This window comes from Indicator indicator, chromosome 27 (assembly GCF_027791375.1).
Source record: "Indicator indicator isolate 239-I01 chromosome 27, UM_Iind_1.1, whole genome shotgun sequence".
Lineage (NCBI taxonomy): Eukaryota > Metazoa > Chordata > Aves > Piciformes > Indicatoridae > Indicator > Indicator indicator.
In genome coordinates this window covers 11,967,001-12,095,402 of record NC_072036.1, presented here as the reverse complement: position 1 = coordinate 12,095,402, position 128,402 = coordinate 11,967,001, and the positions used below count along the sequence as shown (strand labels likewise).

Sequence of the window (128,402 nt, the reverse complement as noted above, 5' to 3'; positions counted from 1 at the left end):
GCATGAACCCTTACACCAACAGACTTGACACTTAGATGTCAGCTAAGGAAAAAAAGAAAAAAGGCAAGAAAAATAATCCACCCTGCAAGCTAATTCAGCTATTCCTTGCCTGCTCCACTCACTTTTTAAGCTCTAGGTCCCTTGTAATAGATCAAAATTGTAGGTGACTTGCCTAGCTACAGCTCAGCTTTCATGAACAGAGCCTGAAGGATGAATCAGCACAGGAGGATGCAGGCACAATTGAAAATCTCTTCTGTTTCTAACCGACTTTTTTTCCTGACCATCGATATAATGAAGGGATAAAGACTTTATCCCTTCTCCTTATTTTTGCTATTTATCCTTTCTTCGTTGCTGACTGGTTAGTTAAACAAAAGAAAAGAAGAAGAGGAATCCTTTTTTTTTTGTTCACTTTTCCAGCTGTGTTAGCATATCTGTTATTTGGATGTTTCCAAGTCTGGTACAGCACAAGAGGATGGTTCTGTAGAGCTGTATGAGACTTGTCTCTCCTTATTAAGTGTCAGTTTATGGTTGAATGACAAAGGAATTTATAAGCAGGGTTAGATATCCAGACCTGGAAAGGGCTATAATGAAGGATAGGAAGTGTTCTGTATCTGTTATCTATTAACGAGTTACAGGACGCTCCTCATTGTGGTTTGGTTTCCACTTAATTTTCCTCTGAGGGTGCCACTATTAGCATACACAGTAGCATACACAGCATGTCATCAAGCTGAAGTATGTGAATTCCAGGATTTGTCACCTACACTAAGAGAATGGCATGCTGAGGGAGGCAGCAGTTCTCTGGGCTTTCTTGACTCTTCCTCACACTGGCAATTATATATATATATATATAAATATATATATAATTTTTTTTTAGAAAGGCAGAGTCATGGCTAACAAACTGTGAAAAATTCTTTTGTCTACTTTCACTAAGGGATGTTTTTATTCTCGTGCTGTAAAAAAGGGAACAGTGGGGGAATCAGACTCCCATGAGAGAGAGGTTTTTTAACAAGGCAGAATGGATTCCCCAAATTCTATTGGGTTCTAGGTTTAATGTTTTCACTGAGCAATGCTGGGCAATTTATTCTTTTGTCTTAATCTCCGTCTCCCTAGAGCGAGGCTAACATTTTTGTGAGTACCAAAAAGAAAAAAGAACTCACTAAGAGGATGCTAAGTGGCATGTTTCACTGCTACACAGAGCAGCACATACAGTTAGGAGAACACTGATCTGGTCTGACTGTCATCTTAGAGCAGTAAGCAACATGTAAAAGAGAAATTCTTAAGCCACCAAAGAAAAAATCCTGCAGTCATTCAAGACCCAACTAGTCTCATGAAGCACTCCAAAGGAACACTTAATTGTGATGAACTCAGGGTAGTGTTGGAACTACGTGATCTTTAAGGTCCCTTCCAACACAAATCATTTGATGGCATAGGGGAGCTAACTGCTCTAGGTGAGCAGTTGGACTTGATCTCAAAGGTCCCTTCCAACCTCAACAGTTCTATGATTCTGTTATGCCAGGAAATTAAGTCCTTTCTTAGACACTCTCCTTTCAAAAGAAAAACTGAATCTTTGATAGTCTTGCAGGTTCAACAAACTTGGTAGAGACCAAGATCTTAGAAGAGATCTTTGCAGTGTTTTTCAAGAGGTTCCTAGAGGCAATGAGTATTTGAAGAGAAGCTGGAAAATTAAATACCCTCATTAACTTCTATGTAGGGCAGGTTCTGAAACAATGAATGTTATCAGTACGTTTGGAAGGGTGAGAAGGGCACTGCAAGCTGCTAAGCAATGCCACATATATGAAGTGTGCCATTAGATCAGGGGATTGTCACCCTAGAAGGGCAGATGTTTCTAAAAAGCTCTGGTCAGATGTGGCTATTCAAAGTGATGTTTCACTCCTCTATGTCTATGTAATAAGTTGAGTAGGTGTAGCAAAAGCTCGTTAAGATGATTAAGAGATTGCAGCACCTGTCATAGGAGAGGCTGAGAGCTGGGCTCCTGTAGCTTGGAGAAGGCTCTTCTCAGTGGTATCCAGCAACAGGACAAGAAGCAGAGAGCACAGGCTGAAATAAAGCAAGTTACATTTAAGCAGAAAAATCTTTTCCTGTGAGGGTGGTTGAATGCTGACACAGCATTGCCTGGTGAGATTGGATAGGTCCATTCCTGGAGATGGGACATGGCACTGAGCACCTTGCTGTAAGTGACCCTGCTTTGAGCAGAGCTGAATTAGGTGATCTCCAGAGGTGCCTTCCAAACTCAACCATTCTGTGATGCTGTTTGGGGATCCTGTTTTGTTGAATGAGCACTGGAGAACAGTTTTGAGGTATCCTAAAGACCTCTTCTAAGGTACTGAGCTATGGTGTCTTGTTTGGAAGAGAAACTGACTAGGAGCTGCATCAAGGCAGAATGAAGAGATCTGTGACACTCTCTCATCCAAGTCCATCTGATCATCCTGTTGTCACAGCTCAGAGCCTGCTATGCCCACTGCAGCCTTTTGGTAGCTCTGTTCCTGCCTTATGAACATAGCAAGCCAGGAACTAAATCAGACATGACAGATGGGGTTGTTTTTCCCCTCTTCCCACACTTGCCCAGTGAACCACAACCATAGGACTTATCTTACTGGAAAAAATTCACCTCTCTGTAAAAAAGTATCTTAGTGAATGGCTCAAATTCTGATGCATGAGAAGCTGTCTGTATGAAAAGGGACCAGACCTGGGAAAAGAACAAAGACCTACCTCTGAGACAGGTCTTGTGTCATCTAGACTAGAGCCTCTTTCCAACTGTACTGTTGAAAATAGGTCTTTTATGTCAGGACCAAAACATGTTGGTGTCTTGCAAAACCCAGCTCCTTACCACAGTGCAACCACTGTGTGCCTGATTCCCTCTCAGCTATAGTCAGTTTGTAATCTTTTGTTGCTGTCACACTAGTTTGTGCAAAGGGAAAGAAAAAAGCCAACACAAACCCTATGTACAGCAGCAAATATCTCCTGCCTTTCTTCTGTCTTGCTTTATATGTCTTCACCATTCCAGGCTAAAGAGAGCTCAGTTTTCATCTCTCCCATGAATGCTTTATCTCTTTACTCCTTTCCAGGCATGTTCATTAGCTTTTCCCTTTTCTTCAGAAGCAAGCAAGCAAGCTTGATAGGTTGTTAAGATTGATCAAACCATCTCCTCTACACTAACTATAACACACATATAATTAACAATGGAAGCAAAAGGTTAAGTAAACCAAAGGTCATGGCAATTAAGACAGATTTCATTAGATGGAGTCAGGATGGGATTGTTCCTGGTGCAGAAATTGGGGATAAAGGAAGCCAAAGCATTGGTGAAAGTGGGACACAGAAAATGGTCATTCTTCTGTTACTTTTGGGCCACCTGCAACTACCATTGTAATTAGGGTCACAAGCAGTCATTGCTGATAAATAACCTGAAGATCAAGCATGAAGGTGCTTTCATCAAAAGCATCCACAAACAGAGAGATTCTTCCATGCTTCTCAGGTAAAATTTCCACTATGAATAGTGTGTAAGGGTGGAAAAGACTCTCCACTCATTTGTATCACTTCCATTTTCATCTCTTGGTAATAAGAGAGGAACAGCACACTCAGATGTGTGCTCACATTTTGATAGATTAAACTGGAGCTAGGATCAGGAAGGGATACTTTATCACATGAAAACTGAAGTGTGGTACTTAAAGAAGCACTAAAAGAGCAGCCTTCAGCTCTTTAGGTGAAGGATGTGTAGAGAGAATGTGCTTGGGGAGAAGGACAGGATTTAAAGCCAGGAGTTACACACTCACCCACTTAAACACATCAGTCCATGTCAATTGCACTACTGTCTGCAGTGGAGTTTTTCTAGCAGTGGACAGCCCTGCCCTTCAGTAGCCTGTATTTCTGAGCCAAGTAACTTCAGAGCATTGATCAGATGATGCCAGTGCTCAGTTCCTGAGAGAGAGAAGTGCCAGACACCTGCATTTATTCCACCCCTCTCCCCTCCATATTCAGTTCATCATCCAGCTTTCCAGCTGCTGAACACCAGCCCTGTCTCCCTTCTTTACCCATGTCCACTTGAGTCTGGCATGAAGTCTTCTCTTCAGTGGCTTCATTTACCAGCTAAATAATTGCCAGTGCTCAGACTACTCAGTCCTGCAGTGATTGTTGGATTTTTGACGCTCCAGTTTCTCTGCCCTCCTTTTCATCATCAGTAATTCTTCCCTGATTGCACAGACAATCTTTGCCCCCATCACCAGTCTGTAGCTAACTGATTTGTTCACTCTATTTTGGCCTCAGGCACGCCTTTGTTATTTATACTCCAGAATCTGTTGGAAAAAGTCTCTCTGTTCCCACAGCTCGGTTTTTGCTTTGGCCAAGACACACCTCCTTTTCTCTTTTCATTCTGTGGTTTTTATCTCTAGTTGTTATCTTTTTGCATATCTAACAGATTAGCTAAGTAGGATTTGAGATCTCAATTCCATGCTTCCTTCCCCACTAGCATTTTAACTTGGACTCTGTCTGCCTAATTGCTTTCCAAATTAGTTTTGATAGCAAGTACAATGGGACTTAGATTATAGTGACTTCTAAAGGAAGTCAGAGAACAACTCAAACTGTATTAAGAGACCACGCTTCTGTCTTCATTGTCTCTTTTTCTTTCATTTAAGAGGGTATGGGAAACATGAAGGGAGACTCTCCTGTATGAAAGCATCTCCTTTAGCAATATGGTTTACTTCTGCAATTAATCTTCAAGTGAATTCTGATTCACTCTGACTCAAATGGCAAAGGTAAGCCAGGAGTAAAACAAAAAGGTCTTTTGAGGCAATATTTTTTGAACACTTAAAGGCTGGTTTATCAGTTCCAACTTCACTCTTAACATTTGTTATTCACAAGAAAAGTGATGCTGAAAATGAACGTTTGGAAATTATTCTGGTTGCATATTATTCTAGTCCAGTGGAGATGCAGAGAAGCTCCTGCTAAATCATATTTGCTTCTCTACCTGCTTTTTCAATATTCAGTAGAAAAGAAGAATGCCAAGCTAAATGACAGTAATTAGTTCTTGTGATTGGAGTAATGGTAGATGAAGAAACAAAATGAATGTATAAACCAACGGTGGCTTGCCACCCACAGACACATGAAGCAGGCACTCTCTCACTCTACGCCCCCAACTCCAAGTAATCATTTCCTTTCTTCACCACTGTATACTTTGAAAAATGTTCTGCAATTTTTTCCTACCAGCTAACAATTCAAAATTTTTTTTTTGAGCCTGCAGCTCCCCAAAGAAAATAGTTTAAACTTCTTAAATCAAGCTGCTATAAGGAGCCAGACAGTTTGAACTGATGAGAACTGCACACAGTTTAACACAATAAAACCCACAGAGCAGACTTGGTTGGAAAATAAATTTTATTCCTAATGTTAAGCTAACATATTTTTAAATGGCTGTTATTCTTAAAGCCTATATATATATATTGATCTTAAAAGCATTAAAATGTTGCTGGTTAACCAAGTTTATGTTGCTATGTTCCTAAAAAAAAAAAAAAAAAAAACAAACAAACATTTGATCATAATTGTGATCCCCTGAAAGTCTGAAGACTGATTCAGTTTACCATAAATCCCTCATCCTGCTCCAGACTCTTTGCTGTTGCCTTTGATAAGCATTTGATGAAAAACTAAATATCATTTTCCTTTTTAAAAAGTTCCATAACCACCACTCTGATCTTTAGTCTGCTGAGGAGCATGTTCAAACATTTCTGTTTGAACTGAACCAAACAGGAGTCAGAATCCTGGGTTCAGAAGAAAACAAACATTTCAAAACTTGGCTGCCAACCACCCCTTTGGGTTGTCAGCTGCACACATGGAGACCTGAGCTCTTCTTCCTTCCTTACTACCTTTTTCCTTTCAGAGCAGTATAATAGAATATACAAAAGTAATTCAGAACACTCAATTATTGACCTCTTTTTGGAGTTGCCTCTTACAAAAGAGGTCCTCATGGCAAAGAGCCCCCTTTTCCTCTCACCAAGCTCACCATGAGGTGAAACCCTCAAAGGTTGTGCCTACACTTGTAAATAAAACAGTGCAGGGCTCATTTTGTGCCCCTAGGGCTAACCAGGATAGCACAGCTCACATCCACACAAGGGTTTAAACCAATTGCACCTGCAACCAGATCAAAAGCAATCTTTGTATTAGGGCTTGGCTTTGGCTCATGGTAGTTTCCCAACCACAACCTGGCACCAATTCTTCCAGCAAGGGCTGGCACAAAACAAGCTCATAGACTGCACACAACCAGCACTCTACCCCTTGGCCCTGTTCATTTTGCTAACGTAGATTTGGCCAAAGTCTTCATATCCCTGAAAAGGCAAACCAACAGTGATGACCTGAGCAGAGGATTTTCCATCCATGAAGCAAAACATGATGGGTGGGAACAGACAGATCAAGAGCAGTAGGCCAATACAGTCAGTTTGGGCAAGAATAAACTCTTTATCTTTCTCTTTGATGTAAACCCAATACCTGTGTGACACAACATTTAGCCCATATCTGGGACTAAACTGCAGCAGCTGCTCTGACACCCAATGACCCCTGTCCAGCAGGGAAAGAAAATCAGGGAAAGGAAAGACTGAAATGAAAAGAGAATTAATGAAATAACCAAATTAATACCAATATCAATGCAAGTCAGATAAAGTTATACTCAGCCAGCAAAAGTGCAGCAGGCACAGCATCCAGGAAAGGAAGTCTCAAAAGCAGGAGGAGGAAGAGCAGCAACACAAAGACAAGCCCAAGCAGAAAGTTCTAGAAGGAAGTTCTCCTCTCCTCAGCAACCTTCCCTCTTTATGCTGGTTGTGATGCTCATGGTCTGGGACACACCCATAGCTGACTCAAAGCTGCTGATGGCCTGCAGCCCACAGCTGGGCTGGGACACTGTCCCAGTAGAACCAGCACACACACAGGGCAGACTCATTCACATTAAGAGCAAACCCCAAGCCAACAGCAGATTTTCCGGAGTCTGGAAAGCAGAAAGCAGGCTCTGAGTTGACTGAAGGGGTTCACAGCTTCCTCTTTGGTTTGGTCTTTCTGATCAACCCATCACCAGTTGATGTTGTGGCAAGTTCCTGGCACACAATTCAGTTTCTGCACCACCTTAAACAATGAGCAGAACCTTTCAAATTGGTGTATTGGAGCCACTGAAGAAGGACAGAAATGATTAAGCATTTGAAGAGGGCAAAGTAGCTACTGGTTTGGAATTAAATGTAGTCTTATAAAGGTGGTAAATATTGATTTAGAAAAGGTGTGGAGAAGTCAACAGCTGAGGCTTGGCAGAGTGCTCTTAATGTGCCTGTAATAAAGGCTTGAGTGAAATGACTTGGCTGCAACTAAATGTCCAAAAAACCCTACATTTCTGATAAAATACTTTTATCTGATTTCCATACTGAATGCTCAGATGCTTAGCTATCTGCCTAGGCTTGCAAATGGAACCTTCTTGAGAACCTTAGAATAGAACCTTCTTGAGAACCTTAGAATAAAAAGCTTCATAAAACACTGCAGGATTTCTACAAGGCCAGAAAATGAAGCAGAAGAGCATATTTGGCCATAGCTTTTCCAAACTAACAGCAGCAAGCCCTCACTGAAGTTTCTTCTAGAATTTTCCTTCAAGGCCATCCAATTTCTAAGCTGGCCCTGAGCCCAGACAGATGCACACACAGAAGGGGGTTGCACACAGGATTCTCCCCCCACTCCCAGCCATGTATTCACTCTCAAGATTTTTCTGGTTTTCCACAGTTCCTCCTCAAATCTGTTTCAATACTCTTGTCACCCCCATTTTGCAGATAGGTAACTAAATACCAGCTCCTATAAATATTGCAGATAGACCTGTGCACAGCTTCCAGAAGTGCCTTCCAGATCCTGCTTAAGCTGGGATAAAACAAGACCAATGAAGGGGCTGGCAACTGTGAGATGATACCTCTGGGAAAGGAAACAGAGTGATCAAAATGGAATGGAGATGAATGTAGAAGGATGGAAAACCTGAGGCAGTACATAGCTGCGGGAGCAGAAGATGCTCTCTGTAGGATAATAAAATGAGTAAATGTACTCTCAGTCCTGAAAGGAGGTTGGAGTGAGGTGGAGGTTGGTTTCTTCTCCCCAGTAACGAGTGATAGAACATGAGGAAATGGCCTCAAGTTGTACCAGGGGAGGTTTAGTTTGGATATTAGAAAAAACTTAACTGCAAGAGTGATCAGGCATTGGAACAGGCTGCCCAGGGAGGTGGTGAAGCCACCGTCCCTGGAGGTGCTTAAGAGAGGCAGAGATGTGCTGCTGAGACACATGGTTTAGGACTAGGCTTGGTAGAGTTAGAGAATGGTTAGACTCGATGATCTTAAAGAGCTTATCCAATAGGAAGCGTTCTGTGATTCCATGAACCCGTCTCCAAGCCCGAGCAGCACGGCGGGAGGGAGCGGAAGGGGCACCGGGAAAGACGAACGCCGGGCAGATTCGTCGGGGTGTGAGGACGAGGGACACCGGCCGCGCGCGGCGGGCAGAAGATGCAGAAGGGGCGCCGGGCGCAGTAGGAGGCTCCCGGGGCGCGGTGCCGGCCCCGCCTCGCCCCGCCTGCCGGATCCCGCTGCCCTCGAGCGCCCCCGCGCACCCCCGCCCCGCTCCCGCGCTGCCGCCGGCGGGGAGGGCGGCGGGCAGGTGCGCGGCGGCTGCGGCGTGAGGCAGCGTTCGAGCCGCGTCTGCCTGCCCGCCGCTCCTCCTCGCTGGCTGCCGCCGCCCTTGCCGGCGTGAGCACCGGTTGTCTCCTGCCGCTGCGGCTCGCTTTCTCCTCCGCCTCTTCCTCGTCCTCCGTTGCGTCCTTCCAACGGCTCGGGAAGGCAAAACCGCCTTCTCCCGGGGGGTGCCCGTCGGTGGGTGCGCGCCCCCACACCCCCCTGCGCTCGCCTCCCCACCGCGGCAGTCGCCGGCGCAGCCCCGCTTAGCCCGGCCACCATGGCGTGCGGGAGGTAAGCGAGCTCCCTTCACCTCTCCTTGGCGGCGGAGCCGCTGCCCGGCTCTCGTCCTCCCGCCGGGAGGTGCCGCACCTGCCGGGGCGCGCCCGCGTGTCTGCCGGCCCCAGGCGGCTGCGGGAAGGGGAGGGTGGCAGGTGAGTTTTTGGAAATGCCGGAGGAAAAGTTGCGCGGGGCGGAGGGGCGAAGCGGCTCCGCATTGTTGTTGGCGGGCGCGGGGTGTTCTCTTGCGGGCGGCGGCGTGGCGGTGTACTTCCGGGTTCGCACCTTCTGCTTGGCCGCCGCTCCGCGCCCCCTCCTCTGCTGGCTGCAGCCGCCCTCGAATGGAGCCGCAGCCTGTCAGCACCGGGCCGGGAGGGGGAAGGGGGCTCCGGGCCGCTGCTCACGTCCGACGCGAAGGACGACAGCAGTGGGAGCAGAGGAAGGGTGATGGCATGGAGCCGGGCGGGGCGCGGAGCGCAGCGCCCCGCCGAGAGCCGCCGGCACCGCGGCGGCGGCGGCAGGGGCCGAGGTAACGGCCGGCCAGAGGCGGCGGGGGGACGGTGCAACAGCTCGACACCAGGGGGCGGCCCGCGCCCCACTGCCGCTGCCTGTGCATGGCAGGGAGCGCCGGGTGACACGCTGCGGCCGGGGCTGTGTGTTATGTGGAGGGGAAACGAGGTTTGGCAGGGGGACCCCGCGGCCCACCGGCCGGGGCGGAAGGGGAGACCGGGGCGGAAAGTGGATGGACGGCGGCAAGGGGACGGAGGATGGGGCCGCAGCGATGCTCCCCGGAGGGCGTGGGGTTTGACCGCCCTGTGGTAACTGCGGCCTGGGTCGAGGGGCCGGGGCAGGCGCCGCAGCCGCCGGGTGTCAGGCGCAGCGCCGTGTGCGCGGTGCGAGGGCTTTAACCGGGAGCGGCGGCGGGGCCGCCATTTTGAATGGTTTCCTGTCGCGCCGCAGGCAGCGCGGGTCGCCGCTGCCCACCCCCGGTGCCAGCCACCCCGTAGCCGTGCAGGGAGAGGGCCCCCGGATGGGCTGTGGGGGTGCGGCCGGGGGAGGAGGGGGTTGCGGGTCCCCCGGCGGGCTTGCCGGGGAACGGTCATCGGTAGCCTCACGGTTGGCTGTGAGGTGGAGTTAGCAGTGCCGGCGGGACGCAGTGCTAGGGAGAAGAAATAAAAGTGCAGAAGTGCCTCCAAAACGTCTGTTTTGTCCTTCTCCGGTTTGACGCCCGTGGGTAGAGGCGGCGGGGTCGGTCGCGCCGGTGGGTGTAGGCTGGGCCGCCGCCGTGCTGGGAGGTACAATGGCATCCGCGCCGGGGCCGCCGCGCTGGTCCTACCCGCGTCTGGTGCTGCCTGGGCGGTGTGTGTGTGCTGAGCGCCGGCTGCTGTGGTTAGGCTGGAGTCAGGCGCGCAGTGGGGTCAGAGAAACGGCTGGAAATTAGTACTTCATTTAAAAATAAACAAGCAGTGGCAACGCACGTGAATACCCTGCCCCAAGCTATTAAAGAATAGGAAATTGTCACGTGTAGATCTGAAACCTCTAGGGTGATTTGAAATCTTTTCCCTTGAACGTGAGAGAATTACCCATTTTAATCTGCCACAAACGCTACCTAAAGACATTTGATTCATGTCTTTGTTTTTCTCTTAGCAGTTGTTAGCTTGTTAGCAGTTGTGAGTAAATTATGTATGATGTTCCTACAGTGATGGGATGAAGTAGTAGTGTAGTACTCTGTGCCAGCCTGTTTACTGACTTCAAGATTTGCTCCTACAGAGCTCATCCTGCCATTGCTTTTTAAATAGCCCACAGGGCTGGGCTGTTTTCCCCATCTTGCATTCTCTCTTGGAATTTCACATCTTGCATGGGAACACTGTTTGTAATTCCGAGTCCAGAGAAATAGAAGAAGAATAAGAAAGTAATTATAGTTAAATTTGGTTGTGGTTTAAATACAGATGTGTGTAGTTTAGTGGGATCTGGATATTAACAGTTTTACTACGATGCCATAGTTAATCTTTACTCTTAGACTGACACCCATGTGCTTTGCTTTACAAAACTGTAAGTAACTTATTTTTAAAACACACTACAACTCCCTTAAAGCTTCAGAGGAGACAACACTGAAAAGCTCGTTTGGAAAATTATTTATACAATACACGACTAAACCATAGTTCCTTACATTTTTTTTTTTTTTGCCTCCTTAATTATTAATACACCAGGAAACCAAGAGGGTTTTTTTTTTTCTGTATGTAACGGCAAAAGTGGTGATTACAAGCTGATGTTTGCTCTGTGTAGTTATTAAAAAATGCAGCTTTAGTAAAAACTCTGCCCATGTTTGTATGACAAGCTGTCTTCTACTCAGGGTTTTCAAATACGTTCTGTCATAAATAACATGCTGCCATCTCCATTTTATCAACAAAAAAACCTTTTTTGATCTGAAAAATATATTAGCTGACGTCTGTGAAGAACCTCAGAAGATGAAAAATGCTGAGATAGTAAATGAAGGAGGAAAGCCCTACCTTGTATCCCTTTCTCCCTCCTAGGCCTGAATGGCAGCTGTCCAAGCCCGGATGTGGTGGTGGCTCACAAGCAGCGTTTCCAAGTGCAGCCGCGAGCACAGAAATCGGTTCTAAAGCTCAAGTGGTTAAAATGGGTTTTGTTCCTCGTCTGTTGTAACTCGATGGGTTTGTGTCTGGAGCTCAGCTGAAGCTGGTGACAGAGCTGAGGAAACAGGGTGCTGGCCCGGCAGTTGCCAGAGAAACAACCCCGGGACACAGCACGGGGCGACCGGGGAGGGGACAACGTCAGGGTGGTCCCGGGGCACAGCGCGGAGTGACCGGGAGGGACAGCGTGTGGCGACCCTAGGGCACAGCACGGAGTGAGCAGGAGCCGGGCGGCCGCGGCCCCTCCTTTGGCCGCCGCTGTCCGCGGTGCTGAACCCGCCGGCCATGTTGGCCCGGCCGCGGCCCGTGCTGCCGGAGGCTTTGCTGCATCCCGCCCGCTTCTGGCACCGCGCCGCGGGGGTGAGGGCAGGGGGATGTTGTCACCTTTGTCACCCTTGATGTAACACGCTCTATCACTCTGCTGTCCAACGCCGCTAGTAAAATCAGTGATAGAAATACTACGGTGCTTTCGTCGTCAGGAAAAAGGAGCTCTCCCATCAGTAAAGATTTATCTTGTAGACAACTTGCAAAGCAAAACGTTACCTGTGTAAAATGGAAGTGCAGCTGAAACCAGCAGCTAGCCAGGAGCTTGCTGTTTGCTATTTTTAACCACAGGTTCAGTTTATAAAAGGATGTTCTGAAAGCTGATAGCAAGAACAGCATGGCATCAGAGAGGAGGAAATAACCACTGAGACTATGGGGAAAGTTCAAGAAGAAAAAACAGAATCCATTAGCAGCACCATAATCAGCAGCTTTTTTTTAAAAAAAAATATTTTATATTCTTCCTTTCTTTAAGAAACAGCAGATTTTAAAAGGCTTGCAGTCTGGAAGATTTTTTTTTCCCTAATTCACTGTAATGTGTTTCAGCATCTCAGTATAGCAATATTAATTAAAAAAATTTAAAAAGTGCTTTTTTTCCCCACAAGTGTTCATTTTCTGTAACTGCACACTGAGTGTTTCAGCTGCAGTTGCACAATAAAACCCAAATACCCTGCCTGGGTTTAGCGTGTAGAGACTAACACTAGACATAACCAACCTGATGTGGTTCATACGGGAGGATAACAGTTTTAAGAACATACAGAGTTTTTACCATTCTGCTTCTATAAATAGAATGAGCTGATATGGAGGGGCTTCAAATTAAGGGTCAGAGGTGACAAACCAGGACAAAGGTCATGCAGCTCGTTTTCAAGCAATCAGTTTCCAGTTTTTTCATGGTTGAACAAAAGCTTAATTATACAGAAAAGCAAGGACTGTAATATTTAACTAGTCAGTTTTACCAGAGAAACAGGGTTAGTTTTTACACAGTTATCTCTTTTCTAGAATGTGGCTGTAATATGGGTTTAGTTGTGATGTTGTAACTAAGGTAAAAATAGAACTATCTGAATTTAAACATTTTAATACATTTATTAACATGCAGTTGTCTGCAGTGTGGGTTTAATATTTGTACTTGAGAGCTAAGAGAAGAGTGTGTAGCCATTTCCTGCTTTTTCAGTGATCTTAGCAAAAGAAAAGACGTCTACCCTGATGACTCATGCTCTGATTTTCCTAAAGTTAAGTTGCAGGTCCATGCATTTTGGCATTCATGCACATACTTCTTACATCTAGCAAAGCACTTTCCTCCTCAAAAATGCTATTTCCAGTCCACAGCATTGTGCATGTCACAATGCAGCAATTACACAGACCTAAATCCTGTTTAACCAGTATGTGTATGTGATTGTCATTCTGTATTTATTTTATTCTTACAGTAATTAAGATTCAGGCTTCCTAACCATTTGAAGGGATTGCTTCAGTGTTTATATTATCACATTTACACTAAACCGTGCATTTATTAGTATTCTAAAGGTATTTAGTACACATTCTATAGGTAACATTTGATATATATTTAGTCCACAAGCAGTGTTGCAACACCTAAGGCTAATGCCCACGAATGATGCTGTTAAAATTTGTGCACTCACTAGTATTTTTGTATTATATAGCGGGGTTTTGGTTTTCTTTCAGATACTGCCTCCTGTACCTACTTCAAATGATGTCTGCACTGATTATAATTATTTTTATCTTTAATTTTAGAGACTGATTTTTAGTTCTGTATCACTGATGTATCTGTATTTTTTTTCTGAATTGAATGAATGACCACCTATCTGCACTAAAGTTTATAAAAATTTATCATTACATTGCTTTTAGTTGCTCAGTTGTTTTTAAAGAGTGACTCAATCAGCAGGTATGACTGTCCACTCCAGTTAAAATGACAAAAATGTCACACACCCTGTACTATCCATACTGGAAAATGAATACTGGTGTTTAAAATACAGATAATTATCTCTTGGTTTACTTTTCTAACCCCTTTGAGCTTACTGGTTTCATCTGGTTAGCTTGTTATGAAACACAAATTATTAATTAAAACCAAGCAAACAAACAAATCTTTATTGTAATAATTCTATGATTAAAAACTAAACCAAAACAAACCCAAGAAAGAATATTTTGTGTTTCATAGGTACATGGCATGTACAAATAAACCAAACATTTTATGCAAAGGAAAGGGTGAGTGAAAGATGTCTAAATACAACAAAAATAATATTAATGTAAAATATTTAAGAAGGGCTGGTGAAAAAAATCTAAACTGAAGTTGTTATAAAAGCAAATTACAAAAAAATCTATAGAATATAATTTTTACAATAAAAGCTATCATTGTGCCAGCACTTTGGGGGGGATGATGTTAAAAGTCTTAACTGATTTAGAACCTAAACGAAAGTTTTGAGTTTTATAACCTATTTATAGAACAGATTGAATCTTGGTTTAATAATGGTTTTGCACTGAGAAAAAAAAAGGCATGTGCAATTCTGGATTTAAAAGGTGCCAGCTCTACAGCAAATGTGAATAATACACATTCAGTTTAGTGTAATCAGAGAAAATGGGCAGGGAATTTTTTTTTTTTAAATTCCTTAAACTATAAACTTTAATAAGGGATTCACTTTGTTGCTATAATGTCTCTTGCTTAATTTGGCTTTTAACATGCATCTTTTTAGGGCTTCCTTTGGCATTGTTTTGTCTGCAGATTTCAAGTAAAATATTACTATATATAGTTTCTGGCAGAAATAAATAACTGCAAACTAAAACAAGCTCTGAAAAAGATGTTGCTCTATTTATGATTTGAGAATTGTGGCTTTTAAAGGTTTAGGTTTTTCCTGGCAAGAGACTGATGCTAGCTAATTTTAAGAATACAAAGGAAAATACCTCTGAAAACAAATGCAATAAGCTGAGAAGGTAGTTTTCTCCTGATTTCATTTGCTGTATAATAAATCAGTATCAGACCATTTCAATGTGCCCATGCTGACAATAAACTGGGAACAAAATACTTGAAATATGAAGAAAATAGAAAAAAAGTGATAGTAGAGGGTGATGTGGTTTATATTTTTAGATTATGTATTTAAAAAATAATCTTTGAATCTTGGAAAATATTGTTTGAAACACCTATTTTACATTCCTTTTCATTAAATAATTGTCATAGTTGCTTAATAGCTCTACATTCAAATGCAGACCTTATGAAATTACAGATGAAAATCAAATACTTAAGTATGAGAATTTTGTGTATTTAATTTCAGTCCTTAAACCAAAAATTATCTTGTTCAGTGTATTCCTTTAGTATATATTATTGAAGTTCTGACCTAAAATTCTGAATAGTTCTTTTTTAAGGATAAAATAATTGTCACTATTAATAATAAGAATATTTCATTTTGAAGAGAAACATCCTGTTTAAATAGCTGTCAGGCATTCGCTGGCTCTGATTCTGACACAGTGGGGTTTATTGCTCCTTTTATTGCCCAAAAGAATTGGATTTGTAGCAATAGTGGAATCACAATTTCCCTTTCTCTGTTCCTGCTCTCACTGTAGCCAAATATTATTCTTGCAGGTAGTTAAAAGGTGCATAATTTGATGTTTGACCTTCAAAAATGTGTACTTAGCTTCTTAAGAACTCTAATTGTATCTTCTCAGATACATGGGCTGTTGCCAGGCTATTTTATTTTCTTAAAGTGTAATTATCCTCCTCCAGATCAGTGACAAAACTGAGTGAAATTAGTAAAGACAGACCAAATTTTAATTTGCTAATTGTTAAATTAGTTTTCCTGTTCAGCGGGTTTTTTTAATGTTTTTTTGCACCTCACATGCCCTTGCTTTTGTCTTTGCTATTATAATGGTGTGAGAGGAAGAACATGGAAGGAAAGCAAATAAAATTGTGCCTAGACTAAGAAAAAAATTGTGAGATACTAAGGAAAAAATTTGGGAGAGCTTTCAACTATTTTTTTTTTCCTCCTTGTAAGGGGGAATATTGACACCTGAGTGGACCTTTGCAGGAACTTGCAATTTTTCTTATATATGCATTTCAAACTAACTGTATTTTACTGAACAAAACGAAAAAGGACAGTTAAAATAATGAAAACACCTTGGGAGGAAATCTGGTGTTTAGGGGGTTTTTTTGTACATTAAGGGAACCCATGTAGACACTCTTCAAACAGGTTAATTCAGAGTACAAGACAACACCCATCTGTGATGCTTGAAATGACGTTTTATGTACAGTGCTCCAACAAGCAGTCAAGAGCTGTAACTGGGGATAAGATGTTTAAAAGACAGACAGCAAAGTTTGATAATGGTAAAATGCATTTTCCAAGCTAATGTATTTGACCACTGTTTGTGTGTGTCTATATATTAAAAAAGCTGATGTTTTGTGCTGTTTCTGTGTTGGTTTGTGTACAGTTTTTCAAGTGTATCTACTTTGCAACCTTCAGTCATCTGCATCATCACTCTGCCTGATGAGTTAACTAAAAGATTAACATCAGAAAGCTTTGATCTATTCCTTGCATTACTATTGTATTTGTTTGGTACAAAATAAAGTGTTGGTGATTTTTTGGCTTTTTTTAGCTCATCTGCATTCTGATCCTACTTAGAGTATCCAACATTCTTTCAAATAGTAAGTTTTTAAAATACTGCTGGTTTTACTCTGGGGGGAAGAAATCAGTTCCCTGGCTCCCACTGAAAGAAACAGGTTTAATGTCCCCATTTTTCTCTTTTAAAAATAACTCTTTTTTTTTTTTTTTTCTTTTTTAGCAAGGAATCTTACAACTTATTTAAATGGTGTAACTATGGATGTAACTATTTTATTTCCATGCAAGCAGATTGTGGGTTTGAATCTTTTGGCAGCAAACTTGCTTAAGCTAACAAATTCAAAGCCATGCTTAGCCAAGAGAAGTCTTTCCTTTATAATAGGTATAAATTTATTTACCCCTGACCAATAAATGTTCAGAAAATAAGCTGTACAAGCTGTTAAGTCACGTGATGAAGAGAATGTTCTACCTTTTTCATTGTGTTTTCTATCCTGCAATAATTCCATATGGTGTTTCTGTTGCAGTATTTTTGAGCCTACTGTTACAGTATCCCTCCAAATGCTGTGAGAGCTTAGTTAAAACAAAAATTGCTTTGAAAGCAAGTAACGTTTTCACTAAAAGCATCTTGCTGTCTAGTACATAAATGCCTGAACAGCATTTCTGTAGTTGTTTGCAGTTAAAAAGTTAATATAAATGCCAAGATAGTTTCAGAACTAAAATGCCAACATTCCCCCCCCCCTTCTGTACAGCATCAGGGGGCAAAGGAGAGTTCCCCATGAGCACATTTTAGAACCCAAACCTGCTTCCATTTCAGTCAGGGACTGATTTCTTCTGGCTTTCAGTAGGGTGTAGTAAAATACACATCAGTTAGCTTCTCATTTGAACTATGTGGTTTAAATGAGTTCACAAAATGGGAATGCTCAATTTGTTCTCTACTATGTCCCTTTGCCAAGGCTCATGTATGGTATTGGAAACCTTTTTAGAGTAACTACTTCATTAAAAAATCCTTTTTTCCACTTAATAATCTGTTTATCTAAAATATGTAATGCTTACAAATGTGTTATGCACTGGTGGTAGTGGAAGCAGGAATAACTTGAGCTTCTGCTATTTTCAGCTACAATTTTTGAGAGATGTACTTTTTGTCCCCTTTGAGTCCTGACACCACTCCTCCAAATATTTATTTTTAATCTCTTCATAAACTGAAGCAGACTCCATGTCAAAGCAGAGAACAGATCCTTTACTCTATGCTTGCATATTTCATTATATTGCATAAATAATGCAAATAAATCCGAAAGACACAAAAGCCACATAGCCACAGGTTGGCAGAACAAAGCAGTAGACACAAGAGATTGGGCTTCAGTGCTAGAAGGTGTAAAAGCAGAGCTAGGCTTCATACAAGGCAGAAGTCCACACCATTCCAGCTGAAAACTTAGTTACTGTGGAAGAAGAGGAACTGAATCAGCTTGCCACACAAATGGTACCATCCCCTTTTCCAGTTCCTGGGGCTGGAAAGTTCTCAGAATAAATGATTGTAGGGGAAAAGAAGTTAGAGAAGTTTGATTTTTTTTTTTATTTGTCCTTGCTCATTCTTCTGGTTTTGCTCACTCCTAGGGGAATGCCCCATTTTTATTAGTAACGGAGCAGGATAACTGCCAGGATGTGCCCTTAAAGTGGAAAAACACCCATCTCAGATTTCTGTAAAAAGAAGAGACTTGGGCTTGTGTCTAAGCAGGAGGATAATGCAATTCCCTGTCTGTTTTGGATGGGTCTTGAAGTAGATCTTTCAAAAAGGTAGTAGAGGGTGACAAGAAGACAGGCTTACTGTAGCAGGTGAGTTTGTGCATGCTCCTATCTGGTCGTCTTATTAAACAAACTGGACAGCCAAAGTAACCAGCTTACTCCAAACCCAAGGTCCTCCCCTTCATATTTCTCACCATCTGCAGTCCTCCTTTTTTTGTGTCATATCTTTATTGGCAGTACACAAAATTAGCCAGGCCCTGCTCAACTAGATCAAGGGCCACCACTCTTCATGTAGTTTCCATCAGATAACACATCAGTATTTTGCTGACTAATTGGATTTGTTCAAATCAAGACCTAAAATTTAATATTCTATATTCTGCTCTGCAGTTTTATAACTGACATAACTGAAATAATTTTTCTATTGATACTCATAAATTGGAGTCAAGTTACATACAAGTTTGACCATGAATGAATCCTGAAGAATCCTTTTTTATTTTTTTTTTTTAATGTCATAGGCAAGGTATGGCTTTAATGTGTACAATTTAAGCATAGTAAAGACAACTCACTAGTTCTTAGGTTACCTATTGCAATTAAATATTGATAAAGGAAACAAACACTTTCCAATATCCTGCAAATCTGTGTCTTTTCCTTCTGTTGTCATCAGCTGCATAGTTTTCATAAGAGGCCAATGAAAGGGGCAGTGCAGTGCCTTAATAGATGCAAAGCAGTGGCTGAGTTTTGGCCTTGGTTGTCTCATTGTGGCTCTGATGAGCTAGGTAAGTCTCAGCAAGTTCATAGGTCACCTCCCAGAGTCAATGCCCTGGCATTTTATGGCCCTCTAATGAGCCGTTAAACTGGAGAAGAGGTAATTAAGTATGGTACTCGGGCATGATGTACACAGTACTGACTCCAGCTCTCTGATTTTAGGTTCCTCAGAAGACGATGAGGTCATTCAAGAAGGTCTCCTCAGGCTCAGGTCAGTCTTCTCTATGGCGTCTTACATGGCTGACTTTGTATCTATAAAGCTGAGGTGCTGCAGCGCTTGTGTCCCACCGGCTTAATTCTTGGGGAGGGGGGAGAGAAAATAATTTCGTGCACAAGCTTCAGAGTTCCTGCTTGATGCCGCTTGAGTGTTGTGTAAGACAAACAGTTTACTTAGAGTAACCCACGGCAGATACCTGTTGCCAGTTGCAGGAGTCCACGGGAACGGTGTTGGGCAGCCCACAGCGTACCCACCCGTGGCCGTAGGCATATTGAACTCCTCCAGTTCCTGCACAGCGCCAGCTGGGCGTTACTGCCATGCAGCCCATTCTGATTCCGGAGCCCCCCGGGGCTCCGGCCGTGCCCACTCGCGGCGGCGCATGCGCGGCGCAGGGACCGCAGAGCTCCCCCGCGGAGCGGCGCTGCGCCCCCGCGGAAGGCAAAGCGGCCCATGTACGCTGGTCTCTATCAGCTGCTCGGCGAGCCCGGGGCTGGCGCTGGCAAGGGTCAGGTTTTCCCCGCGTGCCGTGGAGCGGGAGGAGCTCCTGTGGCATCGCCCGGACGGATTCGCGCCCCAGCGGGACACGCACGGCCCAGGTGCGGGACGGGCTAGGACAGGGCGCCTGAGGCGCAACCCCCGCGCCGTTTGCCGTCCTACGCCTGCACCGAGGGAGCGGGGGCGATGAAACCGGACCGCCGGCGCAGTTCCTTGCAGCGGGAGCCTCCTTCAACCCGCCAGCCGAGTGGTGGCTTTCGGTTGCAAATCCCCACCTGTGAGACTGTTACCGTACGTGAGACCGCATCCTGCGGTGGAGCTCGCCGGGTGGGAGCTTCCCGCGTCTGCCCGCCTTCGAATCCCACGCGGGCTTAGCGCAAGTTCCATAAACCCCGATCCGTCGGCACTGACCCACGGGAGGACTGGCGGCACGGGCACCGCCGCTCTTCATTTTGACCAAGTGTCATTAAACCCCGTTCTGAAACCACCCGATGGTTCGGCTGGGGCCGCCCCGTCTCCCCACCGACGGCTGGCGCCTGCCTCGGACATACTGGCTCCCAAACCTTGCTCCGGCCCAAGTGTGCGGGCGGGGGGCGCGAGGTTGCCATTTAAAACGGCATTTCCCGGCAAGAGCCGTCGGATTGTTACGGGCTCTGTGCGAAACCACTGTTATCAAAACATGTACGTCGAGGAAATCCCATCCCTCATCGTTCCCAGCCGCAGGAAGCGCGCAGCCGTATCGGAGATGTGTTTTGTTTAAAAAAAAAAAAAAATTTAAAATTATAATTGTGCAGGACCCACCCCACCCTGCTTTCCGTAGTGCGCGGGAAGACATGTCACCGTGTCACCACATCCCCCGCTGGAAAGAAACCGCATTTTCTGGAAGCGTTGAACACAAGACCGAGGGCCTAGCCCTGCTCCGAGGGACGGTGGCGGGGCCGTGCCCGCGGGCATCGTCAGAGCCCTCCCGCCCGACTGCCGCTCGACTTTCGCTCTCCCTTATGCCTGGCGGGCAACGAGCGTTTGGAAACGCGTGTGGCCCCCGTCCCCAGAGCGCCAGGAACGGCCGGCGGGCTTCAGCCCCGGGCGCTTCAGGGCGGCGGAAAGGGAAGGTGCTTTTGGTGCCCGAAGCTTGGGTAAAGGCTGTGGTGGGAAGGGCTGAGCGCCAGCACCGCCTCGGTCCGGGCGTCGTTGCGGAGTCACACAGAGCCCCCCTAAACCCCGGCGGCTCTCTGCCGTGAGGAAGCGGCTGGAATAGTCCCGCCACCACCACTCACCCCCCGGACCTCCTCCCTCCGCGTTAAGAAGAGAGGGTTTCGACAGAAACCGCGTAGGAAACACGACGGGCGCCGTTATCCGGTCACACAGCGGCGAGAGTGGGCCGTGCATGGGGCAGCCGCGGAGCCCAGCGAGTGAAGAGGGGGACAGCGGGGTCTCCCCGGCTTTTCCTGCCTCCTCGGCGGCCACAAGTGCTTGGCGGCTGGGCTTGGGAATTGGAAGTAGTGGCAGCACCTCCAGCTCAGCGTAAAACACGCGTTTTGTTTCAAATGCGGGCGGGTCAGTCGTTTGCGTGGCTTTTTACTTAGGCTTTGTTGGAGGTGGGGGTCTTAAAAAAAATTTAATTGCTTTAGCAAATAGAAGCCAGAGTTGGGACTTTAAAGGCTTTAGGAAGGTGGCAAACTGGAAATTCAACACCACTGGTTTTGGTTACACAGTTTCAAGTGAAAGCGTACTGTACATTTCCACAAAATTCCCTGCTTCCTAGAACGGTCTTTACAAAAATCAGCATTATAGCAAAATCTAAGGAGAGAAATATCTTCCTTTTCTTAATATGTGAACTATTAACATTAAACTGTTTGTTTGGGTTTTTGTTTGTTTGGGTTTTGGGTTTTGGGTTTTTTTCACCAACTAGCTTGTTCTGTAGGGCTTTCCTCCCGTCTTTATCCTCTTGGCTTTCCCCCTTCCCCCAGTTCTTTGGGAATGGATTTTGGAAGGGTGTTCGTGGGTTGGGTTTTTTTTTTTTTTTTTTTCCTTCCTTTTTTTTTTTTTTTTTTTTTTCCGGAGAGTTCCCAGCTGGCAACAGCTCTCTCTACCTTCCACAAAACTTGAAAGGCTGATGTCCCTTGCAGGAAATGAATGAGTCGATAACATCTGACACCAGTGACCAGTCCAGTGACCCCAACCTTAATTCCACTAATACTGGAGGCCTGAAAATCTCAGTAAAGACCCTTTGCAAATCCACCCCCACCAAACATTTCCATTTTATAAAATGTGCATTTCTTTTGCAGTGTAAGAATTCCTTTGCAACAAATTATCTTTACGTTCACTTATTGATCTAGGTTTGTAGTTTTTAATTTATTCATCGAAGAAATGATACCAGATTTTCTTTTAACTGAAATTTGCTAACAACATTTTGTCCATTTAATGAATTCCAGCAACTCGTTTCTGTCTGTTTAACCAATATTCTAGCCTTTAAGGAATTTTTGTACCAAATCTTGTTAAAATAAATCAAATCTGACAAAACAAAACCAAAACAAAATAAAAAATCAAACAAAAAATAATTTTCAAACAACCACCAAAAAGCCCCAAACCCACAAGAAAAAAACACAAAACAGAAAAACATCCCAACAATAAATAAAGACTTTAAAAACGATTAAAGAGAATACTTTTTATCTTTTTTGAGGGGGGAGAGAGAAAGAGATCGTCATTCTGCAATAAGAAAAGTGATTTGGGGTACTTTAAGTAAGTGGAGTAAGCTTTTTTTTTTTTTTTCCCCTTTTTTTTCATTCCAGAAAACCAGCTGGGTTTTCGCGTGTGTTAAAATCTCGCACATTTATTATACACAAGATATCGTCCCCGTCATAAGATCCGAGCATATAAAATTACTGGTGATGTAATATTGTAAAATAATCGCTGTTGTAAAGGGGGAAGGGAGGTTACAAGCTAAAAAAAAAAAAAAAAAAGAAGTGGTATGTTGCACGAATGCGTAAGGCAGGTCAGTGTAGGAAGTCGACCTCCACTGTTGAAATAACCTATAGGAAATTTACGGTTGAAGACTGCAAAGGAATTTCAGGATTTAAAGCTTCTGCTCCACTTGCCAGGCTGCTTGGAGCTCGTAGCCTTTTGCCCACCCTCGCTTCTTTCTACCAAAGGATCAAGCCCAGCACCTTGGTCTTTCACACAGAAATGAGGAGCTAGCCGGGGAATTTGCGCTTTCCTGAAAGACAACAAAAGGAGTAAACAGGCCCGTGGGGGCATAGGCGTCCCCCTTAATTGGGCAGACTGATCGACGCCACTTCCCAAACAACAGCAAGTGCTTTGCAAATGCATAAACCCCTTGTATTCAGGTCCTGCACCGAACCGGTTGTTGCTTTGGCTTTTGTTTTGTGTGTGTCCTTAGGATAAGAGAGAAGGGGGAGAAGGGGGTTTAATAAGAAAGTAATTGAGCCCAGGTTTGAACAAGGTACAAGCAACGCTTATACAATACTGGATGTAAACTGAGGTTATATGCGAGTAGGGGAGGAAAGAAGACACAGAACCGGATGTTTTCATACCTCCGTCTGTACCTTCACAAGGACAGATGGGGAACCAAACGGAACCGCGGCACCTAAGAGACGGGCGGGGTGTGTGTGGGGGGGTGTTTGCACTGGGTTTATGTTTCTTTTAATATCTTTAAAGTAAGGGTTTGGCCGCAACTGCAGTGATAGCAGGGCTGGCGAGCAGGTTGTAGCTATGTACCTGCAGGAGCAGAAGGGGCTGTGCCTTCCTAGGGGGGTGTGCGCGGCTGTCATCGAGCCCGTTACACAGCACACACTGCTATTCCGAATTGGATCCCCCCCTCCCGCTGGTAGCCAAGACCTAAAACAGCAGCAGCAGCCCCCGGCCAGCGCTATTCCTCCCCCTCTTTGTCCTCTTGTCTTTTTCCTCCGGCTTTTTTTTTTTCCCTTTTTTTTTTTTTTCCCGCCTTCCTCCTCTAGCAAATCCTTTTCTCTGTCACTCCTCCTCCTCTCCCTCTCCCCCGCTCTCCCGGCGAACAATCGCTGCTGATTGAGGTTCACTCCCAATACCAGGCTTGAAAACTGGGCTCTTATTTAGGAAGTCATTAATCACATCCCCTCCCCCGGAAAGAGATGGCGGAGTAAACCTGTGAAGTACAATTCCGCGCCCCCTCCCCCCCCATTCCCCTCTAGAAATATTTTGAAACGTTTAAAACCTCCGTAGCATTCTGGGCCATATTAAGGTGATACCGCGTTTCCGGAGCGTTTTAGGGGTTTTTGTTTGTTTGTTTAAATACGACATTAGGAACGTGAAGCACGGACAGCGGCAGTACACGCGTGGACACACACACATATTCAGGCCATACATGCACATATATGGACACATGAACGCGCACACGCGTGCACGCACATACGTGAGCGAGCACATACACGCACACCACACACCTACACTCACATGAAGACACACATACACGCACACACACATGAGCACACATCATACGTGCACGCACACACGCATGCATACAAATATGTAGGCAGCAGCAGGTTTCCCTCCGCAGGGGCTCTGGGTGGCTTTTTCCACAGGTAGAAGGCACGATGTGGGTTTTACTAGTCCCTGTATTTTGCACACCGATGCCTCCCTCCATACCTAGTGCACGTTTACACGTACGGGTGTGCTCCATTTGTGAGCACAGATTCGTTTCGGTTGGAAAAGGTCTTTAAAAAATCAAGCCCGGTCTTGCATTACGTGTGGGGTTGGGGTATCCACGATCACCCCAACCATCCCATCTACAGGTTATCTGTTGTGCTCTGGGCTACGTATCGAAGCACGCGGATCTTCCTACGTATTTTTGCATGCACAGGAGCGCAGAAAGCCGAGAATAAGTACGTCATCTCGATTTCCCGTCAAGAAGCGTGCAGATTAGCTGTTGAAAAAAAAAAAAAAAGAAGAAAGAAAGAAAAAAAGAAAAAATGGGGGGGGGGGGGCGGGGGTAAAAGAAGAAAAAAAAAAAAAAAAAGACGTGTTGGAAATGTCTTGTTCATTCATAAATTCTTTCGGCGTGTCAGCCTGGTTGCAATGGCGATTGGCTGCTCCTGGCTGCTGCCAGCCCCTGAAGGAGCCGATGTGAAATTAGTAGCAAGAAAGCATGTAATTGAGCGAGTCACGTGTGCACAGGGGGCCAGAAACGCAGCCAGAGAGAAGAGGGAAAAAATCCAAAGAGGGAAAGCACATTAGACCATGCGAGCTAAATTTGCGATCGTTCCAAAGCAGGATGTTAGGTTAATGCCGAAGACCACCTCGATCCACAGGGAAAGTTTTCATCTCACCAGTTTGGAGCAGAGGGCCCGTGGGGCAACATGGCCGAAGGTTAATTTTCTTTTTTTTTTTTTTTTTCCTCCCCCCCTATTGTTTTACTATGATTTTCGCTCTCCCCCTCCCCTCTTTCCCCGCCATCTCCCCCCTTTCTCCCCACCCCAGCCCCCCTTTTCACCCAACTCTGCATTACCCTTTTTGAGCAGCTCGCTCAAGGGGGCTTTCTCCAAACCCATTGTTACCCAGCTCAGAAACTGTTCCGTACCGCCCACCCCGATTCACAACTTGAAAAGCTTTCAGGGGGCTATTGTTTGAATTGTTCCTGTTTGATTAAGCACAGTTGCGGTGGTGGGATGAGAAAACGGCCGTACACCTGTCCCAACTTTAACTCAAAGTTTATGCCAGGGAGGGATGGAGACACGTTGGAAAATAGTGTTTTCGGCGCTGCATGTGCAATAACCAGTTGTGCAATCTACCCAATTTTGCTTATTCTCTCTCCTCCACCCCTCCTCGGCCGGATTCCCCCCCACCCTTCGCCCCCACCCACCCCCCAGAGTCCTGCGCCTTGCGAGGAGAGACTAATTGGGCTGAGAATTTCTGTTGAGCAATGGGATCGGTCTTAAACCAGCAATATCCAAGTAAAGTATCGCGTTCCGTGCTGTAATGGGACTGAAAGATGGAGTTAAATGGAAAAATAGACGTATGGAGGGAAACGTGGGCTGCCCGGGGCAGAGGGACAGCCTCCGTACGCTGCTTCCTCTCAGGAACCTCCGGTGATTTTAAAGTTTTTTACGTATTTTGGGGACGAGGTTATTTATGTTAGGATTTTAAAAGAAAAAAAAAAAGAAAGAAAAAAAGCTCTTTTTTACAGTTTGCTCTTTTTCTGTGATTTTTTATTCTCTCTAGTAACTCCTTTACACAGTGGCAAAATGATGTTACCATAATTTAACTCTTTACTTTGCATCTTGTTCCCCCCCCTTCTTTCTTTTTCTCCCCCCTTCTCTCCCACCCCCCCATCCCCCCCTCCTCAACCCACACCCCCTCCCCGCCTTTCCCTCATCCTCAGCAGGGGCGAGTAAAGGTGGAGACGAGCCCGGGAAGTTGCCGGAGCAGGAAGAAGAGGAGGAATCCCAGATTTTGCACGGAACCGGCCATTGCAAATGGTTCAATGTGAGAATGGGATTCGGGTTCATCTCCATGAGCAACCGAGAAGGAAGCCCCTTGGAGTCTCCGGTTGATGTCTTTGTACACCAAGTAAGACTCTTTTTTTTTTTTTTTTTTTTTTTTTCTTTTCCATCTCTGCTTGCCAGAATTTGGTTGAGTTCAGTGTGACTCCGGTTTCACGTGAAGAGTAGTAGTAGCCTTAATTTTCCGAGGTATTTAGGTACATCTGTAATTAAAAACTCGCCTTAGGTAGTGGTTTTGTTGGCAGCGGCCAATTTGAGTAGATAAGGTTGTTAGATTGTGCTTTAGTCCCCGTGGTTGGGATTTGTGGAAGGGGATAATGTTGCTTCTTCATCTCTTCCTCTTGGATTAGAATCCTCTCCTGTGCTTTGTATTTATTTTCTAGTGCTATACTTTTGTCTTTTTTTGGACAAGGTTTATCATTTGTTACTAGACTGGTCATGAGCAGATAGATCTCTCCTCGGAAACCGATTAAAATTAATCTCGGAAAGGGGTAAATAGATGTCGGGTTTCATTCAGATAACATTTTTTTATGCCATTTACAACGCTTTTCTTGTAAACATCGAATTGCTTTTTTAAAAGCTCATCTGAGATTTGTTAGTGAAATGAAGACGTAATTATGGTGGTGTTTTGCAGTAACTCAGACCTGGAAGTGTCCCTGTGGTGACACACTGAGGCGTGCATGTGGTTTGGTTGGCTGGGTTTTAAATATTTCTTCCTAGATGATTAAAAAACCAAAAACAAACCAAAAGAAAAAGGACTGAGTAAGGGATCCAGACCCAAAGCCTCTGGGAGGCTGCTGGGGAGAGAAAGGAGCCTGTGGCCGTTGGTTTTATTTTTAAGCACAGCGGTATGAACGGTGTTTGTCTTCCGAATGGGGAAGCTGCTAGGAGTGCCTTCAGAGGAGCTTCAGAGGCAAGATTCGTGCAAAATGAGAAAGGCACTATTCCCGAGGTCTGTAGCGTGGTTTGTGAAGAAGGAGCTTGTGTAGACCTCCTCTGGTTTTTCTCTTGCTCTCCAGTCCCAACACCGCTATTTTGAATGTCACCTTCCTTCTCTGGCCTCAGAGAACAGAAGAGTGGTGTGAGGTAAAGAGACCATTTTGGGGTTGGCTTAGGGCCATGTTAGGAAGGCAGAAAGGCATTTGCAGTTGTGACGTGGTTGTCCATTTTCTATGACGTTGGCAGTGACGGGCGGGGGGGGGGGGGCGGGCGTGTTCCGTGATTAGATATCGATTCCCTTTTAATGTTCCGTTTGACCGCCCGGCCGCAGTCGGTGGTAACTTTAACCAGGCTTTTAAAAAGAAATGCACCTTTCATGAGGCTTTAATAAAAGGTGACTGAAACTTGGAGAGGCTGCTGCTGCTGGGGCATATTATATGCCTTGCTTCTTGGCGGCGGTGGAGTGGTTTCTGAGCTTTGCTGTCTTACACACACCTTAAGGGCTTCCACATCGATGTTAGCTGCTTGCATTTGGAATTATGTGCAAAGTGAAGAATAGTGAACTTACTAAATTCTTACATGTCCTACTTTGTGCTGACCTATGAAGTACACCACCACCTCAACCCATCCCCCCTTTTTCCTTTTTCTTTCTAGGATTGAATGAATTTTAACAATTAGAAGAAGCAATCTTTCTCCTCTGCCTCCCTACCCCCCACTTTCTTCCCATCTTTGTACCATTTTCTGTCATGAAATTGCTCTTTTCAGTTCCGTACATTTACTTTTTTATCCATAAACCCTTTTTCTTCATCTCATTTTCTGTTTAAACACATCACTCTTTTTGCTTCTCAGATAATAGAAGGCAAACATCTGAAGCATTGCAGCGTTTGTTAATAAAACACATTTGGAAAGAAAGATATTAGAGCTGTGGAAGCAGAGAAGTGTTGAACTCTGCTGCATGATAACGTGATACATTTAAGTCATACCAGACATGATGTGCTGTCCCTTAATGGAAAGTGGTCAGAGAGAATAATAAATTATGTGAGAAATCTGGAAGTCACCACTCATGTGTGTCACCTAAAGGAGGGGGTGAGAAGGAAATGTTAGACATGTTTGGCTCTCCTTTAATAAACTATAATTTATTGATATCCTGAGGTTGCTAGGACATGGCACAGTGGAAAATAGCATGTTTGGTTGCATGTGCACTGTGCATCACAGTCATTTGGAGCATTTCTTAAGACGTTTTACTGAGTGAAGATAGTAGCAGTCTGCCTTCCACCAAAGAAGAGGCATTTCTCACCTTTTTCTTTCTGATGTAATCTAGGATTGATAAATTTCACAGTGAGAGAAATCTTCTTTCCGTCAGTCCGAAGCAGAATTGTTCTGTTTAATATGATGGGGAGAAGCAGCATCTGTTTTGTTGTGTAGATAATTTATATTGTTTTATAGTATGCTTTGTGTTAGCTGGCCAGTGGTAACAGTAGCATCCAGAGCATGAAAATGTCTTTAAAGCAGTCAAGTTATTTAACAGTGCTGCTTCTTGTACAAGAGAGGCTGTTGCCTGAACAGTGACTGCAGCCTGTTCCTGTTAAGTTTCATTAATCTGAAAAACTTGGTCCTGTGAAAAGGCCTTTTCAAGGCAAATATGTTAATCAGTTGAAACAATATATTGCTGTTCAAAACTGTCTGGAGGACTCTTCATTTATTTAAGTGTGCACTCACTCCTACAATGTTTGTGGCTGCTAGTGTCAGATAGTCAAAGCAGAGCAAAGAAGCTTCCATCAGACTTAGCCCAAGTCCTGTCAAAGCTAGGTTGAATCTTGCAACAAGACTTTGACTCCCTTACCTTGCCTTTGCGTGCTGAGGTCATGCCTAGTTGATGAGATTTGGCTATGAGCAAAAATTTACTGGATGTCAAGTCAAAATTCCTGTCGTAGTTTAAGCTCATTACACCTTAGACTTCTGAGCTTGCAATAAATAATTTTGCTTTCTGCTTGGAGTTCCCCCTTGGTTGTGTGCAGGTTGTAGTCAGTTTTTCTAAGCTCTGTGCTTTGCTAATTGTATCTATTGATATTTTTAGAGGACAATGCTTCTCTTTGGACTTCTCTTTCCCTTCACCTAATGAAAGTTCTGTTCATGAAACAGAGCTTTTAGCAGAGCTTTTTTAGCAGTATTGAGCTTTTAACTCTACATTTAAATCCTTCCTTCAGCACTAATCATTTTGATTGATCTCTGAACTACTTTCAGGTTGTTGTTGCCCTTCTGGTAATGAGGTACCCAGAGCTGAAGGCATTATTTAAGGTGGAAACACATCAGCCACCTTCATAGGTGTGTGCATCCCTGTGTGTGTACAATGTAAATTTGGGACGTTTGCAAACATCTACACTCTTAGTGTCTTTTTTCAGCTTTATCCTGGGGACATTTACGAACATCTACACTCTTAGTGTCCTTTCTCTGCTTTATTCAGGTATAACTTCTAGCTTTGAGTCATTCAGCATTAGACAAAAATTACAAGTCCTAAAAACGATTTAATTTCTCAAAGACAAATCATGCCCAATGCAGCAGTGTCTTGGTCCACCTTTTTTTTTTTTTTGTTTTACCATAAATGAAGAGCAGTCAATGTCAGTCCTTTGTTAAATCCAGGGAATGAGCACCTCACTGAATTGGGCTCAGTATTGTTATCTGGACTTTTAATAGGTTAGAATAGAAAAAATAATACAGCTTGCTTCTCTTTTATGATGTGAATTCTGCACATAGTTGTGTGTGAGCAGCTCCTGTTAAATTTTACAAGATCTATTTCTCAAAGGGTGAAACAGAACTGGAGAGGAGAATTGAGCAAAACCTTTTGTGGTGCACAGAAAAAGGTCTCCATTGCTAAGAACTAAGAGGAGCTCAAGCTCTCATAAAAGTGGAGGAAAGGATGGTGTTTGTTACTTTGATATGTTTTTATTTGGCATGTTCAAAATTGTACACACAACTTGGATGTGTACAACTTCTTTTGGATGCTGACAGAAAGGGAAAAATGCTTTGGAATATTTTTTTTTTTTCTCTCATTGTGTAGGGAGTGTTACAAAAGCATCTACTTTCCTTGCTTAGCATAAAGCCCAGGTGTTAAAGCTGATAAGGACGAGTAGGTTGTTGGGTGTAAAGACATACAATTAAATACATTTTTGGGGGGCTATCAAGGGTGATAATTTTATGTTCTGGGTAATGTCTTCCAGATGAGATGGATTATTTGGTTTAGAAGGTGTTTGTTGGGCCCTGTCTCTGTAGTTCAAAATTCTCACTGCATTAAAGGATTGATAGAGGATTTCTGAACTGGGACCTTAAAAAATGATCCTTCTGTGGGATCCTCTTTTATGAGATGGGGAGAGGAAGGAAGGGAGGAGCAGCGTGCAGGAGGTGGTGTATTTTGTTTTCTCATTAAAGGAACATGACTGGTTTGAAATTTGTCACTTTCATCTGGACTTTCTAACCGTTGCTGCAAGTTACTGTTGTGACAAGATTTGATAAAACAGGAAGAGTTCACTGAGGTCTTTGCTGCACTGTTCTTTGTGTTTGGTAAATTTTGCTGTCCTTGTTGCAAGTACCTGTAACAAAAGAAGGGGAAATTACTGAGACTATTCAGTTATGTTTGTAAACAGAAGAATAAATGGAAAACTAGACATGTAAGCTGAAGAACAGATGGAAAATTAGACATGTGAGCCACATCTGAAAAGTGTTTTCCCTTATTTTGACTCACCGTCCTTGTTGATGATTCACCAGATGCCTGTTCTTTAAGTTCCTAGTAGTACAGCCACAGCTGATCTACTTTTTTGAGCATCAAATTGGGCATGGCATGATACAATGCATGCTGACTTCCTTATATTGTGGTGTGGATCCTGTGCTTCTGTAAGGATGCATTCATTCATCTAGCACATCTTTTCTATTTCTATACTATTAGGAGCCTGTTCAAAGCTGCTTAAATGCTCAGGATAACTGGAAATTATGGTTAAGCAAGTAGGATCAATATCACATTGCTCCTTACCATGAAATATGACATAGCAATGCCTTTTTGAAGTACAGAAGTTTCCATGCAGAGGTTGCTGTCACAAACATGTCATCTTTGACTTCTGCTGGGCACCAGGCAAGCCCAGCCCTAACCAAAACAAAAGTGGCTAGCAGGATTTAGAGAGGGAAGCTGAGGAAGGAAGCAAATGGGGAGTAAACCTGTGTCTGCAGTGAGCAGATCCTGCAAAGATCAGAGGTGGGCATCCAAGTCTGTTCAGCAGCCTCAACGTGTGTAGAATCTGTAATGGGTAACTGCTGGAGAGCTGGAGCCAAGTGTTGGCACACACCAGTTGTGCTGGAGCATACTGAGCAAATTGACTTTAAATTATGGGGACTGTGGATTTGTGGAGTAGTGCAGCCTTGTTTGGGATTTTTTTATTTATTTAGGCTACTAATTAGCCCAGTCCTGCATTTCCAGTCCTAGACAGATGGCAGAATACTTCACTGAGGGGCTTGATGGCTGTCTGAAGAAACCTGTAATTTGGTATTCAAGTTATGGAGCTGCCATCTGTGGAAATACCTTCCAGATTTCATCTTTTTTACTCCTAAAGCCAAGATTACAGTGCATTTTTATCAATAGATGTATTTAAGGGAATGGCAAGTCCCATTAAACCTAAGTGGTGTTGAATCAGATAAGACTTTGCTGAAGAAATTTAAACATTAAATGTTGACAAGCAAAAATGACAAAGAGCTCTGCAATGGGACTCTTGTCTTAAGAGCGATTTCCCTCCTTGGCAGAGCAGTCAGTAGACCCTTCCCAGAGCCTGCTGTCCTCCTTTTCTCCAAGGCTGAGGAAGCTGTGCACAGAGGTTCTGCTGGAAGGAAGAGGATATTTTGTCTGGGGCACAAATGTGAGGTATCAAAGCAGAGATAAGAACTGAAGCTAAAAGGAAACAAATTGTCAGTGTGGGGAAAAAATGTCATTGTTGTTGCATGTCCTGGTTTGTAACTACATCACCGAGGTAAGAAGTATTTCCAGAGACAGTTTGGGTTTAGTCTCTTCACGGAGCATACTTCCATGGAAATACTGTTTGTCTTCCTCCTGTAAGCCATCTCAGAAAAGGCCTCTTGTCTTTCCCCACTAACCATCAACAGAAGCAAAATTAGACCCATCAGTTTCTACAAAGGTGGATAAAAGTGACTCTAAAGGTGTCATTTAAGATCCTAGGAACCCAGAAATCAGAGGTTAAAGATGTTTATGATGTTTCTTAAAGACAAAGAAATAAAGACATACAGTTTACATTTTGAATTCCCTGTATTTAAGGGTGCTTTTACTCTCCCCCTTTCACTGAATCATCTGAAAGTTCTCATGACTGATAGAAAGGTATTTTGGGACACTTAGTTCTGTCTGAGGGACAGTTATTCAAGACAGGTCTGGACTAGCTTTTGTTTTGCTGGCTGTCACTGGTGAAAGCAGTGAATCCCTAAATTGCTTTCACATCAGCAGAGTATCATTAAACAGCCTTGCATGGAAGGTAGGGAAGTGTTTCTGATTGCTTGAGCATATTTAGTTGGAGAAATTGGCTTTTTCTTAGATTATTCTGACTGGTCCTGACTTAAAATGGTGAGGGGTTAACTCCTTGGGAGATGGTTAAAGGGAATTCCAGCTCCCCACTCCAGAGATGGCTCAGCTGCTTGCAGAGCAGCTGTGGAAACTGCAGCAAGTTTTACAGGCCATGGTATTAAGGAAAACTGGCACTGATTTTGATTTTCTCTTAACATGCAAAGCTGTGACATGCAGCCAGGTCAGCAGCTGCTCTGCAAGCAGCTGAGTTGGCTTTGGAGTGGCAGCTTGCTGAACAGGTGGAGGTTGAGAGTCCTACAGCCACCCTTCTTGGTGGGAGTCCTACAGCCATGATTATACCTTTATATTTGGCAGCAGCACTGCTGCCTAAGTAAGCTTCAAGGGCTTTTACTGCACTGCCTGTTGGGCTAGCCTAAGTGCTTGTGAAAGCTGCATGGCAACCCCAGCTGGGGAAAATTTGGGGGCTGTACCAGATTTTTATCATTTTTTATCACAGAAACCGCACAAGTATGCAAACAAGCAGCTGCCAAGAGCCAGGTGAGGATTGGAGCTGGTAGCTGTTGTGGTAAAAATGTGAATGAAGCTGCCATCTCCTGTGGTGCAAAAGAGCAGAAGGCTGATACCTTCAGGTAGGGGTGAAGAGATAACAAAGGTGGTTGTGACTTCTCAAGAGAAAAAGGCAGTTGTGGGTAGTGGAATGACTACAAGCATTGGAGCTCTCCTTGGAAGCATTTTGCACAGAAGCAGAAGGTTTGGGTTGGAAGGGACCTTAAAGATCCTTAAAGGGTTGCTCAGGTAGAATGTTTCAGGAATTCTTTTGGGTCACAGTTCAGTTCAATCTTACCCTTTTCCCTTTCTTGTTTAATTGATTACAGTTCAGCTGTGGCTTTGAAATGTCTTGAATTGCAGTTTGCAATCAGCACTATTTAGACAATTTTTGGAGAAGGAGGAATTTTTGATTCATTGCAATGTGTATTTCCTGCTGCTGCAGAACACAACTAACTATATTTACAGGACATGGTCATGATAATTTGGCTGTATCTTTTTAGCAGAGAGGTGAGAGCTGAGTGAAATGAATTGATAATCTGAAAAGTGTAGCTCCTTAATCACACCAGATGTTTAAGTTTGAAAATTAAATACATCAACACATTGGAAAAGGTACTTGTCTGAGAGTATGTAGGATGTCTACTGGGGGACTTCCCTAGTCATAGAAAATCCACCCTCTGCCCTGTACTCACCAGTGATGAGGCCAAGCCTTGATTACTGGGTTCAGTTTTGGGCCCCTCACCACAAAAAGGACACTGAGGTGCTGGAGTGTGTCCAGAGAAGGGCAAAGGTGGTGAAGGGTCTGGAGAACAGATAAGGGAACTGGGGTTGTTCATCCTGGAGAAGAGGCTGAGGGGTGACCAGGCTCTCTACCACTCCCTGAAAGAAGGTTGCAGTGAGGTGGGGGTTGGTCTCTTGCCCCTAGTAACAAAGTGATAGGATGAGAGAAAGTGGCCTCAAGTTGCACCAGTGGAGGTTTAGCTTGGATAGCAGAACAAACTTGTTCCCTGAAAGGGTTCTCTAACACTGGAACAGGGCTCTCCAGGGAGGTGGTTGGATCCCTATCCCTGGAGGTGCTTCAAAGAGACAGGTGTGGTGCTGAGGGACATGGTTTAGCGGTGGACTTGACAGTGTTGGGTTTCCAGTTGCATTTGATGATCTTAAAGATCTTTTCCAACCTAATCCAATGCTATGATTCTATCCTTGATCTATTATCAGTGCAGCAGCCAAGGAAATTACACAGATATTTTCTATTGAAAGTCCTAATCTAGTGCTGAAATTACTGTTCTTGAAGGAGAGAGGCTCTAAAGGTTTGGTTTGGGTTTGTAAGCATCACAGGTTAGTATTTTCTCCTGTTAGAATTGTGTTAACAGGTAAAACCTGAGAGAATGCACATAATCAATATTTGGTGTGTATCAATTGCTCTGCAAAATCAAATATTCAGTGGCTGCTACAGACCTTATGATGCTCTGTTAGAAAACACTGATATTATTGCTTTAATAAATGTCTTCTCATGAAGGTAGCTGAAAGTGGTTTTCCAGTCAAAGACAATCTGCTCCTCTTCTAATGAGCCATGGTCATTTGTAGGTATGCAAGAGTTGAGGGATTTTTTTTATTTTTATTTCGAGACTGCTTTTTATTGTAGTGCCACTTGAGGCTGCTTTAACATTTGTGTTAGAACTTTCTTTGTTTGTGGTCATATAAATACACGCACCAAAAGAATCCCTGGGCTGAAGTTGAGACTGAAAGTGACAGCCTTTGTGTACTTTAAGTCAACTAGAGTAAGTGTGAACTTGTGGTTTGGGTTTTGTTGGGGTTTTTTCCCCCCAAAGTATAGATGTCTTTAAAATCTTTTAGTAGTGCCTGTGTGCTATAATGTGGAGAAAAAAAAAAAAAAAGCTTTATTTCATTTTACAACTGTGTTTTGCAAGGCAATAATCAAAATCTTGGTTGGTTTTATGGGCTATTTGTAATAACACAAATAAGGGGGCTTAAAAAGCCTCTGATGACCATGTCTAGTAATTTCTGAATATTCTTAGGCTCATTATGTTGGAAATACTAGAAATGTATGAAATTTTTAATGCACAATTTACCTAACAGACCCACGCTGACTCCTGTAGACTTTGGAAGTAGCCTCCCCCCAACTATTCCCTGTGTTTACCAGGTGTGTATTGCTCTCTTACCTGGCCCAACACTCACAGATTGCAGGTTATTGACATTTAAGTGGAATGACATCAAAGAATTATTTGCAAACCTGACAGCTACCCTCTCCTCCAGGTAATAGAAACAGTAGGACTGCTGATGAAAGGAAATTTGAGAGTTTCTTCAACAAGAACTCTTCCTCAAAGTGATGAAACCATGGTGTCCCTTCTTTTCTTGTAGATGTTACAGACAAATTCTGTTCCATCTTTTCACATGAAGTTGTCCCACTGACCTGAGAAACTTAGCCAATATGCAGGACGGTATTAGGAGTGGATTTTAAGCTTCTTATATGAATGCTTTTACTAGAAGTTTGTAGTTTATATCCTAGTGGAAGGTTGGGCAAGGCAGCCTGGTCTAGAGGAAGGTGTCCTTGCCCATGGCAGGGATTTGGAACTAGATGACCTTTAAGGTCCCTTCCAACCCAAACCATTCTATGAATCCTTTTGGTTTTGTGAGTGTTTTTTGTACTCAGAAGCTCGAAGGCCCTGTTGTGCTCTGATTTGTTCCTTGTACAGAACGTAAAGTGCAGAGTAGTAAACAAGGGTTTGGGTCAGTGCTGCTTAATTAAAGTTGAACTGAAAATGATACAACATAATGTGTACACATGAGCATGATGTTTATGTAACTAATTTTCCACAATATTCTGCTTTTTTGTGTAGCATTTATTATCTTGCCTAAATCCTGACCACTACTTTGCCACTCTACTTTGATGCAAAGCTCTTGAGCTGATAATGTTGTGGGTTTTTTCATCTTCCTGTTGCAAAATTGCCCAATTCTGTGTTGTTCCCTCCCAGGAGGGAAGAGTGGTAGGAGTATGTGAAATGCTCCCAGGGTGCTAAAAGACCTCTCACCACCGGTGCAGTTGGGTGCTGTTGAAAGGGAATGAAATTCACCCTTGCGGTGGGGTGGGAAGCACCTTGGAATTCAGTAGAGACAGTTGAGGCCACCTGTCCAGGGCCTTGGACTTCTGGCAGGGGTAATGGGATGTGGTAGGTAGTGGGAAAACTGGCAAACTGTTGCAACTGTGTATCTGGTGACGAAGGGAAGGGTGGAATCCTCCTGGAAGAGTCCTTCATGACCTGCCTTTTTCCTAGGCCCCTGTTAGGAATGCAGAGATCCTGCCCAGACACAAGGGAGAACAGTGGCTTGAGAGGAGGGGGAAATAGCTGAACCTTCTGTCCAGTGGGCAGTTGGAGTGGAGTTGGAGGCATAGTGTGCTCCTCAAATATTTGTAGATACAACTAGACAAAAGGTTTGCATTTCACCCCTACAGGGATCAAATTCTCATTTGGCTGTACCAAACTTGCTTTGTTTGTCTGCTTCTTTGTTTGGGTTTTTGGGGAGGTTTCTGAGTGTGTGTTAATTAAACAAAGCATGTTACATTGTAACAGCTATTTTAGGTGAATCAAAATAAGTTTGTTTTTTTTTTTTCACTTGGTTGGGTTTGCAAAACCTGTGGGAAATGTAGGGCTGGAGTTAACTCAGTGAGGAATGCCTGGTTTCTTGTGTAGGGATTTATGTGGTCGTAGCACAAACACTGGGGATGGCTAGCAGGGCATCCTGTTCATCCTGTGTGATTCCCGAGTTAGAAAGTAGTACAAGTGAGAAACCAAGCTAAAAGCAAAATCATTCTGTAAAGTGTTTTTAATTGTCTTCAGGAATTAGTGATAATTGCTAAAAGACAGAGGTTGTAAGGAGATTGATCTGGATGTGGGGCAGATGCATGAGTAAGCAGCAGAAATGTAAAGTTTCTTTGTAGAGAATCTCCGATGTCACCACTGATGTTAAAAAGAACTGTGGGACTGATCTGTAGTTGATTAGCCAACCAAAGATTTTAAAGGCTCATTGTCAAGATGGAAATCACTAATTTTAAAGATTTTTCAGGCTGAAACAGAGTACATCTGGAGAGAAAAATCTTTGCTTAGACTAATTGGAATAAGATTTTGCTAAGTGCAAATTCATGCTTTTGCAAACACTCGACACAGCAGTGAATGCCACATCTTTCACTGAGAGCTTGGTTCTCCTGTACTATATAGTCTGTCACCTACACTAAAAGTAGGCCATCACGTTCTTCTCCAGGAACTGAAAAATCAGCTGAAGTCTGATCTGTCCTATTTGGAAATGTGTAAAATGATTTACATTTAAACCACTCTAGTCGAAGAAGGTTCCTTTAAATTTGCTCTGTCTTCTGTAGAAATCAGCAACAACATCTGTCACGAAATCAAGATGTATTTTCTGTTTTAAATTATGCAGTCATTAAATGCAAAGACAAAATGTTTTTGTGAGACAGCAAACACTTTTTATCCAAATTAATCTGCAGTCTGCTTTGGGCAACAAAATATCATTTTGTTTAATAATGTAATTGGTGGATTCAGTTTCCTCAAATAATTTTTTTCTTTACATGAATCTTCCTTAAATTATTTTCGTGAAGCAATTACTTTTTTAATGTAAAATTGTTTTACTTTTTCTAATCTATCGGTTTTTTTTTCCTGTTGCCCAAGGAGGTGGTAGAAGCCCCATCCCTGAAGGTTTTTAAGGCCAGGCTGGATATGGCTCTGAGCAACCTGATCTAGTTGCTAGACATGTAGTGATATGTCCCTGTCCATGGCAGGGGGGTTGGAACTGGATGATTCTTGAGGTCCCTTCCAGCCCTAAAAAGTCTATGATTCTACTGGAAAGTAGTAGTCCATTCCATGCTTAAGTGGGTTGATGGTTAATCTTCACCATAGGGATGATCATTTCTTCAACTGGTGACAACTGTAAATGGACCAAGATTAGACTGGGAAAGTGGCTAGAGTTGGAGCATTTTCCCTTTGTCAAAGATTAATTATTGGCAGTGTTCATTATTCAAGAGTATGATTACTACAGGAAGGCATAACCGTTCCAGCTAACACCACTTCTGAAATCCTCTCTTTCTCAGTTGCAAATGTATAAAATGCAGGCTAATCGATTAGGTGATGTAAAGGCAGATGATTCAGTTCTGCCATTTCCCATGCTGCCGGCAAAACGGGCAGGACGACGGAGATTTTGCATTTTTAATGTAGCAGCATAAATCCCCTAACAGATTTTAAGTCTTAGCTAAAGGACTTAAATAGGCAGTTTGGAGATGAGGGTTTCCTAGCTGGGAGCGCAGTGAGCAGGAGCCTCCTTAATCCGGGGTCCCCCCGGCCGCAGGGTGAGGAATTCGCAGCCCCCTGGCTCGGGTTGCAGCCCCCGCGATCAAACTGGGGAAGCCAGGGTCAGGGCCATTCATTGCCTATCGCTTCCTTGGGCCATTTATAACCCAGACAGTTAACTGTGGCCCAAGGAAGTGATTGATGTGCAAGATTTCCAAGATTTTTATTTTTATTAACGCTCTTAATGTGGGTTAGACTTTTTTTTTTTTTTTTTTTTAAAGAAAAGCAATTTTGAGCACACAGTGCAGAACTGGAAATGCTGGTTAGCATCTTGGAGAATGGAAATAACGACTTCTGGAGGAGGCAGTGCAGAAATTAGTGCATTTAACCATCTTTTCAGCCACGAAGCTGCTTCTTGGGCTCCGCGGCACTGCTGGCATGGTGTGGGTGAGCACCGCCACCGCATCCCATGCTGGAGGAGCTGCCATGGCGCAAATGCAAATAAATTTCATTTTTTCCCCCCCCATGAGATTAGCAGGTATTTATGCGGGCGCTAAGCGCCATGGTAGTATCCGTTTGCAGGGGCATCAACGCTTCCGAAGGCAGCCGGGGGGTTAAGGGAACATCCAACGCTTTGTCCTTATCTCGCAGCCCACACGCCGGGCGCGGGGCTGCCCAACAAGATGGCGCTGGAGCGGGCGGCCCGGCCCGGCCCGGCCCAGCGCAGGCTTCTCACCTGCAGCCCCCGCCGCATCCTCCAGCCGCAGCCATCGCATTCTTCGCCACGCTGAGCGGGGGCCCCGGGCAGCTTTTCTGCCCGTAGGCCCCACCCGCCGCCAGTGCCACCCTTTGTTCCTCGGCGGCGGGGTCCTGCCCCTTCCTCCGCCCCACGGGCGGGAAGCTTGGCCGCGGGCTGGCTGAGGGAGAGGTGGCTGTCAAAGGGGGAGCCGGGCAGGCGCGCCCCTGGGCAGCCCCTGTGCCGTTCGGAGCGCGGTGCCTCGCCCGCTCCGATCCTTTTGAGGGCGTTGAAGCCGTGGAACTCCGGAGATGTCGCTGCCCTCACCCTGTGCGGCGGGGGACTGGGGGAACCGCTGCCTCTTCCCCCCGGGTCAATCCCCTCGGGGCCAGGGGCGAGCCGCCCACCCAGCCCCTTATAGCCCTCCCCCAGCTCCTTATAGCCCTCCCCGCTAGGAGCAAGGGTGCAGGCCTCGTAAAGGGAGGGGTCGGAGAGCTTGGGGATTCGGGGTGATGTCCCCCCCTCCTCCCCTTCATATTAAAACCCGCTTTGCAAACAAATAAAACAAATGCAGCCTCCTTTTAAGGAGCGTATGAAACCCGAGCTAAGCGTTGTGTTTGTTTGTTTGGCTTGCTTGATGCTTAGAGGAAAAAAGAAGAATTAGATGTGCGAGAGAAAGTCAGACATTTGGTGATTCTTCTTCAGCCTCTCAGTTAAACTGCTAAACTTCCCATCTCAATGACCAAGCAACACATGCACTATGTTGAAATAGCCGTTTTTTTACAGAAATACCTGAAATTTGCAAGTGAACACGTTTTTGCCAGCAACCAAGAATTTTTCTTAAACTTGTTAGAGCTTTTTCAGCAGCGTTTTTTACCTTGCGGCTCACAGTTTCTCTTTAATTTGCCGTCTGAGTATTGCAACCTGAACGGCACAAAGGCTTTGCAAAATATTCAGCAGAATGAGCTACCCTCGTTTATTTTGAAGAAGAACGTAGCCCTCCTTCATGCTTAAAAAGTCCTTCAAAAAGATTAATGACTGTGGGATTCCAATCCTGCAAGCACTTGTTCTTTTAAAGTAACAACTATTTGGGTAAATAAAGGTTTCAGGATTAAGGCTTTAAATATGCAACTTTTAGAGCTATTTACCCCTTAAAAATGGTCTTCCGCTTTACTCTGGACTTGAGCAAATTTTCTCATGGACTTGATGGAATTTTTGTGTGGCTTTTTTTTTCTTGTGTAATTACGATTTCACTACTTAAAGTACTGTTTAATTGAGGGTAGTATTGATAGTGCAAAAGTATATGCATATATATGTACACTTATATATACTTTTGTACTTTATATGAACAACACAACAACAACACTTCTGCAAAGGAAACAAAATCAATCTTTAATAGCAGGGGTGTGCTAATATTGATTTTTCCGTCTAGGTGGGTGAGCTGTATAAAAGTGTTTTACAGGTTCTAATAGTTTAACCAAATTTTCTTTATTTTTATTTTTTTTTAACCTTTGAAAATGTAAATCCACTTCCAGGCTGTGTGATGATTCATCCCTCTGGGACAGCCTCCCCTATGGGACGAGTTTTGCATAGATCCCTTGACTGTGATACATTTGTGTCAGTTCCTCCTCCTTTTTTCGTCAGCATCCAGGTCGCTGGGATCTTTTCTGGTAACATTTTTATTTGCAAACGATTTTTTTAGATGTATCTGTTATGAAGGGAATTGGTCCTGACAGAACCCTAAGATTCCTTTGGTTGTCTCAGAATAGTGCAGGGATTAAAGGCTGCTTTGCTTGGATTGTTAGCCTCAAATAGATGACACATGAAAGTGTTTGTCAAGCAGAAGTATTTCACATTTCAAGTACAAATAACTTTGTCTCAAGTTTCTATAGTTTTGTAATTAATTCAGGTGTGCTGTCTGGCTGTGGACTTTCAGTTTAACACGGGGTTGTTTTACAAAATGTACATTTTCATTTTATTTATCCTACGTGTCAGATAATTGGAATATGCAGCTAACGTTTCCAACTTACTTTAACGTCTTGTATGTAAAATTCCTTGTCTGTTTTTAAGGTTAATGTTAGATCTTGCTTTTACAGTCCTAAGGGGGGTGTGTGTGTGCATAAATGCTTTTCCCAAATCTCAGGAAGCCCAGTAACTGGCATTCCATACATCAGTGCTTTAATGGTGTTTTAGTTGCTATGCATCAAACTTTTCCTTGCTGTTTTTGTGAGCCCCAGAATTGTGCTGGATGGTTGTTTTGAAATTAAGCACCTCTGTTAATATTGAAGGAAAAAAACGTAAGTTGTTTGCTGAATATGTGATAACTCTGCTAGGCTTTTGTTTGGCTTGGTTGGTTTTCCTTCCTGAAGAAGAGGAGCCTGAGGGGTGCCCTCATTCGTGTTTAGAAAGATGTGAAGGGTGGTGTTGGGAGGATGGAGCCAGGCTCTGCTCAGTGATGTCCAGTGACAGGACAAGGGGCACTGGGTACAAGCTGGAGCAGAGGAGGTGCTACCGGAACAGGAGGGAAAACTTTTTCACTGTGAGGGTGACAGAGCCCTGAAGCAGGCTGCCCAGAGAGGTTGTGGAGTCTCCTTCTCTGGTGAGACTCACCTGGATGTGTTCCTGTGTGACCTGCCCTGGGTGATTCTGCTCTGGCAAGGGGAGTTGGACTGGCCATTTTGTCCTCAGCTATTGATTTCATTACAAAGAAGATGTAACCTATAATAAATAAATAAACAAATTCAGAACTACCCATGGAAATTTGGGAAGTTTGAACAAGGAAGATTTTTTTTTTAATTATTATTATTTTTAAATTCTCAAGTAGTGCTAAGGAAACAGAGAGCTGAGCCAAATGCAGTGCCTGCTGTAGGCATTTCTGCTGCCTTCCCTTCCCCTCCTCCATCTTGTTTTCCTTTTTCACAAGTTTTCTGGTTGTGCTCTCTCTTGACCTGACTAAGTGAGCTTGTGGCACACAGCTCAGAGGTACAAGCAGAGAATGCCACTGCTGGATTGAAACGAGTGCACAAATGGGGAGTAAGCCTGCAAAGGCAGCAGAAGGGAAGAGAAGATCTGCTGGTTTAGCTGTAAAATAATGCAGCAGTATGGAGCCAGGGCTTGGAGGGTTTGTACAGAGTGTTCAGCATTTAATATTGAAAGAAAGAGCACAGCAATCTGTTAAACATCCCTAAATAGATCTCCTTGCATTCTGGTTTTCTGTTGTGATGTTATCACAATTCAGAAGAAATAAGAATAGTTAAAAGCACTCAATCTAAAACAACAAGACTGAAATAGATTGATTATTCCCTTTCCACTTTCCTGTTTCAAACAAGTTTCCCTAAGATGGACCCTTGAAAGCCACAGTTTCAATATCCATTGGTCCTTACAAATACCTTTTTATTTATTCCTAAGAAAATTCCATCTCTGAGCAGTGCATAAATACACTTTGGCATTCTGAAGTTGAGCTTAATTTAATAATGATCTTTTAAAACCTTATACTAACAGATTTAACTATTTCATGGCATTGGTATCCTGGGTTCAGTCTTCTGGAGAACAGTGTCATCAGTTACAGAATATATGCAGCAAATCCTTGTGCTTTGGCAATAAATTCTGCTTCTCTCTGGTTAGTTGAGCAGACAATGAAGCTATTTAAAAGCATTTTAAAAAGTGCTTCTTTAAGCAAATATGGTAAACATACATTCCTCTTACCCTTACATCTTCAAAGTCCTGCCAGTGGTTGGTTTGATTTTCATCTTGCCTTTGACAGGGTTTTGGTTTTAGCCACCACCATTTGTTACTGGTGTCAGACACCTGAGTGCCAGGGAACACATTCTGCAGTTGGTGTTACATTTCCATGTTTATCAGTACCGCGAGGGGAGGAATTCCAGTTTGTGCAAGTATCTGACTGTAGAATCTCCTGAATGCTGTGTTCAGGGACTTCAAACAGTCTTGTCAGAGAAAATCCAGGTTGCATTCATTTGCTCTTTTTTTTTCTTTCTTTTTTTTTTCCCCCCATGCCTGTGGCTCTGCTTTTTACATGTCTGTGGATTCAGTTTCTTGGCAACTGCTTGTTGATTATATTAAAAAGTTGTGCAGAGATTTCCTCAGGATACGGAAACAAGGAGGACTGCTGCTGAGCTGTGCTCACAGATAGCAGGGTACAGGTTCTTGCTGAAATTGTCTCGGGCCAGCTAAACATAATTGCTACAAACACCTGCCTGATGGGGAGCGGGAAGCCTCCCTTATTAGCTGAAGCAGAGTTACTCACTTGGTGGGCTTTAAGATTCCATCTAGTGATAAATAAAGCAGGGTCAGGAGCAGGCTGAGGCTGTGGAACGTGATCCTCCTCCCAGGAACCACTACTGCAGCAGGCACATCTGGCAGGAGGATGCAGACCTAGTGGCATTGCTCCAGTCAGCAGCCGGAGCACAGCTTTCTCTGGCTTTTGGTGAACGGGGCAGAGGTGGGGAAGGAAATAATGTTGCCAGATGGATGTTAAATTATGCTGTTGCCACCTTGCTTGGGAGCCAGGGACTGATGCCCAGACTGTTTAATTAACAATATGTACGTAGCCTGAGAAACAGAGGGATGGAGAGGCTCCAGGAGAGGCTTAAGGAATGGGTGGATGTGTGGCTGCCAGCAGATGTAGTCAGGAGCTCCTGAATCACAGTGGTTGTGGTCACAGTGACATTTTAGTAGCCCAAAAAGTTTGTTGACTTTATTTCTTATTATGTCCTCACCTGTCTGTTGGGTATAATAGATCACATAGATTTGTTCCCTTTCCAAAAGGATTAGGACATAGTAGATTTTTTTCAAAGCTGGGTAGGTAAACCCATGCAGGGATTAACTTGTACCTGATTTTAAGGACAGATCTACCCTGTGCAAGTGGGATAGAGACATTTGGCAGCAGTGTGGCTTCACGTTGGCTTGAGCCACAGGTGAAAGTGTCCTGAGCTGTGTGCTGATGGCTGTGAGCGACTGAAGGGCTTGTGCCATGTGGGAGGTAACAGCAATTCTCTGAGCACACGTGCAGATGCCATGTGTGGATGCACTGACTCATGTTAATGTAATTACCTCATTGTAATTGAGTTAAGTACAATTGATTTAACAGTAGTGAAGATGAGCCCACAGTTACAGTCTAAAAAGTGACTTCATATTTGATTGTCAGAATTAATGAGTCTTGCAGGGGGCTGAAATGTCTCTTCATAACACTGAATGAAGAGCGTGCTTAACTTTAGTCCCAGCCTGAGTGGAACATGCCCAGGATGGTCATTTTTGTTTTCTTGCATTTATTTTCCAAATCCTGGTGGAGCCTGTCCATAATTTATCCAGCTTTGGCAGAATGGGAGGGCTCAGCAGTCGTGCACAGCACTGCTCTGTTTGAGCTGTTCTGGAGGCTGAGTTGCAATGCTGGGCTAGAAATCATTTTTCTTGCCACTTAATGACTTTTGGAGGGGTTCTTGTGGCAATAATTTTTAAAGCCCTGAGGTTCAGTGCTCTGCAAGCTTGATTTGTTGTCAGAGATGTTTGGTTTGGTTTTTGAATTCCTGCTTTATGTTCTTTCCTAGTTACTATGAAGCTCAGCTACTTCTCCAGACATACTCCAACAGCAGTTGCTGTCTGATTTAGCATTAATTAATTCATCATTTATTAATCCATGCTTTGGGAGGCAATGGATGTGTAAACATGAGAAAGGAGTTAAAAGCAAAATTAGTATCTTGATTGTATTGTATCAGATACGAATTATATCAGTTGCGTATGTTAATACAAACAGATTTACTTCCCAGTGAAGTGGTTAGTTGGTTTTGCTTGGTTGGGGTTTTTTTCACTTTGAAAATATTTTCATTTTAGTTCAGAAATCTCTGCTGGTCTTTGTAGTTATTGAGAGAAAGATTTTGGCACAAATTCCAAATGTTCCGTGAAGAACTCATTTGTGTCCCTCTGACTTCTGTCCATAGGGTGTGACTAATGAAACATCCCACAAAGAAAAATATTTTGAAATGACTATTACTTACTGAACTTCATTTATCTTTAAAGGTTGGTGTTTTGTTTGGGTTTTTTTTGTGGCTGGTACACTCAGGATCTGATCTGACATCAAACCTTAGCCCATCGAGGCTGGCTGCCTCTGAAGGAGCAATGCTGCCTGCTGTACTCTTTCTACCCTGGCCCAGGCTCCAGCATGAGTCAGCCCAGCAAGCCAAACCTGTTGTAAGACCAAACCAAACAAACTGCCCCCAAACCCCAGCCTTTTTTGTGTGATTAATTTTGTGCTGGCATTGCTATCTAAACTAGTGATGACTCGGGTGAAAGCCAAACCTTGTACATGAGGTGGAGGAAGGAATCTGCATCTACAGCTGGGGAGAGAAGGGAGCTGCTCCCTTTTCCTGAAAAGCCTGTAATTTAAATTAAAAATGACATGAACAAGTTTATCTGAGTAATTCTAATATGTTAGGTTTGTTGCCATTGCAGAAATACTTGGTTTCTGCAGATAGGATACTCTCTGTATCTACCTGAAGATGTCCAGGCCTTTGTCCACACATTGTTAAGAATTCAGTGAGATATTGTAAGCTCAAGCTGCAGTTTTAAGAGCCAGGTATTTTTCTTTTACCAGCAGCTCATTTGTAATGTTTTGGGTTGCCTTGGTTAGTTGGTTGGTTTAACTAATTCTTGCATCTTCAGCTCTTCCTAGTTGCAGGAGGGAAGCTTGAGGTCTTGAATCTGTGGAGCATCTCCTAGCTCTGTGTTTGTTTTTATGGTGTCTGTGCTGTGCAGTTAAATGTCCTAACTCTGTCAGGAGCTGTCCCTTCCCTCTCTTTGAAAGTTTTTTTTCTCATGCTTTTTGTTAGCCTTAGGGGCTTCATTCCCTGGAAACAATGAGAATGGTTAATCAAGGTAATTTGTGTTGGAAAACCACCCCAAACGATCTGACTTTCATTTTGTGGTGTTCTGACTGTTTTCTTGTTAACATTTCTGGTTTCTTGTCTCAGAAATACCTTGCCTCTCTACATAGCAGACATTTAGGAATCTGAAGAATATTCTTGTGTCCACAGCACAAAACCAGCCATAAGGAATCCCACATAGCATAGGAATTGCAGGAGCTTCACAGGTGACCAACCCTGAACACAATCTTAACGCTTTCCTTGCATTCCTAAAATACTCATTCACATGCCATGGAAGTGCTCTGGGAGGTGCAGCAGGACTCTGTAGCTGTAGGGAAGAGCTGGTTTGCTAATGTGTCCTTAAGAGCCAATGAATGTGGGGGGTGTGATGAAGAAAGTGAGATAGATTAAGTAAGATTGGTCTGAAAGTGATCTACATGAGTTCACCTGAGCCAGCTGTAGGAAGGTCTCCTCTTGCTCTGTGTTGGTTTGGGGTTTTTCCCTGTCTCTGCTCACAAGCACACGCTGCTCATGAGCAGACATGCACTGGGCAGACATGGTCCTGCAGACTACATCACTTACCTGTCTTGGAAGAGGCAGTTGTTTGTCTGTCACAGCTGTTCTGGGCAGGTTTTTCCCCAGGGTGTTGAAGCTTGGAGTGGCTGCGACTGTCTCAGTGCCTGATTGCGCTGCTGCACAGCCTGCCAAACCTTCCCGCAGTGCTCTATGCAGCCTCATGCGCACTCTTGGATAATTTATCACTGTGTTCCCAGCTAGCTGAGGCAGGCAGGTCTGCTCCCCACTCATCCCTGAGTACCCCTGTGCAAGCCTAGGGCTCCCAGGCCTCCTCTCCTATGGCAAGAAAGGGATGTGCAATCTCTTTCTTCTCATTGTGTGGAGCCTGGATGACCCCCGACAACCAGTGGATCCTGCTTGTCTCCTTTCTTATCTGCAGCAGTTTTGAGTCTCCACCTAAAGGTGGAGATTGTGAGTGAGTCAGCACAATCTGACTTGGTTTAAAACCAAGTGAGCATCTTCTCCAGGTGTCCATGTGTGGTGGAAGCAGAGCACAGCACCTACTCTGTGTGCTCTCCACTGGTATTTCCATCTTCTATAATTCTCTGATACAGTGCTTTCAGGGACCTGATTAAGGTGGGACATGAGCAGCCTTTCAGGCAGGACTGCTGCTCATGTTGATGACAGTCTGCTGCTGCCACTGTATTTTTGGGAGGTGGTGTGGCATTTGGGGCATTACAGAGGACAGTAGAAACAAATCTTCTCTGAGGATTCTCTGTGTTCCTACTAAAGGTTTTCCAGTTCATTTGCCATCTTCAAACTCCATGTTTACCAAAAGCTGAGTAATTCCCACACATGGAGAGTTTTTCAGGTTTTGCTGACGAGTTTACTTCACTGTACCTCCAGCTTCACTGCATCTCCACAGCTATTTGTAGCTGTAACTGAGAGCCAAAGGCTGCACAAATGGATATGGAGCCATGCTGATGTCAATCTCCTGGGAGTCATTAGAGTTCATTTAACCAGAGCTTGAGTAGTTCCTCAATAGCTTTCCTTCTCTGCTGCTTCTCCTGGTTCTGCTTGCTTCCCCTCCCAGTGGGCTGCCTCTGCGGAAGCTGCTGGTGCAAGGACTGCTGGACACATGAACCCAGAGTCAGTACTGCCTGGAGAAAGCCTCAGTGGTTAAACACTGTAGCATCCTGTTTCTCTGCAGGATAACATGTACAGGAGGCATTGCCAGAACTCAAGTTACTGGCAAGTAATTTTTTTTTCTGCCAGCAAGAGTTTTCTAGCTAACCTTTTATTATACTTGGTAATGGGCACCTTGTGTGGCCCAGTGTTTAATTTGGCCTCTGTTTGATTTATGTATTTGATCAAGCTAGGTTATGGAGCTGGCTTTAAATTACACATGCATTTGCACATGCACACACATGCACATGCACAGGTATATAAGCTGTGATAAGGGAAAACAGATTTTTTGCAGTCAAGGAAGGGAAAAAACTTAGAAATACTTCAGCTGAAGTTGCACATAAAGCTGCAAGTCCAACCCCTTTTGATTCCTCTCACTTTGATTTGTGCTCACTTGCTTTTATGATCACCCACCATAATGTGTTGTGCTTTCAGCTACAAATGACTGCATCCTACAGAGCAGCCAGAAAATAAATGTTGGTTTCAATGTGCTCATAAGGTACTGAGAGGAGTCTAAATAAAGAAATAATAGAGAGAATTTCTGGTTTGCCACAACTCAGCTGTGGTTCTTGCATTGCAGTCACCGTGTGATGTACCTCTGGTTTTAGCCTCTAGAGTTTTCTCTTTTCAAACAGTCCAATAAAAATGTAGCCTGGAATTTGTTTACTTCTGGTATTAAAAGCAAACAGCTTGGGGAGCAGGCAGCTTTTATTGGACCTGTAAAGGAGTAATAGAGATGGCAGGGATTTCAGGCTGCATTTTGTTTATCATGGGTTTCAGGTTTTTTTGAGGGTGTGGGGAGAGGAGGGTTGGCACCTTTCACTGGTGTTAGGCAGGCTGTGAGCCCAGACTGCTGCATTAAGGCAGCAAAAGAAGACTGAGTGGAAACAGAAATATGTTGTAGTGAAAAAACCAAAACAAAAATCAGGTTTTATACAATTCTGGTTGTTTGTTGGGTTTTTTTGTTTTGTTTCGTTTTTCTCTCCCACATGAAGTATAATGTTATGAGGAAGAAAAGCCTTCAGCCAGAACAGAGAGGAATAAAATCATTACCTATAGGACTGGTTTAATGTTCCTACAGATAGGTATAATAGAAATAAGCTTGTCAGAAGTGACTACTGCAAAGCCAGCATCCCTGTAGCACCTTGGCCTGGAAAGGCTGTTTGGAAGAGAAGATTCCTGTTGTTTGTGCTCCCTTTGTCATCCAGGATCCGTACCTCCAACAGGCAGTGGAAACCTGAGCGTGCACGAGTGCCCTGTGAAACAACATGCTTGTAGCATTGACAGGACAGGGGAGAGCCCATGGCTCAAGGGATGATATCAAAAAGCTCTTGCTGGGTGATGCAGCCAGACCATAACCATGTGTTTAGAAGGCCTGATTGCTCCAGTGGAATGTTTGCCCTGCACCAGAACTACCCACCTGCCTGCAGTCCATAAGGAGATGTCTGGCATGTCTGAGGTATAAGCAGCCCACAGGAGAATCAACAACAGGCTCGTCCTTCTGGCTCTGCTCTCCCCCATGACTGCTGAAGGGAGCTGTGCCGCAGATTGTCCTTAAGGGACCCTCTTTGTGTCTTCCTGCTGCAGCTGGTCTGACCCTCTTTCAGGAGGCCTGGCAAACATTGGCATTCCTGGGCAGAGCATGCTAAAAGAAGGGCATACAAATGACAGATTGGGTAGTGGAGTCTTCAATAATATTTCAGTAGTCTTGTCTTGTGTAATCTGAGCAGAAGCCAGCATCACTGTCATCTGATGAATGCAGTGCCATGTGTGATTCCAGTTTCACAGCCACCTCCTCAGCTATCACAACCAGAGCAGTAAGAGACTGTTTTAAAAGTAAAGCTTTTAAAGCATCTCTGGGTCCTTCCCTGGCACCTATGCTCAGAAATTTAAACAGTCTGTCTTTCAGAGTTAAAATCCTTTGTCCTCTTCCATAAAAAATAACTTTATTGTGCCTTCTGTTTGCTTTGGAAGGGTTTTTGGTCTAAGTGTGGTTTTCTCATTTGTATCCCTAAACTCACAAGTGTTTCATGGAAACCTGGTATGTCCTTTGTAACAGGGCATAGCTAATGCTTTGATAACAGAAGTGGCTCCAAACCAGCCCTTTCTGTCAGCTGTTAAAATGCAACTGTTTAGAGAATTGGGTCACAGTATGTTGCAGGTTAAGGGAAATTAAGAGCTAAAGTTACAAATTAAATACTCTCCCAAACAATAATTTAAAGGTGCTGGGAAGTTCAAGCTACTTTCTGAATCATCCGGACTATCTCCTTTTACTGCTGTGTATTTCTAAACCCACTTTAATTTGAAGTCACACGCTCATTTCCTGTTATGTCCAGACCGGCAGATATTTATTACTAGTTTCACTGCTCTTTATTACCTTACCTGTCAAATACTTAGATGATTTGCCCCTCCCTTTCCTCTAAAACAAGTGGTAAAGGTTGGAAGTGTAAAAGAACCTTGTGCTCATTCTTCCTCCATGACAAAAGTGTCCTTTTACCCAACTATCTGAATATCTAATCAACATTGGTTATTTGATAAAATTGTATCTAATCAAGATTGATTTTTAGTAAACAAATATTCTAACCAGTATTGTATTTTGTGTGTTTCACTTCTATCTTTGCAATTGAAATAAACTGAATTAAAAAAAAAAAAAAGGCAGTAAATGTAGGTTTCTGACCTGCAAATGCTGTAGCAGTGTTGATGGTGACCCCTTGCCTTCTTCTATGGTTTGGGCAGGACCTTGCACAGTGCAACATGAGGCCTCAGTGGGAACCAAGGACATCTGTACCATTAAAGTGAGCACAATGTTTGCCCAAAAGCTTGTAGTTCAGGAGAGGTTCTTGTAATGGATTCTTATCTTGGCATTGCTTAGGGCACAGTTACTCCCAGCTGGCTGAAGTATCATCTGTGCTCACTTAGTTCCTTGCTCCCTGGCTCACAGTAGCTTTCAAGCAGGCAGCTTGCTTCTCTCTGAAGAATTAGAAGAGGTCATTGAAGCATGGAGAGGTTTGGCACTAATGCAGCTTTTCAGAAAGCATTCTGCACAGCAGGGATCTTGGGTTTCTGAGGTGAGGACCTGTGAATTCGCAGTTGTGGCACTGTGCTGGCCTGGCAGGCTCCGTTTCTCAGCCCAGGGATTGAGTGAAGTGGTTGTGGGGTGGTATGGGAACAGCTCCTTGGCCTCTAGCCTATGGGTAGCTGTGACCCAGCAGAGGAGAAGGAGAGGAAAAAGGAGGTAGTGTCAGGGATGGACCACTAGCACAGCTCAGGTCAGGACAGGGCTGTAAACTCTCCTTCCACTTCCACTACTTGATCTGTTCCTGTGCCTTCACAGCCTGGCGAGAGGTGAGTTGGCTCTTCTTGTGGCTTGGAGAACCTGTAGCCACTCTGCGAGACGCTTCATTTCCACGGATCAATTTTAGCTTGAATTCTCAGCCAGGCTATTGCTCCAGCCCATTCCTCATAGGCTACCACCCCTGGTCCTCATCATGGCCCAATCCTTCCACCATCCTGTTTCTTGCCCCTTGAGAAAGCCAAGCTGCTGAGTCGCAGCACAATTCAAACACCATCCTCTCGCTGAGCTCCATCCTTCCCACCCTACAGTCCTACCTCAGCTTACTGCTCACAAGATCCTTTCTGTCCTGGGTATGTAGGAGCCTGTTAGGTGGACAGGAAACCTTTACAAAGCTAAAACATCTCTTGGCACAGGGGACTGTCATTCCCCTACATGGAGGAGCACAGAAACAAAGACATCTTAGGGCAGGTGTGGAAAACAGAGGTGCTGCAGCTGCTTCTGCAAATGTGGCTAATGACACCAGAAAGATGTAGTAAATCTGGAGGACACTGTGGTTTAGTTTTAGGTGAAACAACTCAGTAGTAGACTGTGCTTTCTACCAGAGGATGTTTTCAGTGCTTGAGAAAAGCAGCAAGCTGTGTGAGTTGTACATTACACCTTCCCGTGCACTTCCACCTGTCTTATGGCAGGCAATAGTTTTCTTACCAAAGAGTAATTCAGAACAGAAGTGTCGTAGTTGTCTTGGACTTGGAAGGACTTGCTGACCTTATAGAAACCCTGATTGTCTAAAACACAAAGCCAAAACATGAACTGGGTTCATTTGGTTTATGTTCAATGGGATGTTAAAAGATCAGCAACATTTTAAGGAGAACAATTATTAAATGAGGAGAACTTGCTAGTGATCAGAGGTGAGCTGAAGTGCTGGAGGCTTATGTGGAGAAAAGGTTCAACTTGAATCCCAAGTAAAGGAAATGGATAATTGTGGGAAAATCCCTAATCCTTCTAGCAGAGAGCCTTCTCCTGGGAGAGATATTGGTAGAGAAAAGGAAATGCAAAAGGAAGGAGGAGTAGATTGTGAAAGGAAGCCACTTCTTAGAAGTTGTGGTGGAACAAGGACTGGAAGTATTAAGCTGGGTTAGAGTTTATTGAAAGCTCTTCATAGTTAAAGCATTTAGTAAAAGTTTCTTTAGACAGACAAATAAATTGAGAAAGGAGAAATCCTTCTGCTGTGGTGGTTTGGAAGTAGACAGAGCAAGCCTTTTGTTCAAGGGCTGCAGGAATACCTGTGCATGCTTCTGGGGAAGCAGAGTAACAAGTGTGGGGACAGTGACAGGATGACAGAAGGTCATGAGCATGACTAGGGTCAAGGTGAAAATTTAAGACCCAAGCAAATTCTGAGTGAATCAGGATGTGAAACTGCTGTGTGCCCGCTGTGCTGTGGATACTACCTACCTACCAGTCCTTTCCCTACTCCAAGGTTCCTCACAGCAGCTCACCCCATCTAACAAACATTGTATAGATGTGCTGTGGTTCCTCATTGCCAAAGAGCTGAAATGCAACTCTTAGGGAAATGAAGTAATTTAAAGCTATGTTTTTGAAGTTAATTTGTATTCTGTTGAGCTTTACAAACTACATTTGTAATACTGTGAGGTTTTACATAAAATAGTAAGGAACACCTTCTCTTGCCCTTTCCATACTGTGTGCCCTGGAGCTGATCGAACCTTTCTGTGAACAGATTTAGCTCGCTGGAAAAACAAAAATCTGTCCCTGTTTCCTCTTCCTTTTATCCTCTCCCCAACACACACTTTTTAAACTGAGTTTGTTTCCTGTCAGATTAGTCAGTTAAATTGGCTTATGGGGAGGACCCAGACTTGCTAGATTTGGCACAAGATAAGCCTGGAGGAGCAGGAAAAAGCCCATGAGGTCAGCAGGAGCAATGGCAAGATGTCTTGAGGGTGCCTGGCCTTCCAGTTCTGGTACTGCAGCAGGGGTGCATGTTGCTCTGGGGAGAGGGTGGGAGGCTGTTGTTCAGTGGGGTGGATTTTTTTGGTGTGGTATTTTTGCATTCTGCTTGGAAAAATAATTTTCACAAACCTCCTAAGAAGAACTTTTGGTGGGCAGCAGAATTCCTTGCAACAGTGCTTGTGCCATGCAAGTGATTGCCTTGCAGTGCTTGTGCCATGCAAGTGATTGCTTAGCAGTGTTTCTAACATTTGCAGTGTCCAACAGTGAAATTCTCTGTTTGGCTTACTGCAGCTAAGAGCACTACTGTGGAGCCAGTGTAAATTGTTTGCTGTGTCCTCTTACTTGTGGTGTACTCAGAGGTTGCTGGCTCTTGATGGAACTCCATGAAGTTGTTTTGGAGAGAATTTCTTCAGGTTTTCAGGGTGGTTGGGCTTCAGGATATGCTTTCCTTCATGTCTGGATTTAATTGTAGATAATTTTGGAGGGAAAACTCTTTTCTTGCTTCGGGAAACGCGGCATGCTGGTGGCATCTGGTGATTGTACTGAGCAATCAATCAATCACCAGATAAAAAGAGGCAGAAATGAGAGATACAGAAAATAAATGACCTAAGCAGAATGCCACCAAATAACCTTTTTTTGCCCCCCTCCTTGGAAGAACCTGATGTCTGCAGCCCCAGTTGTTCACAACCCTGACTAGAAATGGCAAAGCTGTTGTGAGGAGGTGCTTGCAGGGCCCTTGTCCTCGCTATGTATTAATAAAAGTAATGCACACATATCAGAGGTCTCTGTAATGAGCCTTAATTCCAAACTTCCTTTCTTTTATAGAGATGTGGAAGCACTCCCTGACACTGCCCAGGGAGTGGGATTTTTCTTTGGGGACCATCTTGCTAATAATTTATATTCATTATGTGTGTGGGTTTTTCTTCTTTTTCTTTTTTCTTTTTTTTTTCTGTCATAGGAGGAAATGCTTTCCAAGGACTTGTCATCATTGATTTTTCTACTCTTTTTTTGTTTGTTTGTTTGTTTGGGGTTTTTTTGTTTTGTTTTGTTGCTGTTGTTGCTGATACTCTTTAGAAAGTTGTCAGCATTTTGGGCCAAGCCATTGCTTGTGGCAGAGATGAGAGGCTTTATAGTATAGGCAAAAATACCAAGAAATAATGGGACACTTAATAAAAAAGAGAGAGAGAGAAATAATAGGAAACTTTTTTAATTTTTTTTTTTTTAAAGAAGAAAGTAGAAGAGAAAGGAAAGAAATGGGGGGAAAGAAAAAAAGAAATGGCCCTGTGAAGTTAAAAGAAAAAAAGGGACAAAAAAGGCTCTAGCCTGAAATCACTGTATTGACTGCTGGTAAAAATAACAGTGAGGTCTTTGACAGCTGAAAGAGAGAGCAAGGAGGAAAAGCATGTTGCTTTTAAGTTGGGTTTTTTCCCTTTGTTGCTTGGCTGTGTGCCCATGCACCCCATTCAGGGCTCTAGAAATGCTTCGCTGACTTGAAACTCTGGCTGCTTTTAATTGTGTGGGTTTTATTTGTTTAAGTAATGTGAGGCAAATACTGAGCTAGGTCCTCTTAACATTAAATTATCAACTTTACAAGACTTTTTTTTTTTGGTCCACCTCTTCAGGCAAGTTAAGGAGGGATTCAGGTTTTAGATTTGTTTTGCTGGTTTCCAAATGCTATTTGGGTTTTTTTTCCTTCTCCTCTGTGGCTTTGGATTGTTGTTGCACCCTTAGAGAATCTTTTCCTGTGAGCTGGCTGATAGATTTAACACAATTAGTCAGCACCAAATCCATCTCTGACATTGAGAAGCTGCTGAGGTGTGTGCAAGGAGAGCACTGCAAGCTCTTGGAGCGGGTTTTTCAACATTTTCTGTTGTCTGAAGCGCTTGAAAAACAAACACGCAACAAATGTCCACTTGTATAAAGTGATTTGTGAAGGCATCACTCTGTTGCTTTAGCTTTAAAAATACTAAAAACCTCCTTTGTGTAAATCTGTGGTGCTTTGTTTGGAAATGAAAGCTCCCGTTGCTAGAAGTGAAATGAGAAAAAGAAACATTTTAGAGTCTTAGTTATGTCCTGCTTTAGAATCATAGAATGGTCTGGGTTGGAAGGGACCTCCAAAGGTCATCTAGTCCAGTGTAGTTGTGTTTTAAAGAAGTGCTTCTTCCTTTTGAAGCAGAAAACATAATGCAATGATCAGGTATCAGCCTCTTGGTATTTGTTTTAGAAGAGTGAAACTCAGAGAGGAAAAATGTGTAAGTCTTGCTGAGTCTTAATGATATCTTTCTTAGCCAAAGGTGTCCGTGCTGTGTCCAGAACTCCTGAGAGATATGGGCTTGTGTTTATCTGCTCGAGGCTGCCCTTGTGGTTAGCACCCATCTGTGCCCTCATGATTGTCTGCTTTGGGGATATTTACCTCTGTGTCCTACTTTGGGACAAAAATACATGTTCAGTTCTTCCCTTTTAACAAGATGTTCCCTGCTGGGGGATGGATTCATACCACAGAAACTTGGTTTTTTTTCAGTGGATGGGTGGTGCTGTCTTCTGGCATGTTCTGAACTTGGCAGTTTCATCCTTGTGGGCAAAGATCCCCTCATCCCTGTACAGACATTTCGAAGTGGAGGGCTTGCTTGAAAGAGTGTTGCCTTCCTGGCTGGTTTGTTTCAATGCATTTTGTAGAATTAGTGTCTTCCAGTTGGACTGCTGAGAAAATGTGCATATTTCCTTTTTTATACCTTGTATTTTCATTTCAAAAAGCAGCCAAGTCAGGGAATGGATTGTCTATTTCTTCTTCCATGTGTGTGTCCCCCTCCAATACCCTTCTTCCCTCCCCCGTTTTTCAATAGTGCTCAACCTCTCACCTAGAAAATCTTCACACTGTTTCAACATGTAGTCCTAGAGCTGCACAAGTGGATAAGCAAACCCAGCCTTTGTCCTAACCAGTGGAGCTGTGGTCCTGATTGTTTTGGCTGCTGGAAAAATCAGAAGCAACTGAGTCCCTCAGTCAGCCTGGCACTGATAGTGTCTTGTGTTATGCTGCTGGCTGCTGTCTGAGAGCTCAGCTGGTCCACTACTTGGGGTTTGGGAAGCCAAGGTGTGTGTGCTTCCACATGGTTTCATTAGAAAAAAAGAATTACCAATTATTTGATCATTTTTAGCTTAGTCTACTGGTTCTACTTTGCAGCAGTGTCCCTCTTTAGAAAGACAGGGAGAGATGACACAGGTACCCTGAGGTAACTCTACTGCAGAACCAGGAGCCAGAATCCTGTTCTCCCATCTCAGCAGGTGTGATTCAGCTCTGGAGTAAGATATTTGAATCCTGGAAAAGTCTAGGTTGGAAAGGACCTCTTGAGATCATCTGGTCCAGTCTGGCTGAAAGCAGAGCCTTGGATTAGGTTACTCCATGCACTGTTAAGCTGAGTCTTAGCTAATGGAATGATTCCACTTCTCTGGGTTTCTCTGTTTTAATTCTTGTAGTGAACTATAACTCTTAACTGTAATTCTTAGGGTGAACCTCCTCACATCTGGCTGGAGTTTCCCCTGAAACAGCTCAGACCTGCTGCAGAGGTTTTAAAGCATGCAGCATTTTCTCAGCTTCTTAACATCCACATCATTGAAAAGGAAAATGTTGTTTCAGTTTTGTTGATACTGCAAATAGGTTCCTGTTACTTGTTCAGTGTTGAGTGGTGTTTTCAGTGTATCCAGGACTATAATTTGTAATATCATCTGCTCTAGCTCAGGCAGAGATATCTGTTACTCAACCTGTGTGCATTCTAGGATGGCAGACAGGATTATTTGTCCTTTTGATAGCAGGACAGGATCTTTTTTTCTTTCCTTTTTGATTATGAATGTAAATATTGTTTTTTAAGGCAATGGTAACCAAGAGTATTTTTCCTATTTACAGAGCAAGCTTTACATGGAAGGATTTAGAAGCCTAAAAGAAGGAGAACCAGTGGAATTTACTTTTAAGAAATCTTCCAAAGGCCTTGAATCAATACGGGTAACAGGCCCTGGTGGGAGCCCCTGTTTAGGAAGTGAAAGACGACCCAAAGGGAAGACAGTACAAAAAAGAAAACCAAAGGGAGATAGGTAATTACCTTACTTTGCTATTCCCCTCCTTTTTTATTATCTTTTTTTGTTTTTCCTCTTTTGCAAATTTCTCTTGAAATTGTTTTCAGCCTTTCCTCAGCTGTTGAAAGCAAACCCTTCTGTGTGAATCTGGCTCAGTCATTTGGCTAAGCTTTATTAAACTGTGTCTGTACCACTACCCAAATCACCCACTTGATTTGCTTTTTGCTTGAGAAGGTTTTGCTGAATTTGAGGAAACCTTCAAAGGAATGTAAATGTCATTTGGAAAGCCCTGCTGTTAGACTGAGAGGTCAGCCTGAATAGAGGGGGAAATGATGTTGTGGTTAGGTGAGAAGCGTACCTGTTGAAGAGATTGCTGTGTGCAGTGGGTTCCTAAGCTGTGCACCAGGAGTTCTGTACAGATAAGCCTGATGCAGTCAGGGTAAGATGTATGCAATTTGATTGGTGATATTTGTACTCAGTGAAGAGAGCATCAGGTGTTTCCACAGGTGTTACTGCCTGGTTGTCCGAAGAACTGTTGGAATAACACTCTGCACATCTCAGGTTAGCCTTGGGAGCTGCAGTTCTTCACACACAGCAGTCTGATCTGTACTGCTTTGCTTTACTTTCTGCTGCTAATTGCTTGAAGAAGTTCTGTAATGCTCTTCTACAAAGCCACCTGCCCCTAGTTCTCTAAGGACAGCCTTCTTGTCCCAAAGCTTCTGTATTTAGGTCAGTCACCCTTTTCTCCTCATGGCATTGCCCAGCCCGGTAGCTGTAGTGACTGAGATCAAGGAGAACAGGTGGTTTTGGAAGAGTCCTAGGAGGAACATCCAACCAGCCATGTTCTGTAGGCCAACCTTGAGAAAGAGGAAATCCAGAAGCCTTTGCTGGCTACAGATGAACTCCACTTATCCTCACCTCTAGTAGAAGGCTTTTTTTTCCCCCTTCTCTCTTTTTTTTTTTTTTTTCTTTTTTTAAATTAAGGGCTGGAGACAGCATGGTAGTTGTCCCTCTTTCACCTTCTTTGGAAAAGCTAAAGGCCATGAACAAAATTTATTGCTGCTGTAACAGATCAGGGTCCATAACCACAAGGAGAGACTTTGTAAACTGGAGAAAGCTTTCTTTTTGATTGCTCATCTGTCCTTCCAGAGTTGTGTTGCATGCAATGGATGTGAAGAATCTTTTTGTTGTTGTTGTTCTTGGGGATTTTTCTTAATTATTTTTTGGGCTAGACTTTTGATACAGTTCTTATTTAAACCACTGGTTTTCTGTGGACTGTTATTGCTCACCTGTTTAGAGCATTGCTGTTACCATTGTTCAGTGGTGTTTCAGACTATGACAGCAAATAAAGGCCAGAGCCGTGAGGCTGTTGTCCTGTTTGTTGCACATGTGCATGAAGGAAGACTTCAGAAGCCTTCCAATTTAAATGGACAGGTTGTAAGTAGACAGGAAAAACCTACATATTGAAGGAGAGTGGGATTTGAACGAGTGCAGTTGTCTGCTTTGTGATTGCTGTCAGTGCTGTTGGCCACTTGGGCATCTTTTTCAGCCAGCCTGCCAGTCTGTGCTAGTACCAGGAGAGAAAAGGCTTCTGTGGTCCATGTAAAGCGAAGCTGTGGCTGCAAGCAGTCTGCAGACTTTAGGTTCCCAGAATGTGAAGCTATTGTAATATCTGTGTGCCTCACATATATGTTTCTGTCCTGAGTATCTGGAGTAATCTGGGATAGAGGGGAGGTTGTGAGAGACTCAACTGGGATTTGCATTTGACAGGTGCTGGGTTCAGAAGTGTTTTATGGCAGAGATGCAGAGTGGAGTGGCTGGTTTCTCTACCTCAGTAAGCCAGGGGATCAATTTGCAACACTTTACACTGCAGCAGGCTGTGGCTGCCTTTGTAGGAGTTCTTACCAGATGCCAAAAGCAGTGTATTTTGCTGAGCTTTGACAGTGAGCTGACACAAAAGCCTGCCATGCTGCTCTCTAGGAATGACTGCAGGCAGCTGATGCAGCGATAAAATGTTCTGAATTCACACCTTAATCACCTGCTTGCGAACTTGTAGACAAGGCTGAGAAATCTTGATTTAGAGTAGAATACATGGAATCATGAACCTAGCCCAGCATCTTAGAGTAAAGTTTGGAGGAGGGAAAAAAGAGGGAGGGGAAAAACAAAACAAAACAAAATTATTTTTTCTTTTTTGTTTGTTTTCTTTTGTTTTGTTTTGTTTAACCAAGCAATGTATGTGACCTAAAATGAAACCAGGCAAAGGACCATTTTTTTTTGTGTGTGTGTGATTATTTTTATGCATTTACATAGAGTTATCTTTGGGACTTAGAGGTATTATCCAGTATCTGTAAATACTCCTTGTAGGAGCTCCAAGTTGGGTACTTTCCAGCAGTGTGTATCTGCTTGGCTTGGCACTGGGAGCATTTCAGGGAGGGGGGCAACTCGGTTTTGAAGTATTTACACCAAAATGGAAGCCCAAAATAAAGCAAGAAGGAAGGGAGAAGAAGAAAATACTGAGACAATAAACCACCCAAACATACTTGCTTCCTTCCCATCAGCTGTGTCTTCTGGCAGGGTTGTTCACATGCTCCAAGCGAGGCAAATCTGTGTGCTAAAGCAAGAGCTGGCAGCCTGGTGGCAGTGATGTGGCTAAATGATAACCAAAGCTAATTTTCTTCATTGCAAGCTTGTATTAAGAGATGAGTAGAGCCTGAGTAAAGTTGTCTTAGTTTTCTGTGCAGTTAAGAAGATGCAGGCCCCAGATTTTCCTAGGGTTTATAATAAGAAATCCACTTGGATGCTAACATAGATCCTCTTCTGAAAATGGACAAGGGGCAGAAGCAGCCAGTAGAAAGGTGGTGTTTTGATGCAGCATTCTGAGGAGTGAAGCTGTCCCTGCACAGCAGGTGGGTAACTCAAGGTCTTGGAATGCAGAATGTTTTTCTTTAATCCAGTGTCTTCTCAGGCTTGTATTGTCTGAGTATTTCATCCTCTTTCATCAAGGGATGAGCATTTTCTCCTTTATAGTAAAGTTCCAGCACATATTTGAGATCTTTGTTCTGGGGTGCTGCTAAAGTCTTTGTTCTAGGGTGCTGCTAAGGTCTTTATTCTGGGGTGCTGCTAACTGCCCAGTGATCACACTGCAGTCTCACCTGTAGTAATGATTCCTCCTAACTGAAGGAATTTAAAAGCAGGAAAGAATGGAGAGTGTGGCTCAATTGAACAGAGATTCTGCATAACTTCAGTCGAGTGGATGTTAAAAGTATTTGAGGAACTAATCTATAAAACATCCTTTCTCTTTCTATGAGTTTTCCTAATTGGCATCTTCTTCACTCAGATCTTTCTTGCTGTGTCAATGACCTGCTCTCAGGACAAACTGCCGTTTTAGAAATGCACACAGCCTGTGTTCTCTTTTCCTACAAAAGTACCCAGTGTCAATCATTAAATCTGAAATCCCTTTTATTGTAGGGAAGCAGTTGCATTTCCTTGCTTTTCCTCACCTGTTTCACTCCAGCATCACCTAGCAAATGTACTAAAAGCACACAATAAATATCTAACACAAGGGAAAGTTTCTAACGGGGATTCCAGATGAGGGGAAGAATTTGCCGTATCTCCTGGCATGTTGGAAAAAAAAAAGACACCAAGAGCTTGAAAGTTGGAGAAAACTGAATTATGGCAGAGCTGCTAAATCAGATATTCCCAAAACGTTGCCTTTGATTTGCCACTGTTGATGAATCTGAAGCTCTTCAGAAGGATGAAAAGTTCTGGAGCCCTTTAACTTAAAATTAATAAAGTCTGTGCTGTAAGAGAACTCCAGATCACTACAGCTGTTTCTTTTATTAGCTGTGGCTTCATGTTTCTGTCCTTGACACTTAAAGATCAAACCTACCTAAATATGAATCATTTAAAAATGTGAATTTACTTCCACATCTTACTTTGTCAAGAAGCTCAGCGACTCATTATGTAAGAGGAATGTGTCATGGAGGTAGTCATCTCCGTGCTGGTGGTGCAGGCATGCTGCTGCTGTTCCCTCCTCACCCTCCCAAGTGCACCAACAGTGTGCTAGAGTACTTCTTGAGCAGGTAATAAGTAACAGGCTATGTTCTGAAGGCAGGCATGGCTTTGAGGGCACATCTGCACCAGGAAGGCAGGGTTATTTGTGTGTGGGGGGGAAAGTAGCAGTTAAAGCTCCCACTGCAGAGCCATGTGGCATCCTTCATCCAGAAGCAGCAGGACTGAGTGGGACTGTGCTGCTTCTGCTTCTGGTTATGAGAAGCTGTTCAGAAAAGAGGCAGTGGAGCTCAAACAGAAGTGCTCCTGTGATGTCCATGTTCCCTCAGGCAGGGTGACAGGAAGGTATTTCAAGGACAATGGATAGGAGAAATTTAGGAAGGAGCAGGAATATGAAAACACAAACAGAGATCAGGAAGGGGAGAGGGGAGAGAGGGGCTTGGAGAGTGGAGCACAGACCGTTGAAAATGGTGTCAAATGTGAGAAGCACAGAGTGCTCCCAATCTCCAGGTGATCACCTCAAAGCTGATAGGTCTGGCACTCTTCAGGGAGTGCAGAGAAGCCTGAATCCCCTCAAGCACAAGCAGGGATTGAATCAAAGTTTCCTCCATTTCCAAAGTTTGCTGCAAGTGAAGAGCTAATGCAAGAGAGGCTGAACTGTAGATGTGATGAAGACTGAGTTGATTACAGCAGATGTGGGAGGGATGATCTGAAATGGGACTTCTTGCAGCATTCTCCTTGTATTGTGTGTTCCTCATGTGCCAGGTGACAAACATGGCACATCCTGGAGTTTGTTTTGCAGAACCACCAAACGCTCCCAGCTGTAACAGTTCGGTTTGAGCTCTGGCTCTAATACTATAAATTTGGCACCTAGAATAAGGCTCCTTTGGATTTTGACTTGGACTTTGACTTTTTTTTCTTATGCTCCAGAATCCTGTGCATTTTGTTGAGACCAGTTAAAGCAGACAGTTTCATAGAGCCATTGCAAGGTCACTCATATTTGTAGTGCCTGAAGGGATCTTGGTGAAAACCCTGAAGTCTTCTGTGGTGTGGTCAAGATTTAGTTGGATTTAGTGGTGGGTCCAAGCTGTAGCAGCAGTATGCAAATGAGAAAAGGCTGTGGAGGAGAGCTCATGTATTGGTTTAGAAGCTGTTCCTGCAGTGTAAATGGTTCCCTTCTCTTTTGAATGCTGAATTTGTAGGGGATAGGTAGAAATTAGCCTGACCGCTCCTCTGGCTAGCAGCTGGGCTTGAGGATTTGAAGCAGGTTTTCATTCAAACTGTGACACTTGTGGGATGAGGATGAAGAGACTTGGTTTCATGGCTGAAATGGCACCTAGATGTGCAGCAGAGAACAAAGGTGGCCGGGCTGGAGGAGTGGTGAGCTGAGGCTGGCATTATTGATGGTGTGGAGGGAGCTGGATTTGCTCAGTAACAGACCTATGGAACAGCAAAGGATGAGAGAGCTGTGAAGGGTCACTATGAAATATGGGAGGGAGCTGAACAATTTCTTGCCTTTGATCTCCATTCATTTATAATCTGATTGGTGTGGAGTCTTCTGGCACTAGAGCTTTTACAATGAATGGTTGAAAGTACAAAAATGGAGTTAAGTTGTGCTGGTCCTGTGCTGAAGGAAGCTGCTTTGGAGCTTTACTCTTTTAGCTGTTGGGCAGTTGAAATGTTAAGCATTTAACTGACTTCAGACAGCTCTGAAAACAATAGCAAACTACAGACTGCTCTTATTTCATTGTCTGCAATTAATGTTGCAACAGCCTTTGCATCAAAGTTTAACCAGAGAGCTTTGATTCCCTGGGTGATAAATGGGTATCTTGTGGCCAGCATAAAAATGTGAAAACACTTCTGTGTTTCAAGTTCAGCTTCAGATTTGCTAGTGTTTAAAATCAGCACCTCTGCTTCTTCTTGTGCTGAATTAGTAATGTGAAGCAAAACAAAGTGTGTGTGTGTGTCTCTGTCTGTCTGTGTTACTTCTTCCATCAGTGGGAGGGAGTCATCAGTGGCTGGCAGCAGGATTTGAAGTTGTGTAAAGCCATTTATTTAGCTTTTCAAATGTCTTGTTTTATTTAGTCTTTCTCCTCAGCTAGTTGCTCTAAATCTTTCTAGTAAGTATAGGGGGGGGGGAAATCCCTTAATTTCCTGCTGACCAGGCTCATTCTTCCATGTTTTTGTGCTTTGATATATTTTTGGAGAATCCTGGTTAGCTGCTCACACAATAATTGCCAGGAGTCTGTGCCTACATCTCCTTTTAATAATTACTTTAAATGTCTTAAGCACTTTGGTTTTCTAACTCAGAGAAGGATCCAGAGTGTTTTAATTTACCTTTTTTTTTTTGTTTTTTTTTGTTAAATAGTTCAGTGGTATTTGATGTTATTAAACGTGGGAGTATCATTACTCACTCCACTTGGAGGATTTTTGTTCTTATGTACATTGTGGAAGGTGCAAATTTCACTTGGAGCTCAGAAATCACTTTACCAAACGGTTTGTTCTTCTTCCCCCTCCATTCCTAACTCCCTGCAGCCCCATAAAGTTATCTCTCTCTCCCTTTACAATCTCTACATTTCATTTATGCATAGAAAAGAAACAGCTGGCTTTTTTTTTTTTTTTTTTAATGAGAGCTGAATGCTCACTGAGCAAACAAGCTGCAATGAATATGTTGTATAGCTGATTGTGGCACGAAAATGAGGTAGAAGTCTCATTAATAACCACTAAAATTTATCTCAACTGGTGCTGGTTCATTTGCTGATTTCTCTAATTTCATACTTTTCACCTTTAGAAGAAAACAAATTGTGTTTAAAAATGCCTGTTGTAGAAAAAAAGCTATTTTGAGCTGTAGATACTAGAAACATTTGAAACATAACCTATCTGTGCTCAAAAGATGCTGACTCTTAATTCTCTCCTGTCAAGAGCTTTCCTTTTTTTATCTTTAAGGTTCAGTCATTATCCCATGTCAGTGCTCCTACAGGAATTAATTCATCCTGCTTAGATCCAATTTTTTTTTCTTGAATATTTGTGAATCTTTAACCTATCAACAAGTTTATATTTTTCTGCAGCCTGTGGACCTGGATTTTGGAATTTTGCTTTTTTAGTGGTTCTTTTGTGGCAGAGAAATCTCTCAGGCATGAATTGATAGTCCAGATCTTTTGAGGTCTGTCTGTGCTAACCTATGACCTCTGTTCTTAGGAGGTCAACATCTGAGGGCAGGAGATTAAGGCAGTTAAAAGATTGGAATGGGAACTGGAATGGAAAAATTAGCCAGCACATTTTGGGTGGAAAACATCAAAGTCATCAAACAATTTGCTTATTTTAAACTCAGTTTAAGGGTAACAAGCTAATTGTACTGTGTTTGTTGATGCAAGCAATTTATATTATTTGAGGACATTAACACTGAAGATTTTAATTTTTTAACTGGAGAAGCATCTTGCCTCTTCACTCTGCACACCCTCTGTGTGTGCTGCACGCTTGTGGGCAGCATTTGTAGGGTGAGAATTCAGGATCTGCTCATACTCCCTCCACAGAATTAGCTTTTATTTCTTCTAACCCAAGTCTTGTGGAGCCTGGACCTTGCTGGTGGTCTGCTGAAGACCTCTTGCTGTCGTTGGGGATCACAGGTACTCTCAGGACATAGGAAAAGTTATTCCTATATTAAAATTTCCTGGCTGCTTGGAAAAAAAAAAAACACCAAACCACAAAACCAAACCCCTTGTGTAAGCATTTCCTTTTTGTTACAGCTTTTTCAAGTGTGAACTCCTTTCCAATGCAAATTTGTCACCAAGGAATGGTCTTTCAATAGCTTATAAATTGATTTACAAGAAACCCCCAGCACTTGTCTGTTTGTTCTTGCCTGTCGTCGTTGGAAATTCATTAGTCTGTGTTTTTAGAAGAATGAGGGCTTCATCTTTCAGCTGTACAATTGCTTTCAAAGATGGTATCATCTAGGGGAAAAAAAAAAAAAAAGGCAGCACACCACCACCACCTTTCCACATCTGAAAATGAGCCAAACTGAAGGATTTGTGTAAGCAGTCACCTTCTTGTCTTGCTAGTTTCAAAGTGCAGCTAAAAGTGGCTTTAGGTCAGACGGGTTTCAGCGTGCAAAGCCACCTAGCAGGAGAGAAAACCCAAAGTTACAGCTAGCTCACAGCTCAGGCTCTGGTTAACAGTGGATTATGATACTTCTCCTATAGGGATGGCTACTGATTAAATGAAAGTGCTGTGAAATGCAGCTGAACTCAGGCAGCCAGCCCTCTGCCAGCCTCAGTCGAACCCCACCCGTGATTTTTGTTCCTTTGCTAGTCAAGGGTATGAGATTCACACCCCTCTGCAAGCTTTACAGCTTCCCAAACTGTTCCACTGAAAGCTTTTTTGCAGCTTTTAGCCACGGCTGGCACCTGAGGGGAAACTGAGCAATACCATCCCCATCATATCTTCCTCCTGCACGGAAGGAAAAGAAGGCAAAGCAGGAGGAGCTGTTGTTGACTGCAGCAGTCCATCAACTGTTCCCACGGACACAGCCACCCCTTTGTTTCCTTCCTGCCATTTCACTGGGGTGGCTGGAGAAGCTCTGCCAGCTGCAAGGGCTGTCCTGTGTCCCTGCTGGCACTGCCATGATGGGCTGTGACTCAGGAGTACCACAGGCATGGGGGAAGCAGAGTATTTGAAGGGGCAGGGTTGGAGATCTGTTCCCCATTTGAATTCTTGGGCTGAAATGGGGCAGTTCTGAATAACCGTTTTGTGCTTCCTTGCCTGTCAGCCCTGCCTGGGGTGGGATCAATGGATGGAGAGCACAGAACAGCATTGGTTACCCACTCATGAGGACATGGAATCGTTGGGGAGGAATAGAGGACTTGTTAATTAATAAAGGAAGCAAGTTAAGCAACTAGAAGGATAGTGTGACTGACTTGACTTCAGATGAATTCCTTGTTTGCCTAAGCCCTGTCCATACCTTCCCTCTGCTCTGTCTGTTTGGGTGGTAAACTTTCCAGTGCAGAACTGGTTCCTTTCCTAGCCTACACAACACTTCAAATCACTGCTGGGTTGTCTTTCAGCAGTCATTGTGGTTCCTGGCTATTTGGATTATTAGACAGCAGTGATATTCCCCCACATTTTCCAATCTGGAAGACCTGCTTCCCAGGATTTTTGTTGCATCTCTGTATCCTCCTGTTTTGCTATGTTTAATTCAAACACCCTCTCCCTGGGGTCTACCCTCACCCCACCCCTGCTTTTCCCACCCATCTTTTGCCCACTCTTTAAAAGCAGTCTATGAATATCTGAGACCTATGGATTGAAAACTTCTCTGGTGGAGAGCAGGGTGCTAGAGAGTTTTCATTCCTCATTAGTTCTGATTATACTAAAAATTGCCTCCAAGTTTTGGGTGCAGCAGCTTGCAGGGCAGAGCAGAGGTTGTGGAAGAGGTAATTTAAATCCCAAAGAAGTTATAATGCAATTTTTTAAAATTACTTAGAAATTATATTTGGCTTTTATGGTGAAATCCTGCTTTGTTTCTGCTTGGTCTGCTTGAGAAATATCCTCAGTTCCCTCACCTGTTCCTTTCACAACAGAAAATTGCTGCGGAGCCAGACAAAACTGGTTAGAATTACTGCAAATTGTATTTTCAGGCTTAAGTGCTTGTGAAGGTTGAAATCTGTGGCAGTGCAGCTGCACTGGATTTCTGACTGCAGCCACCAGTGCTCTTGGAATCGATGTCTCCAAATGGGCTCTCTAATTTGCCTCAGCTGAGTCACTTCCTCAGAATGAGCTGCCACCAAGAGACAGCTTCTTCTGCTTGGCTTTCCAAGGTTGAGCCTGCACTGCCCCCCTCCTTTGCAAAAGGAGAACTCATCGGGAAATACCTTTTGTAGTAAGGCAGCTGAGTTCAGAGAGCTTCAGCACTCTGGATTAGCGGTGGGACTATTGTTTGCTGCTGGGACTATTGTTTGTTGCACTCCTCATCTGTTCCTAGCTGCTAATTTGGATGAGAAACCAGCAAAGCAGCAGGGTGCTTCTCTTTGTCACAAGTGGTTGTCCTTGTTCCCAGCTGCCAGGTGAACAGGGAGGGTCTAGGAGATGCTTCAGGTGATAGCTACCCATAAAACCTTCACAAGTGACTTGTAATATATCTATGCTGTCTTTGGTGAGCCACATTTCATGCTTAGTTCTTGCATAAAATGGAAGTCAAATTCAAGAGCTTTCAAATTAGAATAATACTAATAATGGTCTTTAACACTGGTGTGATGTGACAGTGCTTTTTTAAAGAAGGTTTTCAGTTGTGGAGAGCCCAAATAGTCAATTTGTTGTGTAGACATGTATAAAATATGCATAAATATATAGAGATGTATGAAAGGACACCTCAGAGAGGGTATCAAAAGGAAAATGAGCTCAGTTCAGAATGAGATGTCTGTGTTGATGACCTCACAGATAAAAACCAAACAAAACCCAAATGTTTTTATAGTTGCAAGGTAAAACTGAAAGGAACTGATCAGTGTTTTTTTCTTATGCAGCAGCAGTCCCTTTCTGCCTCACACTTCCACCAGGAGAGCTTGGTACAGGCAGTCACATACCAGAGTGATGTGGTGGCTCCTGGCTTTGTGACCCAGCTGAGTTTGTGCAGTGGCTGGTAGCTAAGATGCTGCATAGTTGTCTCTTTCTAAAAGATGCCATCCTCCCCCAGCGAGCCAACAGTGCCCAGTCTGTTTGTGTAGCCAGCATGGGCACAGCAAGTGCTCCTTTCTCCCAGTTCTCCCAGCTCCTGCATCCCAGAGCACATTTTTCTCCATTCCCCCTTTTGAGGCAAACTGAAGCTGTACCAACATAGCTGTGTTCATCTTGCCCCTGGTAGGCCAGGTGACACCAGAACTAATGAAGTCACCACACACCCTTTCTGCTTCTCTGCTCTTACCTGGGTCAGAAGATCAGTGGAGATTTTTCACAAACCAAACCTGCACAAACTTCTTGGATTGCAGGAGATAGTTGAGACTGTAAGTGGAAAAGGCACTGGGAATCAGTGGTGAGGCTGTGTGCACACCAATCACTGTGGTGGGACACCCTGCTGCTCTAACGAGATGCTGTGTTGGGAACAGGATACCACCATGTTCCCTTCCTGTGGTAGCAGGTGGGAAATCTGCTGAAGCTTGCATGTTTTGTTACACTGTACAGGACACGTGTGTGTGTGTGTGTGGCATATCAATCCATTTTCATTGCACCTGGGATTGTTTTCTCGATTCTCGTTTAGTTAAAGACAACCCAAAAGATTCCCCAGGGACAGGTTTATGTGTAAAGACTCGAAACAAATCTGTTTATAGAGAAGACAGGGAGACAGTGCTTTGTGAAATGCTGGTTCAGATTTGTCAGCTTGAAAATCCTTAGATCTTGGAAGGAGCCAGCTGTGACCTTGGGCTGTGAAAGCTAAACGGGATATTTAGGAGCAGAGCTGGGATGGAAGTGGAAGAGGGGTGTGAAGAACTGGAGATAGGGAGAAAATCATAGAATGGTTTAGGTTGGAAAGGACCTTAAAGATTATCTCATTCCAACCTCCCTGCCATAGGCAGGAACACTTTCCACTAGACCAAGTTCCTCAAGGCTTCATCCAGCCTGGCCTTGAACACCTCCAGGGAGGGGGCATCCACAACCTGCCTGGGCAACTTGTTCCAGTGTCTGCCCACCCTCACTATTCCAGTCTCAATCTGCCCTCCTCAAGCTTCAATCCATTCCCTCTCATCCTTTCACTACAAGCCCTTGTAAAAAGTCCCTTCTTGGCTTTCTTGTTGGCAGTGTGGTAAATGTGGTCCAAAGGGATCACTGGGTATGAACCTAGAGAGTCTGAGTTTGTGGGACTGGCTCTGACTGGGTCATAGCTTGGCACTGGTGGTCCAGGATGTGTGACTGGCCAGGGCTCTGCCTGACTGGATACAGCTTTCTGCTGGGGCGAGCTGGGGAAGGTGCAGAGATAGCCTTGGTCCAGCACCAGGCTATATCCTTTTTCAGGGAGGGATTCAAGTCAGATTCCTTCAAATTTGGAGGTTAACTTGCAGTTTGTTGAGTCAATACTGGTGGTCTTAAATGTGTAGCAAATGTGTAGGGTTAGATTATTGTTGGTGTAGGTACTGAATATCCTGAGATGATTTTTACTTCCTTTTTTCCCCTTGGTATGTGTTTGTAAATCATACATGCCAGACATGAGGAGCACTGACTTTCACTGGTTTGTTCTTATCTCATGCCTGGGTCCATTAATGCACAGCCAGGTCTTGGGAGCCATCCTCTTCACATGCTGACATCCCCTGGAGGTACACAGCTGGTGTCCAACTACATCTGGGCCAGGCTTGCCAAAGCTCTGCTCAACAACTGCCCCAGAACTCTTCATCCAGACTCAGAAAGCTGCACTTCATCATCTAACTGCTGGGGTGGGTTTTGTGGCTGAGAAACGATGCATTTCAGGGTGTTTTTTCCTTGTAGGAGAAGCACTGTGCAGTGCACATTCCAGAAGGAATACTGTGCTAGTTTTAGTGATTAAAAAATATATATTTTTTATTGGTTTGGTTTGGGGGTTTTGTTTGTTTGGTCTGGGTTTTGTTTGTTTGGTCTTGGTTTTTTGTTTGTGGTTGATTTTTCTGTACAAGCTGGGGAAAAAAAGGGAGAGCATGAAGATGTGGAATCTCTGTGCCTTTAAGAGGACTGGCTGCTGGCCATGGCTCTGTGAAGCAGGGCTCTGCCGGGGTGCAGTTTCACATTACCCACCCCTGCACCCCCAGCCAGCTCTGGGGGTCCTCTCCCCACAGGGTCGCTGGTGCTGATCTAATCCTGCAGAAAGGCAGCCAAGGGAGTGTAACTGAGGGAAGCTAATCCTGACTGATACACGTGGGTTTGGCTCTGGTGGCAAGAGGCAGGGCAAGGTATGGAAATGCAGACAGCTGCCTCTGAAAGAAACAAAGCTTCAAGGAAGCTTAACGTGCTGAAATCAAGGGAGGCACATAATCTCCATCCTAGGGTGCTGAAGTACCCGGCTCACATCAGTGCAGGGTTATTACCAGCTTTTGCTTTGGGGTGTGGGCTAAAGAGAGCAGGACTGCAGGCAGCAGCAATCAGGCCAGTCTGGGCAACAGGGAACTTCTCAGCATCCCTCTTATCACTAGCAGCTGATGTTAACTGCATCCTCTTCAGGAGCCTGTGTGTCAGAGTCCTCTCACAGAGGCAGATGCGTTTCCTTTAGTGCAATTCAGTCACTTTTGGCTACAGTCTTCTTTTTGTGAGGTGCTGTTTGCCCTTTTGAAAGGTGCAGGCCCTCTGTGGAGCAAAAGCTTTACTCTTTTCTCTTCCCGTTCTGAGGAGCAGTGGTCAGCGGGTGCAGTGCACAGCCACTGAGAAGGGTCCTCCCCTCTCCCAGCCTTACAAAATCTTGCACCCCAGCTGGAAGCCTGCTAGGCAGCCAGCCTTAGTCTTGTGGGGGGTTCACTGCCTCAGTGACAATGTGTGCTGCAGCTTTTCATCAGCTGCATCAGGGCACAGGCATGGTGAGATGTTGTCTTCTACATCACAAGCACTCCACAGATGGGTCTCAGCATGCCACCGTTCACCAGCTTCCCCTTATTTCTCAGACTGAGGAGTCTGCTGTGGGCTATCTTTACTCTAAGCTCCTCTTGTTTCCATTTTCATCTTAAAGGCACAAAAGAGGCCAAGACAGGGAAGTTTGACCAAATTTCCAGAGGGCAATGACCAGTAACAAAAGTTAGGCAGATGCAGGTTCACCTGGGTTTGGTAAGAAGGAAATTATGACCTGACTGGTGATGATTATTCATGTGATTAAGAACCTCTGGGACAGGAAGGGAGGACCTGAGAGTTTTGGGTGAATATTTGGGGTGCTGAAGCTGAGGTCATGTATGATGTGCTTATAGGGCAGAGATAGGGTTTGGTTTTCCTCAGGAACCGAGAGATCAGGATTTTAAGAAGGGCAGGGGTAGAGTTGGGGGGAGTAGAATGGACCTGCTGCTGCTGCTAACAATCATTAAAAAAAAAAAATACAAAGCCAGCTGCTCTCAGAGCAGAGCTTGATCCTTTCAGTGCCTTTAACAGCAGAGTATATATTCAGAGGAGGGGAATTCATGAGGCCCTATGGACCTACACCATGGCATTACACAAAAATGCAAAGCTGAACAATGGGTGGCCTCAGCGGTTCCATCTGGCTCACCATTAACAAGGTTAAAGCAAAGTGGGTTTCTTTGGCTGTGTCACACACAATTTACACTTCAGATGCTTTAACTTTGGGGCTGGAGCAGAGAGAGCACTGCTCTCCATGCACGTGGCGAGGGGCTGGTGACATGGGGGGGGGAAGCACGTTTGGAACTGGTGGCTTTGAAAAATAGAGAGTGTGAGCAGTAATGTGAGCAGAGGTAATGTGGAAGGGCAATTTGGAAAGTGCAGATTATGTTTGGATAAATCATCTGCTAAAAAGGAAGGAAAAAAACCCCAAACAACCAAACTCAAACCAACCAACAACCTTCCCCCCTCCCCCCAAAAAAACCCCGAAATAAAAATCAAAACAAACAAAAAACCCCAAACAAAAACCAAACACACACACAAAAAAAAAAAAAAACCAAACCCCAACAGCCCAAAAAGAGCAAAAGAGAAAAAAAAGGGGGGAAAAAAAAAGAAAAAGAAATAGAAAATTCCTATCAACAAATTCAAATGACAGTCAGATATTGTTTACTTAAAATATTTAAGGGTATTCTATATATATTCTATGATGCATTTACATATATATGTGTGTGTACATATATGGTTCTGTATATGGAATCATAGAATGGTTTGGGTTGGAAGAGACCCTAAAGATCATCCAGCAGTAGTGGCTTGATTTCAGCTAACAGCAGAAATCAGGAAGAGGCCTAAGAAATATTATTAACAGCAGCATTTCTGGAATGGTAACCTGAAAACAATCTACTTCTGAGCTAAAAGGGATGCTGATGTATGGAGACACATTCTGGTAGAAAGCATCCTGCTTTCAGACCCACCGAAATACTTAGCTCATGGCATAGTTAATTAACTATGGCAAATTGTGGCTTTTAAAAATTGAAGCTACAGAGAGCCAGTGGTTTATCAGCAGGTCTGTTGATTTCTGTGCCATTTAATGTGACAAAGCATTGGAATTCTCACAGCATTTTGCAGGAATCTTGCTCTTTGTCTTGGCTTTGAGGTGCTCTGAGGGAACCTGCTGGCCCCTTCACAGATTCATGGAATGATTTGGGTTGGAAGGGACCTTAAAGATCATCCAGTTCCACCCCCCTGGGCAGGGACACCTTCCACCAGCCCGGGTTGCTCAAGGCCTCATCCAACCATTCTTGAATAAGTCTTCAGATGTTCTTGAATGAACATCAAAGCAGAGAATTCAATTGTGAGTCAAGCACTTGAGCAGTTAACCCTGTGGTAAAGATCTCAAGTAATTTCTAGAGAGAGGACACATCTACTCTTGCTGCAGAGGTGCTCAAGGCAAGTATTGCAGTGCACTACAAATCCAGGAGCCATGGCTACCTCATCTCAAAAGCATTAGGAGGGAGAGACTCATGAACCCAGGCAGAAATCCCACACAGCAAATCTATGAATGAAATGGAAAGCTGAGCTGTGCTCCTGGTCACTGCTGGCAGTTCTGGATGGGTTGCAGCCCTCCAGCAGGATCTTTAGCAGTTCCCTGCATGCTGCCTGGCAGAGCACACTGCTGCTGGCTTGTCTCACAGCACGGATGTGCAAACAGAAGGGCAGCCCAGGAGCTGCCAAGATGGCAAGCAGTGGTGGCACTCACTGTGCAGAGCTTTGTGGGAGACTGGGATGAAAGCTAAGCACAGCAATTTGTTGAAGATGTTCTGGCTCAGGCTTTTGCAGCATGTAGAAAGTCTGCTTTCTGATTCTCCTTTTTGTGCTTCTGCCAACAGGGAATGGGAAAGACCTGTGGAGGGAGGGATCCTGCGTTTGTACAAAGCCAGTTAGCTCTTGATGTCCCTCATTTTCTGTGTGGTGTGTGGGCTCTAGAAATGACTTCTCACAACTTGCCTGTGGCTTTCCAGCCCAGAAGTTGGACAGCAGTGAAAGAGCTGTAACTAAGAGGGCAGTTTCAAAACCAGGTATTTTCCTGCATTGGCCAGAATATGCTTGGAACATCAATTAATTTGTGGTCTGACCATCACATGGCTGTACTCTTTTGTATCATAAGTACATTTTTTCCTGTTGCCTTACCAGGGTAATCCCAAGAGGCAGAGACTCAGCTTCTCAAAGCCTTGAGGATCTTGTTTTCCTCAGAGCTCAGTGGGACTTAGGCATTTCAATACCTGTAAAAGTTTGATTATACAGAACAGACTCACCTAGGCTGCCTGTGGCAGAGAAAGGTGATGCCAGCTTCTGAGCCTGGGAAGGATGAGACTGCTCCTGAGGGAAATCTATGGGCTGTGCCTGAGGTGAAGAGTCTTTGGTGTAGAGGACACATTCTCTCTGTTCTGTGGTTGTTTGGAACTGGATATTTCCAAGTGTTTTGGATATTTAGAAGTGGAAGGTTTGTAATTCTCCAAGATCAGGCACTGTAGGACAACACAAATACCTGCCTCAGGTGGGAATTAAAAGCTTTAGGATGAGGTTTAATCTTGTTGCAGCTTGAAATCCTCTTTTCACGCTTTGCTGTCGCTTCTGCATCTTGGTGTGAAAAGCTTCCAAATTAATTTTCTCTCTTTTAGATGGTTAAAGCCTCTTAAAAACATGTTCAGAGAAAATGCTGAACACAACCATTTGGTAATAATGGCTGCATATGGAGCTAGTCCCTTTTAGCTTAAAATGGGAGTTTGGAGAGGGACTGACTGAGAAAGCAAGTGGTCAGTGCCTCACCTTAGCACTAAAATGTGGCTGTGGGGCATCTGAGTGGGTTAATTGTTCTTGCAGGGAACTTAAAAGTGCTGTTCCTTGAAACAGCACCAGCCACACCTGTGATGTCCTCCAGTTGGAACAGTTGGGAAAGGAAGCCTTGTGTGTATTTCATGCTACAGGACTCACCCTATCGATCCCAGTGGGGTCTGTAAGGGACCCCTGTGGAGATAGCTGGTCTGGCCTCCTCAGTGTGTCAGACAGTGACCATCCCTTTGTTTCTGAAGAAAGAAAGGAAGATGTGAGCTGCTGGTCACATTCTGCAGTCCCTACCATTTTTGGAGCCCATGTTCATGCAAGTCATAGGATTCAGTGGCTTTAAAAAGAAAAGCCATTGTGAGGCTAGGATCTAAAGCAGTCTGTACTGCTGTCACCAGGGGGGTCTGAAACTCTGCATCATGCTAATTCAGGGATACCTGAAGTCACTTGACTCTAAAACTGGTGTTTGGGGAAGAAGAATGGGTTATGAACTTCCCCAGCAGTCTTCCCTCCTCCTCTTCATTCTCCTCTTCTTCCTCTGCTCAGTTCCAGTGCTCCAATCTACTGCCAGGATGCCATTTGCCATTTCCTGCTGTTGTGAGTCGCTGTCACTTGTATTGGCTGCTAACGTTAGTGATAGAATGAAGAAACAAAGGGAAATGGCAACGTCTAACAACTAATCCCCAGTTACCTACTACCCTTTTATCTCTGTGGACTTAGCTGATCAGTGGATGTAGAAACCCTGCAACCAGCTCTGCTGAGAGGCAGATAGGGTCAGGCATGCCTCTTAGCTCACAAACAGCACCTCAATGACCCAGAAAGAGCTGAGCTGGTTTTCTGCAGCCTGCAACCTTATATCCACATGGCCAGGAGGCTCAAGCCACCTCTGTGAAGTCTTCTGGTGTTACTGAACTATGCTTCTGTAAGCAGGGGCACTGAGGAGTGGTTTCAAAACTCAGCTCACTAAGATCTGCTGAGTTCTGGCCACCCCATCCCTGCCCATAGCTGCACACTGGGGCAGGAGCCTGCAGCTGTGGGCACACACTGCAGTGACAGCCAGAGGAAACCTGTCTGCAGTCTTTCCCACCAATGTCAGCTGTAGAAAATACTGGTTTTAAAAGCACTACATGCAGAACTGGTTTCATTAAAAAGAAAAAAAAAATTAAATCCCCTTTATTATTCTCACAGAGACTGTGGTTGATTGTATTTGTGTGTGTGTGTTTTTGTCGTGCAGAAAGATTCCAGACCGACTGGAAACCACTCAGTGTAACTCAGTGTACACTCAGTGTAACCATTTCATGTTGGCTATGGAACTGTTTGAAACATAACTTCCTGAAACCATCACTGCTCTTGCGTCTGCTTTGTCTGGATGAGTTAGAGCCATTAAAACAGACACCTCCCTTCCATGCTGTATTGATACTTCGGGAGCAAAGCCATCTTCCATGTTCTTTAGAAAGAAAAGAGCTCAGTTTTGTAAACTGATTTCCCCCCCCCCCCCTCTCCTCCCAGGAGTTCCTAACTCTCAATATAAAGAAAATCCTTTTGTTGTAACAAGTGAGAGCACATCCCAAGCATTCCCCTGTCAGGATGCATTTCATAAGGATTTGTTATGTGATTATCTGAAAAAATAATTTGCTGCTGCTGCCATAAAGAGGGATGAGTGGATGGCAGAGATAAGGTTTCAGGGAAAGGAGGAGAGAATGCACGGAACATCTTTGAGGCTGTTTGTCAAAGAGCTGCTGTCCATGTAGCCCTTTCCCATTTTGTGGAAAAAAAAAGGATTTATTGTGTGCATTTTGAACACCTTTCTTGTTGTGTTAAAAAAAAAAACAACCCCCAACTCCCAGTTTAGCAGATTTAAAACAAATTCATTTCCTCACCAGCTTCAGCTAAATTTTTCTCCTGCCAGAACTGATTTATCAGGCAAATGCCCCTTGTTGTTTGTCAGCTTCTTTGTTGGGGGGTGGGGGGGAAAGGAGGGGGAGGGGAGAGCCAAGCAACAAAAGACTGTAACCTATTGATATTACTTCTGGGATCCGCCGGGGAGAGGAGATTGATTTAGAACTAACCACAGCAAACCAGTCGATCCGATGGGTTTACAGCGGAGAGGTTTTATTTATTTATTTGTAACAAGAGTCAACACCATCAATATTCGACCCGGTGTTATTGGAGGCCTTGCAGGCAGGCGGTGCGCTTGTGGCTGCGTGCTGGGGGCTATCTGGGAGATGAAAGGAAGGCGAGCCTGGAAAAAAAATGGAGGGACCTTGGGGTTTCCTCCTCCTGAAATTGAAAGTCTCCAATCTCTGGTACATGATCATCTGTTGGGAGGATTGGGAGGAGAAATAGATAGATAAGAATTTTTATTTAATCGTTGCTTCTTTAGGAGATTCTCTCTCTTTTTTTTCCTCCTTTTTTTTTTTTTTTTTTTTTTAATGTTTTCCCCTCGCTCTCCTTCCCCCCTTCTCTCTCCTGGTTCCCCCCCCCCACCCCCCCCTCTTTCTCTCTCCTGGTTTCCCCCCCTTTCTCTCTCCTGGTTTCCCCCCCTTTCTCTCTCCTGTTTTCCTCCCCTTTCTCTCTCCTGGTTTCCCCCCTTTGTCTCTCCTGTTTCCCCCCCCCCCTTTCTCTCTCCTGGTTTCCCCCCCCCCCCCTTTCTCTCTCCTGTTTTTCCCCCCCTTCCTCTCTCCTGTTCCCCCCCCCTTTCTCTCTCCTGTTTTTCCCCCCCTTCCTCTCTCCTGTTTTTCCCCCCCTTCTCTCTCCTGTTTCCCCCCCCTTCTCTCTCCTGTTTCCCCCCCTTCTCTCTCCTGTTTCCCCCCCCTTCTCTCTCCTGTTTCCCCCCCCTTCTCTCTCCTGTTTCCCCCCCTTCTCTCTCCTGTTCCCCCCCTTCTCTCTCCTGTTCCCCCCCTTCTCTCTCCTGTTTCCCCCCCTTCTCTCTCCTGTTTCCCCCCCCTTCTCTCTCCTGTTTTCCCCCCTTTCTCTCTCCTGTTTTCCTCCCCTTTCTCTCTCCTGTTTTCCTCCCCTTTCTCTCTCCTGTTTTCCTCCCCTTTCTCTCTCCTGTTTTCCTCCCCTTTCTCTCTCCTGTTTTCCTCCCCTTTCTCTCTCCTGTTTTCCTCCCCTTTCTCTCTCCTGTTTTCCTCCCCTTTCTCTCTCCTGTTTTCCTCCCCTTTCTCTCTCCTGTTTTCCTCCCCTTTCTCTCTCCTGTTTTCCTCCCCTTTCTCTCTCCTGTTTCCCCCCTCTCTTTTCAGTCCTGTGGCAATGTTGGAGCTGTTTCTCACTCCTCCCAGGTGGTGCCTCAGCAAGCAGACACCTCCAGCCAGAAGTGACCCCTTGTGCTGCCCCACAGCTTGATTTTTAAGGACAAATCACTGAATTCCTTGAAGAGTTAAAACATCTTAGTTCGAAGATCCCTATTTCTGTTAGAACATAGATAGTTTCATCTCCCTTTACAGCAAAATGAGGTGTTTCAAATGATCTGTGTGATCTGTCTGCAAGAACTTAAAGTATGTTGTGAGAGTAAGGACTAAAAAAGGCAGCTTCACTTAGGTGCCATCCCACACATTTTCTGTGTGCCTTAAAAGCTTAGGTACCATTCAGTGTCCTGTAAAAACACCTCCTGGCACATGCTGTAGGATGCCAGGCCATTTTTCAGAATATTAACACTGCTGGATGGAGCACTGGTAGCCAAAGGCAGGTTTTTTGTTGTCTGGTAGCATTCAGAAAGAAAAAACAAAAGAGGAGTTGGTGTGGGGAATATCCTGGTGAATGTATTTTAGTCTTCCTCTGGTAAAACCCTTTTCTTCCCTTTGCTGCCCCTGGTCGGAGTTAACCCCTTCCTCTCCTCTCCCCAAGAAAAACTCAAGTCCTCAGGGTAACTTTCTCTCACCAGATAATAGTGTGCAGCCACACAAATGATTCTCTACTTGTCATATCGATTGGATTATCATCTAAATCATATTACAGAGCAGCAGGGAGAAGCCAGCAGTTGTGTTACCTTCCAAACATTTGCAGGGCAGGAGCATTGTCCTTTGAAAAGGGACAGGGCTAGGGTGTGCTCCTTAAGTGGGAGCTGGCTGCTAGGACAAGGGGGAAAAAAAAGCTGAGAGCTAGGGAGTAATTTATTTTGCATTTGCTTTTGGTTGTGAAATTGAGTGCTGCTCCTGAATTTCAGTTAATTTGCAGTTAATAGAGCAGGAATCTCTGCATCCGTGTTTCCTTTATGATTCAGCAATCCTCAGTGAAGGAGAATTCAGAAGTGTTTTTAACTTCACTTTATGCTCTCATCTTTCTTTGTTAGTAGGTATTAACTTTACCATTTTCTTGTGAGTATTGAAACACAGTGCTGGGCTGGTTCCTCAAGGTGTTCCTTTATTAAATTAATGTTCATCTCTTTTATATCAAAAAAATCACCCTGATTCACCTTGCTGTCAGTGCTGGAGGGAAGAAAGGATTCCCCCTCAGCCTAATTGCCACCTCTTCATTTACTCTCTTGCATTATCTTTTGAGCCTGAAGCTACCTAGTAAATCATGGGAGCCCAGTATGAAAGAGACACTCCTCTTTTTTTTTTTTTCCCCATTTTTTAACAAATCCTTCTTGTTGCTACTTGTTTTGTAAGGGTTGCTTCTGCTATAATTGCCCTTTGAAAGGCTTTCTGTGGTCTGCTCACCTCCCAGTGTAATTGCAGATAAACTCTCACGTTGTGTTTAAGCTAACATAGATTATTCCATGGTGCTTCTGAAGTGCAGAAACGCTTGCTGTGGTTGTACTGATCTGATAAAACACTCAAATGAGAATTTGCTAAGAGTCCTAGGAGCCAGCTTGTGTGTTGCTCTGTGTCTTTATGTGTACAAAGATGCGGATCTGTAAGCTTGAGTGTGTGCTTCATATGCTCTCAGGATTCGTGATGGTGTGCATGCAGCAGAGAAGAGCATGGGCTAAAGGGTTAATTCCCTACCTTCATGCACATGGGTGATGCTTGTGGGATCATTTGTGAGCTGGGAGGTGGCTGACCATTGCCATTTTGGTGTAAATCGCTCTAGAGGGAAGGCATTTCAGAGCAGGGTGGGGTCTGTTCTCCTGGTAAGAGTGATTGACAAGGCATGAATGGATAGTTAAGTGAAGAAATTCCACCTTCCTGGTAAGCCCAGGCACACCCTGGCTGGTACCTGTATATTCTAATGCAAACCTTCAGCCAAATAGTGAAGTTGGGTGCTAACAAAGCCCATTCCTAAAATGCCTAGCCAAAGTTAGATCATAGCTGCTTCTGCTGATAGAGGTTTCTGTTATGGTGATGTGAATAAATGCAGAAGATTGCAATTCCCTGCAGGTAGGACGGGTTGATAAATAGATATGCAAATAGGTGATGGAGGCTTCTGGAGTGGAAGCCAGGGACCCTGACAGCAGATTCTTGGTAAGGTGAAATGGTTCACTGGAGTGGATAACACAGTGCATACCATAGCGACTGCTGAAATTGATTTGTCCGGGGCTGCTGCCTGCTCTGCTCCTCAGGCCCTTTCACCTATTCCCAAAGGATTTTGTAGCAATTCTAAAGACTTGTGCTGTTAAGGGGAAGAAACAAGTGCAAATGCATTCACAGCTATAAAATTCTGTATTCTGAACTGAGATAAAATGCCCGATTTCCAGAAGGTCTGCACATTCCTGTTACACTGTATTATTCTCTACTGAGTGTACTTTATTATATTATACTTAGTATGCTGTATTTATTATACTATACTCCCATTGCACTGTGTTATACTTAGCCTAGAAATAAGTATACTGCTAGAAACCAATGGGGATAATAATAAATATCATTCTTTAATCTAAATTGCAATAAGTACTACATTTTGGAATTCTTTGATTAATTTAGTGGAGGAGAAAACCCAAGACACTTCAAGGGGTTTTGTTGTTGCTGTTCTTCTGCTTCCCTAATTCCAAGATTTAATTTCTGCCTTATTTTATCCAGAAGGTCTTTAGGAAGCTTGTTGGGGAAATAGAGCTGAGGGCCAGTTAAGAGGACTGAATGCTGCTGTTAAATGGGAGTCACTAATTTGAAAATACCTGCAATGATTTGGGAGGGGGAGGGAGGGGGGAAAAACCCAAACCCAGATGGATATTGTTTAGTAAGTGACAACTTTGCTGTGTGTAAAATCACGGGAGAAAAAAGATTGCTGGTTTGGGCTTAGATCAGGATGTTCAGTTTGCAATATATTTAGGATGTCATTTCCCTTCCTGTGCTTGGAAAATCAATACTAAGTGCCAGTGGGGCTTGTACTTGTTATTTCCTTCTGATTCAAGGGAAGCTTTATATTCTATGTCTCTTGATGTGTTATTCTGTAGTGTGTGCAGACAGAACCAGTATGAGTTTAGTCTTCGAATTCCACTGGAAAAAAAAAATCACAGACTTCAGTTTAGTGGTGACTTAAAAATGCAGCCAGTTCACCTAGAACATGCTTCTGCAGATGTCATGAGAGTGCAGAGTTCAGTGTAATGGGTTTGGCTTCTCATTTCTTATTAGTTTTTAGGGAAGATGGCAACAATTTAATTACCATGCTTTCTGAAAGGATAATGAAGTTCTGTTCATGATTTAACGTCTCTAAATTACAGGTCAGCCTTGTCAGACATGACAGCATGCCACGGGCAATTGATGCTGTTGCTTCACTTGCCTGCTAAAATAAAGATATGGTTAGTGCCTTGCTAACAGGGATGAAGAGGGGGATGCTTGAGGGATTGTTTCTTGGAATGGATCTGCAAATGTTAGCAGTTGGTTTGCAGTCTTTTTTTTTTAGAAATGACACAGATTTTATCAATAAGATTTCTTTGAAAGCTAGATGAAATTCTTTAGGTGGGACTCCAGCTGTATGTATGGCTTTGCATGGATGAAACTTGATTTGGTTTTGGATAGACTAGTAGTGAGCACTAAATGAAAGCTGAAATTGTGCCTTTTAACTTTCCAGGAATCTGAATAGTTTTCTTTTTCTATTTTGTACATAGAGTTATAGTCTCTCTTAATCCTTCTGTTGACTGTCTTTCTGCAATGGTTGTTTTATTTTCTTTCTTTCTTTTTTTTTAATTAGCTGTTAAAAAGCAACAAAAATCAGTGGTTAAATTTTATCATCAGAGATGATAATAACTCAAAATGTCTGTGTGTCTAAGGCAAGTTTTATAAAACAAAGAAACAGAAAGCATAGAAAACCAGACAAAATAGAGAGCTCAGTGGAGAACATGACTGGCACAGGGTCACCATGCCAGAGAAATGTTTGTTTGTATTGTTTTAGAGGAATGTTAGTCCAAGGACTGGCATTCCTGCCACGTGTTACAAAGCAGAAGGGTTTGTAAGGAGTTGCTGGAGAATCCTTCAGGACTCCCCAGGCTAACAAGGTTAATAGAGAGGGATTTGAGCCATCTTTGAGAACCTTTGCTTTGCACCCATCAGCTCCAGGACAGCCACATCCTGTTGAAGGTGGCACCTCAGGACACAACCACCTGGGGCTTAGGGATTTCAAGAGAAAACAAACCACCCCTGTTTTATGGCTCTTGCCAGGGCTTCATTTACTTGCTTTTGTACTTAAAGCCTAAGTGCATTGCAAACCCTCTGCAACAGCAGCACTGCCAGAGTCTGGCCCAGACCCTCCAGGACTGGAGGCGAAGTGCCAGACCCTGGGCAGGAGCTTGGCACCATGTCCCTTCTCCACGTCTGGGATTCCCTGGCTGGAAGCAGCATGGACATTGGGACACGGCTACATTGAGTCTGAACGGTTCTTGCTCGCTGCACCTTTCTCCATGGCTCGGAGTGGGGCAGCGAAGCTGCAGGCGGTGCCCGGCTGGGCTCCTCCTGCCTGCTGTGCTCTGCTAGCTGTGCCAGTCGGTGTTGGCTCCGGCTGGCAGCCACGGGCACGGCGGGGCTGAGGCGGTCGCTGCTGTCTCCGTGCCGCAAACGCCGGGCTCACGGCGGCTGCTGCCGGCCGCGCCGTGCCTGGGGATCTGCTGCCCTCTAGCGGCCGTGCGCCCCGGGACTGCCCGGGAGGCGAGCCGGGAGCCCCGGAAAGGAGCCAAGCGCAGGGCGGCTTTTGGGTCAGGTGCGACGAGCGGGCGCCTTGCAGCTGGCACCTTGCAGCTGGCACCTTGCAGCTGGCACAGTGCCCCTCAACCTGCTGCAGTGGTTGCAGGGGGGTCGGGGCAGAGATCCCGAGAAGGATGATTGCAAGACATGGGCATCTTTCCCATGAAGAAGGAGAGCTGGGGCTGTTCAGTTTGGAGAAGAGAAGGCTGAGAAGGGGATCTAGCTGATCAACCTCTATCAATATCTGAGGGGTGAGTGTCAGGGTGGTGATGGTCTTTTTTTGATGGTGCTCAGCAATAGGACAAGGAATACTGCTACAGCACAGGAGGTTCCACCTCAACACAAGAATATGTGACTCTTCTTTATGGTGAGGATGACAGAGCCCTGGAGCAGGACGCCCAGAGAGGCTGCAGAGTCTCCTTCTCTGCAGGCTTTCAAAACCTGTCTGGATGTGCTCCCCAGGTGGCCCTGCTTTGGCAGGGGAGTTGGACTGGACAATCTGTGGGGGCCCCTTCCAACCCCTAGCATTCTGTGATCCTGCCTGTTTCACCAGGAGACCTGAAAATCTCCCTGTTTGCCTCTGCGTTTCATAACTAGCTGTCTGTCTTGTTTTTTGTTCCAGATGCTACAACTGTGGTGGCCTTGACCACCACGCTAAAGAATGTAGTCTACCTCCGCAGCCAAAGAAGTGCCATTACTGTCAGAGCATCATGCACATGGTGGCTAACTGCCCCCTTAAAACAGTCTCGCAGCAGCCCACCAGTTCTCAGGGAAGACACGAAGCTGAGCCCCAGCCTTCCACTTCTGCCTTCCTGAGGGAAGGAGGAGGGACACACGGCTACTCCTCTCCATCCTACTCTCAGGAGGGCAGGGCAGAGATCTCGGAGCGCTCGGGCAGGTCACCGCAGGAAGCTTCGGCCAGTAAGTTGTCAGCATCGCCCGAAGAGCCCAGCAGGAAGGGGCCTTCTGTCCAGAAAAGGAAAAAAACTTAAAGCATTTCTCACAGCTTTCCATTTTCTTTTATATCCTCTTGGGATGTCTACCTCATACAAGTACAGGGGAAATAATTTCATGATCAGTAGCTGACCTGGAAACTTTTAACTACTGTTGAGGAACTGTGAATTTTGTTTCTTTCCTAGACAAATCACTCCATGCAAAGTCCATTTGAGCAGGGTGCATCACGTTTGACCTTCTCTGTGTGTGTGTGTGAGCGTGCACATGTGTGTGTGTATGTGTACATATCTATAAATAGCTTTTTTCCCCCATCAGACCACTCTCCAGCTCATACCAGATGTTACTGTGAAGCAATAGGCACAGTATCCATGAACGTTTCTGAACTCAATTCCTACCACCTGTTTCTGAATGCCTTCAAAATTAAAAACAAACAAGAAAACCCCAAGAAATCTCACTCAGAAACAACCTAAACCTGCTAAACCACACAGAGAACTGAGATCAAAACTGTTACTTCTCTTGGGAACCAAAGGATCCTTTCAGATTTTTAAAGCTGCCATATGGTACTAAAGATACTAAGACATCCCCCCTCCCACCATCCATTTGAGGTCTTTTCTTTCTCATCTCCACAAGATATCAAACCCCCCTCCCTGTGCCTATGCAGGGCAGTGTGGTGACAACACAGCTCTCATTGCCACCATCCTTTGTTGGTGAGGAGTTGAAAGCTCTGGAGAAGACAATGAATGTGTAGTTCTGTGCTGGTTTCTCAAGATATTTTGTTAAATTGATGTGGTCCTAACTGTGATTTAGATGACTGTTGTCTAGGGGAGAATGTATAACAGAGCCTTTTGGCTGGTGTCAGGATACCATCCTGCTTAGCCCTTTGTATTCTGTGAACATGTAGGGGACTTCAGTGGCAGTAGCAGCAGCAGCAACTTCTCTTGGTCCCAAGCATTGCCACTCAGTGTGAAAGGACTTTTTCCCCCACCCTCGTTTTCTGTTGAAACGTCATGGAGAGACCTCCCTAGGAGTTTGTGGTGTTGTCTGGTTTGGTTTTAAAGAAAATTAAATGCAAAGTTAATGAGATCCTGGGATAGATAGTTTCTGAAGAGGAAAGGTAGCTGGGTAGTTGGGGTTGCTCAGCCACAGCCTCCCTTGCTGCTGATGTGCAGTCAGGAAGGGCAGGTGCCTGCTGCAGCCAGGCCTGAGTGAAGGCTCCTGTGAATTTGCCAGAAGCCCTAAGCGTCATCTACTTCCTGTGAGCTGGAAGCTGTAGCTGACCAGCCTTGGTCCAGAGTGTGCTGAGACCACACACTAAAGAGGAGAAAGATTGGTGGCCTTGGAGTGAGACTCCCTGGGCTGCAGCCCTTGCTCGGGGTTAATAGAGCTGGAGCCTATCAAAACTTCAAGTCGCTTTCCATTTGTCGCTCCTGAGTTAGCAAGTCACACGTAAGGGAACGCACTCTGACACATCCCACGGCAGGGGTAAGTTAATTAGAAAGCCCTGGGTGATCCCTACCATGGGCAATAAACACAGCCTGCTGGAGCCTCAAGGAGTCAGGCAGCTTTAAGCTTGGCTAATCAAAGTGAAGCAACAGCCCTGTGTGAAAGACTCCAGCCAGCCACAGAGTTCCAACAGGTATGGCTCCTTCCATGGCCACTTCTGCCAGATCAGGCTGCTGCTGCTGCTGCTGCTTCAGTGAACAGGTAGCAATCAAACACCTCAGCAAAGGGCATGATTTAAAGATGATCATTTTTTGTGAATTCCTTGCCAGTGTTTGCTTGAATCTGGATGGTTTATCCTGAAGTTCTCAACGTGCTAATGCAAAGCTTACTTTTGACGATATTGAATGTGATGTATCTATAGAGAAGAACTTCCTTGCCTTACGTGAGGAGAGTAAACTTATTTAACTTATGTAGACAAATCAAAGTGGCATTGCTTAAATCTCCTAGCCGGTGTGAAAAACCAGCTTCACAACAGCAAAGATGCAAAACTTAGGTCACTTTGAAAATTTAAACCAAAGTTCCTTCTAGAAATAGGCAATTGTGGATTTGAAAAGTGGTCATTCCCTGTTTATAAGGTAAAAAGTTCAGAACTGAGATCAGGAAACCTTCTCAACCTGCAGATTTTTTTCAGCGGTGCTGTTCAAGATCCCTGCGTGCACCGAAGTCAGACTGAACTGCTAAGAGCACAGAACCAAACCCTGTCTTATTGTTGAAAGCTTAAGGTTTTATTTTTATATAGTAGAATATTATCACTATTACATAGCATACTCAGGATAAAGAACTTTGCTCAGGGAATATACCATTTAATGTTGTGTTTTTTTTCCTTTACAGACTAGTCTACAGACCTGCTTACTCAGAACAAACCAAATAGTCTTAGACCTTTTTATCTCTATATAAGTATTATGTACTGATATCAGTAACTACCTCTGAGTTGACACAGACCTACATTTCTGATAATCAGATCTCAGCATTTTGTATTCGGAGTCCCTGTGAACTGATGAAGTGTGGTTAGTTCTGTGAGCCTTGGTGTCTTTACATTCACAGGGTCCTGGGGGCTTTCAGAGATGCTGGGCAACCACAGCTCTCCCACTGACTTTCCAGGCAGAGTTGGTGGTGCTTAGCTTTTCTAAGAGGGGAGGGATGGGGGGTGGGGGTGGAGGGGGAAGAAAAAAAAAAAAAAAGAAAAAAATAAACAAAACCCAAAAACTATAAAAGCATCAAGCCCACTTTGTTTACATAGGTGACAATAAACTGACGATTCTGTTTACAGCAATAGGCTACCTCATGTTTCCTGCAGAGCCCCACCTGTGTGCTGCTCCAGCCTGGAGGGTGGCTGTTGATCTATGGTACATACTTTGGATCTGTACTAAACCTGTCAGTGATAGCTCACCACTCACTGCCTACCTTCTGGCAAATACTTGTTGAAGAGGAAGCATCCATGTAAGATTAGGAGACATTTCCAAACATTTCTTTGAAAGTTGTTACTCTGTTGTTTTGGTTGGTTGGGTTTTTTTTTCTGTCTAAAGGATTATGGGCACTGTTCATGAGAATAAATCCATCTCAGAAGAGACAAAACCACACCTGAGTTACAGGTACAGCAGCATGAGCTGCAGCAGGGGACTACTTAGCACTGGACTGCAGCAGAAAAAAAAATATATCTGGTTATACTGCTTTGATAGGCTGCTCCAAATCAGCAAAGAACTCTTGAGAGGAGGAGGCACAGACTGAATTTAGGATTCTTCCTTCATGTCTAAGGACAAAATTAATATTCTGCAGCATTGGCTCAGCCTAGAGATCTCCTCCCTATTCAGCAGCCTGGCCTTGCCAGAGTGCTTCACAATAAAACTCGTTTGAGGGGAGAGAGTTCAACTGTCTGCTCAGAGAGAGGTCTTTTTCTCCTAACAATAGTGGAGAGAAGGTTAAAGCTGCAACAAGGATATCTCTCCTTCCCCATTCTTCCACCCCAAAGTACTCAATTTGATTTAATCATAAGGGACATGATGAGGTATTTTTTAACTCTCCCTCAGAGAGGTCACAGGATGTTCCACCTCAAAACTTCTTTACTGAGGGTGGTGGAGCACTTGAGCAGGCTGCCCAGGGAGGTTGTGGAGTCTCATTCTCTGGAGACTTTCAAAACCCACCTGGGTGTGTTCCTATGTGACCTGCCCTGGGTGATGCTGCTCTGGCAGGGAGGGGTTGGACTGGATGCTCTCTGGAGGTCCCTTCCAACCCCTAACATTCTGTGATTTATTGATGTGCTACAAAAGTTAGGCCATGACCAAGACTTGAATGTGGAGGAAGAGCCAAAACCCTTTCAGCTGCAGTTGATGGTGAAGCTGGCATGGTGAAGATACCATTTGCAATAGTTTGCTTTTAGCCAGCTTTCAGGCAGTGCCAAACACCACATTTGGATCCTACCTCCTCCTCCTCCCTTTGCAGGCCACCTTTTCCAGTCCAGTTTTACTCTGCCCCAGTGTAATCCTGGAGTTCCTGCTCAGTCACACTTAGTTCTGTGAATAGAGCCCCATTAAAGGAAAAAATAAAAGTGTTTATAGATCTTGTAAGGTTCTTTGTGAGAAGAATTATAAAAGAACATGGGAAATCTCCTCAAGTCTTAAATTTAATTTAATTAATTTATCTGTAAGAAATGTTTATCATTTAAAAAAAAATTAAACAAATAAATATATATGTATTCCCCTCTGCTAGCTAGAAAAGTGATTGGGAAGAGATGTGCCTGTGCAGATAGCACTGGTTTTAATGTTCCTAGAAGTCTTAATGAGGTTTGAGTATTGTTTTAGAAGCAAGCAGAGCCTTGTGAAAGGCATCAATCTCCTTTTGCTTAGCGTATCAGCAGCAGCCTCTTCCCTGAGATCCCTTGGTTGTGTGAGCCCTGTTCCACCTGGTGACTGACAACAAGAGATTGATCTAGCAACACTTCTTTCCTTTTGTATCCAAACCAGAGCTGTGGTGGCAGCTTTGGTGGTGATTTTTTAAATGAGAATGTTGAAGACTACCAAGGTATTTGCTACCCTTGTCATTGAACCCAGCTGAAGAGCAACCATCTTTCCAAAGGATAATTGCTTTTTGACTACCTCTTGGATTAACTTTTAAAGCAACGAACTGGCTGACAAACCATCACCAGACTGGCTTAAAAACTAGTATGTGTTGCTTGTGGTAATAATAACAATAACCATACTAGAGACCAAAGTGAACACTGATTATTTTTTTCCTCTCTGTCTTTAATACTGTGTCTTATCTAGTGTTTTTTAAATTATCTTCTGTAGGATAGGTTTACCTCCTCGTCCATGTTTGACTCGGATGTTGTTTACAAGGTGAAATAAAAGAGAAAAACCAAATCACTTGAATGTTGTGTGGTAAGAGGAAGGCAGTGGAAGTTTTGAAGGCCATTTCACCTGTTTACTGTCTTGAGGGACTAAAGCACTGATTGACTTTCTACATATCATGTATTTTATATTCTCATTTCATGCCTAATGTCTTTTTGTTGTTGTTGTTGTTGTTTTTTTTAACCTGTCAATCATGGATATTGTGAGGTTCAAAAGAATTACTTGATTAAAAATAAAAACATATAACATTGGCATTTACAGCAAGCCTTTGAGTTTTGTCTTTACTTGTCTGTCCTCTCCTGTGAGGACAGGCTGACAGAGTTGGGGTTGTTCAGCCTGCAGAAGAGAGAGGCTCCGAGGAGACCTTCTTGTGGCCTTCCAGTATCTGAAGGGGGCTACAAGACAGCTGGGGAGGGACGTTTTAGGGTGTCAGGTAGTGATAGGACTGAGGGGAATGGATCCAATCCAGAGGAGGGGAGCTTTAGATTAGATTTCAGGAAGAAGTTACTAACCATAAGGGTGGTGAGACACTGGCACAGGTTGCCCAGGGAGGTGGTAGAAGCCTCACCCCTGGAGGTTTTTAAGGCCAGGCTGGTTGTGGCTCTAAGTAACCTGATCTCGTGGAAAGTGTCCCGTGGCACTAGATGATCCTTGAGGTCCCTTCCAACCCTGATAATTCTGTGATTCAAGCCTCATCCAAACACTGGGCAGACCTTTCACATCCACCTACATTCACTTAGTTTTAGGGAGATTACCTTCAGAAAAGAGAATTTGAGTTACAGAAGCAGCTGCTGGGGAGAGAAAAAAATGATGCATATACGGACGGAACAAGGAATGCTGCAGGAATTGCACCCCAAGCCCTATTCAGCTCTCAAAATTAAACCACAAGATTCTATCTTTTGGGTCTTGCTCTGAGTGAGAACACATTGGCCATTGAAGTGATCAGGCAGCTGGGTTATTCTCTGGGATAAAAAGCTTTTGGTATCAAAGTCTCTTCCCTTCCTGATTATTTCTCCCATAAGGTATAGGCTTGTACATATCCAGTACCTGCTGATGGAAAATGATTTGAGAAGTTGTTTGTTTCTTAGAATTAAAGTCCTGCTACCTACCATCACCTGGAAATGGCATCTCTGGATTACCTGGAGTGTGCTGGTGCAGTGGCAGCTCACCATTGCATGGTAAAACAGGGGAGGGCTTCTAGATGCTGCCTCCAGTGCCTCTGTTTCAATGCAGGGCTCTGTGCAGGGAGGATTAACAGCAAAATTTAACAACCTCTACTAAATACAAGGCAGAAAGAGTATTTTTTTTTCTGTTTGTATAAACACCTGCAGGAAGGGGCTGCAGACTACACACCCACTATCTACTCCAGACAGAAAATTACATCCTCAGCACTCTGCTGTAGAGCTGCAGAGGGGGACACGCTAGGCAGAGGATGGAGTTAATTCTGTGGCTGTCCTCCTGTTTATAATTTAGGTGGTGGCCTGATTAATTAAAGACTTTTACAGCAAAGTGCTCTGCTGTGCCCGGGGGCAGCTGCTACCTGCAATGCTGTTGACCTCCAGGGACCAGCAGTCCTGTGCAGAGCATTGCCCACTGCACGAGTGCAGAGCAGTTGCCACCCAGCCCCAGGCATGTTTTGGAGTTGCTGCTTCTCAGCTGGCATGCAGCTGGTCGATCTGTGGTTCCTGCTGGGTCAATATTTAGCCCCAGGCCTTGCTGCACATCACTTAGCCCACAAAAAAACTTGATAGACTCATCTTGGCCACTGCTGACTAACTGTGCTCCTGGCAATAGTACACAAAGCTCAGGATTTTCACCCATTCTGGCTTCCTACACAGATTTCTATGGCAGGTGGTGGCACTGCCACACTCTTGGTCCTCAATATTCCAGAAAAAAAAAAAAAAAAAACAACCAAAACCCAAATGTACTTTGGTTCTCTTTCCCTTTTAGAAATGTGCTGAATTGCCATGCCCTAGGTTCTTCAAAGCAATTAGCTAAAAAAAAAAAAAAAAAAAGAAAACAACCAAAACCCCCAACAAATCCTCTCCTCAAACCACCAAACCCAAACAAAAAACAAAGAAAGAAAAACTTCAGCTGGAACAATCCAAAATATTTGGGGCAGACTAACCAGACATTGGGGGAAAAAAAACTGGCTGAAATTTACTGGAGTAACTTAAAATAAGCTAAACTTGGAAGCATTCTGGAAGCTGCCTATGAAAGAAAGCAGAAATGCTCTTTCTCCCCCCCGCAAGGCAGCACAGCAAGGGTGGGGGCTCAAAGCACAGCAGGTTCCTTTCCATCCAGCCCCTGCTGCTTTCATCTCTCACTGACCTACCCTGACAGCTGTGACAAAAAGTCACAGTCAAGCCTGCTGAACCATAACTTCTGTGGAGTTTCAAGCCTGAGAGTTCCTGAAAAGCAGTTGCCTGGCCCAAAGCTGCATGGAGAGGAGCAGAGGCTCTGCTTGGAGCCCCTCTGCCTGGCAGCCACAGCCTGGGAGGGGGAAGGCGGCAGCAGCAAGTGCCCACCCCAGAGCTCCCTGAGCCCTAGGATCTGTTTCTGTGTAGCAAAAGCCAAGGGGAATTAAAGCCAAAGAACTGGAGGAACAGACTCATGAGTCCCACACCAGGGGATTTAAAGCCAAAGCAACAAAAAGGAAGGTGGCAAAGGACTGCACTGGACTTGCTTTTCCCAATGGCACATCAAGTGATGGCCCTGGACTGGCCACTTCAAGTACAGCCTTGCTGCCCTGAGGTCATTTTAGCTGCCATTTACCCTATCAGCATATTTGTAAGTGACTTAACATACACACAGATGCCACAGAGGGCACAACGGGAGCACAACCATCTCCCTCAGGTATTCCACCCTCCTCTCATAAGACCTCTGGACAGGACTTAGCTTGCAGGAACTGTGCTGTGGGCAGGAACAGCTTCCTAGGCAAAACAAATGTTTTGGCTGCTGGATTTGGCAGGAGAAAGCTGAGATTCTCCTCTCTACCAGCTTGGCTGTGCCATTTATTATTCCCCCCATGCCTCCCTCCAGCATTGAAATGCTGGATGAAACAACACAAATAGCTAAGTGGGCAGCAAACAGGCACAAAAATTTGTTGCACATCAAGAAAACTGCATGCAAGAAGCTACAAACTGTGTTGGAAGCATCAGGTGCCCTCTTACCAGACAAGAAGAGGCTGAATGGAGACCTGATTGCTCTCAACAGCTACCTGAAAGGAGGTTGCACTGAGGTGGGGGTCAGTCTCTTCTCACTAGTGTCAGGTGATAGGAGAGGAAACAGGCTCAAACTGAACCAGGGGAGGGTTAGGTTGGATATTAGGAACAATATCTTTCCTGCAAGAGTGTTCAAGCATTGGAACAGGCTGCCCAGGGAGGTGGTGGAGTCCCCATCCCTAGAGGTGTTCAAAAACTGTGTGGACATGGCATCTGGGGACATGGTTTAATGGCTATGGTGGTGTTAGGCTGACTGCTGGACGTTCTTAGAGGGCTTTTCCAACCCAAATCACCCATTTCCAGGGGATTTCCCACCACAAAGCCCAAGACAGAAAGCAAAGTGACAGGGTACAAGAAGAAAGGGCTGGTGGGAGAACAAAGAAGGTCAAAAGTCTCTCTCAGTTGGTTTCCTCTGGCTACAGAAAGAGACACTGGCAGGTCCTGAGGGCCACAGGGCTCCTGGGGTCACCCAGAGCCCCCCCAAAGCTTCCCAAGCCTGTGCCGGCACCGCCAGCATCCAGCCGCACTCCTCACCCCGCGCCTCTCTGGCAGAGAGTCAAAGGGGGAAGGATTTGGGTCACTGTGAGCTTTTGTCAGAAAGGTTCCCTAAATTAGCGCCTCTCTCTCAGATAAAAGGAAGATGCCAGCCCATCCTGGGCTTCCCCATTCATCAGCCCTAATTACTTCGTCTCATCCCTGTCTGCTATTCTCTGGCTCCCAGCCAGGCACTGGCAGCCAGGTCACAGGTCAGCAGGGAGGACAAACCTCTGCTTCCCTCAAAAGGATTGAAACGTCTGAAGTGGAACTTCAGCAGCTCCCAGAAAGTGCCCACACCTTCAAGTGCCCACACCTTCTGCCAAAGGCTCCAGCAGCAAAAAGTAAAGCGCTCTCACCTTCTACAAAAGGCTCCAGCAGCGACATGGTGAGACCAGGGCTTGGGCAGTCACTGCTCCTGCACAGCGTTCTCTGGATGGTGCTTGGGTTGTTCCATCTCAGGAGGACAGTCACTGTGCCCCAGATGTGCCTTTAAGATCAAGTCCAACCATTTTCTAACTCTACCAAGACTGGTGCTAAACCACAGCCCTCAGCACCACATCTCTGCCTCTTTGAAATACCTCCAGGGATGAGGATTCAACTGTCTCCCTGAGCAGCCTGTGCCAGGGCTTGAGAACCCTTTCAGTGAAGAATTTTCTTCTAATGTCCAACTTAAACCTCCCCTGGTGCAACTTGAAGCCATTTTCTCCCATGGGGTTGGAGAAGAGACCAACCCCCACCTGGTTCCAACCTCCTTTCAGGTGCTGCTGTTGTTACTAACAGTCATGAGGCAGTTCTCCTCCTGGTGTCCCCACCCAGCCACCTACCTGACCTTCTGAGGATGGGGTTCCCAGCCCAGCTCAGACAGGCATCCAGGAGAAGCAGGTTCATCTTTTCTTCCTGCACTCCCTCAGAGGCAGGCAGGGACCATTGGGGAAGAGGCAAAGCAGCCACCTGGGATTGTGAAAGCTTTAGGACTGCCCCAACACGAGCTGCCAGAACCAACCTGCTGCTCCCCTGCTATGCTGCACAATGCACCCAAATTTTACTGAGGCAGGCTTTGACAAGAAGTGTCCTATTTACCTGGCCAGGAGGGCAACACTCACTCTGCAAGAGTCACACTGCAGCTGTCAAACACTCCTCTAATAACTAACAGGGAAGTAGATGCTGTCCTCTTCTCTTCATACAAGCCACAGCTGGGCTTGGGTATTAGTGCATTAAGGTTAATGGTAACATATCAGCTCTGCTGACTGGATGGTGAGGAAAACAAAACAAGTTTAAGAAAGCACAAAGCACATAAGAGGCTTCACAGCCAGTTCAGCCATTTCATACTAAATTTATGATGGCAAGAGACAAAGCAGAAATAAAGCAAAGACCCACATCCAGCTCTTTATTTGTTTTTATTTTACTTAGAAGTAAAATAAATCCATCTAGAGCCACTGATGTACACTGTGGTAAATCTGAACATGGAGAGGTGGTTTCAGCTTCCAGCTTCCTCCCAAAATTCAGCTTCTTCCTCTTGCACTGGGGCTTTGTGCAAGCTCTGACACACCTGAGAGCAAATCTGTTCAAGGCAGCTGCTGGAGTTCAAGCTTATCAGCAGATGGTGCTTCAAAGACATCATCTTCAACACTTTCTTCTATTGGCTTCATTTTTGCTGAAGTTCTCAGGTAGGGAGATGTCCGGCCTGGGCCTGCCACAGTTACAAAGAAATTCCCAATTAATTCCACAAGAGAGGCCTGCTACATACACCTAGGTGTGACCAAGTGTGCACAACCTGATGGTCCTGTCCTAGTTTTGTAAGTGAAGCTTTGTTATGAGGCCACAGGCATGAGGAGATTCCAGATGTGGGACAGTTGTGCTCTGTAGGCTAGTAGCATCTGCAAGGTTCAGTCCCTGCAGCTAGCTACAGGCACAGCATTCTCCCCAAACCCTGCAAATCCAAGGCTGTCTCCCTGGTGATTCCTCACCCTTATGCTCACCCACTATTAGGGGATGTGGAGAGCTGCCCCAAGTCCCAAAGGTAGGTCCACTCTGCCTTGGCTGTGAGAAACCCCTCAGGGTACTGAGCAAACCTCCCTGGTGGCTACCTGATCACAGCCCTAACTGCCTTAAGAGCAGGATGAAAAATACAACAGCCCTGCAACTAACCATAAAGAAACCAAGATGCAGAGGTGAAGGCCATGTAACTGCTGGCTGACAGGGACTTCATTGCTCTAAGACAGTCTTAGAACAGCAAAGACTCAGAGCTCGCCAGAGCAGAGCACACACAATGGCCACTGCTGGTAAGACACTAAATGAAGTTTGGCTGCAAGTTACCTCCCTATTGTAGTTACATTTTCAGCCTGAAGGTTAAACCAGAGAGCTCCTCTGACTTCAGCCAAGCAGATTTATTTCCCATTGTTCATTCTGAAATTGCTTCTGCATGGGGTTTTTGTGTTTGTTTGTTTGCCCTCTTGGTACCCTCTTCTAAAGTTCAACCACCACAATGGCCCAAGGCTGCAAACAGCTAGCATGAGATGGGGGAAATCTCTGCAATACCATTTTAGAGAAGTAGTGGTTGTCTGACAGATCCTCTGTGTAAAAGATTAAAAAAAAATTAAAAAAAATCCAAATTTTCATGGAAAAAACCCCAATATTCATAAGGCAACTCTTACTGTAGAGTTATTCTTAGTTCTTAAATTCCCACTTGATTAGCTAGAGAGTAAACAGCTCTGCTGAGGAAGCATGTTTATGAGGAATGACTCCTTTGTGCTGAGTGAGTTACACACAGGGAGCAAAACACTAAGCCCAGGCAAGAGCAGCAGGTGCCCACATCCCTGCATTTCTAGAGTCACATTCACACAAACTACTCAGAATTAGCTTTTGAGAACTTTGTTAAAGATTAATTAGTATTTTAACCTTGGAAACCTACCATGGCAAAGGATTATTTGCACACATTCTAAACGCTGGAGATGTTAAGGACTTCTTTGTTATGGCTCTATTACCATTTTTAGACTGGTAGTAAGAAGCCTTTAAGGCTGTTCAACAGGCTCCAACACAAGGTTTAGTAGTGTCAAGTTGTTTGGTTCAAAGGCATTGGTCTACTGATGCCTGCCTTCAGCCAGTGTTGGACAGATGTTCAAGAGGCTGACTCAAATCTTGAGCCCAGGCTTTCCATACACTGCTCTGTTGCCACCTCTCAACACCTAAGCCTCAACACCTGCTAAAATGGCATTTACCATGAAACCAAACCCTCTTTGTAACCACAAGCTGGGTGAAACACAGGGAGCACACAGCAGGAGCTAATACAAATAAATACCTGCTCTGGAGCCCACAACACAAGGAGGACATGGATCTGTTGGAAAGGGTCCAGAGGAGGCCATAAAGAGGATGAGAGGGCTGAGAACCTCTCCTATTATGAGGACAGGCTGAGGGAGTTTGGTCTGTTCAGCCTAGAGAAGAAAAGGCTCCAGGGGGACCTTAGAGCAGCCTTCCAGCACCTGAAGGGAACCTACAGGAGAGGGACTGTTTATAAGGACATGCGGTGATAGGACAAGGAGCAATGGTTTCAAACTAGAAACTAGGGTAAATACAGATTGGACATTAGGAAGAAGTTCTTTACTCTGAGGGTGGTGAGACACTGGAAAGGGTTGCCCAGAGAAGTTGTGCATGCCTCATCCCTGGAAGTGTTTAAGACCAGGCTGGATGAGGCTTTGAGCAACCTGGGCTAGTAGGAGGTGTCCCTGCCCATGGCAGAGGGGCTGGAACCGGATGATCTTCTATGTTCCTTCCAACTCAAGCCATTCTATGAAAACAAAACCTTAGTTCAGAAGTTTGCAAACACAGATTTACAGACCAGAAACGTGAGTGACCTTAACCAAGCAGCATAGAGAGACTGCATCACTACAAACAAACAAACCACAACCAAGAAACCAAACCCAATTTCATTTCCCAACAAATGACATTTGGATGGACCATAGATGGCAAACTGAAGTATCAGGAGATAAACCAGCCCCCCCTCTTTAATACCTTTTTGAGGATGCTTGCTGAGTTAATGTGATGTTATCAACAGAAAACATCATGCTGCAAACGACTCACTCCGTAAGCATTATAGAACTCTTGTTGGTTATTTCCTTAACACAAAAGCAAAGAGTTAGTTGTGTTGCTTAGTTAATTAAAGTTCAAAACACAGCTTTGTTAGCAATTGTAGTTTGGCACCTACTGATTAGTACTTTTTTTTTTTAAACCTTTCCACTGGCAAACACTTTGATTAAGAGCTTTTATTTTCAGTTTCTTGTGAAAAAGGAGTCAAAGCTTGTTTGTAGAGCAGGTAAAAGCATAGGTTTGTAAAGTTTGAATTATAAAAATCTTCACATTTTCAAGGAATAAAATCTGCTTGTATTGTAGCAGCAAAAAAAAAAAAAAAAATCATATTTACCATGGGATGCTTTGGTTCACACAACAGCCACATAGCTATGACAAGAGAGTGTTCCTGCAGGGGTCCTATGCAGAGAAGTTTCTCTTATGCATTTATTTTTAATTAAAAATAAATTAATGTTAAAGGTGATCAGCTTCCACATGCTCCTCACTAAACGTTCTGAGGGTCTGAGGATTTTGTTTGTTTTGTTTTTAAAATCATAGAATCAGTCAGGGTTGGAAGGGACCACAAGGATCATCCAGTTCCACCCCCTCTGCCATGTGCAGGGACACCTCACACTACATCAGGCTGGCCAGAGCCTCATCCAGCCTGGCCTTAAACACCTCCAGGGATGGGGCCTCAACCACCTCCCTGGGTATAATAAGCAAATAATAATTGCAATTGGAAATAAGCAAATCATAATTGCAGGAGAAGGATTGAGAGGAACAGCACCGGGCCAGTAAACCTCAGGGTGTTCCACAGGCTGCATCTTGAGAAACAGACCAAAAAACCCAAAGAAAACTCTGACTGCTGCACTGAGAGCACCCAGGAGAAGGTTTCTAAAACCATCAGGGTTAAAAGAAGCCAGTGGTGAGACACTGGAACAGGCTGTCCAGGGAGGTTGTGGATGCCCCTCCCAAGAGGCGTTCAAAGACAGGACGGATAAGGTCTTCAGCAACCTGGGCTGGTGGAAGGTGTCCCTGGTTGGAACTGGATGATCTCTAAGGTTCCTTCCAACCCAAACCATTCTATGAACATGTGGCAAGGTAAGTAGCAAGGTTTTGTTCAGTTTTCCCTGTGACCTAAGGGGTAAAAAACCCACAAAAAAAAAAAAAAAAACAACAAAAAAACAACAAAAAACAAAGCATGTCCACCATCCACAAGGAATGGGAAGATCTAAGCAGAGATCACCTTGGTAGCAAACCCACCAGTGGCAATGACAGAACCCAGCAGTAACTAACAAGGCTACCTTGGCAGAAATAAAGATGGAAGCATCACACTTGAGTGAGATAAAGAACCCTCCACCAAGAGCTTTTATCAGCCCTTTACAGAAGTCAGATTTCACATCACCCAAAATGCAAAGAAGAAACACAAACAATACTTCACGGGCTGTGTGGGTGACACCTCCACAAAACCAAGGGCAGTGCTGGACTTGGGAGGCTGCTGTCACAGCTACTGCTGCCAGTGGGGTGGTGGCACTGTCAACTACACCAACCACTGCTGGCCTGACCAGCTGCAGGAGATAAAGGACATTTAAACCTCTCTTTTGGGAGAGGTGCACCCCACACACCAGAAAAGATGGCACACAATCCAAGGAGAAGTACAACAGAGAAGTGTATTTATGAAGGTTGTGCTAAGCATGGACACATCTCAGGGACCGATGTCCTCAGCTGAACAAGTCATGCATTTAGATCAGCTTCTCCCCAGCCTGAAACCCTGCTGTGTCCTGCTGCTGAGGCTAACAGAGATTTCTAGTCCTAGCTGATGGCACACACACAGGTTTACAGTTTCTCTCAGGGCACATTTGTCCAAGGGCTCTCTACACAAGGGAGTGGCTTCAACTTCATGGAGCTTTGATGTGGGAGAAGTCAAAAGCCAGTTGAGAGCACACAGGTAAAGATCAGAGAACAGCCCAGCACAGGAGACTTCATGGCAGGCATCTGTTACAGGCTGCCTGATCAGAAGAGCAGGTAGCTGGAAGGCTTCTTTATACAACTGGCTGAAGCCTCCTGATGGCAGGCACTGGTGCTTGTGGGGAGCTTTAACCACCCCACAGCTGGTGGGAAGGCAACAGGGCTGGGAGCAGGCAGTCCAGGAGGTTTCTGGAGAGTGCAGCAGGCAACTTCTTCACACAAGGGATCGATGAGCCAGCTAGGGAAGGTGCTCTGCTGGACCTGCCACTGATGAACAAGGAAGAACTCATCAGGGAGCTGAAGGCAAACTTGGCTGCAGCATCCAGGAGCTGGTGGAGTTTGAGATACTGAGAAGTGTGCAAGACAAAATAGAGTTACAACCCTAGAGCTGAGGGCAGGGGGCTGTGGCTTGGTCAGAGCTCTGCTTGGCAGGAGCTCATGGGACACAGCCTGCAAGGGCAAGGGCACCCAAGGACAGGTGCTTGATCTTCAAGGACACCTTCCTCAAAACACAAGGAGAGTCCATTCCAGAGCACAGAAAGTTGAGCAAGCATGGGAGAATTCTGACATGGATGAACAGAAAAGTCCTGGGTGAGCTTGAACACACACAGAGTGAAAGCAGGGATGAGACGAAGAGCAGAACAAAACCCAGCTGGCAGCTGCTTGTCAGCAGTGTCCCTCCAGGGCCAGTAGATCAATGCCCTGGAGGATGGGATGGAGTGCAGTGCTGCCACCTGCACAGACAACAGCTAAGCAGTGAGGGAAGCCAGAGGCTAGGGTGACTAATTTGACTAACTGATAGGCCTCCAGAGGCTGCAGAAGAGAAGTGACAGCAACCACATGAAGTTCAACAAAGGCAAATCCCTGCAGCTGGGACACACTAAACCTAGACAGCAGTAGAGCCTGGACATCAAGTGGGTGGAAAGCAGCTTTGCAGAAACAGACCTGGGGGTTCTGGTGGACACAAAATGGACTGTGAGCCAGCAGAGTGCCCTTGCAGTGGAGAAAGCCAGCCACTTACTGAGCCACATCAGCAAGAGCATAGCCAGCAGGTCAATGGAAAAAGATGAATCCCCACTTGGGAGGCAAGATCTGGAGTGCTGTATCCAGCTTTGGGCTTCCTCATGCATGGAAGACATGGACATAGTGGAGCAGGTGCAGTGGAGAGCAGCCAAGATGGTCAGGGGCTGGAGCTCATAAGGGCCATGGAGAGGCTGCAGGAACTGCATGTGCTCAGCCTGATGAACAGGATGCTCTTACTGTTGTCTTCAGCTACCTAAGGGAAGGATATGAAGAAGACAGAGCCAGACTCTTCTTGGAGGCATGCAGTAAAGATCAAAGGACAACAGCCATGAGTTGCAAAAAGGGAAACCTTTTTCACCACAAGGGTGGGAAGGCCCCAAAACAGGTTGCCCAGAGAGGCTGTGAAAATCTTCTGCCTTGGAAATACTCAAAGCTTGACTGCTCATGGCCCTGAGCAACCTGTTCTTGCTGACCCTGCTTTGAACATGCTGTTGGCCTAGATGATCTCCAGAGGTTGCTTCCAGCCTCAGTTGCTCTGTGATTCTAAATGTCCTTTCAGGGAACAGGGGAGAAATGAGGAAAACAAGACTGTAATTCTCATTTAAACTATATCCTAGGTGTCACCCTTGACATTCAGGTTGCCCAGAGAAGTCGTGGATGCCTCATCCCTGGAGGTGTTTAAGACCAGGCTGGATGAGGCTTTGAGCAACGTGGGCTAGCAGGAAGTGCCCATGGCAGGGGATTGGAACTTGATCTTTAAGGTCCCTTCCAACTGAAGGCACTCTGTGATTCTAGTAGGGTGAAACATTAGCAAGGCTTTTGCTGGGCATGCAGATTATACCAAGTTAAGGAATGAAAACAGAGACCCTCCAACTCTGAAGGAGTTCCTGGATGAGAACTGTGAGGAACACAACGGAGAACAGATGATTAAATGGGCAAGCACAAGTACTTTAAAACACTTTCTCTTCCTAGCAGAGAGTTTAATCACAACAGTCGACTGCAAGTGACTTTTTTCTTCATGTATTTCTAATTACTCAATTGTATTTCCCAAATTAGGATAAATAATCCTGTATAACCCTTTTAAATATCATTAAACTAACAGCTGAAGTTAGATGAGTAAACTGAGCATTTTCAGGGTTTCTTTTTGTTGTTCAAAAGCTGCTTTCAGAGCTCAGGCTGCTGCTGAAGTTTAGATTCAGGGGAATTAAAAATAAACAATAGCAAAAGCCTAGAAAGAATCATTTAGAAGGTTTCTGTAATGGAATACATTCCAAGAGTAGAAGCAAAAAGGTCAGATGTGGTTTCTTCATCTGTTCTCTACTACTCCTGTCATACAAAGCACAGGAGAGGAGAGCCTAATAGGACATCTGGAGATTTTCCAGGTGGCATCCAAGCCTTGGTTGTACACCACATCTCTCCAGACCCTGCCAAAACAAACCAGCTCAGGAGAAAGTGCAGAGCACCGAGTTGCTGAGGGGAGAGGTTTTGTTTGGGTTTTGAATTTCTACAAGCAGCAGCCAAAGGAGATGCTACTGGGACAGGCACTCCACATTCACAGTTTTGTCCCACTGCTGTAAACATTCCATATCATGCCCTCCACGTTCACATTATGCCAAAAATGATGATGATACTTGCTGCTTTCTTGCCAGGCTCTACAAGAGGTAGCTTCAGCTGCAAACAAAGCCTTACACATCCTCTGATTTCCCTACAGTCAGCTCCCTCCACTTAGCTAAGGCACAGCAGCATCCCAAACCCCTACAGCCTGCTGCCACTGGAGACAACAGGAGCTCTGCAATCACCTCCTAGCTGTGATCAAAACTAGCACCTTTTGGACCATTTCTATGGGAAGTACTTGGAGCACTCACGAAGGGAGGATGCAGAGGAAGTCCCCCGCAGAAACATCTGCAAGCCATCCTCACTGTCACTGGTGCTGGCCATGCTGTTCCTCATCTGCATCACAGAGAGCTGGGAGCAAAGGCTGGGCTGTCGATCAATCTGCTTGCAAGCCTGAAAGGGATGAATCCACAACATATTAATAAAGGTATCAGGTAAATTAATGGGAAAATCAAGACCTCCTCTACAGGAGATGCTGTGGGCTCAGCCATTCATCAAGCCAAGCACTGCACAGGATCTTCTGCTCTAAGCAGTGTCACCTGGCTCAAAACGAAAACAGATGTCAGTAATCTATTAGAGCGTTGAAAAAGGAGAAAAACTCAGATTAATTAGGCAATTTTAATTGTTTTGCGCTGGCCTTCCCATGTAATTTCCAACAGAATGGTTGGCTTTTGTTCTTTGATGGTTAATTGTTCACGCTGTGATGCTCTGCAATTAAACACAGCTTTTATGATGAGCCTGGTCCTCCTTGCTACACAAGGCAGCATGCTGGGTAGAGAGCTCAGCAATTCAGATCTTAACAGGAACTTCTTCATTGCATCATGTTAGAAGAGAGTAAATGTCATTCCTTCCTGGCATCTGATCCTTTGGCCCTTGAATTTACTGAAGACAGATTAAATGTATCACATGAACATTATCCTTTGCCTGTCAGATGACTTTAGGAACTTCCATTTGCTTTGAGCAGTCTTCCTGAAACTGTCAGATGGTCTTGGGAGCTTCCATTTGCTTTGAGCAGCCTTCCTGAGGCTGTTGAAATGCCTTAGGAGCTTCCATTTGCTTTGAGCAGCCTTCCTGAAACTGTCAAATGGTCTTGGGAGCTTCCATTTGCTTTGAGCAGCCTTCCTGAGACTGCTGAAATGCCTTAGGAGCTTCCATTTGCTTTGAGCAGTCTTCCTGAGACTGTTGAAATGCCTTAGGAGCTTCCATTTGCTTTGAGCAGTCTTCCTGAGACTGTTGAAATGCCTTAGGAGCTTCCATTTGCTTTGAGCAGTCTTCCTGAGGCTGTTGAAATGCCTTAGGAGCTTCCATTTGCTTTGAGCAGTCTTTCTGAGACTGTCAAAATGCCTTAGGAGCTTCCATTTGCTTTAAGCAGCCTTCCTGAGAAGTCTCTGCACTCTAATATTTATATGAAACTTGTACCTGAAGTATTCCTGCAAGCCAGGAAGCTGTTTCAGTGTATGTGAAAGGCAGTAATCAATGACAAAAGCATAATAGATAACTCCACTGAACATTCTCAGTCAGGAGAAGCATCTTTTTAGCCATCATGTCTCCTCCCTGGCTAGAAATATTTCTGCCTGTCAATCAGTTCTGACCCTCATTTGCTAAATCTTTCTTGCCCATGACTGCACCACCTTTAAACCAACCTCCTGACAAACACCTTACACTGTCTCAGAATTCGGCACTAAAAGGCAACGAGTGTGAATTCAGCAGCTGACAGTATGCTAACAATGCAAAGAAAAGGTGCTTTAAGACAATTTAAAGTTGAAGTAACAAAGCATTTGTGTGGTGGAGGAAGACTGCCAAGTGAAATCCCTTTTTGCTTACCTTGTCGTTTAAGGTGGGGTCGTTCAAGGAATAGAGTTTATTGGTAATATCTTTGCCAATAAGGTACTTAAAGATCTCATAAAGGAATGGCTCAGATTCCAGGAAATAAGTCAGCCTTTCCCTGGACCAGCACAGGAACTTGCAGTTATCATCTGCAACAATGGTGACCTGAGAAAAGACATGCTCAGAATCAGCACTTCTCTTTTGCTCCCAAATAAGTTGCACCATTGCATTTGTGCTCCCAGCTAAAGGAACTCTTGGAGCCACAAAACTTAGAGCAGCTGAGGGAGCTGGGATCAGTTAGCCTAGAGAAAAGGAGGTTGGAGATAGGTGGGTGTTGGCCTCTTCTCCCTGTAACAGGTGATAGGATAGGAGGAAAAGGCTTCAAGTTGCCCTGGGGGAGGTTTAGGTTGAACATTAGAAGAAACTTCTTCACTGCAAGGGTTCTCATGCAGGCTGCCCAGGGAGGTGTTTGAATCCCCATCCCTGGAGGTGTTTCAAGGAGGCAGAGCTGTGGTGCTGAGGGTCATGGTTTAGCACCAGGCTTGGCAGAGCTAGAGAATGGTTGGACTCAATGATCTGAAAGGTCTTTTCTAACTGCAGGGATTCTCTGATTCTACAATTCAGCTACCAACAGCCACAGAGCAGCTTGCAGCCTCTCCAGGCAGTCTGGATCTGCCAGGCTCATCCCCCTGTGCCAGCAGAGGGCAATGACACACCAAAACCTGCACCACTCAGGGCTACCCAGCTGTGGTTTTTGCAGAGGAATCCACCCAGGCATCAGGTGCTCTCTGCTATTGCAAGCTAATGTTACATCCTGAAAATTAAAACATATATAAAGCCTATGAAATAAAGGGAACACATCCTTGGAGCTGAACTTCAGCATGTAATGAAAGCAGGCAGGCTGAGGAAGAATTTGTCAGCGTGGCCAGCAGATGGGGTCCTTAAGATTTGAATCCTCTTGCAGCAGCAAGGCTGATTTGGTTTATGTGGCAGCAATAAGCCCAGCTCAGGAGTGGAGGATGCCACACCACACCAGATGCTTTTTAAGGCAGGCAGAAGACTGAGGATTGAGCCTTTTCCCTTCAGAGGGACCAATCTGTATCCAGTGGGTTACAAGAGAAACAGGCTGTGCCAGGAGGGCAGAATGCATCTGGGCAGTTCTCTTGGCATTGAGCCTAGTGTTTGACTGGAAGATGGGACATCAGCCACTGATTTTTAGAGTCTGTATTGCTCTCTGCTCCTCCACTTCTGCCAGGGATCACCCAGTCAGCCACAGTCTGGTCATTATTACACACGGCTAAAGAACTTCAAGTAAGAGACAACAAAATAACCATTCCAGTTCTCTAACAGTGTTTGCTCCCAGGAGCTATAGGACAGTATGAGAGGGAATGGATTGAAGCTTGAGGAGGGCAAGTTTAGACTGGAGATTAGGAAGAAATTCTTTCTAGTGAGGGTGGGGAGACACTGGAACAGGTTGCCCAGGGAGGTTGTGGATGTCCCCTCCCTGGAGGTGTTCAAGGCCAGGTTGGATGAAGCCTTGAGCCACCTGGGCTGGTGGGAAGTATCCCTGCCCATGGCAGGGGGCTAGAACTGGATGATATTAAAGGTCCCTTTCAACCCAAACCATTCTATGAATTATTTTAGCATGTTCAATCCATTTCTGAATCTATGAATATCCCTTAACGTAGCAGCACAATTACACTGCTAGACACTCATACCCTTACCTTCCCCCCTATGAATATCTCTGTTCAAAATACTGTGACCTCTTTCAGCTTCTTTTGCCTTGAGAACTTTCAAAATAACAGAAGCATTAATCCCTTTAGATAAATACCAATCTCAAACTACCAGTGCCTGAATCACAGCATCACCATGGTTGGAAAAGACCTCTAAGATCATCAAGTCCATTAGTGCTTCATTTTAGTAACACCAAATATGCCAATAATTAATTTTATTTTCCCTTTCTGTTTTTCTTTTGTTTAACCAGTGATCAGACTGCTCCCATCTTCTTTTTCCACTAAAGCTCTCAGAAGTTATTTGCCCTGAATAATCCCTTAACACTAAATAAACTTGCAGACAGTAAAAGAGAACAGAGCAGCAGAGGGCAGACTGCTCAGCAAACACCACCCTAACATTGTTTAAATGCCTCACAGCCTTTCAGAGTTACTCTAGAGATGGTCCCTCATGGATAACCAGTACTAGACAGTTGGCCAAAAAGGAAAAAATCATGCTAGTCAAGCAGTTCACTGTTGATGGAATTCATCCTCTGGTGTTGAATGACCTCATCAGCTTCTGATCCAATGGCGTCTAAACCAAAAACTGGTACCTGGAATTTCTCCCCCCGGTTGATCTGCGTGGAGCGGAATTCGGGAGAGTCGATAAAGGCACAGGGGTAAATGTTGTGCAGGAAATGCCCTCGGTAAGACACCTTCATTCTGCAGATGGAAAAGAGATGGGACAACGTTTTAAAAGGGCTGGAAGCTGGGCAGTTTAATTCTGAGTTTGCATATGAGTATTGACGATGAATTTAATTCTGAATTTGGCTGTGAGTATTGACAATGGTACAGCAGTAGGTGACAGGCAAAATGTGTTCATCCTCTGGAATTTCAGCCCCAGAGCTGCCCTGTTTGCCACCTAAACCTCCCCTGACTCCAAGCAGAACAGGCTGCCAGCCAATCTGGGCTGCCAAACGTGGTGTGCACCCTCAGAACCAGAGGAAAGAGGTCTGCAGGGTTGTGCTTTACAGCCAGAGCAGAATCAGGGTTTATTTAGGTAGTCAGCTTTGGAGCAATGGGCAGCTAATGACTTAAGGAAAACAATGAAGCAACAAGGTTCCTTAATGACTTCAGGAAAACAATGAAGGAAAACAGACTGGTTAAAACATTGACCAGAACTTAGCAAGAGCTTCAAGAGTACAGCCTGGCCATGGACAGGACCTGGCCTGGGTCCTGTCAGTCCCTGGGCAGTGCAGCTGCCCCTCTCTGCTTGCACATCTATGTGCAATGAATCAACTCCAACAAGCTTGTTTTAAAGTCTGCTGGAGGGGCATTTTTTCCCCCCCCTTCCCTTACGCACAATTTTTTTTTAACCTTATAATCTGAGAATGCACTGAGAAGATGACTTAGATATCTAAGACTCAGACAAACCTCTTGCTTGTTCTGGAAGACTCTGCCTTTGGTATTACACAAATATAATTCCCACTAAAACCCACACAGCTGCACACACACCTGGAGACACACTATGCTCCCAGTAAGAAACATCACAGCCATTTGGAAACAGTGGCACAAAACAGTCTACACCTACAGACCATTCAGCCCCAGACCATAACTCTCTGTAAACAATAACATTTAAAAAGCTAAACAAAACCCCCAACAGCTTTCTGATCTATTCAGCTATCACATATAGCATGAGACTGGCCCCAGGCTTCATAGAACCTACTTCCCCTTCAGCAGGATGCTTAGCCTATCATCAACTGAGGTTTTATCTTCTGCAGCATAGGCTTGACCTGTCTTTAAAGTCTGAATGTTGCAGAATTGTCCAGTTAGTTTCTGGAAGAGCTCTGGAGGCACATGGAGAGGTTCAAACATTCTTTTGTAGAGGCTGCTCAATTCCTTCTCTATCTTGATCTAGAATGCCAAGACAAAAAGATATCAACAAATACAGATGCATTAGTTAAAGAAGGGTGAGGCTGCACACAGCCTTTAGTTGCTGCATTTGAGGAACATCTTTGGCTTCCCTTAGGTTTCAGGGAGAAAAAAAGTGCTAAAATGTGACATTTTATCCACAGACACTGCCTATGACAGGGTGACCAAAACCTTACCTAAAAATAGCCAGACTGGCACCCTGGTGCTGTAGAATGCTGTTCCACCCAAGGAGCACATTAAATCAGACACAAGGTGTCTTCTGAGGCTTCTGCTGATGTAACAGGGAATAGGACTGGGGCCAGAATTACAGGGGGGACAAAAATAAAAGAAAAATCCAAAAAGAACAACAAGAGGTTGCCTGCATTTTTCACACCACATGCATCCTCATGCAGGCCATCTCTCAGGCTCTTCTGGGAGCCCCTTCCATCCCTCAGCTTCTTGGCTTACTTGCAGTAGAAAAACAAGCAAGTCCTGAAAAACAAACCCATCCTATTGAAACCACATGGGATGAGGGAGGAAAAAACAACCCCAAAACATTGCCAGCTGAACATCCCACATCCAGGAGCCCACCCAAACTCAGGCAGCAGCAATGAGTGAAAGGATGTTGGCTGAAATCCACCAGCCTGGAAATCTTTCCTGAATGAAGGCAGCAGGGAATGAGACAGTGTCTTGGCCTCCCTGAAAGCAGAGGCAGCCTGAACAAAGCCTGCATATCTGCTGGGAGGGAAACAAATTAGAACAATAAGCAGCAGATAATAAAAAGATAAAATATACAGAGAATAGAGAATAAGGAAAAGCATAAAAAAGAAACAAAAAAAAAGGAAGGAAAGGAGAAAGAGTCAGCACTTCAACAAATGGGAATGTTCCAAGTTTATACAGTTTTCTAGATTTGTTTCTATCTTAATACTACAAACAAGGGAAGGAGAGAGAGCTGGAGCACCTCTCCCATAAACACAGGCTGGCAGAACTGGGGCTGTTCAGCCTGGAGATGAGAAGGCTCCAGGGAGACCTTAGAGCTACATTTCAATATCTGAAGGGGACCTACAGGCAGGCTGGGGAGGGACTGTTCAGAAGGGCTGTGGGGACAGGGTGAGGGGCAATGGTTTGAAATTAGAGCAGGGGACACTTAGGTTACACATTAGGAGGAAGTTCTTCACAAAGAGAGTGGTGAAACACTGGAACAGGTTGTCCAGGGATGTGGTTGAGACACCCTCCTTGAAGACATCCAAGATCAGACTTGATGTGGCCCTGGGCAGCCTGCTCGGGTTGGAGGTGACCCTGCTGACTGCAGGGGGTTGGACAAGATGACCTTGGAGGGTCCCTTCCAACCCAATGCAATCTGTGACTCTGTGGACACTGCAGATAGACTTGAGATGATCTGCCTCATACCAACTCCTCACCATTCATGAGCACAGCTGGCTGCTCCTGCAGCCATGCCTGTGGGTCATCTTCAACTCAGCCATATGGGTAGGTACAACGTTTTGTTCAGCAGTGGTGGAAATACACTGGGATGCTGCCAGAGCTTCGAATCAGAGCTCTGTGGAGACACTGCTTAGACTCTCCCTCAGCTTCCACTCAGACTAAAAAAGCCAAATCTCTAAAGCTCCAAGGAGTCAAAACCACAGAACTAATAATCTTCTGGTCAGAAAAGAAACTCACTGCTGTCTTGCATGCTGCATTTAATAAAATAAATATTTAACATCTGAACATATCAATTATTCATTTGGTAATAGGACTAACTTGTAATTATTCTTCCATTCCTTTATTTCCTTAAAAACATAATTCGTGGAGATGACTAAATAAAATTGATTTTGAGATGGGCAATACAATAGCTGCAGACAGAAAATCTCACTCAAAATGACTTCCTAAGAGCTTTATTTTATATATTTTTTTTAAACTGCTGTGATTTTAGGTGGTGCCTCAGGCAGCATGGGCATGGCTGACTAGCAGAGGCATGGTGCAGCTTCACCATGCTGTCTTGATGACATGAATGGATTGAATATGCTAAAAGAACTCATAGAATGGTTTGGGTTGGAAGGGATCTTAAAGAGCATCCAGTCCCAACCCCCCTGCCATGGGCAGGGACACCTCCCACCAGCTCAAGTTGCTCAAAGCCTCATCCAGCCTGGCTTTGAACACCTCCAGGGAGGGGACATCCACAGTCTCCCTGGGCAACCTGTGCCAGTGTCTCCCCACTCTCACTGGAAGGAATTTCTTCCTAATCTCCAGTCAAAACCTGCCCTCCTCAAGCTTCAATCCATTCCCCCTCATCCTATCACTACAAGCCCTTGTAAAAAGTCCCTTCACAGCAACACAAACCAAAAAGGATCTTACCCTTAACTGGGAAGATTCCTCTCATGGAGCAATTTAAATGGCTGGAAATCTTCACCACACATCTATAACCGTTCAGGAGTGGATCAGTCTAGGTGGTTTTAAGCTGTCTTCTAGGCAGGACAGAAGTCAAGCTTTCTGCTGCCTTGCCAGGAGAACAGGAGGTTGCTAATTTCCTAGCTGCTTTCTTGCCCAGGCTGTGTTGACTTGAAGAGCTTATTTCCAGCTAGTGATTATATTGTACCAGCTGTTCCACACTTCCAGAATCACAGAGTGTTAGGGGTTGGAAGGGACCTCAAAAGATCATCTAGTCCAATCCCCCACTGCCAGAGCAGCATCACCTAGAGAATGTGTCTGATCCTGGGCAGTTACCCCTAACTTAAAAATACATAGATAAATAAATATATAAATAAAGAAATACATGTCCCAGAATGCTCAATTTTAAGTATCTTAATAGGATTTGATTTCAGGAGGTCTGTATGCATGCACTTTGGTGGGTAGGAGGGTGGGGAACATGACAAAACAACAAAACAAATCCACTACAACCAACCAAACAGACACCCACAACAAAACCCAAAACGAAACAGAGAACACACAAACCCACAACAAAACCCAAAACGAAACAGAGAACACAAAACCCACAACAAACCCCAAAACGAAACCCACAACACACAACCCACAACAAAACCCAAAACGAAACCCACAACACACAACCCACAACAAAACCCAAAACGAAACCCACAACACACAACCCACAACCCACAACCCACAACAAACCCCACAACAAAACCCAACAAAACCAAAACCACCAAAGAAAACACACAGAAAAAAAAAATCCCCAAATACCATTTCTGGTCTCCCTGCAAAGAACACACAGCCCCTTCCTTACCACCAAAGCCAAACACAGACAAAGCCAACCACAGGTGACTTCTTTTCAAGAATATGGACTTCAGGGAAATAATTCTGTACTGCCCCAGATCTGATGGTCTGCACCCTCCCTGGAGCAGCTAACTGCCTTTATCCAGAAGGCCTCCTGCCTAATTCAAGAGCTCTGTGTAGTTGCTTGGCATTTCCAGCAGACCTGGGCAAAACTGAGTTTGTGTTGCACCTTGTGCAGCTGTGGTACCTACCGGCCTCCTTTTGTACACCAGGTAGATGAAATGTAAAAGGTTGACCACCAAAAACACAGAGTTCCAGATCATGATGTCCAAGGCACAACGGTAGAGTGTAGCCCAAATGATGAACAATGCACAGCCTGGAAGAACGGAGAAAAAGAAGTTAAACTGTTGAGAATCAACCTGATGAAGAGTGGCTGAAGGAGCTGGGGATGTTTAGTTTGGAAAAGAGGAGGCTGAGGGGAGACCTTTGCTGTCTACAGCTACTGAAAGGACATTGTGGAGAGGTTGGTGCTGGTCTCTTCTCACAGGTAATTACTGGTAGAATAAGAGGGAATGGCCTCAAGCTGCCACTGGGCAGGTTTAGACTGGACAGCAGGAAATGCATTTTTCACAGGAAGAGTTAGGCATTGGAATGTGCTACCCAGGGAGGTGGTTGAGTCACCAACTCTGGATGGGTTAATGGTTGGACTTGGTGATCCTGAGGGTCTTTTCCAACCTGAATGTTTCTGCATGTGAAATTTCACTGAGCTGTAAACACACCCATGCAAAGTCAGCAGGCATGTGTCCCCTGGGTGCAATCATCACACCCAAAGCAGTGTACCCTGCAAGCTCTGCTGCAGTCAGGGCCTGGGGATCCATGCATGCACTGGCAGCAGAGCCACAATGCTACAAACAAGCACTGAGAGCAGGATGACAGCTGAATGGAGTCCTGTGGCATGGGACTGCAATCCTGGGGTGACAAGAATTCAGATCAGGACCAGGGAAAGCAGAAAGGTCCAGCCCATAATGGGACTCAATGATCTTAGAGGTCTTTTTCAACCTGAACAGTTGTATGGTTCTATGAGGGGTGACAGCCACACAAAAGAAGTTCTTTACTATGAGGGTGGTGGAGCACTGGAACAGGTCACCCAGGAGGTGGTGGAGGCCCCATCCCTGGAGACATCCAAAGTCAGGCTTGATGGGGCTCTAAGCAACCTATCTAGAGGAGGATGTCACTCCCTGCTGACTGCAGGAGTGCTGGACAAGATGACCTTTAGAGGTCCCTCCCAACCCAGTGCATTCCGTGGCTCCATAATCAACCTCTCAAGGCAAACCTTACTTCTTGCAGACACAACATACTTACCTGAAATCTAACATGAAGGTCTTAAGGATCCAAAGACTTAACTATGATTTGGAATTTAATGAACTTGGAGCAGTCAGGCATGTCTGAAGTAAATGGGGTCCACTTGTTTTCTAGTTGACATCTACACAGGTTTGAAGATGTGAGTTGTATTTCTGGGATGTTTTAAGAACCTAGACATATCACCTTTCTAGATTAAGTCTGTCTGGGTCAGAGCAGAGCAGACCTCCTCCATCAAAAACACCTTCAGAAGAGTACAACAGCTATGAATACATGCTGGAATCCCACTGGAAGCTGAAGGGACCAGGAGAAATATCCATAATGGTCCCAAACTGGTATTCAGTGACATGAGAGATTATTCTGCAAACCTCTCTGGAATGATTCTCCTACCTATGGTCAGCAGGCCACGCAGAAAAATCATGTGAAGATTCAGAGTGGTTGGAATAACCAGGCCAACTGCAAAGCAAATGTTTGCCACGTGGAAAACAAGGTGATGGATCTCTTTCCAGTTTTCACAGGCAGTCTCATTGAGTGTGGCATTTGAGTCTGGAATAAAACCTAGTGGAGTGACAGTGAGTGGGCTCATTGCTGTAGTATCCATCTTGGAGACTCCTGAAATAAGAGAGAGAGGGAAAAAATTAAAAATCACTGTGCTTTAAACTGAAAGAGATGAGACACTGTGGTGTCTGCATGCCAGGTGCCCAGCAGAGAAGCTCTGTGACTTCCCTTCTTGGATGGGCAGGGCAGGGCAAATCTACCAAGAGACTCATGGGTGGGATAAGGACAGAGAGACATCAGCCAGCAGTTGCCATTGTGGGTAAAACAGACTCACCTTTGGGAAACAACTTTCCCACCGGTCAAGTCAGAGTAGGATAATGAAAAACAAAACCTAACTCTTAAAACATCTTCCTGGGCTTCACTTTCCTCCCAGTTTCTCTACCTCCTCCCCTGACAGCAGCACAGGGAACAGGGAGGTTTCTTCACACATCATTTCTGCAGCTACTTCCCCCTCAGGAGGGCTCCTCACACTCTTCAACTGCTCCCCCATTAAGCTCCATGGGCTGCAGGAAGGCAGCCTGCACCAGTGAGGTCCTCACTATGGGCTGCAGGGAATCTCTGTGCCTGGAGCACCTGCTCCTTTCCCTCCTTCACTGACCATGGTGTCTGCACTTCTTGGGCTGTGAAGGGATTTTGAGTTGCTTCACCTCTTCTTATTATCCTCCCTGCAAACAACTTGTGTGCAAGGCATAAGCAAGCTTGACAAGTTCTGAAATGAGTCTTTTAAATCCCTATTTTACAGGGGGAGTAAAGAAATCAGAGAGAAAACCTCTAGCAGTTCCCCTTCGATGCTCAGAGCCTGTCACTGCTGAGGCATGCTACAGAACATGCAGAGGCATCCTGCAGGATCAGACACTAGCACAGACACAGTGATATCCATATCTGGAGAGAAATAACTGTCAAGGAAAAAAACCCCAACACTTTAAACTAGTTCTTACCAAAGTACACAATTCACTTACTTCTTAAAGGCTCAATTTCCTCTTTTCATTGCTACATTAATTATTCACAAAGGTTAATTACAATGTGGGGTTTTTGGCACAAAAATTCTACACTAAATTGCTACCAATGATCACAGGACATTAGGGGTTGGAAGGGACCTCCAAAGATCAAGTTCAATGCCCCTGCCAGAGCAGGACCATAGAATCCAGCACAGCTTGCACAGGAACACATCCAGATGGGTTTTATCACAGTGCTCAAATAAACTCACAGTCCAGGTAGCACACAGGCACCACCCAAACCTGCTCCTGTTTTCCTCCAGCTCTCTTGCATGAATTTAGTGACAGCCACACGAGCAGCTCCACTGTCCTGACAAAGCCACTGACACACAGAGCCTGGACCTGGCTTCTGGGCTGGCATTTTCATGTGCTCACCAACAGAAGGTAGCTATGTTTGTGCTCATCTTATACACATCATCTTGTCATGCTCCTGCTGTTTTCAAACAGTATAAACCTATATTGGAACAGCAGGGCCTCTAGATCTTTTGCACCAAGCCAGCAGCTGAGTTTCCATCTACATCCAGTCTTTCACTGCCTCCTCATCTGCCAATGAAAGCATTGTGTGGTAAAAGAACAAATGAAGACAACCAAACTCAGACAGATACAAACGCAGCCGTAAGACCATCAGAATCACAGATATCTTTGGTTGGAAGAGACCTTCAAGATCATGAAGTTCAACCCAGCACTTCAAAGTCACCACTAAGCCATGTCCTCAAGTGCCAGGACCACAAGCTGCTTAAATACCTCCAGGGACAGTGATTCCACCACTGCCCTGGGCAGGCCATTCCAATATTTCTTCACTGAAAGGGTTCTCAAACATTTCCCAATGTCCAGCCTAAACCTCCCCTGGTGCAGTTTGTAACCATTTCCTCTAGTCCTGTCATTTGCCACTGGGGAGGAGAGGCTGGGCCCCTCCTCACTCCAACCTCCACTCAAAGATCAAAACGACTGCAAGCAGTAACTTCAGCTGCATCTGACTGCAAACCCACAAAGCTTTCCAGAGGGTTTGTTTTGTATTTATTTTTTATTAATAGCAAAATTTGGTACTGTATTGTTGGGAGAACAGAGGCTACCTTACTCTTCACATCTCAGTTGTAAATCCTCACCCATCTGAAGACGGCAAACTCAAGGAGCCAAATCTCCTCACAACCCAGCCAAACACACTGCTCCTCTCTCTAGCCACAAATATTGATGCCACAAGCCACCAGCCATAAATAGTCATAATCGGAAGATGTTTCTCCAACAAGTGTTGACTAAGTCAATAACAACTGGCAATAAGATGACAAGAAATTGACAGCCTTTGGCAATAAAGTGGCCACAATTGTAGCAGCAGGACACTGAATGCTTTTGAGAGTCTGGGCCACTCACTTTGTTGCCTAAATTAGGACCCAAGAAGTTAAATGTAGCCATGCCCACTTTTGAATAAATTAGGTCTTCAAGGTGCCTTTAATACCTCCTCACTACTCAAACATTGCAGAGCTGCTAAAGGGCTGGAAAACAGCAAGCAGAAAGCTGCAGAACTTATCTGTCAAGATGGCATTTAAAAGCTGGCAGAAAGAGATTGATGCTGTTTGCAAAATGACACAAGGGCAGGCAGGCTGTGACAGGGGCTCTGAAGGGGAGCTGCCCATGGATATCAATGAGGGAGCCTGCTTGAGACCACCAAAAGAGAAAGGCAGACAGAGTTACAAGCTCAACCCTAAAATATTTGTCCACAGGTTCACACCAGGAAGAGAATTATTCAGAATAATAACTCTAATTTTTGGATCCAGTTCTTTAGTCCCAACATCTACTGTTGCCAACTAACATTGAAGACTTAAAGCATGTGATATTCAACTGAAGAGTTATTATTCCCTACCCTCTGCTACCTCAGAGCACCCAAAATTAATTTTGCAAGCACAGGATCAGGCTTTCAAAATTGTAATTTAGGGTTATGAATGCTAGGGATTAGTACAGCAGAAGACTTCACAGCCTTAAGCATAAGACTTCAATACACGAAGACATGTCTCAAGATCAGGAGTTAAAAATGCAACAACATGGGTGAATAACTTTGGGAAAATCAGGGGGATGGTGTCAGCTGAAAGTAAAGCTTTAAATACTTCACAGAATCATAGAAAGTTTGAGGTTGGAAGGGACCTCCGGAGAGGCCAGCCTTCCTGCAAAGCAGGACCACTTAGGGCAGGTCACACAGGAACATGTCCGGGTGGGCTCTGAAGATCTCCAGAGGAGACTCCACAACTTTTCTGGGCAGCCTGTTCCAGGGCTATCACTCTCACAGTAAAAAAAACCCAAAACTTATTTGCTCATGTTGAGATGGAATTTTTTAACAGCCAGTCGTTTTTCCTTCATGTGGATTTAGATTTACCAAACTATGAGTTTGAAAACTCACCTGACTGAAAACTCAAGCCAATTTATTGTCCAAATAGGGAAAAAAAAAAAAAAAGGGAAGAAATACCAGAAAGAAATACCACTCGGTGACACTTGAACATTAAACCTGACAGAAATTACTACAGCTGACAACAAAGCCTAATAATTTGGTTTTGTGAATGAACTTCATAGATTTAAGGTCATAAATCATGGGGTTTAGGTTTGAAAAAGGAAATTCATAGGCTCAGGTGAGGTGAGCTTGTGCTAGGATCTTTCTGTGCTCAAGACCTCTTTACACAAGAGGACAAATGACCAAAAGTCATTCCCAAAAGTATTTTGTCTTTAAATCTTCAGACACGAAGATGCCTTTAAAACAAATGAGGGTTTGATGAACACCTACACAACACTGAGAAGAGAACTGTAGCAGGGAAAGGTTTTTAAGAAGTTGGCTCTTCACAGACTCACAGCATGTTAGAGGTTGGAAGGGACCTCCAGAGATCAACTCCAACTCCCCTGTTCTTGCAGGTCAGCCAAGGTGATATGGGACAGTGCTGAGCATCCTGCTCACATCATCATCCACTTTACTGGAATTATTCCCATCCCACAGCTTTACTGCTCAACATTATCCAAGCAAGCTGCATGGGAATGTTTGCACAACTGTGCAGCCACTTCAGGTTTACAGTCCATCATTTATGTAGATGGATCTTGTGAACCAAAAGAAAAAAGAATAAATCCAGCTGAACAATATTTCATTTTTTCCAAATCACACCTGCAGAACTCTAACTACTTTCTTATGGCTTTGTAGCACAACAGCTGCATGAAGAATTTAGACAAATTCTGTGTTTCTGTGAGCTGAAGATGAGCTATTAGTGCTTGTATCGTTAAGTGCAGCTACGGATCTTTCACAACGAAGCAGCAGTGAAAGAAAACGAGGTGTAAGAAAAGATGCCTTTCAAGATGCTCTTTGGGTCAAGTTAATTTCCACTTAGTGCGTCGTCAAGTACCGAAATTCGTTAGTATCGCCGCACTTCATTCTAGAGACAGCTGAAGGTTCTCGTCCCGCACAGTGAACAAAACCACCAATACCAGGGGAACCTGTTCCATGTCCGGAGCGTAAACCTTGGGGTAGCTGCGCTGTGGCAATGGAAGTTTGTCAGCTGCCTTTGAGCTCACGCTGCTTCTGCTCGCACCGCGCACAGAGGAGCGGCAAGCCCCAGGCGAGGGACAGAAGCGCAGCTGTCACCTCGCTGCCCTGCTCTGTGCCTGTGCCTCTCAAGTGTCATTTTAGCTCACAATGTGCAAACGACAAACCCATCCTTTATACAAAACAATCGTTTTGTTAATATTAATAGCGATATTAATAATAATATTTTAGAATAGCAAGCAGCCTGTCCTTTCTCCTCTCCCCCTTCCCCCGAGATCCATTCCCAAGGCTGTGCCATCCAGCCTGAAGGACATCACGGAGCTACTCTTCCCGGGGAGCTCGGTGGGGCTGTGCCCGGGGGCAGTTGGGCATTGTGAGCCCTCCAAGAGCCCGAAAGCAGAGATCAGGGCTGGGGACACGTTGCTGCCGGCCGCCAGTGGCCGAGCAGCTCCAGCACGGAGCACCCACCGTGCCGCCGGTAATGCGGAGCCCCCGGCTATCGGGGGCAGAAGAACTGACGAGGCAGCCAGGGGGACCAACGGCGGCTGCCGGGCAAACCGCCTCTCTTGCCCGCTAGGCTCCCCGATGCAGGACCGACCCTCTCGACCCCGGTGCACGGCGGCTGGAACGCCCTTACCTGAGCACTGCCCGCACCCTCGGAAAAGTTTCCGGGCCGCCCAGTCGGGACGGGGACCGTCTCCGGATGCCGCTCTTCGCCGATCTCAGCACCGCCAGCACCGAGTCCCGCCGTTGTGACTAAAATAGGCAGAAGTCGACGGCAGGCTGCGGGCGGCGCCAGCTGCGAGCCGGCACCGAGCGGCCGCAGCGCGCACGCGCCTCCCGCCGGTCCCGGGGGGAGGGTCCGGACCGCGGGGCGAGGCGCGGCCGCCAGGGGGCGGTATAATAAGGGTGGTGGGGCGGGGGGGGGTGGTCGTGTCCCAGCGCGGGTGGTATTGTCTGTTCCCAGCGCTGCCCGCTCCCGGTGCTGCCCGCTCCCATCGCCGTCTGTGGGCTGTGTGGGAATCCCCGAGTGTTCTCTCCCACCTTGAGACCTGCGGGTACTGAGCACAGCCCAGTGTAGGCATCTAAAGCACGTCGGGTGAGTCATAGAATCAATAATTTTATGTGGAAAAGACCTTTAAGATCATCGAGTCCAACCACTATCTAACTCTTATTGCCCTACACAGATCATAGAATCACAGAAATGTTTTGATGGGAAGAGAGCTTTAAGATCATGAAGTCCAACTGTCAACCCAACATTGTTAGGTCCCCATGAAACCATGCCTCTGTCATGTCTCCACTTGCTGTAGAGCAAGCCCAGAGCTTCAGCTTTGTGTCTCACTTCTGGGCTGTTAAAATTAGCAGAGCTGAATTCTGCCCTAAATGAGCAGCAAGAGGTGTTTCCCCTATATGGTGAGTCGAGAAGCCACGACAGCTTTTCTAAAACTGGTCTTCTCAACTTGGCCCCTGCTGCAATTGCTTTGTTACGAGCATAATGCTGAGGAAATGTCCCTGAGGTTGCTCGTGTGGCAATCTGACAGCTCACAGAGATGATGTGCTGCCAGCGTCCCTGCGTGCCAGCAGATTGCTCTGCTGATATCCTGTCAGCCCTCTCGTGCACCCTCAACTCTTGCAAGACAGGCAAGGGAGCCACCAAGCCCTCCTTCATCTCCTGGATGTAGATATGTAGCATCCAGTGGTGAAGGACACTCCAGACATAGTCTGTGTGCAGCCCAGCCGAGCCCCAAACCTGACTGCCAGTGATAGATGAGGACTGCAAAGGCAGAAAATCTTTTCCATACATTCTGAGAAGCTTGAAAGTGTGTTCTGGGAGGGGTTCAGCAGCCCAGGGCATATGGTTAGCATTATAGTCAAATGTTTTTTGAGAGAATACAGAATTCTGAATGAATTCTGCAGTAGCTCTTCATACATGCACACATCAATGTGTGTCCTGGGAGGCTCTGGCTTTGTTATGGTTGCTCTTGGTTTTACATCCTGGAGAAGAGATCTGGATCTTTCCACTGATGCATGCCATGTGAACAGGGGCTTTGTCTGAATCCTGCTGCCTGGTATAAGATTTTCCAATATATATTGTGAAGGGCTTGGTGTGGGGCTGTGTTTCACCTGACTGGCCAGTCATTATTATGGATGTATTCACTCTTTCCTGAGATACACAAAGTGAGCTGGAAAAAGGGTAGGAAGAGTGAGTCAGGATAGCATGGCCATGGGAATGATCATGAGAGATAGCATCTAGCATGTGTTTGAAACTGATAATATTCAGCTGTGCTGGCTGGAGCAAAGCCAAGGAGCTTCCAAAAGCAGCACAAAGCAGCCTGTCAGAGAGCCCCTGTCCGAATCCAGACTGACATGTAAGCATTTTCTGGCACCTTACTGAGTGTCATGCACTGCAGAAGCATGGTTTGCTGTATTGGTTCTGTCTTTTATGGAATCTTTGTACTTCTCTCTTTACCCTCCAGGTCTTCTCTGTTAAGGGAGGAGGGGTGTGAGCCTTGATGGTAAAAAGTAACAACAAACAGTATCTCCTTAGCCCAATATAAGTAAACATAAAGCTCTCTTTATATTTCAGTATATTCATGATTAGATGTCATTACCCCTGTGCAGCAGAGCAGTAAAGACTGAGGCTATGTGGGTAATGTAGGTGATGGTATCTAAGCACAGCTGTCAGCTGAAAGAGAGAAATGAGGGAGGATCTGAGAGCTGCCTGTGTCTCCTGGCCCCCCAGGAGGACCACAAGCAGATGAAGGGTGCAGATATGGCTCTGGTGGCCTCTAGTCCTGTGCTGTGGGGTGCACCTGCACACTCTTTCTCTAATAGAAGAAAATCCTCCGTTTCTCTAATAGAATGCTTGGCATCAGTTTTACAGAGGCAATAGCACCTAGTCCTGTGCAGACAGTAATGGCCATGGGTTTATAGAAGTTTTAGTTATACAGATAATATTATTTAATACAGAACAGCACATTATCTAACACAGATAATATTATCTATAGATAAATAAATAACTTAAACATGCCTTAAGTAGAATGCAATTAAGTAGAGTTTATTCTCTTAAACCAGGGTTTCATGGACTGCAAGAGAATGGGCTGGTTTAATTAAATCAGTTTAATGTCCTACTGTTAAACCACTGTAAGGGCTTAAAGAGTTGGCTTAACCAATATGCCAATAAAGTGCAAGTTCATTCGAGTCTGCTAACATAAATTAATCTGTCAGAGGCAAGAAATAAAAGCTCTGTCTGTGTTGGTGAGGAGCTGACTTCAAATAGCCAGATCAACGTTTAGAGATTTGTGTTGGATGGATGCATTTTGCTAGCAGAGCCATGTCTGATGATGTTCCAGCTGTACATCAGTCCAGGCTTTCTCTCTGTCCTGCTTCTCTCCTGCCATGAAACTCTTGGGAACTCAAGTACTTTCTCTAGTTATTCAGTTATTTCCCACAGTAATGGTCCACAGTTGAAAATGTCAGATGGATGCTACAAATTGCTCAGTCTTGTTCCTTACCCCCTGCCTTGTGGCTCTGGGCAACACACCCTAACTGTGGCTGCCTGGCTGCTCTGTGTCACAGAGGAAACAGCACCTGCTGGTGATGTTGGGAGATGTTGATCAGCAGTGGTCAGGCAGGAGTTCAGAAGCACAGCTGAGACCAGAGCCTCCCTCTCCTCTTTCTCAGGTCAGCCTAGCTGGGCATCAAAAGGTTTTATTAAGCAGAAAATATTAAAAAGTAATTTATTTTTCTTTTTTTTTTTTTTTTTTTTCAGTGGAGTTGCCTCTTCCAAATGAGAGCCTGATCCCACAGCCTTTTTTAGGCAGAGTCCTCACTAAAGAGAACAAAAGCTTTCTATTTGGGAGTCCAGATGTGCCAGGCTGACAGGGCTATTTTCAGACAGTGGCAAGATGTATGAAATATTTCCATTTGTAGCTTCAGGAAGCATAGTCAGCATCTGCAGGCTACAAGATGCCTGCTCTAAACTAATCTTTTAAACTCCCTCTATAGACAATGCAAGGGGGGAGAGGGGGCTTTGTAAGAAAGTAATTAATCCTCTCTGTGTTTGACAACTGTCTGGAGTAGGATGAAATACGCTGGTGGAGCTTGAAAGTGCCACATTTCAAAGAGACAAATCCCAACCCAGATGCTGAAATTCTGTGTTGTGTAACTGAAAAATTACACTGTTTTGGTTTTGATTTTTTTTTCTCATTATTTATTTGAGTTCTGCCTGAAAGCATCCTGAAGAATTACGTTTTATTCGAGGGGAATTTGTGTGGAGGAGTTTGTTAATGATTAAATAAATGCTGGAATGATTAATTAGATAATGATTAAAGAGGTCTCTCTCAGCGCTTTAATATTCTGGAGGTTCATTTAAGAGCAGTGGATGCATTTGAACCTCAGGCTCCCTGATGTATGGTCAAGCATCCTTTCCAACACCACATCTGCAGGGAGGTATCTCCTGCTTACACAAGGAGGGTTTTTTTTTTTTGAATCCAAGACATAAAACATCACATCCGAGGGTTTCCAAGTGTCTGATTGATAGTAGAGTATTGAGTGTTGCAAACTTAAGAGCCAGGAGCCAACTTTCTTCTTCTTCTAAGCCTCCAAGGTTTAATAGCTGCACTGTCTGTCGTTGATGCTCATCCAAAGGGTGATCCTGAGGTATTAGGGCAGAGTAAAATTGTTTACTCTTAAAGTTATCTACACTGTGCACAGTGTAAAAAAATTAATCTATTCCACCACACTTAGCAATTTTCCCTGCTCTTGACAATGCAGTTTCTATGCTCCTGATCTGAAATTGCTCAGGGGATAATTTCTATCAGTATATGCAAGCCTATGATCTGCTCCCAGGGTGTTTCCTGACACTGCCCTGCTTGCTCCAGCTCTGCCTCCATCACATAGTTCCCCCACAAAAAATAAAAGTGGGCTGCTCTACAAAAAATTGAATTTCCTACAGGGCCATGGTGCACCTGTCACTGCCCTGCCAGAACAACACAGGGAGCCTGTCCCCAGTGGGGCTGCATCTCCCTGGAAATTAGGTGCAACAGAGGTGGGTTTTGACCACATTGCCTGTCCTGGGCTCAAGCTCCTATCACCATGCTGCTCTTGGTTAACACAAGGCAGCTTTTGCTTCACACCTAAGTGGAAGAACAAAGCAGTGCTTTTGCTTTACATCTATCCCCTTGCTGGGTGACAGCCCATTTCTTAAGGGTTCCTGCTACAGCAGATCTGGCAGGCTTGTGATTATTCTGTTCCCTTTTTGGGCAGCTGCCATGCACAAAGGAAGTTCCAAATGATCATGCAAAGATGCCTGTGCTGATCCTGAAGTAAATCCATCTCAGCCACAGCTCACAACATTCTCTCTGCAGAACTCTTTATCAATTTCTGTGAGCCTGTGTGGCTGGCTGGAGAAACCAAAGGAAGTGAGAATAGTTGCAGGGTATAAATGTAGGTGTGCTTTTGGGTGCTAGTGCAGTAACAGTGAATGGTTTTGTTGCACTGTTACTCCTTTTTAGCTCTTAGTGCAATAGCAATTAAGATTGTGTTGCACTATTAGTCCTTTTTTAGCTCTTAGTGCAGTAACAATGAATGTTTCCTTGCACTATTAGTCGTTTTTAGCTGTATATTTTAATATTGACCAGAGGCTGGGGTTTTTTTTTTGAGGAGCTAGGGCTAGGCTTCCATCTCCAAGATTTTGCTTATTAGAATCATTAAAAATGACAATTTTCCAGGAATTAAAGATTTTTTTTTTAAGGATTTAGAATTTTCTTTAAAAAACCCTAACTAAATAACAAGTGTTTAACAGACAGAACTAACTAAAAAATAATCTAACTTCAAAACTTGTGGAAGAAGGACAAAGAGGAAGCAGAAGAGGAGTCTGAGATTATTTAAACAAGCAATAAGGAAAGCACAAAGGATTTGAGAGTGAAAAATACATTTGAGGGGAAGAAAAGGTAACTATGTTAGCTCAGAAGAACAGTGAATGGGCATGTAGTAGCTTTCTTAAAGGGTTTGGGTTTTTTTTTCCCCCCCTTTGCAGAAAGACACAGAAGAAAACAAGAGTGGGGAGAAAATAGAACATCCCATGAAGGAAAATCATGGGAAAGAAAGTAAATAAAAATAAATGCTAGGAACAAAAGCTGAAGAGCAAAAAGCAACCAGGAATGCAAAGGTTTAGTCCAAAAGCACACACAGGTGGACTTCAGCTGGGCATGGCATAAATGACTGTCAAGATGTGTGCAGAGTTAGAGTATGCTGCAACTGCTTCATGCTGCTGTGGTCTTTGAGAATTAAAAAGTCACATTTTCCTCTAATTTTAATGAATAAATAAGTCCAGTCTTCTGGGGGAGGGTTTATTTTACTTCTTTGTTCTGTAAAGAAAAAAAACATCAGTCAAACAAACAACAGCAACAGAACAACCCCTATTATTTAAGGCTAAAAACAGGGATACAGACCACAGCAAACATACAGGGATAGATGATTATTGCTTTCACATGTAGGATTAGCTAAAGTACATCTAGCACTGTATAAAGCACTTCCAGAACTAAAATGGGAAAGAAAAAAAAATACAAATGATCTGTAGAACCCAAAACAACAGAAAAAGTGGGGTTTTGTTCCAGATCTGATTTCAGAACACCCCTTTTTTATTGTATTTTTTCCCCCTCCTACTGCTTTCATTAATTCTATAAATAATGAACACCTATACTGAAAGGACACTGGTTTTGAAAAGCAAAGAAAATGGAGCATGGTGCTGGCTGCATGACTGGATTCTAAGAATATTCCCATTCACCTCAGCAGGAAGATGTGCTTTAAAACTCTGGGAGAGGATCTGACCTTTCTGTGAATGAAAACAGGACAGCTCTGGTTTGTATTCCAAATAAGCATCCAAAACCATTTTATCTAAGCAAAATCTCTTAAAATAGAATAGCTACAAGTGGATTTGGTGTGTTAAAGACCTGAACACAAACCTGGGCTAGTGGAAGGTGCCCCTGCCCATGGCAGGTGGGTTGGAACTGGATGATCTTTGAGGTCCCTTCCAACTCAAACCAATCTATGATTCCACAAAAGCACATTGAGGATTTCCAGCACAGCAGCTGTTCCACAGGAACTGCTGCTGCTCATCCCTGGGCATCCCAGCAGACAGGGACTGCTGCTGCTGCTCATCCCTGGGCATCCCAGCAGACAGGGACTGCTGCTGCTGCTCATCCCTGGGCATCCCAGCAGACAGGGACTGCTGCTGCTGCTCATCCCTGGGCATCCCAGCAGACAGGGACTGCTGCTGCTCACTTTTGCTACAGAATAAAGGTATTTTTGTGTATCTCTTGGGTTATGCATATGGGAAGATACAGGCTCATACCCCACGTGTTTTAAACCCATCCCACATTTTACCTGCTGGTATCCCATGTCCTACACTTGGCCCCTGGAAGTCCAAACCCAGCACTGGGGATCCAGATTGTCTTGTACACTTCTTAGGAGTCCCTGAAACCCACACATGGGGAACACTAAACAGAGATGTGTGCTGAGTCCCCAGCTCCAGCAGGCTGCAAGCTCTCTGGGATCATCCAGCCTGGGGATCTACTCACCTCCTTCCACAGATGTGAGATGCTTTAATGCTTGCCCATGACATGTGGTTGCTACAGAAGGTGGTGGTGGTGCTGCTCACTGCTACACAGTTACATAGTTAAAGCATTTACCTTTGAAATGGGATTGTTGGCTTTGGTGTCTCTCAGCCTAATGTATCTTACTGCCAGAAAATTATTACACCTCTCAGGCTGCAGCCAGGCTTTGTTAGTGTACACAACACACCCCATGGGATTGACTCCTAAAGCAGCTATTGACCACCATTATTTTATTGCAGTTGTTTATTTACCTGACTTTAGAGTCTGACTTCTCAATTCTTTTTATCATTGTTTAGCTTCAAAAGTCTACTGAGGTAGGGAAATAAACCTGTCCCCACACCACACCAGAGAGCTCTTAAATTAGGAGCTGTGGTGGAACTGACAGCTAAATAAGACTCCCTGGGAATCCACAGCAGAAGAATAACTGCAAAAAAAAAAAAAAAAGCTTTCTGCTCCCACAAGCTTTGGGGAAATGTCCTGCCTTCTTCCCAGGCCATGACAACGTTTAACAACATTCATGGCTTGCAAAGTGATGAATTGAGTCCAAACCCACTGCTAGCAGAACCACCTGCAAAGCTACCCCCTAGAAGGGCTTTGGGACATGACCTCCAGTCCTGGGGCTTGCAGATGATGTGCTTGAGCTGCCTTTCTTCTGCACAATCCTACTGATGAAGCTCCACCTACACACTTTGATTCATGAGGATGAGGTGGCTTGATTTACATGTTAAGTTCAATTAAGTCTTTTTGAGTCACACAGAAGTGGAATTAGAGGAAGCAGAAACAGAAGGGATATACACAAAAAAAGAAATATTAACATGAATTAAATGGGGGGAAAAAAAAGGTGCTTTCCCTTGGGAGCTCTGAACCTATTCTGTTTTTTATGCATATTAATAGAACCAAAGTAATTCTTTTCAAGAGGGATTAACAAATCAGCTTAAGGTATTTATTTTGTTCTGCTGTACAAAAAAGAAAAAGCTGTTAGACAATAACACTCTGGAGCAGAAGAATCTGCATTCAATTCTTACAGAAAGAAAAAATATTTGATCTGTTAATATCTGAATTTGGCAAAGAGAAATTTTTTCCTTCCCCATGTCAATAGCTTTCTTCTACCTTTGCTTCATTTTTAACACAGGGCTTGCAAGACCTCTATCAGCAGTGTTAATATTGCCATTTAATTTTTCATGTGTATTGAGCCCAGATACATCATATATTTATCACTTATAATAACTGGCAAGTGCAGAGCAGTTCTTTCCATTGCAAATGCAGCATCCCCACATTATTTCATTACTGCAAGCCCATGCCTTTTATTTTTGTGTGTGGTGGGGCAAAACTACACAATTCTATCCAAGCACTTTCCCAGCTGAATACTTAACTCTATGCATAGCTGCACAGACAAGATGACCTTTCAGGGTCCCTTCCCACCCAATACATTCTGTGATTATCTTTCAAGCATGAAGCTGTATCATTATTTTAAGCCCTTCAGCAATAATTCCCAAGATCTAAACCCAGATGGATACCTGCACATACATAAGCACACAGTGGTTGTCCAGCAAATTAAAAAAAAAATACTGAAAATGTGATCTACTTCCAGATCTACCAAGCAGCAACAGTCTCATAAAATAGTAATGCTTCTTACTTTTTGATTACTGGCAGGCACCAGGCATAGCTGCAGGAAGGGGAGTTAGCAAAGACATTCAGACACTTCTCCCAAAGGCACAGTGACCTCAAGGGTCAAAAATAACTTTCTCCTATTGAAGCATGAGCTGGTGCTCCCTTTACCCACCACAGAACAAGGGAGAAAACACCTTAAAAAAAAAAAAAAATCAAGAATTCCTAGGCACAGAAATGCATCTCTGGAAGCTGAAAGAGAATGTTTCAGTCAAAACTCTCTTCATCATTGCTGTGGCTGTTCTTTAAGTTTCTTCCTGTCAAACCTGGCTAAAAAAAACCCCAAAAGATTGCAAACCAAACCCCAGCTGTTTGGCAGCTGACTGATGAAGAGCATTTGCTGTGGGTGTCACAAATGACACTGTAAGCCTGGGTCCTATACAGCTCCTGTAGCATCACAGGCTATCAGAAACACTACACAACCATTTCCCTAAGCTCTATTTGCAGCAGCCGCTTTACTTTTCTGCTGCCAGCAACATTTCTATTTGTTTTCACCTAATACCTCTTTAGGGCAGTCAGAGAGAAACCAGTCACTCACAGGACAGAATTTGTTGTTTCTTTGTTTAAAAATATCTTCAAAATCTTTCATTTCTTTAAAACTCAAAGCTAACACAAAGGGTCTCTTAGTCCTTTTCTGCAACATTCTTCATGTTAACTGAGACAACATGGCATAAATTCTTTACAATAGAGGTGGTGAGACACTGGAACAAGTTGCCCAGGGAGGTCATGGATGTCCCCCTCCCTGGAATGTTCAAGGCCAGGTTGGATGAAGCCTTGAACAACCTGGTGGGGCTGGTGGGAGGTGTCCCTGCCCATGGCAAGGGGTTTGGAACTAGAAGCTCTTTAAGGTCCCTTCCAACCCAACCCATTCTATGAATAAATATGGAAATTACAAACAAGTTGCTGCATTCTGAAGCAACTTCCTTGCTCGCATTGACTACACACCAACCATACTTCATTATGGCAATGAATTCTGAGAAAGCAGAATTGTAAATACTGTTAAAAAAAACCACAAACCACAGAAAAATAACACAAAAACCAGCAAACACACAGAGGCCACCACAGTTACAACAAAACTTCAGCCTGTGAGGATTTGTTTTCCTCCAAAAGCAAAGAGATGAAGAATCAGAAGAACCAACAGAAACTCAACGTATTGCACAAACAGTCCCAACGCAGAAGCCAAGCCACTGGCTCTTGAGAGGAGAATTCAAGCAGCTCCCATGAAAGTAAAATGGCACTTGGCAGTCAGATTTGGCTTGACTGGGTCTCATCCTGCTTCACCACTTTGCATCTCCCTTCACATCCCTTCGGGACTGGCCGCAGCAGAGAGTTCCCCCCCTAGGAGCCGCAGTTTGTAGTCCCCACGGGCTTGCGCCGGGGGGAGCCTCTCTGCAGGCGGTGGGGGGGCTGCACTCGGGGGGTCTCTGGCAGGGAGACGTGGTAGAAGTTGGGCAGGCGAATGTCATACCTGAAGCCCTGCCCCACCTGCACCCTGTCGTTCAGGGCATAGAGTTTCTCAGCAATGTCACAGCCAATGAGAACCGAGAAGAGGCGGGAGATGAAGCGGTGCTTGGCGAACAGTAGGTACAGCTTCTTCCGCCTCCAGGCCACGTACCGGCAGTCCGTCTCTGCCGTCAGCGTTACCTGCGGCACAGAACAGCAGAACTAGCTGGCCCAGAAGGCACAGACATTGCTGTGCCCTTGCTCAGAAAGCACCCAGCGCTCTCTGCAGCCTGCACTTCGCATCCTCACACCCACTGCAGTTCAAGCTGTTCAGTGCAGCCAGCCTGCTCTGCAAGGTCTGCTGCACGGGAAACACGGGGAAGAAGGGGACACTGGAAACAAGCGGGCAGTGCGGGGAAGAAGGGGACACTGGAAACAAGCGGGCAGTGCGGGGAAGAAGGGGACACTGGAAACAAGCGGGCAGTGCGGGGAAGAAGGGGACACTGGAAACAAGCGGGCAGTGCGGGGAAGAAGGGGACACTGGAAACAAGCGGGCAGTGCGGGGAAGAAGGGGACACTGGAAACAAGCGGGCAGTGCGGGGAAGAAGGGGACACTGGAAACAAGCGGGCAGTGCGGGGAAGAAGGGGACACTGGAAACAAGCGGGCAGTGCGGGGAAGAAGGGGACACTGGAAACAAGCGGGCAGTGCGGGGAAGAAGGGGACACTGGAAACAAGCGGGCAGTGCGGGGAGAAAGGGGACACTGGAAACAAGCGGACAGTGCGGGGAAGAAGGGGACACTGGAAACAAGCGGACAGTGCGGGGAAGAAGGGGACACTGGAAACAAGCGGACAGTGCGGGGAGAAAGGGACACTGGAAACAAGTGGACAGGACAATGACAAGGTGCCTGTGCCCACACCAACCAGCAGCCCCAGCCTGGATGCAGGGTGCCAGTGCCCCTACCTCTGCCGTGCACTCCCTGCTTCCCTTGAGCAGCCCCAGTGGCAAAGGCAGGTCTAAAGAAAGCTCTCAACAAATGCCATTTGCCCTGGTGCCATGAGACATCAGATCCCACACAGGCAGGAGCCAGCATGTCAGTCAGATGACAGCAATGGGAGGGCTCAGGATCTGCAGGATTCAAAAATATGAAAAAAAAAGAAAACCCTTCCATTTTTACCTGGAAAATTCCCTCTTCTGTGGGCCTCAGGGAATCCCATTCAGGAGAATCCAGAAATTGAAGAGGGAAAATATAATGCAGGAACTCCCCATCGACTGTCACTCTGATCCTAGTGAGATAAGATGTGGTAATTGGTTAGTACTACCTGTGCAGCAACAACAACTGTAGGAAGGTGGAGTTATTTTTACTATACGAGTTTACCCATGAGCTTTGAGGGCATGGAAAAGCAATCAGTGGCCAATAGCATCCTAATTGTATTTATAAACTCAACTTTGATCAGGCCATTTGAAAGAGAAGAAAAGATAATTGTGCAGCTGAAAAGCAAATCTTCCCAGGCCTTGCTCAAGACAGACTATTCTCTTTGGGGCAGGTCCATGCAGCAAGGTTCAAGCTGTGTCATGAGGAGGAGAGGTGAAAGTCCCTTGCACATAACACTGTCTGCCTCCTTCACTTGCAAGCCATGGGATATACTTCTAGGTTTGGCAAATATGCATTTCAGAGAGAACCAAGTGGCAGAAGGAGGGCGTGGGAAGCAGGAGATCCCTACAGCATGTGTTAGGTAAAGGTCTCTCAATGTCTAACAGGAATTACATGGCCACCTGACTGTCTCTAGAGCCAGCAGAACAGCATGGAGGTGTGGGATCCCTGTGGGAATGCTGTGGCCTTCCACAGATGCTAAAGAATGTGGGTTTTTTTTCCCCCTTTCTCCTTTAAAAATCATATTTACATTTGAAGGCACACAAGCAGGAAACATATGCTTGAACTTCACAGGCGAAAAGAAAAAAAGCAAGCTGTAGGAGTCCCCTTTTTATGTCTGCTCTGCACTGATACTGATGCTTCTTACAAAAATCAGAAGCAGCAGCCCTGTCCTGTACCAAGGAGGGTGGCAAGAACTCCCTGCATGATTACTAATTGGCTGGGCATGGAGAAGGATGGACACCTCCCCTTCAGGATGACCAAAAGCAACCTCCACGTGGTTCTTTCTAGACAGCTCTCTGA

The 128,402-nt window shown here is 44.7% G+C and overlaps 3 protein-coding genes across 3 annotated transcripts in view; 1 reads left to right on the top strand and 2 right to left on the bottom strand.

Annotated features, from left to right (window-relative positions):
• Positions 1-19,173: 19,173 nt before the first annotated feature.
• Positions 19,174-83,159, top strand: LIN28B (lin-28 homolog B). The gene is made up of 4 exons (XM_054393155.1): positions 19,174-19,207; positions 26,085-26,272; positions 57,054-57,238; positions 82,790-83,159. Exons 1-4 carry the CDS (start codon positions 19,174-19,176, stop codon positions 83,157-83,159), a joined length of 777 nt encoding a protein of 258 aa, XP_054249130.1.
• Positions 83,160-93,168: 10,009 nt separating this feature from the next.
• On the bottom strand, positions 93,169-111,034 carry BVES (blood vessel epicardial substance). The gene is made up of 7 exons (XM_054393042.1): positions 110,824-111,034; positions 109,326-109,450; positions 105,659-105,846; positions 104,547-104,655; positions 102,221-102,388; positions 100,648-100,789; positions 93,169-93,419 (listed from the first exon to the last, which is right to left on the bottom strand). The coding sequence occupies exons 1-7, from the start codon at positions 111,032-111,034 to the stop codon at positions 93,295-93,297; spliced, it is 1,068 nt and encodes a 355-aa protein (XP_054249017.1). The 3' UTR covers positions 93,169-93,294.
• Positions 111,035-126,122: 15,088 nt separating this feature from the next.
• POPDC3 (popeye domain containing 3) overlaps positions 126,123-128,402 on the bottom strand; it is a 3,757-nt gene continuing 1,477 nt past the window's right edge. The window contains exons 2-3 of the mRNA XM_054393043.1: positions 127,404-127,512; positions 126,123-126,428 (exon numbers count right to left, since the gene is read on the bottom strand). Of these exons, the coding sequence (XP_054249018.1) occupies positions 126,123-126,428; positions 127,404-127,512 (415 nt within the window). The remainder of the gene's footprint in view (positions 126,429-127,403; positions 127,513-128,402) is intronic.

Coding starts and splice junctions, on each gene's coding strand:
- BVES (XM_054393042.1), bottom strand. CDS start 111,034: ATGGATACTACAGCAATGAGCCCACTCACTGTCACTCCACTAGGTTTT. Junction 102,389..104,546: donor ACCGGGGGGAGAAATTCCAG/GTACCAGTTTTT, acceptor GTCTTTTCTCAG/GTCACCATTGTTGCAGATGA. Junction 100,790..102,220: donor ACCCCACCTTAAACGACAAG/GTAAGCAAAAAG, acceptor CATCCCTTTCAG/GCTTGCAAGCAGATTGATCG.
- LIN28B (XM_054393155.1), top strand. CDS start 19,174: ATGAGGTCATTCAAGAAGGTCTCCTCAGGCTCAG. Junction 19,208..26,084: donor GAAGGTCTCCTCAGGCTCAG/GTCAGTCTTCTC, acceptor CCTCATCCTCAG/CAGGGGCGAGTAAAGGTGGA. Junction 26,273..57,053: donor TTGATGTCTTTGTACACCAA/GTAAGACTCTTT, acceptor TCCTATTTACAG/AGCAAGCTTTACATGGAAGG.